Source organism: Dendrobates tinctorius, unplaced genomic scaffold (genome assembly GCF_039654945.1).
Source record: "Dendrobates tinctorius isolate UK_male_01 unplaced genomic scaffold, ASM3965494v1 ptg000091l, whole genome shotgun sequence".
In the NCBI taxonomy this organism is placed as follows: Eukaryota; Metazoa; Chordata; class Amphibia; order Anura; family Dendrobatidae; genus Dendrobates; species Dendrobates tinctorius.
The window spans coordinates 6415308-6559486 of NW_027361759.1; the positions used below are offsets into that span (position 1 = coordinate 6415308).

Here is a 144179-nt window from a genome sequence, read left to right on the forward strand (position 1 = left end):
GCAACTGAAAACCACCGCAGTGAAGGCCTGGCAGAGCATCAAAAAGGAGGAAACACAGCGTCTGGTGATGTCCATGAGTTCAAGACTTCAGGCAACCAAGTACTAGAAATGAACATTTTATTTACAATTATTTAATCTGTCCAATTACTTTTGGTCCCTTTAAAAACAGGGTGGCACGTGTTAAGGAGCTGAAACTCCTAAACCTTTCATCCAATTTTAATGTGGATACCCTCAAATGAAAGCTGAAAGTCTGAACTTCAACTGCATCTGAATTGCTTTGTTTAAAATTCATTGTGGTAATGTCTAGAACCAAAATTAGAAGGCTGAGTTCACACGTGGCGTTTTTTTCGCGTTTCCGCGGCGGTTTTAACTGCGCGATTTTGCAGAGAAAACGCGAAAAATAAGCATCCCATGCATTCCTATGGGATTCCGCAATGCTGTGCTAATGCTGCGGTTTTTACCGCGGCGGAATCGCTTCGCGGTAAAAACCGCAGCATGCTCATTAATTTGCGGAATCGCGGTGATCCCGCACCCATAGGAATGCATTGTTCCGCTTATTTCCCGCATGTGGCTGTGCACACCATGCGGAAAGTAAGCAGAACAATTGCGGATGGTACCCACGGTCCGGAGGAGAGGAGACTGTCCTCCGGGCTTTGGGTACCATATCCCTGTAAAAAATAGAATTTAAAATAAAAAATATTGTTATTCTCACCCTCCGACGTCCCGCGCAGCCTTCCCGCTTCTCTCCACGCATCCGTTCCCAGTAGTCCTTTGCGAAAATGCTCGCGATGACGTCCGTTCTCGCGGGATCGCGAAGTCTCGCGGTCATTCGCGCGACGTCATCGCGAATGACCGCGAGACGTCGCGATCCCGCGAGAACTGACGTCATCGCGGGCATTTTCGCAAAGGATTACTGGGAACGGATGCGCGGGACGTCGGAGGGTGAGAATAACACCGTTTTTTATTTTTTTTTACATTCTATATTTTACTACTGTTGCCGCATAGGCAGCCTCAGTAGTAAAAAGTTGGTCACACTCGTCAAACACTATGTTTGACGAGTGTGACCAACCTGTCAATCAGTTCTCCAAGCGATGCTACAGATCGCTTGGAAAACGCTAGCATTTTGCAAGCTAATTACGCTTGCAAAATGCTAGTTTTTCCACGGGAAAATCGCGGGAATTTAAAATGCGATTTTCCCGCGGACTGGAATTCCGGTACGTGTGCACTCAGCCGAAAAATGTCTCTGTCCAAATATATATGGACCTAACTGTATATACACACACGCCCATCTGGCTATTTGTCCATACAGCGACGTTTCAGTCCTGAAGAGTGTGGACCTTTCTTTCCGAGTTAGCACTTTAACTGGAGTCTCCCTGGTGTGCTGCTTTCATCTTTGAAGGACTGTTTGGTACATACCTGGAAAGCCTACACCCGCACTGTTGTCATTTTTGTGCTGCTTTTTTTCTTTATATATATATATATATATATAATTAGTATGTATGCATGTGTGTATATCACACAGCATCTTTCATTTCACTGGAGCTGTTTAAAAGAAGCTGTGATTGGTTGCTATGAGCAACAGTTTTCCCACTCCACGACAACACCTCAGCAGACACTGACCAAGTGGGAGGAATCTAGCATCCCCGGGAAAATAAGTTCCCAGCCGTTGTCTGCCCCCCAGAAAGAAGCAGAGATCACATGACAGAAATGAATCACCCCCTCCCGTGCCCATATCCCCATCACACATCCTCCATCCCATAGGTACATCTTCCCTCTTAAAGGAATTTCTGGTATGGAAGTTAGGGCAAATCCCTCAGCGCTCTGATTCTGATCCCAGGCTTCTATTAAAGGGATCATTGGTATGGAAGTTAGGACCGTTCCACTCGGCGCTGTGGTTCTGACCCCGGCCCCTCTTAAAGGGATCCCCGGCACGGAAGTGAGGGCAAATCCACTCTGCGCTTTGGTACTGACCCCAGGGCTCTCTTAAAGGGATTTCTGGTATGGAACTTAGGACAAATCCCTCAGCGCTCTGATTCTGACCCCAGGCTTCTATTAAAGGGATCATTGGTATGGAAGTGAGGGCAAATCCATCCAGCGCTTTGGTTTTGACCTCAGGCCTCTCTTAAAGGGATCCCCAGCATGGAAGTTAGGGCAATTCCACTCAGCATTCTGGTTCTGACCCCAGGCCTTTACTAAAGGAATCATTGGTATGGAAGTTAGGGCAAATCCCTCAGCGCTCTGGTTCTGACCTCGGGATTCTATTAAAGGGATCATTAGTATGCACGTCAGGGCAATTCCACTCATCGCTCTGGTTCTGAACCCCGTCTCTCTTAAAGGGATCATTGACAAGAAAGTTAAGGCAATTACACTCAGCGCTCTGGTTCAGACCCCAAGCCCCTCTTAAAGGGATTTCCTTGTATGAAAGTGAGGGCATATCCACTCTGCACTCTGATTCTGACCCCAGGCCCCTCTTAAAGGGATCCTCATTATGGAAATGAGGGCAAATCCACTCTGTGCTTTTGTGCTGACCCCAGGCTTCTACTAAAGGGATCCCCGGTATGGAAGTTAGGACCGTTCCACTCAGCGCTCTGGTTCTGACCCCAGGCTGACTGGATGATGTGGGATATTAGGGGGAGTAGTCCGGTGGCTCTGGCTGATGGGATGATGTGGGATATTAGGGGTAGTAGTCTGGTGGCTCTCGCTGACGGGATGATGTGGGATATTAAGGGTAGTAGTCTGGGGGCTCTGGCTGACGGGATGATGTGAGATATTAGCGGTAGTAGTCCGGTGGCTCTGATGGGATGATGTGGGATTTTAGTGGTAGTAGTCCGGCGGCTGTGACGGGATGATGTGGTATATTAGTGGTAGTTGTCTGGTAGCTCTGGTTGACGAGATGATGTTGGATATTAGGGGTAGTAGTCCGGTGGATTTGACGAGATGATGTGGGATATTAGTGGTAGTAGTCCGATGGCTCTGGTTGATGGGATGATGTGAGATATTATAGTGAATGTGGCTATGTGGAGTGGGCGGGGCTCTACACTCATATAATCATTATAATTTGTTATAACTAACCGTAGTTAGTTACTATGCCTGGGCAACGCCAGGCTCTTCAGCTAGTATATATATATATATATACAGTATATATCTATATATATATATATATATATATATACAGTATATATCTATATATATATATATATATATATATATATATAAATATGAGTGTGTATGTATGTGTGTATCAGCCACACCAACTCCACATAACCCCACCCAATCACTAAGCATCTTTCATTTCACCAGAGCTGTTTAAAAGAAGCTGAGCTGTGATTGGTTGCTGTGAGCAACAGTTTTCCCATTCCACAACACCTCAGCATACACTGACTGGGTGAGAGAAATCTAGCATCCCCGGGAACATAATCTCCCAGCCATTGTCTGCCCCCCCAGAAAGGAGCAGAGAGCACATGACATAAATGAATCACCCCCTCCCGTGCCCATATCCCCATCACACATCCTCCATCCCAATGTCCCATGGGCACATCTTCCCTATTAAAGGGATCTCTGGTATGGAAGTTAGGGCAACTCCCTCAGCGCTCTGATTCTGACCCCAGACTTCTATTAAAGGCATCATTGGTATGGAAGTCAGGGCAAATCTGGTTCTGATGCCAGGCCTCTCTTAAGGGATCCCCGGTATGGAAGAATGGACCGTTCCACTCAGCGCTCTGGTTCTCACCCCAGGCTGATGGGATGATGTAGGATATTAGGGGTAGTAGTCCGGTGGCTCTGGCTGACAGGATGATGTGGGATATTAGGGGTAGTAATCCAGAGGCTTTGGCTGATGGGATGATGTGGGATATTAGGGGTAGTAGTCCGGTGGCTCTGGCCGACGGGATGATGTGGGATATTGAGGGTAGTAGTCCGGTGGCTCTGGCTGATGGGATGATGTGGGATATTAGGAGTAGTAGTCTGGTGGCTCTGACGGAGTGATGTGGGATATTAAGGGTAGTAGTCCGGTGACTCTGATGGGATGATGTGGGATATTAGGGATAGTAGTACGGTGACTCTGACAGGATGATGTGGGATATTAGGGGTAGTAGTCCGGTGGCTCTGGCTGATGGGATGATGTGGGATATTAGGAGTAGTAGTCCGGTGGCTTTGATGGAATGTGGGATATTAGGGGTAGTAGTCCGGTGACTCTGATGGGATGATGTGGGATATTAGGGGTAGTAGTACGGTGGCTCTGACGGGATGATGTGGGATATTAGGGGTAGTAGTCTGGTGGCTCTGGCTGATGGGATGATGTGGGATATTAGGAGTAGTAGTCCGGTGGCTCTGACAGAATGATGTGGGATATTAGGGGTAGTAGTGCGGTGGCTATGACGGAATGATGTGGGATATTAGGGGTAGTAGTCCGATGACTTTGACGGGATGATGTGGGATATTAGGTATAGTAGTACGGTGACTCTGATGGGATGATGTGGGATATTAGGGGTAGTAGTCCGGTAGCTCTGGCTGATGGGATGATGTGGGATATTAGGGGTAGTAGTCTGGTGGCTCTGGCTGACAGGATGATGTGGGATATTATAGTGAATGTGGCTATGCGGAGTGGGCGGGGATATATATATTCATTATAATTTGCTATAAGTAACCGTAGTTAGTTTCTATGCCCGGGCAATGCCGGGCTGTTCAGCTAATATGTGTGTATACTGTATATTATATATATATATATATATATATATATATATATATATATATAATACATGCATACACACAGCTCTGGCAAAATTGAGACCACCACGTCAAAACCCTGTCGTGGGAAGCCCATTCTCCAGACCTGAAGCCCATTGAAAACCTCTGGAATGTAATCAAGAGGATGATGGATAGTCACAAGCCATCAAAGAAAGAACTGCTTAAATATTTGAGCCAGAAGCAGTGTAAAAGACTGGTGGCAAGCATGCCAAGACGCATGAACGCTGTGATTAAAAATCATGGTTATTCCACAAAATATTGATTTCTGAACTCTTCCTGAGTTAAAACATTAGTATTGTTGATTCTAAATGATTATGAAATTGTTTTCTTTGCATTATTTGAGGTCTGAAAACACTAGGTTTTTTAATTTTGACCATTTTTTTTGTCAGAAAAAAAATACAAAATGTATTGCTTGGACATTTGGAGACATGTCAGAAGTTTATAGACTAAAAGAACAATTTACATTTTACTCAAAAATTTACCTATAAAGAGAAAAATCAGACAAACTGAACATTTGAAAGTGGTCTGTTAATTTTTGCCAGAGCTGTTTGTGTGTGTATATATACACTCACTGGCCACTTTATTAGGTACACCTGTCCAACTGTGTGTTAAGACTTAATTTCTAATCAGCCAATCACATGGCGGCAACTCCGTGCATTTAGGCATGTAGACATGGTCAAGACAATCTCCTGCAGTTCAAACCGAGCATCAGTATGGGGAAGAAAGGTGATTTGAGTGCCTTTGAACGTGGCATGATTGTTGGTGCCAGAAGGACTGGTCTGAGTATTTCAGAAACTGCTGATCTACTGGGATTTTCACGCACAACCATCTCTAGGGTTTACAGAGAATGGTCCGAAAAAGAAAAAAAATCCAGTGAGCGGCAGTTCTGTGGCCGGAAATGCCTTGTTGATGCCAGAGGTCAGAGGAGAATGGGCAGACTGGTTCGAGCTGATAGAAAGGCAACAGTGACTCAAATTGCCACCCGTTACAACCAAGGTAGGCAGAAGAGCATCTCTGAACGCACAGTGCGTCGAACTTTGAGGCAGATGGGCTACAGCAGCAGAAGACCACACCGGGTACCACTCCTCTCAGCTAAGAACAGGAAACTGAGGCTACAATTTGCACAAGCTCATCGAAATTGGACAGTAGAAGATTGGAAAAACGTTGCCTGGTCTGATGAGTCTCGATTTCTGCTGCGACATTCGGATGGTAGGGTCAGAATTTGGCGTAAACAACATGAAAGCATGGATCCATCCTGCCTTGTATCAACGGTTCAGGCTGGTGGTGGTGGTGTCATGGTGTGGGGAATTTTTTCTTGGCACTCTTTGGGCCCCTTGGTACCAATTGAGCATCGTTGCAACGCCACAGCCTACCTGAGTATTGTTGCTGACCATGTCCATCCCTTTATGACCACAATGTACCCAACATCTGATGGCTACTTTCAGCAGGATAATGCGCCATGTCATAAAGCTCAAATCATCTCAGATTGGTTTCTTGAACATGACAATGAGTTCACTGTACTCAAATGGCCTCCTCAGTCACCAGATCTCAATCCAATAGAGCATCTTTGGGATGTGGTGGAACGGGAGATTCGCATCAGGGATGTGCAGCCGACAAATCTGCGCCAACTGTGTGATGCCATCATGTCAATATGGTCCAAAATCTCTGAGGAATGCTTCCAGCACCTTGTTGAATCTCTGCCACGAAGAATTGAGGCAGTTCTGAAGGCAAAAGGGGGTCCAACCCGTTACTAGCATGGTGTACCTAATAAAGTGGCCAGTGAGTGTGTATATATATATATATATATATTATGTGTGTGTATATAATATAATTTGGAGGAGCTGATTAGCTGCGTATACACACACTTGGGTATACATACGTTTATTTGAATGTGTATACAGTGTATAGACTTCTGTGTATTGTAGTTTTCTTTGGTGGAATTTTTATTTCCCATATAAAGCATCTATACCTTTGAAGTTTTTTTCCCAGACAAACTTCAAAATGGTTGTCCAACCTTATGATATTGATGACCTTTTGTTAGATGAGGGTTTGATATGAATGGAAGCTAACTAAGCTGCAGTGTATAAAAACGTCTGCTTTGTGGTGAACAGAGTTGTGATTTTCTGGCTCCATTCATTTTTTACATTTGCCCGTAGCTGAAAACAGTTGTTCAGTGGTGGTACCGGGTGTTGGACCTAGAGGTTTAGGGGTTTAGCTTGAGGGGAGGGATGAAACATCTAAATGGGCCCTGAACTGTTAACCCTGATTGCAGCTATGGTGTCACACCTTAATAGTAGGTATAGGGGAGCCTGAGCAGATGACCCCACTGTTACTGAAAATAAATATCTACATAAAGACTAACACAGATATTACCGCTGCTGCCGTATGTGTCTATATGTACTACATCTGCTGTGATACAAAAAACCTCCTTCTCTTACTGCCCCACATAATAATTCTCACCACTGTGCCCCTTATATAGTAAAATGCCTCCTTTGTGCCCACTAGATGGTAAAATTGCCCCCTAGAAAATATTAATGCCCTGTGCATGTACCCTAGAAAAGTGTCCACATTTTGCCCTTAGAAAGTAAAAATGCACCATGTGCACCTTTGACGGTTACAATCCTGTGTGCCCCTATAACAGTAATGCTTAATGCCCAATTAACATCTAATAATGTCGCCCTTAGTTCCTCCCATGTACAGCTCCCCTATACACAGTATGATACCCCTACACCTCCACTATACACAGTAAGATGGTCCCACAGCTCCTGTATATATAGAATGATGATCCCACAACTCCAGTACACACCATATAATGCCCCAACAGCTCCCCTATTTTAAGTATGATGGACCCACAGCTCCCCCAAAACAAAGCATAATGATCCTCAAACTGTATAGTAGCCTCCACACTGTAAAATTGTCTGGTTCCTGAAGTTTTGAAGCCTGTCTCTGTGCTCTTTGCGTATTGTAGGCGAGGTACTTTGTGGCATTTGCGCAGTAGTGGCTTTCTTCTGGCAACTCGACCATGCAGCCCAGTTTTCTTCAAGTGCTTCCTTATTGTGCATCTTGAAACAACCACACCGCTAGTTTTCAGAGAGTCCAGTATTTCAGCTGATGTTATTTGTGGGTTTTTATTTGCATCTCGAACAATTTTGGACAAAATTTTTGTTGGTCTACCTGAGCGTGGTTTTGTTTTTACAGAGCCCCTAATTTTCCATTTGTTAATCACAGTTTGAACGCTGCTGATTGGCATTTTCAATTCCTTGGATATCTTTTTGTATCCTGTTTTATACAGTTCAACTACCCTTTTCCCGTAGACCCGTTGACATTTCTTTTGCTTTCCCCATGACTCACAATCCAGAAATATCAGTGGTTGGATGAAAGATGCAAGAGTCTGTCTGGATCCCAGAAACTCACTCAGCTTTTATGGACACACTGATTACAAGCAAACAGGTGAGGATGTTATCTTTAGTAGCCAGTCAAACCCATTTGTGTCAACATCTGTGCATGTTATCAGGCCAAAATCACCAGGGTATATGAAATTTTGATCAGGGCCATTTGGATGTTTTGTCATTATGTTGTAAAAAGAGAAAACACAGTAGTTTGACAATAAATGGCTTCATCCAACCATTAATCATGAGTGGAGAAAAAGTGTTGGTGTTATCATTCATATTCTCTGAAAAAAGGCCAAGAAAGCAAAAATTCTGCCGGGATATGTAAACTTTTGAGCACAACTGTATGTTGCACAACCTGGAGAAAGGAACATTAAGATCTCTGGAGATGTTCTTGTAACCTTGAGATTTTTTATATTTTTCAACAATTTTGGTTTTCAAGTCCTTATACCGTTCTATTCGCTTTCTGATCACAATGCTCAGTGTAGCACACACAGGCACGCAATTCAAAGTCTGAGTCAACTTCTCCCCTTTTTATTTGGTTTCAGGTGTGATTTTCATATTGCCCACAGCTGTTACTTGCCACAGGTGATTTAAAACGAGCATGACATGCTTGAAACAAAGTTGTTTATCCACAATTTTGGAAAGATGTCAACGAATTTGTCTGGCACCTTTTGGGGTTTTGCGTGAAATTATATCACGTTTACCTTTTTTGTGTTGATCCAATACCACAGAAAGGAAATAAACGTATATAACAAAATATTTGAATATTTGTAATTACAATAATAATAATTTTATTTCTATAGCGCCAACATTTTCCGCAGCACTTTACATTATAGAGGGGACTTCTACAGGCAATAGACATTACAGCATAGCAATAAACACATAGATCAAAACATATACCAAGAGGAATGAGGGCCCTGCTCGCAAACTTACAATCTATAAGGAAAAAGGGGAGACAAGACAGGTGGATGGTAACAATTGCTTTTATTGTTTGGACCAGCCACAGTGTAAGAATCGGGTGTTCCTGTTGCTGCATGAACCAGTTAGCAGCCTAAATATGTAACAGTACAGACATAGAGGGCTAGTAAATGCATAAAGTATGTGAGAACATGATGCGAGGAACCTGGTTATGGTAAAAATTTTTGAATGAGCCACACAGGGATTTTTAGGTTAATGCGTTGAGGCGATAGACCAGTCTGAACAAATGCGTTTTTAGGGCACGCTTAAAACTGTGGGGATTGGGTATTAATTGTATTAACCTGGGTAGTGCATTGCAAAGAATTGGCGCAGCACGTGAAAAGTCTTGGAGATGGGAGTGGGAGGTTCTGATTAATAAGGATGCTAACCTCAGGTCCTTAGCAGAACGGAGGGCACAGGTAGGGTGGTAGGCTGAGATGAGGGAGGAGATGTAGGGATGTGCTGAGCCATGGAGTGCTTTGTGAGTGAGGGTAATAAGTTTATACTGAATTCTAGAGGCAATCGGTATAACGATTGGTGAGGAATGTGATCCAAGCTGCAGCATTCAGGACGGATTGGAGAGGGGAAAGTTTGGTAAGAGGGAGACCGATTAGTAGAGTTACAATAGTCCAGATGAGAATGAATAAGAGAAACAGTAAGAGTTTTTGCAGAGTTGAAAGTACGAAAGGGGGGTCGAATACTAGAAATGTTTTTGAGGTGCAGATAACAAGAGGGAGCCAGTGATCGGATGTGGGGGGGTGAATGAAAGCTCAGAATCAAGTATGACCCCAAGACAGCGGGCATGTTGCTGGGGAGTAATGGTGGAACCACACATGGAAATGGTCGAGGGATTTTTTTTAAGTAATGGCTGTATGATGGCATGCTTAAATGAGGAAGGAAAGCTATCGGAAGAGAGAGAGAGGTTAAATATTTTAGTTAGGTGAGTGGTGACAGCAGGGGAAAGTGACTGGAGGAAATGTGATGTATGGGGTCACTGGTGCAAGTGGTAGGGCGAGAAGATGCAAGGAGCCTGATTACTTCTGTTACTGGTTCAAAATCAGAGAGTGAGCTAGATGCAGTGGGGGAGAGAGGACAGTGCATGGTATGAGGTGATTGGGAGATAATTTCCTGTCGGATATGGTCAATTTTTTATTTGAAATAATTAGCCAGATCGTCAGCGTGGAGATCCGTGGTTGGGGCCTGTACTCTTGGGTTGAGTAGGGAATGAAAAGTGTCAGAGACGTTTCGGGTTATTGGATAGTGAGGTGGAGGGTGTTGAAATAGGTTTGTTTTGAGAGGTAAAGGGCAGTGTTGTATATTTTAAGCAAAAACTTATAATGGATAAAATCTTCGGGTAGATTGGATTTTCTCCACAGACGTTCAGCAGACCTGGAGCACCACTGTAGCATGTTTGCAGGGTGTGCCAGGGTTGTCGCCGTCTGTGCCTAGTTGTTCTATGTATACGAGATGCAGTTTCATCCAGGACACTTGGTGTTTCATTGTAATGCTTCAGTGCAGAATCAGGACATGAGAGGGAGGAGATAGGGGCCAATGATGACTGCAAGTTCTTCATAAGTTTCTGGGTGTTAATGGCCTGTATGTTTCTGAAAGTGTGGAAAGTGGGGGTGACCTGGGCGGGATGGCAGTTCTTGTTGGAGAATGATAGAAGGTTGTAGTCAGAGAGCGGGAGAGGGGAGTTTGTGAAATTATCCACTGAGCAAAGCCGGGAGAAGACCAAGTCGAAGGAGTTTCCATCTTCATGCAATAGTTGTCTCGGAGAAATACTTCATTTTCTGGAACAATTTAAAGGGTGCCAACACTTTTGGCCATTACTGTATAAGAACCCTAGCATTAGCTTCAATGTTGTATAAGGGCCCTGGCATTAGCTTACATGCTGTATATAAGGGTCCTCAGATAAGGGCCACTACAATTGGGTCCCACGCTGTATAAGGGCCCTGGAATTAGGTCCCACGCTGTGTAAGGACCCCTGGAATCGCTCCCATGCGCTGTATAAGGGCCCATTGATTAGCTCTCAAGCTGTTTAGGGGCCCCTATACTGTATGAAGCGCTTCCATACTTTATGATGCCCCCCAAACCCATCACATGTTTTAAATAAAATAGAAAGCACATAATCCAGGATCCTGATGAGTAATTCGGTTAAGGTGCAGTCATCGCACGAGACGGGACTCTTAAATCCGGTGCATGTATCAGCACATCACCTGCGGTCTACTAAACAGAGAGCAGTAGTGCAGAGAGATCATGCCTCCCTGCTCTTCCACAGAGATGAACTATTTCGGCACACTGCGTACGATGACATAGCTAACAGTAGCAGTAGCTTCGGGTGGGCCCCTCCAAGCACGGGGCTGGCCAAACTCTCTGCCCACCCCCAGGTAGCTATGCTACTGGTTGGACCTCTACCCATCAGACCATCCTACTAACAGATCATCTATAAGACCAACTTCAAATCAATAAATTGTCCCTCTTATGTTGTTCGAGAAAAAGGCTTCATGCTGTTTGTGTAGATGGAGAAAGCCATGATGTGTCTAATTTTCAGATGCCTTAGCAATCTGGTGAAGACCATAATGCAGGGTCTTGTGTAGGGCCTTATCTCTCTGTCATATGACAATTTTATCCAAATCAAGCAAGCAGAGGACTTTGATAGGAATTTTCCTCTCATATTCCAGATCAACACTTAAATAAAACCCCAAAATAGGATTTTTAATATAGAGTGCTCTATCTCTGCTCTGCAATAAAACTTTTAGTTCTCCTTTTGCCCGTCTCGGACGTGTGTTACGGTACTTCCCTTTTTTTTTTTATAAATCTAGACAATCATTTTACATATATCTCTGATGCTCACCACTGAATGTACATGTGGAGGTGTGGGTTGTATAGGACCTAAGTTTATTTGTAAATGTAAACTTATATATGAGCTTTCATTTTTTCCTCCCCTTCTTTAAAGGGAACCTGTCGCCATGAAAATACCATTGAATCTGCAGGCCCCATGCTATAGAGCAGGAGGAGCTGAGTAGATTGATTTGTAGTGTTGTGAGAAAAGATCCAGTATAACCAGTGTTTTAGCATTTAAACTTCTGCTCTTTCTGGGATTTTCAGTCCAGTGGGTGGTCCTATCAGTGACTGACAGCTACCTCAGTATGCACACTTGTGCAAAAAAAGCTGTCAGTCACTGATAGGACTGCCCACTGGACTGAAAATCCCAGAAAGAGCAGAGGATTACCTGATGACAACACCAGTTATACTGGATCTTTTCTAACAAAACTGTATATCGGTCTGCTCAGCTCCTCCTGCTCTATAACAATGTGCCTGAAGAATGGACTGCATTCTGATAGTGACAGGTTCCCTTTTATGAGAACTTTTTTGTGGGAAGAGTTGTGGTTTTGATTGGCACCATTCATTTTACTATAAAATGAACTGAAAAACAAGAACAAAAGTCAAATTGAGGTGAAATGGTAAAAAAATGCAATTCCACAATTGTTTTTTGGGGGTATTGTTTTTACAGTGTTCATTGTTCTGTAGAAATAACCTGACAACATGATTCTTCAAGTCAGCACACAACTACCATAATACCAAACATACATTTTTTTTTATAAATAATTCTTATCTATGTAAAAAGTGTCCCTATTATATGTGGCCAGTGACTTTTATTCTTCTATCAGTGGAGCTGAGTGCTTGTTTGTTTTGCCTGGCGAGTGGTAATTTTTTATTGTTACACTTTTGGGGTACTTACAATGTTTTGATCACGGTTTATTTGTTTTTCGGGGGGGGGGGCAGATACATGATGGTCAAAAAAGCCTTTTTCTATAGCATTATGTGCCGATACTTCAACCTGCTTAGCTATAGAGACTTCAAAATGGTTCATTTGTTTGCAATGTTAACTCCTATTTTTGTACTTTGTCCATTATTTAAACCAGTACTAAAACTAACAAAAGTACAATTTTATGAGATCCACCTATAATAAAGGGTATTTATCCAAGTACTGGAGTGCGACATCTTGTCTGACGTGTGCTGTACGTGATTAACAATTCGATTGGCTCATGTGTTACTCCTGACGGGATGTACATATGATTATATTGAAAACACACAACTTACATTTTAGGAGTGCGACATCTTGTCTGACGTGTGCTGTACGTGATTAACAATTCGATTGGCTCATGTGTTACTCCTGACGGGATGTACATACGATTATATTGAAAACACACAACTTACATTTTAGTTCATTAATGACCAAATATTATGTGTCTAAAATATGTTTACCTTGAATAGACAATCTATTGTATTTTAAGGCAAACGTTACCACACCCAACAGGAAGAATGTCAATCACCCTGGTGTTACAGCAGAACAGGAGTTCGGTGATTCATTTGTTTTCAACACACACTCAATGATCTGCACGTATGCAGGTTTTCACATTAACACTCTAGTTACAGTAAAAAAGTATTTCAGTCATGTATTTTAGTCAAAATGATTGCATAGGCTCCTAAATGTGCCTATCCAGTACTCAGGCAACCCCTTATTAAAGGGAATCTGTCAGAAGGTTTTTTTGCAATGTACTCTGAGAACAGCATGAGGAAAGGGTTAAAACACAGGGATAAGTCACTTATCAGGCTGTGTGCTGTTGTGGACTTACAGTGAAGGTTTTATCAGCAGGAGATTATCACTGCCTAGACTAGGTCACAGATGACTGTTAAGGTACTGTCACACTTAGCGATGTACCAGCGATCCCAACCAGTGATATGACGCGGTCAGGATCGCTGGTACATTGCTAAGTGGTCGCTAGTGAGCCGGCACACAGGCAGATCTCACCAGCGACATCGCTGGGGTCGGGGGTCGCTACTTACCTGTCACACTAGGTCCTCCCGCCTGCGTCCACGCTTGTCGCTCGTCTCTCCACAGGAAGCCCAGCAGGAAGCTGACGATGAGAAACAGTCCTGGACGTTCTCGCGCGATCAGCGATAACCAGCGGGGGAGCGGGTCGTAGGTAAGTATCAGACACAGTGATGTCGCTAGCGATATCGCTATAACGTCACAAGTTATAGCGATATTGCTAGCGATATCGCTTAGTGTGACAGTACCTTTAGACTGACCACACCCCCTCCTCTGATAAGCAGCTCACTGTCAATAGACAATGTACACAGAAAGCTGTGGTGTTGGGGGATTAGCTTTTGAGCTCTGCTACAGTGGCATGTAAAAGTTTGGGCACCCCTGGTCAAAGTTACTGTTATTGTGTACAGTTAAGTAAGTTAAAGATGAAATCATCTCTAAAAGACCTAAAGATAAAGACGATATATTTACTTTGTATTTCAGGCAAAAAAATAAATTTACGGTAAATATAGATAGAGAGTCATTGATAACATTTTAAAAATTACAAAAAGGAAAATGGGCCAATGCAAAAATTTGGCCAGCCTTGGAGATTTGTGTGCTCAGATAACTTTGACCAAGGTTTCAGACCATAATTAGCCTGTTAGAGTTATGGCTTGTTCACTATCATTGTTAGGAAAGGCCAGGTGATGCAAATTTCCCATTTTTATAAAAATCCAGCCTCCTCTAACCTTGTGCAAAATGCAGCAGCCATGGATTCTTCCAAGCAGCTGCCTGGCACTCTGAAAATGGTGGAGGCCCACACAGCAGGAGAAGGCCATAAGAAGACAGCAAAACAGTTTCAAGCTGCCATTTCCTCAGTTTGAAATGTAATTAAGAAATGGCGGCCAAGTCTCGTGTGACATTGTTTTACCACGTGAGCACTGCAGCCTGTCAGAGGTCGCTAAGGTCTAAGTACTGGACATACTGCTTTAAATAAGAATGTATGGTTATAATGATGATTCTTTAGCGTGCAGATTACGGTAAAACACACTTTAAAATTGTTTCCTTTATTTGAACAGATGTTTGTTTAGAGATAGATACTGATAATTTGAAAGCGTACCGTCACTCACTTAGGCAAGTTTATCGCCATGTTTTGTGCTCTTTTACTGACTCAGTCACTTGTTTTTGTCTGAAACTCAGAATTATGGGAACCAGATGATCCCCCAAGAGAATCGCTGAGTGTAATGAGCCAAGCAGGGTCCAATGTATGCACTTTTGATTTGCGTTCAACATTTTTTCTTAAGTGTTTGTCTTTTACAGTGGACAAAATAATGTAGTCTACTTGTGTCAGGCATAAAAGATGCAGGACATACTGTACACCGCTGGGAAAAGCGTGTCAAACGGAGTCCATTTGCCTCATTGTGACTCCTTCATGGGTCTGTCCGAATGCCGTTTTTCTGGGTTTCAGATGGAAATCCTTGATGGAGACGGTAAAGGCGTCTGAAACATAGTGTGGAACTAGCCTTATCTTAGCAGTAGGAGAGCTGCATTTTACTATCTTTTGATGCATTTCTGACATTTGTACATAAAGTTGCACATCTTTAGTCTCGTCCGTCAGGACATCCACCACCTATTACCCTTGTATGAGACATGGATGTCATTAGTGGGGGACTGTGACCTCTCTTCATTGACTTTGGATATTTAATAATATGCTAACAATTAAATGCAGGGGGACGCGTCGTAATTTTTTATATTTCTTATGTTTCTCTTTTCTGAATTATCAAATTATTATTATTATTTTTTTAATTAATCTACCACCAGGTTTTTGTGACCTAATCTGAGAGCCAGGGGCTTGCTGGCACTTTTCAGCCTAGGGGGCACTCACAAGGCAGTGGCCCTCGAATTGTTGTGGCCCACCTCTGCCCAACTTATCTCTGGCTGCTGCATTAAAAAGCAGCAGAGATGACAAGCTTTAAAGACAGGCTGGTACATAGATATGGGAACAGAACAAAGCTTGCTGCATAGATATGGGAGCAGCACCAAGCTTACTGTCTACATAGATACTGTAACAGAAGCACGCTAACTACATAGACACGAGAACGGAGCCAAGATTACTACGTAGATAAGGGAACTGAAACAAGCTTACTACAGAGATATGGGAGCAGAACCGAGCTTACTACAGAGATATGGGAGCAGAACCGAGCTTACTACAGTGATATTGGAACAGAACCGAGCTTACTACAGAGATAAGCGAGTAGAACTGAGCTTACTACAGAGATATGGGAGCAGAACCGAGCTTACTACAGAGATATGGGAGCAGAACCGAGCTTACTACAGTGATATGGGAACAGAACCGAGCTTACTACAGTGATATGAGAGCAGAACTAAGCTTACTACAGAGATATGGGAGCAGAACTGAGCTTACTATAGAGTTATGGGAGCAGAACTGAGCTTACTACAGAGATATGGGAGCAAAACAGAGCTTACTACAGTGATATGGGAGCAGAACAGAGCTTACTACAGAGATATGGGAGCAGAACTGAGCTTACTACAGAGATATGGGAGCAGAAATGAGCTTACTACAGAGATATGGGAGCAGAAATGAGCTTACTATAGAGCTATGGGAGCAGAACGGAGCTTACTACAGAGATATGGGAGCAAAACAGAGCTTACTACAGAGATATGGGAGCAGAACTGAGCTTACTACAGAGATATGGGAGCAGAAATGAGCTTACTACAGAGATATGGGAGCAGAAATGAGCTTACTATAGAGCTATGGGAGCAGAACGGAGCTTACTACAGAGATATGGGAGCAAAAATGAGCTTACTACAGAGATATGGGAGCAGAACCAAGCTTACTAGAGAGATATGGGAGCAAAAATGAGCTTACTAGACATATTGGAGCAGAACAGAGCTTACTACAGAGATATGGGAGAAGAACTGAGGTTTGTACAGAAATATAGGAACTGAAAGATCCTTACTACAGAGATATGAGGGCAGAACAGAGCCTACTACAGAGATAAGTGAGCTGAACCGAGCTTACAAGGTCTACATAATTACGGGAACAATATCAGGCTTATGGCATACATATGGTACCAGAATCTAGATTACTACATCGATACAGTACCAGAACCAAGCTTACTGCTTAGATATGGTACCATAACTGAGCTTACCTTCAAACATATATACAACCCAGAAACACGGACAAGTAAACACACAGTACGCAGGGGCGTTGCTAGGGTCCTAAAACATCAGGGGTCCAAGCCCCAAAGTGCATGTTTCCCCATATGACCCCCCTATAGCCATATAAAATAGCATCTGTACATATGTAATTACAGTATACCACTGATGCTAGCCAACAACACACAATGCAAAGACCAATATTATCAAAATGACTTCTATAAAAGACCAAAACAATACGGCTGCACAATGTCCACTACCATCACCACTATACAGAGAATACATAATAATATGACCATTACCTCTACATAATAAGACACTCTATACAAAGACCAATGACACCACCATACACCTTCTACTACATAATGACTGAAACACATTAAGCTGTTACTAAATAAAAAAAAATAAAAACTACTAAAAAGAGCAATATTCCCACCTCACACTAACCATATATTGGTAGATACCAGTCCCACAGAACATACACGTGATTACAGTACAGTTTAATTTACATATGTTTCGGGTCGTTCACTTCCAGTCTTTTCCATCCGGCCCAGACCTCCATTACCACTTCTCCAGCCACAGCTTGTCTGCACAACAAAAACACATTTTCAGCAACGTCGCCATCTATTTCCAACCTACAAAAACTCCCCACTCTGCGTGCATTTGCAGTGTGGAGCACTGACCCCAATATTTAAAAAAATTGTGCCATTATTAGGATTACTCCCTCCCCAAAAAATGAGTGTCCCATAGAAAGTATTAATGCTCTTACTGTGCAAAGGCCTGTATTCTATATAATATCCCAAGTGCCCCCTTCCAGCAACAAATACCCTTGAGTGTCCACTTAAAGTTAATAATGCCCCCCCAACAAAAATGAATAAATAATGGAACCTGACTGTCCCTATCAAAACTAATAATGTCCCCTTTTATAACAAATAATGTCATCTGAGTACCCACACAGCTCTGTATATACAGAATGATGGTCCTCAATAAACAATATGATGGTCCCCAAAGCACTTTATAATACATTGAGGACCCCAGAGCTCCCTATATATAGTAAAATGGCTACATAGCCCCTATATACAATATGATGTCCCCACTGCCCCCTATATATAGTATGAAGGTCCTCACTGTCCTATATGTATTATACAGTGGGGAAAAAAAATATTTAGTCAGCCACTAATTGTTCAAGTTCCACCACTTATAAAGATGAGAGAGGCCTGTAATTGACATCATAGGTAGACCACAACTATGAGAGCCAAAATGAGAAACAAATCCAGAAAATCACCTTGTCTGATTTGGCAACATTTATTTTGCAAATTATGGTGGAAAATAAGTATTTGGTCACCTAAAAACATGCAAGATTTCTGGCTCTCACAAACCTGTACCTTCTTCTTTAAGAGGCTCCTTTGTCCTCCACTCATTACCTTTAGTAATGGCACCTGTTTGACCTTGTTATCAGTATAAAATACACCTGTCCACAACCTCAAACAGTCACACTCCAAACTTCACTATGGTGAAGACCAAAGAGCTGTTGAAGGATACCAGAACCAAAATTGTAGTCCTGCACCAGGCTGGGAAGACTGAATCTGCAATAAGCAAGCAGCTTGGTGTGATGAAATCAACTGTGGGAGCAATAATAAGACTAGATGTGTATTTCCTGAAGGAAGTACAGATAGTGCTTTGAAATGGTGCCCGGGCTGCCCCTTTAAGAGAGACTTGCCTGCTGTCCCTGCAAGACTTTCAATTCAGGATCTGTTTTAACTGTGGGAGCCTCTCAGGGGCCACTTTGGCCTCAGGGTCTGATTTGGTGGGTGGGGCCCCTCAGGATCCGATTCAGTGGCCTGGGCTCCTCAGGGCTTGAATTGGTGGTCGGGATCCCTCAGGGTCTGATTTTGTGGGTGGGGCGCCTCAGGGTCTGATTTTGTGGGTGGGGCGCCTCAGGGTCCGATTTTGTGCGTGGGGCGCCTCAGGGTCCGATTTTGTGGGTGGGGCGCCTCAGGGTCCGATTTTGTGGGTGGGGCCCCTCAGGGTCCTATTTTGTGGGTGGGGCCCCTCAGGGTCCAATTTTGTGCGTGGGGCCCCTCAGGGTCCGATTTTGTGGCTGGGGCCCCTCAGGGACCGATTTTGTGGGTGGGGCCCCTCAGGGTCCGATTTTGTGGCTGGGGCCCCTCAGGGTCTGATTTTGTGAGTGGGGCACCTCAGGGTCTGATTTTGTGGGTGGGGAGCCTCAGGGTCCGATTTTGTGGGTGGGGCCCCTCAGGGTCCTATTTTGTGGGTGTGGCCCCTCAGGGTCCAATTTTGTGCGTGGGGCCCCTCAGGGTCCAATTTTGTGCGTGGGGCCCCTCAGGGTCCGATTTTGTGGCTGGGGCCCCTCAGGGACCGATTTTGTGGGTGGGGCCCCTCAGGGTCCGATTTTGTGGCCGGGGCCCCTCAGGGTCCGATTTTGTGGTTGGGGCCCCTCAGGGTCCGATTTTGTGGGTTGGGCCCTCAGGGTCCGATTTTGTGTGTGGGGCACCTCGGTCCGATTTTGTTGCCGGGGCCCCTCAGGGTCCGATTTTGTGGCCGCAGCCCCTCAGGGTGCGATTTTGTGGTTGGGGCCCCTCAGGGTCCGATTTTGTGGCCGGGGCCCCTCAGGGTCCGATTTTATGGGTGGGGCCCCTTAGGGTCTGATTTTGTGGGCAGAGCCCCTCTGGGTCCAATTTGGTGGGCGGGGCCACTCTTGGTCCAATTTGGTGGGTGGGGCCACTCTGGGGCTGATTTGGTGGGCGGGGCCCCTCAGGGTCCAATTTTGTGGCTGGGGTCCCTCAGGGTCCGATTTTGTGGTTGGGGCCCCTCAGGGTCCGATTTTGTGGGTGGGCCCCTCAGGGTCCGATTTTGTGGCCGGGCCCCTCAGGGTCCGATTTTATGGGTGTGGCCCCTCAGGGTCCGATTTTCTGGGTGGGGCCCCTCAGGGTCCAATTTTGTGGCCGGGGCCCCTCAGGGTCCGATTTTGTGGGTTGGGCCCGATTTTGTGAGTGGGACCCCTCAGGGTCTGATTTTGTGGCTGGGGCCCCTCAGGGACCGATTTTGTGGGTGGGGCCCCTCAGGGTCCGATTTTGTGGTTGGGGCCCCTCAGGGTCTGATTTTGGTGGTGGGGCCCTCAGGGTCCGATTTTGTGGGTGGGGCCCCTTGGTCCAATTTTGTTGCCGCAGCCCCTCAGGGTGCGATTTTGTGGTTGGGGCCACTCAGGGTCCGATTTTGTGGCCGGGGCCCCTCAGGGTCCGATTTTATGGGCGGGGCCACTCTGGGTCTGATTTTGTGGGCGGAGCCCCTCTGGGTCCAATTTGGTGGGCGGGGCCACTCTTGGTCCGATTTGGTGGGCGGGGCCACTCTGGGTCCGATTTTGTGGGCGGGGCCACTCTTCGTCAAATTTTGGTGGGCGGGGCCACTCTGGGTCTGATTTTGTGGGCGGAGCCCCTCTGGGTCCAATTTGGTGGGCGGGGCCACTCTTGGTCCAATTTGGTGGGCTGGGACACTCAGGGTCCGATTTTGTGGGCGGGGCCCTTCAGGGTCCGATTTTGTGGGCGGGGCCACTCAGGGTCCGATTTTGTGGGTGGGGCCCCTTAGGGTCCAATTTCGTGGGCGGGGCCACTCTGGGTCCGATTTGGTGGGCGGGGCCCCTCTGGGTCCGATTTGGAGGCCAGGGTGGCTCAGCCTCCGATTTGTAGGCCAGGGTCCATCAGCCTCCGATCTGGAGGCCGGGGTGGCTCAGCCTCCGATTTGGAGGCCGGGGTGGCTCAGCCTCCGATTTGGAGCCTGGGGTCACTCAGCTTTCGATTTGGCACGCCGGCCCTTTAAGACTCATTTCGGTGCGCCGGCCCTTTAAGAATCACTTTGGCGCGTCGGCCCTTTAAGAGCCAGTTTGGCTCACTGGGCTTCTAAATCCACTTTGGCGCACATTCTCTCTCAGGGGCTTGCGTCATTTGATGAAGCTAGATTTGCATTTGTGCTGTGGGTTTCGCTTTAAGAGCTGATATTATCTGCCAGAAACTCTGTCCTGAAGAGGCCATGTGAAGTTCGTAGGCGTTGGCATAGTAACTGGGTGTGCCTGCGCATATCAATGAGCTTAACTGCCATTTTAATTGCCTCAGGGCATGTTTTCTCTGTGGCAACATTTTCCCATTAAAATGTATTGAAGAAAGTGTTTTTTGAAACGCAAATTGCGCAAAAACTACAAATCCGATTGACACGAAAATTACTTTGCACACCACTCGTGGACGCTGGCTTCGAAATGACACCTCAACGGAGTCTGTGCGTGTAGCGGTTCGGGCCGCATTAATTGCGGAAAATCAACTGAATAATAAGAAGAAGCAGAAAAAGAAGAATAAGTTAGCAGCGTTCGGATTAAAAGATAATGTTTTTTTCAAACCACTATAATAAGTTAGCAGCGTTCGGATTACAAGATAGTGCTTTCTTCAAAGCACTATAATAAGTTAGCAGCGTTCGGATTACAAGATAGTGCTTTCTTCAAAGCACTATAATAAGTTAGCAGCGTTCGGATCACAAGATAGTGCTTTCTTCAAAGCCCTATAAAAATGGAAGACATACAAGACCACTGATAATCTCCCTCGATCTGGGGCTCCACGCAAGATCTCACCCCGAGGGGTCAAAATGATCACGGGAATGGTGAGCAAAAATCTCAGAACCAGACAGGGGACCTAGTGAATGACCTACATAGAGCTGGGACCACCGTAACAAAGGCTACTATCAGTAACACACTATGCCACCAGGGACTCAGATCCTGCAGTGCCAGACGTGTCCCTCTGCATAAGCCAGTACATGTCTGGTCCCATCTGAAGTTTGCTAGAGAGCATTTGGATTATCCAGAAGAGTATTGGGAGAATGTCATATGGTTTGATCAAACCAAAGTAGAATTGTTTGGTAGAAACAAAACTCGTGTTTGGAGGAGACAGATTGCTGAGTTGCATCCAAAGAACATCATACCTACTGTGAAGCATGGGGATGGCAACATCATGCTTTGGGGCTGTTTCTCTGCAAAGGGACCAGGACGACTGATCCGTGTACATGAAAGAATGAATGGGGCCATGTATTGTGAGATTTTGAGTGCAAACCTCATCCCACCAGCAAGGGCATTGAAGATGAAACGTGGATGGGTCTTTCAGCATGATAATCATCCCAAGCACACCGCCAGGGCAACGAAGGAGTGACTTTGTAAGAAGCATATGAAGGTCCTGGAGTGGCCTAGCCAGTCTCCAGATCTCAACCCCATAGAAAACCTTTGGAGGGATTTGAAAGTCCGTGTTGCCCAGTGACAGGCCCAAAACTTCACTGCTCTAGAGGAGATCTGCATGGAGGAATGCATAACACAACAGTGTGTGCCAACCTTGTGAAGACTTACAGAATTCGTTTGGCCTCTGTCATTGCCAACAAAGGATATAAAAAAATATTGAGATGAACTTTTGTTAATGACCAAATACTTATTTTCCACCATAATTTGCAAACTAAATCTTACCAAATCAGACAAGGTGATTTTCTGGATTTGTCTCCTCATTTTTACTCTCATACTTGTGGTCCACCTATGATGTCAATTACAGGCCTCTCATCTTTTTAAGTGGGAGAACTTGCACAATTGGTGGCTGACTAAATAGTTTTTCCCCCCACTGTGTCTATATATATATATATATATATATATATATATATATATATATATACAGTGGGGCAAAAAAGTATTTAGTCAGTCAGCAATAGTGCAAGTTCCACCACTTAAAAAGATGAGAGGCGTCTGTAATTTACATCATAGGTAGACCTCAACTATGGGAGACAAACTGAGAAAAAAAAATCCAGAAAATCACAATGTCTGTTTTTTTTCATTTTATTTGCATATTATGGTGGAAAATAAGTATTTGGTCAGAAACAAAATTTCATCTCAATACTTTGTGATATATCCTTTGTTGGCAATGACAGAAGTCAAACGTTTTCTGTAAGTCTTCACAAGGTTGCCACACACTGTTGTTGGTATGTTGGCCCATTCCTCCATGCAGATCTCCTCTAGAGCAGTGATGTTTTTGGCTTTTCGCTTGGCAACACGGACTTTCAACTCCCTCCAAAGGTTTTCTATAGGGTTGAGATCTGGAGACTGGCTAGGCCACTCCAGGACCTTGAAATGCTTCTTACGAAGCCACTCCTTCGTTGCCCTGGCGGTGTGCTTTGGATCATTGTCATGTTGAAAGACCCAGCCACGTTTCATCTTCAATGCCCTTGCTGATGGAAGGAGGTTTGCACTCAAAATCTCACGATACATGGCCCCATTCATTCTTTCATGTACCCGGATCAGTCGTCCTGGCCCCTTTGCAGAGAAACAGCCCCAAAGCATGATGTTTCCACCACCATGCTTTACAGTAGGTATGGTGTTTGATGGATGCAACTCAGTATTCTTTTTCCTCCAAACACGACAAGTTGTGTTTCTACCAAACAGTTCCAGTTTGGTTTCATCAGACCATAGGACATTCTCCCAAAACTCCTCTGGATCATCCAAATGCTCTCTAGCAAACTTCAGACGGGCCCGGACATGTACAGGCTTAAGCAGTGGGACACGTCTGGCACTGCAGGATCTGAGTCCATGGTGGCGTAGTGTGTTACTTATGGTAGGCCTTGTTACATTGGTCCCAGCTCTCTGCAGTTCATTCACTAGGTCCCCCCGCGTGGTTCTGGGATTTTTGCTCACCGTTCTTGTGATCATTCTGACCCCACGGGGTGGGATTTTGCGTGGAGCACCAGATCGAGGGAGATTATCAGTGGTCTTGTATGTCTTCCATTTTCTAATTATTGCTCCCACAGTTGTTTTCTTCACTCCAAGCTGGTTGGCTATTGCAGATTCAGTCTTCCCAGCCTGGTGCAGGGCTACAATTTTGTTTCTGGTGTCCTTTGACTGCTCTTTGGTCTTCACCATAGTGGAGTTTGGAGTCAGACTGTTTGAGGGTGTGCACAGGTGTCTTTTTATACTGATAACAAGTTTAAACAGGTGCCATTACTACAGGTAATGAGTGGAGGAAAGAGGAGACTCTTAAAGAAGAAGTTACAGGTCTGTGAGAGCCAGAAATCTTGATTGCTTGTTTCTGACCAAATACTTATTTTCCACCATAATATGCAAATAAAATGAAAAAAAAACAGACAATGTGATTTTCTGGATTTTTTTTTCTCAGTTTGTCTCCCATAGTTGAGGTCTACCTATGATGTAAATTACAGACGCCTCTCATCTTTTTAAGTGGTGGAACTTGCACTATTGCTGACTGACTAAATACTTTTTTGCCCCACTGTATGTATATATATATACAGTATATATATATATATATATATATACACACACATTATGAAGGACCTCACCCCCCACCATTCCTCACACAGCGCCTCATCATCCTCCCTTCTCCACACAAATTTCCCACACAGCCCCTCATCACCCCATTCCCCACACAGCCCCTCATCATCCCCCCCATCCCCCACACAGCCCATTATCCCTGCATTCCCCATACAGCACCTCATCATCCCCCTTCTCACCACACAGCCCCTGATCACCCCCCATTCCCCACACAGTCCCTCATCCCCAGATTCCCCACACAGCCCCTCTTCATCCCCCAATTCCTCACGTAGCCCCTCATCATTCCCCCATTCCGCAAACAGCCCCTCATCACCCACCATTCCCCACACAGCCCCTAATCATCCCTCCTCCACACACAGCCCCTCATCACCCACAATTCCCCTCACAGCCTCTCATCATCCCCAATTCCTCACACAGCCCCTCATAATTCACATCCCCCTTCTCCCCACAGCCCCTCATCCCCCTTCTCCCCACTGCCCCTAATCATCCCCCTTCTCCCCACAGCCCCTCATCATCCCTCCTCCCCACAGCCCCTCATCATCCCCCCTTCTCCCCACAGCCCCTTATCATCCCCCTTCTCCCCACAGCCCCTTATCTCACCACAGGCCCCCTTCTCCCCACAGCCCCTCATCATCCCCCCTTCTCCCCATAGCCCCTCATCATCCCCACTTCTCCCCACAGCCCCTCATCATCCCCCCTTCTCCCCACAGCCCCTCATCATCCCCCCTTCTCCCCACAGCCCCTTATATCCCCGCTTCTCCCCACAGCCTCTTATCTTTTCCCAACAGACCCTCATCATCCCCCCTTCTACCCACAGCCCCTTATCTTGCCACAGTCCCTCATCATCCCTTACCACCACAGCCCCTTATCATCCCGTCTCCCCACAGTCTCTTATCTCCCCACAGCCCCTCATCATCCCTTCTCCCCAGAGCCCCTCATCATCCCTTCTCCCCAGAGCCCCTCATCATCCCCCTTCTCCCCACAGCCCCTTATCATCCCCCCTTCTCACAGCCCCTTATCATCTTGCCACAGCCCCTCATCATCCCCCTTCTCCTCACAGCCCCTTATCATCTTGCCACAGCCCCTCATCTCCCCACAGCCCCTCATCATCCCTTCTCCCCACAGCCCCTCATCCCCCCCCATTCCCCACACAGCACCTCATCACAATCTTCCCTTTGCAGGACCACTCAAGTAGCATCAACCCCTTTCCAAAATACATCCTCAGGGTCCTCACACCAAGTTCTGCGTCCTCACTCCCATTTGCAGCCCCTCAGTCCTCTCCTCACAGGGCTCCATGCTGCAGCCCCTCAGCTTCCTTCTCCAGCAGCCTTGCCAAAACACAGCTTCACTTCCTGCTATTGGATCGTCACTGGACTGAAGGAGGCCCCACCCCTTCCAGTGACATCATTACCTCAAGAAATTAACTCCGGTCTAGACACACAAACCCTGCTGCCAACCGCATTACTCAGACAGTACTGTGCTGTACAGCAGAAACGGCCACACGCAGTTTGCTGTGTGCAGCCATCAGGCGGCTGGCCCTGCACAGCTGCTGGGTGAGTGACCCGGGGGGCATTTGCCTCCCTGCCACCCTGCCCAGCCCGCCACTGCTGAGAGCAGCATGATGTAGAGACAGAAACCCTGATTGCGGCGATGAGTCACTTACTGAGATGCTAAGGCCCCCGTCACACATAGCGACGCACCAGCGATCCCGACAACGATATGACCTTGTCAGGATCGTTGGTGTGTCGCTACATGATCACTGGTGAGCTGCCAAACAGGCAGATCTCACCAGCGATGAGGACCAGCGGCGAAGCGGGTAACAAGCGCGTGCCTCGCTTAGTTACCCGCTGTGTACCTTAGATACCAGCGTGCTGGTGCAGGGAGTTGGTATCCAAGGCCAGCTGGAGACCAATGATCAAAAAAATGTCCAGGGCTTTCGAGCACGATCAGCGATACCTGGCAGGGGGGCCGGTCGCTGATACATGTCACACACAGCGATATCGCTGTTGCGTCACAAAACTTGTGACTCAGCAGCGATCTCGCTGTGTGTGACGGGGGCTTGTGTAGTTTTGATAAAATCACTATTTTATCATCAGGAGATTACCACTAGAGGACTAGTAAACCTGCTGCCAGGTAGTCCTCCATATTCATGAGCTCTGTATAACCCCGCCCACACCACTGGCAGCTTTCAGTGGTTTGGGGCGGGGCTATACAGAGCTCAGCATTCAGAGAACTGCAATATCTGCAGCTGATAAAACAGGGATTTTACAAAAAAAAACAAAACTACAGCAAGCAACTTAGTAAGTGATGCAGCTGGAAGCAGAATCTCTGCCCCTTCATTATGCCCAGGGTAGCAAAAACCTGGTGACAGATTTACTTTAATAAACTAACAGTCTTTTCACATGAGTTTACAGTCATAACAGGTCTTTGTATCCAGGGTCATGTGCTGTTAAGTGATTAAATATTTACTCAAGCTTATCTGCGTCATTTCATGTTTTGCTGACAGAAGCTAACATCTTGACAACAGATGTAATTCCTCTTTCAAAAAGAATATAAGGTAAAGTGTAAAGGTCCCATTACATTTAGTGATGCACCAGCGATCCCGACTACGATACGACCCGGTCAGGATCGCTGGTGCATCGCTAAATGGTCGCTAGTGAGCTGCCAAACAGGCAGATCTCACTAGCGATGCAGCAGCAGTCGATACCTGTCAGACGCGGGGATGATGACCGTCTTCCGCCTGCGTCCATGGCTCGCTCGTCGGTGCCAGCAGGAAGCCGACGACGAGAAATCGACCAGGCCAATTTCGTGCGATCAGCGATATCCAGCGGGGGGGTGGGTCGGAGGTGTGTCACATGTAGCGATATCGCTATGTGTAAAGCCCCCTTTAGACAGATGACCAGACATGGTCCGTGGAGACCCCTGGCGAAAATGTGTAATGCATGGAATTTTTTGAAAAATCGAGAGAAATTTACATTTGTGTATGGAGGAAACCTGGACAAATTGCACTTCTTGCCCAAGCTGTAACCTTACCCAATAATGCAAAATTAACTGTTTTAGACCCTTTTGTGTTTTATGCATCTTTATGGCATTACAGTCTTATTGTAAAATAAATTTCAACAGGTTTTTACAGGCACAAAAAGTTGAGCTCCTTGTATCTACCACGTGATTAGCCTTGCATTGTCAAAGTTGACTATATATCAGAGCAAAAGCAATACCATAAAGGTGAGTTCAGACACAAATCTGGGAAAGGCACATGCTAGTCAGAAGAGTCGACTAACCCCTTAGATGCAACTGTCAAAAGCGTAAGTGGCATTTAGACGGTTAAAAGAGGGAGAGGGCTCTTTCTTTACTCCTTTCGGCTCCCTGCACACGCCATCGCAGGTGACGAGAATAGTTGCTATTGCAACCCGTGGTCTTGTAATGACCTTGGGGCACGGTGGCCTGTTAGACCCTACCTTCAGCCGAGTCTTCTAGTCTGTGTCAGTGAAAGACTGTCAGGTTTCATACACTGGAGTACTTTTGTACTGCAGTGCATGAGACCAGCGATCAAAAAGAAAACTGTTCAAGTCCCACAGTGAAAGTAGGTAAAATAAATAAAATTTAAAAAATCTAAGCAAAAAAAATTACAAATAGCTGTTACACCACTTAAAATGCAGCTTTTGTGTAAAAACAAAAGTAAGCAAAAAAAAACTTGCACATAATTGGTATCGCCGTGACTGTGATGACCTGGGTTATAAACCTGTCATGTTATTTATATATAGTAAAAAATATTGTAAAATATTGAAAAATATTGCAAATATTGTAAAATAAATAAATGAAAAGAACACGCCAAAACTGTAGATTTTTCATCATACTGACACAATAATGGACTAAAAAGCGATCAGAGTCATACAGTGGGGAAAATAAGTATTTCATACATGACCAATTTTGCAAGTTTTCCCACCTCCAAAGAATGGAGAGGTCTGTAATTTTTATTGTAGGTACACTTCAACTGTAAGGCCGGGGTTAGACTTGCGTGTTCAATGCAAGAAACTTGCATGAGTGTCTTGCATCAATACCCGGCACTGCCGCCGGCACTCGGGACCAGAGTGTGTGGCTGCATGTATTTCTATGCAGCCGCACACTTCGGTTCTGAGTGCCGGCGACAGTGCTATGTATTGATGTGTGTGACTCACACGAATTTCTCGCATCACACTCGCAAGTCTGAACCCGGCCTAAGAGACAGAATCGAAAAATAAAAATAAAAAAAACAAAATCACATTGTATGATTTTTACATAATTAATTTGCATTTTATTGCCTGAAATAAGTATATGATACAATAGAAAAATAGAACTTAACATTTGGCTGTCGCTAGACAACATTGAGTTTCGGCTCCGTCCAAAGATTTTCTATTGGGTTGAGGTCTGGAGACTGGCTAGGCCACTACATGACCTTGAAATACCCAGCCATGACCCATCTTCAATGCTCTTAATGAGGGAAGGAGGTTGTTGGCTAAAATTTTGCATCCCAAAGTGTGATGTTTCCCTCACCATGCTTCACAGTTGGGACCGTGTTCTTGGGGTTGTACTCATCCTTCTTTTTCATGCTAAGATGGTAAGTGGAGTTGATTAACAAAAAGTTCTATTTTGGTTTCATCTGACCACATGACTTTCTCCCATGACTCCTCTGGATCATCCAGATGGTCACTGGTGAACTTCCTGGACATGTACTGGCCCATGTGGACTATGCGTGCCATGCAGGATTTTAATACATGACGGTGTAGTGTGTTACTAACAGTAATGATTTAGACAGTGGTCCCAGCTGTCTTCAGGTCATTGACAAGGTCCTCCCGTGTAGTTCTAGGCTGATTCCTGACCTTTCTCAGAATCATTCTTACCCCATAAGGCAAGTTATTGCATGCAGCCCCAGACCAAAGAAGATTGACTCATCTTGTGTTTCTTTCATTTTCTAATAATTGTGCCAACAGTTGTTGCCTTCTCCCCAAGCTGCTTGCCTATTGTCCTGTAGACCAGCCCTGTCTTGTGCGGGTCTACAATTTTGTTCTCGATGTCCTTAGACAGCGCTTTGGTCTCGGCCTTGGTGGAGAGGTTGGAGTGTGATTAAGTGTGTGTACAGGTGTCTTTTATACAGGTAACAAGGTCTGTGAGAGCCAGAATTCTTGCTGGTTGGTAGGTGATTAAATACTTATTTCATGCAATAAAATGCAATTTAATTACTGTATGTAAAAATCATACAATGTGATTTTCTGGTTTTTTTTTTCTATTTTTAGATTCTGTCTCTCACAGTTGAAGTGTACCTATGATAAAAATTACAGCCCTCTCCATTCTTTGTAGGTGGGAAAACTTGCAAAATAGGCAGTATATCAAATACTTATTTTCCCCACTGTGTGTAAAAAAAAAACAACAAATGGTATCACTAAGAAGGTCAAATTTTCCTGCAAAAAACACAAGCTGTTATATGAATTGTTCAGCAAAAAAATAAGAAAAGTTATACATTTCAGAATGTGGTGATGGAAAAAAGGCATTTTCTGTGTGTAAAAATATCATTACATGTAGTCCGTGGGTTAGAAACTAGATACATTCTGTAACTTTGTTCATAACCTAGATATTTTTTTATTTTACTCAGTTATAAAGCAACATTAATTCCACAGCGCTTTACAGACATTATTGACACTGTCCCCACTGTGGCTCACCATCTAATTTCCCTATCAGTATGTCTTTGGAGTGTGGAAGGAAACCCACACAAACATGGGGAGAACATACAAACTCCTTGCTGATGAGATGTGTATGTAAGTTTTAACTGTGATGGGAAAAATACCTAAACTAGTATTAATGTTCACCTCACCACTTACCTCCCTGCTCGACATTCATTATCCACTTCTTTTTTTTCCCACTGTTGCACACCGCATCGCCAGCCTTTTCACTATATATAAGGACTTCTGACTACGTCCAGGCCTCGGAGGTTACATCAATGTTGCGACCTTATGACACACAGTGGCCTCCGAGGCCTGGATGTGGCTGGAAGTCTTGGAGATGCAGTGTGCTACAGTGCAAAGAAGAGGACCATGAGCAGCGGTGTGGCTGGAGAAGTCAGTATTATAATAATTTTTTTTAAACAATATTCACTTAACCATCTGGTTCTCTTCTTTCCTTCTCAGGCTATGTCCCCGAGGTCAGTTATTGGCAGCACTTTGGACGCAGATGTACGCAGCGTCCAACCTGCAGCGTTTACTGACTGTGGGAACATACCCTCAGTCTCTTCACTATAGACTCAGACTTCCAGGCGCATCTAGGCCGAAGGTTATTGCATGTCATAAGGTTGCAATGAGTGAGCTCCAGCTTAGATGTCACCAGGAGTCCTGTGCTATAGTATAAAGACTGAAGGTGCGGTACACAATGAGGGGAAGAAGAGGACTGATTGGTGCCCTGAGAGGTCAGCAGTGAGGTCAGAGTTAGTTTAGGGTTTCTTTGAACATCCAACGTTCGGAACTAGGGTCATATATAAGTTGAATGTTCATAAGTCTTGCTGTAGATAAAAAAGAAACATAGATAAATTCTGGCATCGTAATATTCACACTAACCCAAAGAATAAATTTGTTTAATCACTTATTTCGCACAGTGAAGAGCATAAAAATAAAAATAAAAATTCTTCAACTGCTGTTTATTTGTTCACTCTGCCTCTCAACAATTGCAATAAGGCTCAGTTGAAATCTATCCTGTGCTCTATACTGAACACTTATAGCAGGGTTTCCATGTAAATCCCCCCAAAATGTAATTCAGATGAAACCAGCGACTGATCCAATCACTATAATTGGGAAGATGCAGTTACATTGGACTCCAAATGGCCTTTTTTCCATCATTTTGAGTCATCTTTTTAGCTCACAAAAGTGTGGTTGACCACAGGTGTGTGCATGCCTAAAAAGACAGATACCACCAGAACAGTTGCCAAACGAATTCCAAAGTGATTATGCAGCCACATTATAGTGATACAGCAGTAATCCTTCATATAATGATCGGGTCCATTAGAACCACAGAACCAATAGGAAAAAGAACCCTCCAACAAGGTATATAATAATTATAGAATAACTTTATTAAACAAACATAACAAGAAAAAATTGGGAAATAGTCATGATATAAGGAAACAAGATAGTCTGACGAGTAGTCCTACCATATTAACATATTATGTAAGTCTTTGTAGAAAATGTAACCAAACCCTTATGACATAAATATAAGCACAACAATATTACACAAGAGGTTCCCTCCCTGTACCAGGTTGTATTGGATGGAACAGACAGTGTGAACTGGATATTTTGTGTTATAACTAGCCCAGAAAGAGGCAATGTATTCCAAGGTATACAACATATACTGTATGTGAAACGCAATCTAAGGGGCACTGTACATTTAGCTAATACCTTATATATGAACAAAGACCTCTAATAAGTCTACCACATGATTATGGAAAAGTCCTATAAAGAATATGTGTGCACCTCATATCTAACCAAAGACCTCTAACTGGTCTACCACATGGTAATGAACAAGTCCCTTATAGGTTATATATACACCTTATATCTAACCAAAGACCTCTACGTGGTTAATATGAAAAAGTCCCATACAGGTACTCTACAGCCTGGTGAATTACCATGACATTCAGAGGTTAAGTAATCCCTGCGTAATGCCATTAATATACATGAGTTATCAGTGCTGGTAAGAAAATAAAGTGGCAAGTGCATAGAAAAAATTATTTACCTACAAGGTAAAAAGTAATCCCAATGTACCTGCAAGCAGTGCAATAATTGGAAAATAACATGCAGAGATAAATCTTGGGAACAGATAAGGCTCAAAATATTGCGATGTTGCAGAGGTGAGTGCAGAGTTCAAATGAACATAATTGCAAAGTTCTATACTATATATTAAGTAAACTCAGCCCCAGCACATCAGAGTAAAGTCATGGATCACAAATGCATGTCTAGAGGAGTATGTTACCAAGTACTCACACTGCATAGAAGACCCCTTATAGAAGACACATTATAGTGAGTGGTTCCGTTGATGGCTCTATCTGAATCACATTTTTTGCGGTTTTAAATGGAAATGTAAGAATGTGATCCTAGTGTGACGCTAGTCACTTCTCACGGCCAAGACGTGAGTCAAAATAGTCAATGAGTCTAAGGTCAGAAGCCAGGAGAGTACGTCATAAACAGAAGGGATAGACAAAAGCGTAGTCAGGTAACGTTCCGAGGTCAGAATACCAGGAGGATAACAGATCAAAGCAGAAGGGGTTAAACATACGGATGGTCAGAATGAAGTCCAAGGTCAGGCAACAAAAGATCAAACATACACTAACTCAAGGCACAGGAAACACAAGTCTACTAGATGAATGAACATCTGTCAGAGCAGAGGTCTGGAAGAAACAGCTCAGTTAAGTAGCATGGCAATCACCTGGAATAATGAACACTTGGAGACAACCGACGCCTCCCAGTCTCAGATTGGATAGTCAAGCTGTCAGTCAACACACTGACAGCTCAGCATGCCCCTGTACCAGATAGGATGGTTGAGCTGTCAAAGTACAGACAGCTTCAGCGTGCCCCTTTACCAGATTGGACGACCGTGTTGTCAGTAACTGCATCCCAAACACACTGAGGGGTGGAACCATGACAGTACCCCCTCTTCAAGGGGGGTTCACCGGACCCCCAGGCTTCCCAGGAAATTTTAGATGGAAGGCTCTGACTAACCGATCGGCCTTCACATCACGAGCAGGGACCCAGGATCTCTACTCTCGTCCGGGTCCCCTCCCATGGATGAGATACTGGAGGGAATTATGGACCCTCCGAGAATCCACAATCCTCTGAACCTCATACTCCAGGCCACCGTCTACTGAAAACGGTGGAGAAGGGACAAACTCCTTTAATAGAGATTTATGGAACACAGTAGGGATGCAAAGGGATGATGGAAGCTTTTATCTAAAGGTACTGTCACACTTAGCGATGTACCAGCGATCCCGACCAGCGATATGACGCGGTCAGGATCGCTGGTGCATTGCTAAGTGGTCGCTAGTGAGCTGCCAAACAGGCAGATCTCACTAGCGACAACGCTGGGGACGCGGGTCATTACTTACCTGTCACACCAGGCGATCCTGCGTCCTCCCGCCCGGCTCCACGCGTCGCTCGTCGTCACAGCAGGAAGCGCCGCAGGAAGCTGACGACGAGAAACAGTCCAGCCTGTTCTCGCGCGATCAGCGATAACCAGCAGGGGAGCCGGTCGTAGGTAAGTATCAGACACAGCGATATCGCTAGCAATATCGCTATAACGTCACTAGTTATAGCGATATTGCTAGTGATATCTCTAAGTGTGACATGCCCTTAAATGACACAGGATTGACCACCTCTAAGATCTCATATGGACCAATAAACTTTGGACCCAATTTTGCCGATAGCACTTTAAGTTTATTGTTCCTAGATGACAACCAAACCTTATCCCCAATTTTAAAAACAGGACCCACCAAACATCTTCTATTAGTCTTTAGTTTTTGGCGAATCTGAGCAGTCCCAATATTTTTTTTGAACCTCTACATCAGAAATCCCCAAGTCTCAGTATGGCGACCTCCACCCCAGGACATTCAGAACCTATCCTAGAAAATTCAACAAAATGAGGATGAAAACCATAATTACGGAAGAACGATGACGTTCTGGTAGATTGATTTACTCTTCTGTTAAAAACAAACTCAGTGAGAGCTAAAAACGAAGACCAGTCCTGCTGAACTGCCACAAAACACCTTACAACATGTTCCAAAGATTGATTTGTCCTCTCACTCTGACCATTGGCTTCAGGGTGGTAAGCAGATGAGAATGACAAGTCGATCCCGGGTTTACTACAAAAAGCTCTCCAAAATTTAGAGACAAATTGTACTCCCCTATCAGACACAATGTTCAGAGGGATCCCATGTAACCTTACAATAAGAGAAATAAACAACTTGGAAAGTGTCTCTGCATTAGGTAATCCTGACAAAGAAACAAAATGAGCTTATTTGCTGAATCAATCTACTACCACCCAGATAGCGGTTTTCCCATCAGGCAGGGGCAAATCTGTAATGAAATCCATGGACAATGAGTCCATGGTTTTTCTGAAATTGGCAATGGAGCCAATTCCCCAGCCGACCGCCTATGACTGACTTTGGCGCGAGTGCAGACTTCACAAGCAGAAACAAAATCTTTAATATCAGTATGCATGGACGGCCACCAAAAAGTCTAGCAATGGCTCTCCGTGTAGAAATAACCCCAGGATGACCATTTAAGAGGGAAAAATGAAATTCCTGTAACATCCGAAATCTTAGGTACACAGGCACAAATAATTTGGACCATGGGGAAGTGAAGGAGCGAACAACTGGACTCCTCTTCCAATTCTGAGGTTACCAAAGAAACCACAATACCCTGAGGAATAATGGGGGATGGAGATTCTGGAGGAGAAATTGAAACTAGACTACGAGATAATGCATCAGCTTTCACATTATTATACCCTGGCCCGAATGTAATAGAGCAATTAAATCGAGAGAAAAACAAGGACCATCTGACCTGTCTAGGAGTTAACCTTTTAGCTGATTCAATGTAAGCTAAATTCTTGTGATCAGTGATCACTGTAACTGAATTAACTGCCCTCTACAAAAAATGCCTCCATTTCTCAAAGGCCAATTTGACAGCAAGTAACTCCCGATTCCCAACATCATAATTTTTCTCTGCCGGTGAACATTTTTTAGAAAAAAAGCACATGGATGCAGGTTAGTCAGAGTTTTGGGCCCCTGCGATAAAAGTGTCCCCACTCCGATAACCAAAGCATCCATCTCCACAATGAATGGTTCTTGGAGATCAGGTTGTATCAGAAAGGGTGCAGACATAAAGCACTCTTTTAATCTTTCAAAAGCTCTGATAGCACCAGGCGCCCAAACCTTGAGATTCGCCCCCTTACAAGTAAGGTGAGTAAGTGGTTTAGCAAACTGTGAAAAAAACCCTTGATAAATGTCCTATAATAGTTGTCAAATCCCAGAAAAAGCTTCAAAGCCTTAAGATCACGAGGTTGAGAACCAATCAATTATGGCCTGCACCTTCCCAGGGTCCAGCTTAAACCCTTATGCTGACATAGAAAAAACACAAAAATTGAGCTTGGTTTGAGATGCATGTGTATCATCTCAAACCAAGCTCAATTTTTGTGTTTTTTCTTTGTATTTTTTGCATTCTGTGCAAGCTGGGGTGTGGCCTCCCTCTCCTGAGCTGGAAATTGTATATAAGGCTTCCCCAGACTGGTGTCTACTGTTTGGGACCCAGTCCTTTTGTCTGCCCTTGTTCACACATTGAGGTCAACTTTGACACAAAGCAAGGTTTTTAATATTAGACAGTGTAGGACTATCCCGAACAGAGTTACCTTGTCGTGGTGGGATGGCTTTCATGCTACTTTTGATCAAAAACAGTATTACTAAAAACTCTGTATTATTTAGATGCACTTTTGCTTTTACTTATTTAGTTACAGCAGGGTTTTTGCTCACTTTGTCTTTTGCAGGTTTTATGTTTTATGGCCAATGTCAACATGCATTTATACGCTGCATGTGTATCATCTCAAACCAAGCTCAATTTTTGTGTTTTTTCTTTGTATTTTTTGCATTCTGTGCAAGCTGGGTTGTGGCCTCCCTCTCCTGAGCTGAAACCTTATGCTGACATGATAAACCCCAAGAAAGAGATTTCCTGAACAGAAAAAAAACACATTTTTCTAGTTTAGCAAACAAAGAGTTCTCCCACATCTCTGTAAGGGTACCGTTACACCTAGCGATGCACCAGCGATCCCGACCAGCGATATGACGCGGTCAGGATCGCTCGTGCATCGCTAGGTGGTCGCTAGTGAGCTGCCACCCAGACAGATCTCACCAGCGACATCGCAGGGGTCGGGGATCGCTACTTACCTGTCAGACGCGGCGATCCTGCGTCCTCCCGCTCGGCTCCATGCGTCGCTCGTCGGCGCCACAGGAAGCCCAGCAGGAAGCTGATGACGAGAAACAGTCCAGGAGCTTCTCGCGTGATCAGCGATAACCAGCGGGGGAGCCGGTCGGAGGTAAGTATCACATGCAGCGATATCGCTAGCAATATCGCTGCAACGTCACTAAATCGGTGACTTTACAGCGATATTGCTAGCGAAATCGCAGTGTGTAACGGGGGCTTAACACAACACAAACATGTTTCAGGTGAGTGTCCAAATCTGACGAGAAAATTAGAATGTCATCGAGGTAAATCACACCATATCTTCCAATACAACCAGAGAAAATATCATTCATAAAATTTTGAAACACAGCAGGTGCATTAGATAAGCGAAAGGAATGACAAGGTTTCAAAAAGACCCTCAGACGTTAAAAACGCCATTTTCCACTCATCACCCTTCCGGATGCAAATCAAATTGTAATCCCCTCTAAGATCAAGTTTAGAAAACACTCTGGCCCCCAATAAGTTGATTATATTGGTCAGGCATGAGTGGAAGTGGGTAAGTATTTTTAATCTTGATCTTGTTTAGTTCTCGGAAATCAAGGCAAGAATGGAGACCCCCATCTTTCTTTTTAACAAAGAAAAATCCAGCAGCAATAGGGGAGGAGGAAGGACGGATATGACGATTCCGTAAACTTTTGATAACATATTCTTTCATGGCGTTCCGTTCAGGCACGGAGAAATTTTAAAGGCGAGCTTTAGGCATTTTGGCACTAGGAATTAGATCAAAAGCACGCCTCTTTTTCCAAGAGCACATCTCCGAAGTACTTCAGGTGTCACCGGAAGACTCTTCAGACTAGAGGAGCATATTTGTATGTTTTTTAGACTTTTCTTATAAGAATTGGGTCACGTTTCACAATCTCCTTCTGACACCTATCAATAGCAGGATTATGAATCTACAACCATGGAAACCCCAGTACCAATCCAGCAGGTAATTTATACAACACAAAACAGGAGATGGATTAAGAGTGGGGTGCTCCCACTTGGAGAGTGAAATCCACCATTGCCCTCTTGACCAAATTGTGAGCTAACGGTGTCTTGTCAAGGGCGATGACTTGAATGAGTCTTTCTAAACTAACTGTCCCTAACCCTAACAGCAGAATCAGTCCTGAATCAATAAAGTTAGCAGCAGAACCAGAGTCAATAAACACCAATGTTGATAAAACCTGGTTCTTGAAGGATAACATCGTATTTATCAGTAGTTTATCAGAGGAAGAAAATAGTACCTGGGAGTCTGGGTGACCTCCTCAGCCGTCATCCAGACTCAGACATTCTCATGATGGTTTGATAGCTTGAGGACGAGTTGGGTAGTTCTTTGAAAATGTTCAGAGAGACCGCAGTATAGACAGAGTTCAAGATCTTGTCTCTGTCTTCTCTCTGCAACACGAAGACTGGCAACTCTAATCTCAGGTAAATGGACCTGCTCTGGGAAAGTATAATGATCAGTCTGCTGTTCACCATGTCTCTCATGGATTCTGCGGTCCATTCGTATGGCCTCCATCAGAGAACAAGGGGTATCATGAAGGACCAGAGCATCCTGGAGGATTTCGGAAAGGCCTTTTTGGAAGTGGCACTTGAGAGCAGCATCGTTCCACAGAACTTCGGTGAACCACTGCCGGAGCTCAGTACAGTAGTCCTCAGCTGTGTGACCCCCTTGTGCCAGGTTCATGGTCTTAGCCTTAGCGACCTGGATTCTGTCGGGTTCATCATATATCAGACCTAAGCTGTCAAAAAAGGCGTCAACAGAAAACCATTCTGGGACTTGTGGGGACAAAGAAAATGCTCAGGTCTGAGGACCCCCTCGCAGAAGGGACATAATTATTCCCACCCGCTGGATCTCCTCCCCTGACGACCGGTGGTGCAGGGTAAAAAATAATCTACAGCTCTCCCTAAATACCCTAAACAGGTCTTTCTCTTCTGAAAATTTATCAGGGAGGGATATCTCAGGTTCAGGAGAGAACAACTGTACATCAGTGGGTACTGACGTCACAGCCACTGCTGGCAGTGGGGGGCTATGGAGTTGTCTTCAACAATTTATTTATCTGACTCTGTATCTGATATTGCAATGATTTCAGACTCTGGCAATCCTTAGCCAGATCCTGAGTCATCTGCGTCAAATTTGTCACCTGGTCACAAAGTGTGTGAACAGGATCCATAATGGCAAAAAAAGAAAAATGTATTGGTCAGACATAACGTGACGCTAGTCACTTCTCACGGCCAAGCCGTGAGTCAGAATGGTCAATGAGTCCAAGGTCAGAAACCAGGAGAGTACGTCATAAACAGAAGGAAAAGACAAAGGGAGCACAAACCTACTAGATGAATGTACGTCTGGCAGAGGTCTGAAAGAAACAGCTCAGTTAAGTAGCATGGCAATCACCTGGAATAATGAACACTTGGAGACAGCCAATGCCTTCCAGTCTCAGACTGGATAGTTGAGCTGTAAATCAACACACTGATAGCTCAGCATGCCCCTGTACCAGATAGGATGGATGACCTATCAATCAAAGTACTGACAGCTTCAGCACACCCCTGTAAAAGATTGAATGGCTGCGCTGTCAGTAACTGCATCCCAGACACACTGAGGGGTGGAACTGTGACACCTAGCCTTATACTGGAAGCAGGCTTGGACTGGTCCACAGAAGAATAGGAGAATCCTCCGGTGGACCCCTGTCCAATAGTGGGCCTCTTATATGAGCAGTACTTGGCACAATATACTTGAATCACTGTTTACAGACACAGACTGCGTCTTATTCACTTAACAATCTAATCAGCTTGTTCTCATATAAATTTATGGATGAGAATAATGTCACATTTGCACGTAGTTGAAAAGTGGGGCCCTGGAGTTGGTTACTGCTAGCCCTCTGTACTCCAGTCCAATACTGACTGGAAGCAATAAAAAATCTTATGTACACCAAAATACTACAGTTAAAAACTTAACATCCTACAAAAAACAATCCTCCACTCATGACCATCATCGGCATTGAAAATATATGAGTTTCCATGGCTTATGAAAAGTGAAATGTCTGAGAAACAAGATTTTCTCATCTGATAAAACCAGGAATTGAGCCTTTCTGCTTTATTGCCAAGCATAAGGAAATCAGACACTGCTGGTACCTGACTAATACCGTTCTTATAGTAAAAACTTGGAGGCAGTATTCTGCTATTGGCAAGTTTTAAGAAGCAGAAACTAGGAGACTATTCAGAATAGAGGTAAAAAAGGATTTAGAAAATTCTTGATGAAAACCTACAGACTGTGGCAAAGATTCACCTACCAACAGTACAACCACCTTAAGCATGAAGCAAAAATAATGAAAGAATGATTTGAGAACATGTCTTGGAATGTTCTTAAAGGGCTGTTCACAAAAAAAGGCAAGTTATTCCCTATACATTGGATAGGGATAATTTGCTGTTTGCTGGAACATCCAGGGATCCGGAGATAGGGGCTCTGGAACCCAGAGAAAGAGGCTCTGCAGTCCTGTCCTGAATGGCACGTATGTGTGCATGTCAATGGGATTGCCAGAAAAAGCAGAGAACTGTACTCAACAGTCTCAGGTAATCAATGGAATTCCAGAGCTCGTATCTAGGGGTCGTAGCAGTTGGACCACCGATGATTAGTAAGTTATCCTCAATCCTATGAATACCTTGCTATTTTGGGACTAACCCTTTATGCATGGTAGAACTTTTTCTGGAGGAGTCTGGTAATAACTGTGCACTGAAGATCCCCAATAAACATAACAGAGTTTGAGAACAGACCCAAATGAAAGGAACTGGCATAAATTTCAACAAATCTGATGTAGGTATTTTGTGTATATTGATAAGAACATGTAATTAATATTAGCCATTTTAGAGTAAACACAGAATAAAATGTGAATAAATTAAGAGGTCTAAACACATTATTTGAATGTGCTCGGCTGGGCGTGAAAGTAAATTGAAAAATTAGTAATTATTAAAGGAGTGTAGAGTGTGTGTAGAGTTATAACCAAAATAATAGCAGTCTAACATCACTAATGTGTGTCATTACTGTTTCTCGAATTAAAGATCATACAACATGGGTAAAAAATCATGACAAGGTGTACGTGTGTAATGAACAACAAACAGAATCAACAGGCATGACATGCACACTGCTAATTGGATGTAATTGACTCATTAATGTAAGGAGAGTTTTCCAATTAAAGGGAACCTGTCACCTGGTTTGGCCGATACAAGTTACGGCCGCCGCCTTTCAGGGCTTATTTACAGCATTCTATAATCTTACCTGTAAGAGAAGAACTATAACTTTTCTTATATTCACCTGTGGGGTGGTCGAACCAAGAAGAACAACACCCCTCAGACCGGACCACCCCACAGGTGAGTAGAATAATAGTTATTTTTCTTCTCTTACAGGTCAGATGAAAAAAATTTCCAATGCTTTCAAATGGAAACAAAACCCAAAACATGTGATAGAAAAATAAATATTACCATCCACATAGATCACAGAATCACAAGAATGGCAAAGAATCATCGAAAGATCAGCTCTTATGAGATCAAAGAAGATCTTCGGTTACCTGTAAGTCCTGCAACCATCAGAAGATGCCATGAAGCAAAACGATTTGCATGAAACCCTCGTAAATTATCGTTACTGGAAAAAAAAGACGTGTTGAAAAGGTTACAGTTTGTCAAAGAACACATTGGCTGGCCTAAAGGAAAGTGGCGCAACATTTTATGGACAGATGAGAGCAAAATTGTTCTTATTGGGTCTAAAGGCCTCAGACAATTTGTAAAATGACCCATGAACACTGAATTCAAGCCACAGTACACCATGAAGATTGTGAAACATGTGGATGCAAGCATAATCGTTGTTTCTCATAGTATGGAGTAGGGCCCACTTATCGCATACCAGGCACTGTGGACCAGTTTGAATATATAAAAATACTAGAAGATGTCATGTTGCCTTATGCTGAAGAAGAAATGCCCTTAAATTTGTGTTTCAATAGGATAACAACCCCAAACACTCCAGCAAGCGGGCAACATCCACTTATTTACTCATTTTATATTCCATAGCACTTTACAGATATTGTTATTGCTGTCCCCATTGGGGATCACAATCCAGCTTGGTTCCAGACCATCAAGATTGAGGTTATGAAGTGGCCAGCCCAATCCCCAGACCTCAATCCGATTGAGAATTTGTGAAGTGACAAAAAAATGCTGTTTTTGATACAAAACCTAAGAATGCAAAAGGACTGTGGAATGTAGTCCGGTCCACTTGGGCTGAAATATCTGTTCTCAGGTGTCAGATGTTAGTTGACTCCATGCCATACAGATGTACTCGTAAAGCAGTTCTCAGAAATAAAAGTTATATAACTAAATATTAGTTCAGTGATTAACAGTAAGACCAGCATCATACTTAACGTATGAAAAATCGGTCCGAGTCTCCCTGCAAAGAGTGGCAGGAGTGTTCTCCGTATGGTCATCCGTGTGTAATCCGTTTGGAATGCGATGATGCGATTTCCTCGCATCTATGTATCTGTATGACATACGTATGGCATCCGCATGTCATGCATATGCCTTTACATTTCTCACTGACTGTCCACACTAAATAAAAAGCTCAATGGCCTGAGATGAATATAAACCTAATCAAGGAGCCTATTTATTGGCTCCACAACAAGTTCCCTCCTACAATCTTTGCATTAGAGTCTGTGCTGGTGTATTGATTTTGCTGCTTTGTTTCAAAAATGTGTGACAGACTAACCTTCAATACAACTGAGCGTGTTCTTTTACACTGGATTTTGTCCCAACGTTTTGGGGAGCCTTACCCAGTAAAACCGCTTTTGAGGCAACGGCTGACTAAAGGACGTTTCCACCGACTGTATGCTTTTCTACGGAGCCATCCTGACAAGTTCTACCAGTATTGCCGGATGAGCATGCCTACATTTGACCTTCTTCTGGAGGCTGTGTGCCAGGTATCACCTTCAAGGACACCTAGATGCTCAAATGTATATCAGCAGAGGAGCGCCTTTTACTTACATTACAGTTGGTATTCATCCTATATTTCACTGATATTAAGTGTCTTATGCTTTTTGAAATACACTCTTACCTTTCTTTTTGTATAACTAATTTCTTTTTCCCTGATTTTAACTTAAATTACTTTATCACATTTTGCCTCTTCCATTCCCTGCTGTTTGTTATTATGATCTGTTCCTTAGGCATTGAATAGTGTTGTCTCTTGTTTAGGCAGGGCTTAGTTTGCTACGTCGATTACTTTTATGATGGCCTACACTGTTAAGATGATGCGTGGATATGTCATTTGCTAATTTTTTTTTCTGATTATTTGTAGCTTCCTATCCACTGGTCTCTCCTATGCGGCACTTCATCTGGAGTTTTTCAGGCATTGTAAATACTACTTGTTCGGAAATATGGTCCCGCCTGCGTAATTCTGTAATGCCTGAGCCCAAAAAAGAAGACTGGCTGCAGATTGCCTGTAGCTATGAGGATAGGTGCCAGTTTTCCAACTGCATAGGATCCCTGGATGGGAAGCACATCCTTGTTTGTAAGCACTGTAGTGCTGTTGGGCCTGGTCGACAGTGCATACAGGTTTATAATTGTAGATATTGGGGCCTATGGAAGAACTGGAGTCTCCAGAGTCTTTAATTCTTCCATAATGGGTCATCGGCTGTGAACTAATGACTTGGACCTCCCACCGCCACGTCAGCTACAAGGGTCTACTATGGAAGCGGTGCCTTATGTCATGGTTGCTGATGTGGCCTTTCAATTGAACCGCAACGTCATGAGGCCATATCCACGGAGATCCCTGGACCACCTATGCACAATTATCGCCTATCCCACGCACGACGATTGGTGGAGTGTGCGTTTTGAATACTCTGTGCAAAATAGTGGGTCCTGATGTCAGCCATTCAACTTAGTGAAGGGAATGTGAATGAGGTTATTAAATCCTGTGTCATGCTTCACAACTTCACCAGAATTCATTACTGTCCATTAAATGATGGTGATGATGGTGTGGATGGAAATAATGGCATGGCTACAATACATGTACATCATCAATGTTGTCAGCCCTCTGGCCTTAAAGTGCGGGACATGTTTACTAATTATTCTGTATCACCAGAGGATATACTCCATGGCAAGACAATGCCGTGTCTATGCTATGATGCTGTTTTTTTTTTGGTTTTTTTTTTAATAAACTTATGTTATTGAATTAACTGTGTGATGTTTTTTCTTAATAATTTTAAAATGGAAACTGAAACACATCATCTATATATTGATCAAAACAGAAACCACCCATTGAATTAACATTTTTAATTCCTAACATGTTTTATTTTTTTAAACATATTCAAAACATATGGAAACTTAGGCTACTATTACAGGGCAACCCTCAACTTAAAACAAAACAGTTTAGTCATTAGGAGACTTTTTTTTACAAATTCATGTATGAAGTTGGAGGTGATGGCGGGAGGCAAGCATGAGTGGTTTGTGTATTTTGCATTCCTACCTGATTGTGAGCCTGAGAGTTGGATGAGGCTGGATTATGTACCAAGGAAGGGCCCTGTTGTGGAACATGGCACTGCCCACTTGGGTAAGTATTTACAAAAACATGTGGGTTGGCGTTTGCCATTTCTGTAAACCCCCCAGAATGGCCATGTCGAGAATACCATGTTGTGACCACTCTCCTACAGTGGGTATGTTCAAGTGGCCATATTGGGCAGGTGCAGCTGGAATTGTAAATTGCACATGTTGTGGACATTGTTGGTATGGGGCTTGATGTGGCTTTGTTGATGGGATACGTGGTGGAGGTGGTTCCATGAGTGCTATTGTCTGCACATCCTGGCTTCCAGGCATGTGTAGGTGGTTGTTGCTTGACATCTGCCATCTTTCTAGGCACAAGAACACCTGAGTAGGATTATTTGGTTCGGTGCATGAATAAATCAATATTTGTATGGCACCTCTGTCACACAGCCTCACCTCACGGGGAATTAGGCGGAGATACCGTGCAAGACTCCAACCATATGCCTCCACACCATTATCGTTAACATTGCGTGATAGATAGTCCAAAACACCAGTGTCTTCTTGGCGCCAGTTACCTGTTGTGGAAAGCTCCCTCCTGCGCAGGTCCCGGCGTGGGATGGCGGCAGCCTGGGGTGAGGTATCCAGGGGTAGTTTGGGACTACTACTATGTCCATGTTCATCTTCTTCTTGAATGGTCTCCTGTCCTTCAGAAGGTCGTGCTAGTGGTGGTGGTTGGTTTGTTGATGATGCTGCAGAAGAAGGTCCAGTCATATCTTCAACTTAAACAACAGGGCCCAAGTTGACCTCGGAGTCAGATGCTGTTTCTCGTTCAGGAAGGTTGGAGTCCGTTCTGTTTATTATCACAATGTTACAAAAAAAATCCTGTACCGTAAGGCCATGTCTAAAATGTGGGGTCATGCGTGCACTTACGAACGTAGATTCATAATGGGAACAAGGAAATTCAATCTCATAATAGATATATTAGCGCTTTTTATTGGCCGCTGCACCACTCCTGGTCCGCTGCTGTCGCTCACGGTGGTACTGATCACGGCAGCTGCGTCGTCTAGTGACATCACACACTGCAAAGTAACACAATAAATGTTTATAAATATGATCACCATGTTTGCATTTAGAAATATAGGTTAGAGCGGTGGTCCCCAACATCTTTTGCACCAGGGATGGGCTTCAAGCAAGACCATTCTTCCATGGCCCGGTAGGGCAGAGATGGAGGTGTGGCAGGGGCGGGGCTTTGGTCATAAGGGGCGGGGCTATGGACGGGGTTGTAGTTTAGTAGTGCATACTTATTTAATTATAACATTTATAATGTGAATGTGACTCAACTCACCATAGGTTTTGAATGAGTGGGAGCACGGGGCTTGTTTCCCTGTATCAGTGGGCTCCCCTGTCCCATCCTGTATACATGGCTCCGCTCCCACCCTTGTATGCATGGCTCTTCTCCCACCCTTGTATGCATAGCTCTTCTCCCACCCTTGTATGCATGGCTTGGCTCCCTCTTCCTCCCCCATCATACTTACCCTCACACCATCGCTGAACTTCCTTGCATCTCTATCCTGGCATGTCAGCTTCTTCCTGTGTGGAGTGGTCACATAGTACCGCTCATTAACGTCATGAATATGGACACCACGTCTATGGGAGTGGAGTCGGGTCCACATTCATGACCTTAATGAGCGGTATTACGTGACCGCTCAGCACTGGATGAAGCTGCCGCGCCCGACAGGGATGCAGGAACTGAGGATGAATATCGATGTCTTCTGGAAGACGGGGGTTGCAGCTGTCACTACAGTGCTACAGCTGCCGGCTCCCCTTGTGTCCAGCATTCTGAGCCGTGGCTCCACGGACCGGCAACAGAACTGCAACAGCCCGGTCCTGGGCCGCGGACCAGTGGTTGGGGACCCCTGGGTTAGAGTGTAAAATTGCATGCTATTTGCCCAATGTAAAGTGAGAAACAGGTAGGATATTACAAAAAACATCACATATGATGATGTTATGTTAATTTGTTGCTTCATTATTACTTAATTTTTTTTATTGTACTTATTAATTTCCTGCTGCAACTCACGTGGACTTTCCTCATAATTGGGGAACATCTGGCAGCATATGCGTCTCTAAGCTGCATCCTTTCGATGGCAGTCCACATAATGGGCATCACATTGGTCCCATATTTTTGGCCTCTCCTGCACCAGAACTATTAGAATTTCCACATTAATATGTCTGGCCATGTTGCTGGCATCCGTAGAGGCGTGTTCCGGACTTTTTTGAGAGGTTGCCAGGAAAATTTGCATGCTAAAGCTTCCTGATAATGGATGAGGCAATTTCTTGTCACCGGGAAAATTTTGTGTGTTTTTTGCAAGCTACACTGAAGGTCCGTGTGGTGTCAGACTTTTTTTTGCACCCATAGACTTGCATTGGCAAAACTTGGCCGATATAAGAGTAAAATCGCAGCATGCGATTGAGCTGCCCCATAGATTAACACTGGTCCAAATGCTATGCGATGTTTTCTCACATAGCACTCGTCCGTATTCTACACTAGTGTGACTCTGGCCTAAAGCTAAGTGTGTAAACAAATTGTGCTTTGTAAATGAATTACAAATATTTGAGTTGTAAATGAAAATGCAGACACTGCTATTATTTTGAGCAGCCTATTCCTTTTTATTCATTTTCAATATAAAAATTGATATTTTGTTCATGTTTTCATCTGGAATTGAATGTGCAGTGCTCCCAGTGCCCTTGTGTATATGGAAATAAATGCTATTATGAGGATTGAGCATTTCAATATATATATATATATATATATATATATACAGTGGGGAAAAAAAGTATTTAGTCAGTCAGCAATAGTGCAAGTTCCACCACTGTAATTTACATCATAGGTAGACCTCAACTATGGGAGACAAACTGAGAAAAAAAAATCCAGAAAATCACATTGTCTGTTTTTTTTTCATTTTATTTGCATATTATGGTGGAAAATAAGTATTTGGTCAGAAACAAGCAATCAAGATTTCTGGCTCTCACAGACCTGTAACTTCTTCTTTAAGAGTCTCCTCTTTCCTCCACTCATTACCTGTAGTAATGGCACCTGTTTAAACTTGTTATCAGTATAAAAAGACACCTGTGCACACCCTCAAACAGTCTGACTCCAAACTCCACTATGGTGAAGACCAAAGAGCTGTCAAAGGACACCAGAAACAAAATTGTAGCCCTGCACCAGGCTGGGAAGACTGAATCTGCAATAGCCAACCAGCTTGGAGTGAAGAAATCAACTGTGGGAGCAATAATTAGAAAATGGAAGACATACAAGACCACTGATAATCTCCCTCGATCTGGTGCTCCACGCAAAATCCCACCCCGTGGGGTCAGAATGATCACAAGAACGGTGAGCAACAATCCCAGAACCACGCGGGGGGACCTAGTGAATGAACTGCAGAGAGCTGGGACCAATGTAACAAGGCCTACCATAAGTAACACACTATGCCACCATGGACTCAGATCCTGCAGTGCCAGACGAGTCCCACTGCTTAAGCCTGTACATGTCCGGGCCCGTCTGAAGTTTGCTACAGAGCATTTGGATGATCCAGAGGAGTTTTGGGAGAATGTCCTATGGTCTGATGAAACCAAACTGAAACTGTTTGGTAGAAACACAACTTGTCGTGTTTGGAGGAAAAAGAATACTGAGTTGCATCCATCAAACACCATACCTACTGTAAAGCATGGTGGTGGAAACATCATGCTTTGGGGCTGTTTCTCTGCAAAGGGGCCAGGACGACTGATCCGGGTACATGAAAGAATGAATGGGGCCATGTATCGTGAGATTTTGAGTGCAAACCTCCTTCCATCAGCAAGGGCATTGAAGATGAAACATGGCTGGGTCTTTCAACATGACAATGATCCAAAGCACACCGCCAGGGCAACGAAGGAGTGGCTTCGTAAGAAGCATTTCAAGGTCCTGGAGTGGCCTAGCCAGTCTCCAGATCTCAACCCTATAGAAAGCCTTTGGAGGGAGTTGAAAGTCCGTGTTGCCAAGCGAAAAGCCAAAAACATCACTGCTCTAGAGGAGATCTGCATGGAGGAATGGGCCAACATACCAACAACAGTGTGTGGCAACCTTGTGAAGACTTACAGAAAACGTTTGACCTCTGTCATTGCCAACAAAGGATATATCACAAAGTATTGAGATGAAATTTTGTTTCTGACCAAATACTTATTTTCCACCATAATATGCAAATAAAATGAAAAAAAAACAGACAATGTGATTTTCTGGATTTTTTTTTCTCAGTTTGTCTCCCATAGTTGAGGTCTACCTATGATGTAAATTACAGACGCCTCATCTTTTTAAGTGGTGGAACTTGCACTATTGCTGACTGACTAAATACTTTTTTTCCCCACTGTATATGTATATATATATATATATATATATATATATATATATATATATATATATACACTCACTGGCCACTTTATTAGGTACACCATGCTAGTAACGGGTTGGACCCCCTTTTGCCTTCAGAACTGCCTCAATTCTTCGTGGCAGAGATTCAACAAGGTGCTGGAAGCATTCCTCAGAGATTTTGGACCATATTGACATGATGGCATCACACAGTTGGCGCAGATTTGTCGGCTGCACATCCCTGATGCGAATCTCCCGTTCCACCACATCCCAAAGATGCTCTATTGGATTGAGATCTGGTGACTGAGGAGGCCATTTGAGTACAGTGAACTCATTGTCATGTTCAAGAAACCAATCTGAGATGATTTGAGCTTTATGACATGGCGCATTATCCTGCTGAAAGTAGCCATCAGATGCCTGTTCTTAGCTGAGAGGAGTGGTACCCAGTGTGGTCTTCTGCTGCTGTAGCCCATCTGCCTCAAAGTTCGACGCACTGTGCGTTCAGAGATGCTCTTCTGCCTACCTTGGTTGTAACGGGTGGCAATTTGAGTCACTGTTGCCTTTCTATCAGCTCGAACCAGTATGCCCATTCTCCTCTGACCTCTGGCATCAACAAGGCATTTCCGGCCACAGAACTGCCGCTCACTGGATTTTTTTTCTTTTTCGGACCATTCTCTGTAAACCCTAGAGATGGTTGTGCGTGAAAACCCCAGTAGATCAGCAGTTTCTGAAATACTCAGACCAGCCCTTCTGGCACCAACAATCATGCCACGTTCAAAGGCACTCAAATCACCTTTCTTCCCAATACTGATGCTCGGTTTGAACTGCAGGAGATTGTCTTGACCATGTCTACATGCCTAAATGCACTGAGTTGCCGCCATGTGATTGGCTGATTAGAAATTAAGTCTTAACACACAGTTGGACAGGTGTACCTAATAAAGTGGCAAGTGAGTGTATATATATATATATATATATATATATATATATATTACACTTTCTATACACTTTCTTTCTTTACACTCTGGTGGTCTACCAGAGAATAGGACTCTCTGCCTTTCAAATCACGACATACTGAGTGTTGAAGTAGTACTATACACTACACAGCAAGTTGAGCAACTTTTTAAGATATTTCACTTGGTGACCCTGTATGGGCTAGAGCTAATGGGTGATAGGGCTGCCCTAAAAGTGGGGCCTCTACTGTACATCCACAAGACACCAAAATCTTATTAAGGCACACAGAGGTTTTTTGTGTCCTGAATATGTATAAATCGGGCATCAAAAAGTGTCATATTCCTCTGAACATTCTTAGGAAGATTATCTTCATACATATAGAGTCCAACAGAGCCTGTTCCGCGGTCCATGAAGGTTGAGGACTCCATGCCCCAGGCTCTGCTGTGTAGCAGAATGCTTTCTAAGATAGATATTCTGTGCTGGGTAAAAAGTGCTCTTTAAGGCTAATTTCACACTTGCTTTTTTTTGCAGCTCGTTTTTCCCGCAAAAAAACGCATTGAAAAAACGCATACAAACGCATACAAATGCTGCGTTTTTTTCAAGCATTTTTATGAGCATGCATGAAAAAAACGCAGCGTTTTTATGCGTTTGTATGCGTTTTTAGTGCGTTTTTACCGCATTTGCGTTTTTTTCCAACATTAGGTGGCCCCTCACACTAACCCAAACCATGACTTTACTAACCCTAACCCTAACCCTGACCCTAACCCTAACCCTGACCCTAACCCTAACCCTGACCCTAACCCTAACCCTGACCCTAACCCTAACCCTTAACCAAACCATACTAATCCTAACCCTAACCCTGACCCTAATCCTGACCCTAACCCTAACCCTTAACCAAACCATACTAACCCTAACCCTAACCCTAACCCTGACCCTAACCCTAACCCTTAACCAAACCATACTAACCCTAACCCTAACCCTAACCCTGACCCAAACCCTGACCCTAACCCTTAACCAAACCATACTAACCCTAACCCTAACCCTAACCCTGACCCTAACCCTAACCCTAAACCCACTTAACTGACCCTAACTCTAACCCAAACCCCTAAATTCCATTGTCAAACTAATGGTAAAAAAAAAACGCATGCGCAAAAAAACGCATACATAAGCATGCCAATGCGCACATATGCGCACCCATAGACTTATAATGGGTGTCCTGCTGTAAAAAAACGCATTGCGCGCGCATGCGTTTTTTTGAGGCAAGTCGGACGCCCAAAAAATGCAACAGGATGCATTTTGTGCGCCCGAGCGCATACCGCAAAAAAACGCATGCGCGGAAAAACGCATACAAACGCATGTGTATGCGCACATAAGCGCATCCCATGCAAAGTATAGGAAAAAAAAACGCATGTGTTTTTTAGCGCTAAAATCCCGCGAAAAAAACCGCAAGTGTGAAACCAGCCTAAGAGTGAATGAATACATGAGCTCAGCTCTCCTGTGCATTGCTCAGATCGCCAACTGTGTCATGTACCGTGGGTTTCTCCATGAAACGTAATGCTTGAACACAGTGATCTGTAAAAAAAAAAAGGGGAAACACAATCTGAGAACATGCTCACGTAACCACTGTTTACTATTCATGAATCAAATTTACAGTACTTCTGTGCACAGGATTCCCACTGACGTCTCTGATATGGAAAATCACACAAAAATACTGAATCGTGAAATACAGAATGTAAGAATATAAAAAATATAATACAATTAGATATTTTTAAAATTACTAGTATGTAGCATTATTTCAGGTTGGTTACTAACAAATATAGTTTTAGCTTTTGTTTATTTTTTTTTAGCAAAGTTTATTCAGACCAATAGTAGGGAGGGATAAGTGGTCCAGAAGTTGGGTATTTATATGTGGTTTTGTAGTTTCTTTCTTTATTGCATTGTAATGGCCTTATGTACAGTAACAATGTCTGATTGTAAAATGAATGTTGCCTAATTTAACTATGTAACTATATTTTGGGACATAAATTCTATATTAATAATACTCTCCAAATCAGTGTTCAAAAATTAGGAATATTATGAAACCTAAACAATTGTACATGCCCTTTAAACAGAATATGTCTGCTCATTCTCACCCCCCAAACTAATTACATGCATGTGTAGGTTATGAGAATGAAAGTGAATTCATAACTTCATTAAACAAAAATGATGTTCTGTAACAGAGTTATCCACTTTAGAAGTGATTTGAGGCTTGAAGTGCCCTTGTCGGGACAGAGCACTTCTACAGCCTCCATTCAGGCTAAGGGAAGAGTTAGATGGCAGTATAACTCAGATGAGGATCACAATGCAATGCTTGGACTGGCCATTGGCTCTTCTGACCGGAGTGTGACAGCTGCATAGAAATACATGGATTAGAAGAACTGGCGGCCTGCCTGAGAATTGAGTTGTGATCCTGATCACATAGACAGGGTGGCCAACAGTGTGAGCAGCCTCCTCTTACCTCAGCACTCTTAGTGCCTTCAGTATTAGATTATTATATTCATTGCAACCAAATATTCCTACACATGGGGGATGGAGAAGAGCTTCTTATTGCACATGCTCAAAGGCTCCTGTCCTTTTAATATTCTAGAACAGGTTGCTGTCAGTGTAACAAGGTGACGATTCAATAGTAATTACCTCCCTAGACAAAACAAGTGTAATTTACTAATTAAAAATTATTTAGAAATGCATTTATAATTACATTTTCTTTATTTTTTTGTACTCCCAGTGAACCCTTTAATTACCATAATTCTTGGATGAGGTGAAGTTTCTGTGTGGGATCAGGAGGGGTTTACAGAGTGGATGTAGCAGAGCTGTGTGTGTATCAGGTGTACAGAGCGGAGCTGTGTGTGTAGAAGGTGTACGGAGCCGAGATATGCATGTATGAGGTGTACGGAGGAGCGGAGCCGTGTGTGTATGGGGTGAGCGGAGCAGTTTGTGTACAACATGTAGGCAGCGGAGCCGTGTGTGTATGGGGTGTACGGAGCGGAGCCGTGTGTGTATGGGGTGTATGGAGCGGAGCCATGTGTGTACGGGGTGTACGGAGCAGAGTCGCGTGTGTACGGGGTGCACGGAGCAGAGCTGCATGTGTACAAGGTGTACGGAGAAGAGCAGCGTGTGTACAGCATGTACGGAACAGAGCATCGTGTGTACAAGGTGTACGGAGCAGAGTCGCGTGTGTACAAGGTGTACGGAGCAGAGCCGTGGGTGTATAGGGGGTGCGGAGCAGAGCCGTGGGTGTATAAGGGTTATCAGGTGCAGTAATAGGGACACAGGCGGCAGCAGCAGCTCAGCATTGGGGTATCAGGTGTAGTAATAGGGACACATACGGCAGCAATGGCTCAGCATTGGGGTATCAGGTGCAGTAATAGGGACACATACGGCAGCAGCGGCTCATCATTGGGGTATCAGGTGCAGTAATAGGGACACATGCGGCAGCAGCGGCTCAGCATTGGGGTATCAGGTGCAGTAATAGGGACACATGCGGCAGCAGCGGCTCAGCATTGGGGTATCAGGTGCAGTAATAGGGACACATATGGCAGCAGCGGCTCAGCTTTGGGGTATCAGGTGCAGTAATAGGGACACATGCGGCAGCAGCGGCTCATCATTGGGGTATCAGGTGCAGTAATAGGGACACATACGGCAGCAGTGGCTCAGCATTGAGGTATCAGGTGCAGTAATAGGGACACATACGGCAGCAGCGGCTCAGTATTGGGGTATCAGGTGAAGCAATAGGGACACATACGGCAGCAGCGGCTCAGTATTGGGGTATCAGGTGCAGTAATAAGGACACATACGGCAGCAGCAGCTCAGTATTGGAGTATCAGGTGAAGTAATAGGGACACATACGGAAGCAGCGGCTCAGTATTGGGGTATCAGGTGCAGCAATAGGGACACATATGGCAGCAGTGGCTCAGCATTGGGGTATCACGTGCAGTAATAGGGACATATATGGCAGCAGCGGCTCAGTATTGGGGTATCAGGTGCAGTAATAGGGACACATACGGTAGAGGCTCAGTATTGGGGTATCAGGTGCAGTAATTGGGACACATAAGGCAGCAGTGACTCAGTATTGGGGTATCAGGTGCAGTGATAGGGTCATATACGACAGCAGTGGCTCAGTATTGGGGTATTAGGTGCAGTAATAAGGACACATATGGCAGCAGTGGCTCAGTATTGGGGTATCAGGTGCAGTAATAGGGGCACATACGGCAGCAGCGACTCAGTATTGGGGTATCAGGTGCAGTAATAAGGACACATACGGCAGCAGCGGCTCAGTATTGGGGGCACAAACAGCAGCAGCGGCTCAGCATTGGGGTATCAGGTGTAGTAATAGGGACATATACAGCAGCAGCAGCTCAGCATTGGGGTATCAGGTGAAGTAATAGGGTCACATACGGCAGCAGAGGCTCAGCATTGGGGTATCAGGTGTAGTAATAGGGACACATACGGCAGCAGCGGCTCAGTATTGGGGTATCAGGTGCAGTAATAGGGACACATATGGCAGCAGCGGCTCAGTATTGGGGTATCAGGTGCAGTAATAGGGACACATACGGCAGCAGCGGCTCAGTATTGGGGTATCAGGTGTAGTAATAGGGACACATATGGCAGCAGAGGCTCAGCATTGGGGTATCAGGTGTAGTAATAGGGACACATACGGCAGCAACGGCTCAGCATTGGGGTATCAGGTGTAGTAATAGGGACACATACAGCAGCAGCAGCTTAGCATTGGGGTATCAGGTGAAGTAATAGGGTCACATACGGCAGCAGAGGCTCAGCATTGGGGAATCAGGTGTAGTAATAGGGACATATACAGCAGCAGCAGCTCAGCATTGGGGTATCAGGTGAAGTAATAGGGTCACATACGGCAGCAGAGGCTCAGCATTGGGGTATCAGGTGTAGTAATAGGGACACATACGGCAGCAGCGGCTCAGTATTGGGGTATCAGGTGCAGTAATAGGGACACATATGGCAGCAGCGGCTCAGTATTGGGGTATCAGGTGTAGTAATAGGGACACATATGGCAGCAGAGGCTCAGCATTGGGGTATCAGGTGTAGTAATAGGGACACATACGGCAGCAACGGCTCAGCATTGGGGTATCAGGTGTAGTAATAGGGACACATACGGCAGCAGCAGCTTAGCATTGGGGTATCAGGTGAAGTAATAGGGTCACATACGGCAGCAGAGGCTCAGCATTGGGGTATCAGGTGTAGTAATAGGGACACATACGGCAGGAGCGGCTCAGTATTGGGGTATCAGGTGCAGTAATAGGGACACATATGGCAGCAGCGGCTCAGTATTGGGGTATCAGGTGCAGTAATAGGGACACATACGGCAGCAGCGGCTCAGTATTGGGGTATCAGGTGTAGTAATAGGGACACATACGGCAGCAGAGGCTCAGCATTGGGGTATCAGGTGTAGTAATAGGGACACATACGGCGGTAGCGGCTCAGTATTGGGGTATCAGGTGTAGTAATAGGGACACATACAGCAGCAGCGGCTCAGCATTGGGGTATCAGGTGCAGTAATAGGGACACATATGGCAGCAGCGGCTCATCATTGGGGTATCAGCAGGATGAGGGGTTTGTGCAGGTTGGGGATAGATGGTGATGGGGCTGGAATATGAGAAGTGAAACATGTCGTTGTTGTATTCTCTGTAGCCGAGTCCTGGCTGGAGAAGTTGTCATGTCGGTCTGGGCCAGATGGAAAAGACGTGAAAAGTGAACGATTCCATCACAAAGATCGTCAGCAGTAAGTCACTAACTATAACTGTGCAGTAGTCACGTATGTTTTGTGGAACTGGTATTTACCACTGACCATATGGCGGTAATATCAATATTGGTCTTTATATAGGGATTATTTTCAGTACAGCGCAGTCATCTCCTACATCCACTATTAGGGGGCGTCACCGAGTTGTAATCAAAGTTAGGGGCCCACTCAGAAGTTTCGCCCCCCTGAACCGAAACCCTAGCTACGCCTCTGGTGCAAGATATTGTATGTTAGAGCGAGATGTTGCCTTTTGAACTAAATTAGTGCTGCCGAATCCTTTACTAAGTTGTTATCAATTAGTAACCACAATAATTATGTCACCAGTCAGTAATTGCTTAGTAAAAGATCTGGCATCGCTGATTTAGTTAAAAAAGCGTGTTCAAGAGATCTTTCACAGTGAGATGATCCTGCTCTACATGTTGGAATCCTAAAATCTGGATGTTCAAACCCAACATTTGCTATTAGTCACATAGTTTACCCTGTTATTAGGGACAATTTGCAACATATTTTATAAATGTTATTTAGTAAAATCGTAAGTCTTTGGGTGCCCACTGTTTTCTTAAATAAAAACGTCAACCACAGATTGGGTAAAGGAACTCTTTAAATCCTTGGATAAGAATTAGAAGAGTAGATGTATTAAAATAAACCTTTTAATATATAGAAAAAAATAGCCACAGGCTAATTAACAAATAATGCATACAACTTCCTGAAATAGATATCACCTAACCATATGGATTGATTTTTACAGAAATTATGTGCAGTAAGGTGCATATCTAGGCGATATAAATAAACTATAAACGGGAAAAGGAACAAGTCCTGGTGAGATTGTGATATAGCTACTGGGAGGTACTTAGTAAACAAGCAGAAGTTTCCTTTACAGCCATACGAACCTCTGGATTTCTGGTATCTATTCAAGATTGACATCCATAGTCAAATTACCAGATAGACTCTCTCTCATAGGCACAGCTTAGCGGCATCATAGACAACTAGCTGTATATTGTGTGCATGTTGGTTTATTGCTTCAGCTCTAGAGTAGGTGTATACAGGGACTTTAAGGGACTGCCGACGCTAAGGGGGGCTCCACATTGAATTTTAGGGTGCCAACCTCCGCTGCTAGGTAGGTTATCAGTTTAAAAGGGACCCATTAGGGCCAGTGTAGGATTGGTACACCACACTGTGCTTGACTCCCTGTCTCATAATATTTATACAATATTCCCCTATCTCAAGAGTCTGGGAGGTGCTACTTTATCTTTACCGTTTAAACAATATGTGAATTGATTATTCGTAATAATACTATTAATTGAAAGTGAAACTTTAAAGAGTTTTTGTTTCTTTTTGGTTTACTTACATTCTGGCAAAGACTGCCCACTCCTGAACTATTGGTTTTCCTGTCAATGGTGATAGCCACTTGTGGACTTTTGTGAGGCAATAGAAAGTTTCCACGACAGGGTGTAGAGGAAGCATAAAGTAAAATTTGTTTTTGTCACTATATCCCTTAGTGAGTCCTTCTACCAAAATCTTTTTGAGTTGATTAGTGAACAATGGCAAAGGGTTTGAAGTAAGTTAACCTAGTTGGATTGGTCATTAAGAGTAGTTAGACTATTTTGATATTGAGTAAAATCCATGACTACCACATTTCCGCATTTGCCTGAAGGTTTTATGACCAGATAACCGTCATTTTCAAGAGCCTCCATTCCTTTCCTTTTCAGATTGCATGTCCTATTGCTATTTTCATGACCTAATTCTTTTGGTGGGAATTTGATATGCCCTATTGTCCGTAAATTCTTGGAAGTCTCTTACAGGCTGTGTGCCCACGTAGCGATTTTTAAGCATTTTTGCCGCGATTTTCGGTGCGAAAACGTTTAAAAATCGTGTACAGAACGCCCCCCCATGCATTCCTATGGCATTCCGCACATGCTGTGCTAATGCTGCGCTTTTTTCCGCTGCGGAATCGCATCGCGGAAAAAATCGCAGCATGCTCATTCTTTTGTGCGGAATTGCAAAGAATTGCCGTGATTCCGCACCCATAGGAATGCATGAGAATCGCTTACTTCCCGCATGTAGCTATGCCCACCATGCGGGAAGTTAAGCGTCTCATGTGCGGTTGGTACCCACGGTGTGGAGGAGAGGAGACTGTCCTCCAGGCCCTGGGTACCATACCCCTGTAAAAAAAGAATAAAAAATAAAAAATCGGGGTATATTTACCTTCCGGCGTCACGCGCAGCATTCCCGGCCTCAGCGTTCCCAGTAATGCCTTGCGGCAAGGCCCTGTGATGACGTAGTCTCGCGTGACTCTAGCGATCTCGCGAGATCGCTATAGCAACTTGAGACTACGTCATCACAGGTCTCGCAAGGCATCGCTGGGAACGCTGAGGCTCGGGATGGCAGCGCGGGACGCCGGAAGGTAAATATACCCAGATTTTTTTATTTTTTTTAGCATTTTAACATTCTATCTTTTACTATTGATGCCGCATAGGCGGCCTCAATAGTAAAAACCTGGTCACACTTGTCAAACACTATGTTTGACGAGTGTGACCAACCTGTCAATCACTTTCCAAGCGATGCTTCAAATCGCTTGGAAAGTGCTTGAATATCGCACACGAAAATCGTGGCAAAATCGCGATCATAATCGCTGTGAAATCGCGCGGAAAAAAGCGCTCGATTTCTGGGAAGGAGTCCGGTTTTCTGTGTGCGTTTTAACACGCAACGTGAGCACATAGCCACAAAGTTTATATGTTTCCTCTCCTTTAGATGGAATTGCTCCAAGATGTTTGTTAGATGATATCTTTTCAGGAGCTTATTTGTATGTATTGTTTGTTAACTAACCTGTGGCTGTTTTATGCCTATATATTAAAAGTGATGTTTTTATATTTCTACTCTGCTAATCCTAATCCAAGTTTTTGTGGGTAGTATCTACAGTGAGGAAAACAAGTATTTGCTACACTGCCGATTATGCAAGTTTTCACACCTACAAAGAAAGGAGAGTTAAGGCCCAGTCACACACAGCAAGATCGCTGATATTATAACGCATCAACGATATCGCTGTGTGAGACATGCATCAGCGACTGCCCCCCCACCGGGTATCGCTGATCGTGCAGGAGTGTCCTGGGCCATTTTTTGATCGTTGGTCTCTCACTGGCCAGCGCGCATCGCTGCATGTGGCAGCGGGAGACCAACGATCAGCGAGCTTCCAGCGCTGTAAGCAGACGCTGGGAGCTGGTATCCAAGGTAAATATTGGGTAACTAAGCGCGCGTCGCTTAGTTACCTGCTGTGTACCTTGGATACCTGTGTTCTAAGGTACACAGCGGGTAACTAAGTGACGCGCGCGCTTAGTTACCCGATATTTACCTTGGATACCAGCGTCCTCGCTGGTCCTGATCGCTGGTGAGTCTGCCTGTTTGGCAGCTCACCAGCGATCATGTAACGAGGCACCAGCGATCCTGACAAGGTCGTATCGTTGTCGGGATTGCTGGTGCATCGTTTAGTGTGATGGGACCCTTACAGCCTATTTCATAGGCAAATTAATGTCCAGAAACCATAGTAGCATATTAAATCATTTAATCTATATTATAAAAGTATTAAAACAATATTAAATCAGAGTGCCTCTCAAAAATGCAGGGATATGCATGGCATACCAATACTATTCATAAATGTAATTGTTACATGCAGTATCACAAAAACATAGTGCATAATAGCATTACATATTATACATGACTTAGTCCCAGCATATATTCGATATAAATCACCTCCGGTGAACTATTAATAGACAAGTGCTATCATAAGAATTGTGGAGTTTTTCATTCATTTTAATATTCTGTCTCTCACTGTTGAAGTGTACCTATGATAAAAATTACAGACCTCTCCATTTTTTGTAGGTGGGAAACCTTGCAAAATTGGCAGTGTATCAAATACTTATTTTTTCACTGTATATCAATTTTTCAACTCTTTAATTTCTTCCCTCACTTTAATAACTCACAATGATTAGCACAAGAAATGTAGGTGAAATTAAAGATGAATAAATAACTCTGATGTCCGAGTAGGGAAATATCATTAGTACATTGCACTATGCAAATGATTTAGGGTTTTCCTCTAGTTGTTTTAACCACGGCGTAAATTCTGAAAATGAGTGATTTAAAACTAGAAAGCAGGAACTGAAAACACTTGAATTTTGTGTTAAAAATCGAAATATTCACCTGTTCAGCAGTTTTAGTCTTCAAACTCTTGAAAGTATATTAGAATAGCACACAGACTTAGGGATCATTCAGACGTCAGTTTTTGTCATACAGTGGGTATGGAAAGTATTCAGACCCCTTTAAATTTTTCACTCTTTGTTTTATTGCAGCCATTTGGTAAATTCAAAAAAGTTTTTTTTTCCTCATTAATGTACACTCTGCACCCCATCTGGACTGAAAAAAACAGAAATGTAGAAATTTTTGCAAATTTATTGAAAAAGAAAAACTGAAATATCACATGGTCATAAGTATTTAGACCCTTTGCTCAGTATTGAGTAGAAGCACCCTTTTGAGCTAGTACACCCATGAGTCTTCTTGGGAACGATGCAACAACTTTTTCACACCTGGATTTGGGGATCCTCTGCCATTCTTCCTTGCAAATCCTCTCCAGTTCCATCAGGTTGTATGGTGAACATTGGTGGACAGCCATTTTCAAGTCTCGCCAAAGATGCTCAACTTGGTTTAGGTCAGGGCTCTGGCTGGACCAGTCAAGAATGGTCACAGAGTTGTTCTGAAGCCACTCCTTTGTTATTTTAGCTGTGTGCTTATGTCTCTGTGTGCTCATTGTCTTCTTGGAAGGTGAACCTTCAGCCAAGTCTGAGGTTCAGAGCATCTGGAAGAGATTTTCATCCAGGATATCTCTGTACTTGGCCGCATTCATGTTTCCTTCAATTGCAACCAGTTGTCCTGTCCCTGCAGCTGAAAAACACCCCTATAGCATGATGCTGCGACCATCATGTTTCACTGTTGGGATTGTATTGGCAGGTGATGAGCAGTGCCTGGTTTTCTCCACACATACCACTTAGAATTATCACCAAAAAGTTCTATTTTCGTCTCATCAGACCAGAGAATCATATTTCTCATTGTTTGGGAGTCCTTAATGTGTTTTTTTTTATCAAACTCTATGCAGGCTTTCACATGTCTTGCACTGAGGAGAGAATTCCGTCGGGCCACTCTGCCATAAAGGCCCAACTGGTGGAGGGCTGCAGTGATAGTTGACTTTCTGGAACTTTCTCCCATCTCCCTACTGCATCTGTGGAGCTCAGTCATAGGGATCTTATGGTCCTTTTTTACCTCTCTCACCAAGGCTGTTCTCCCACGATTGCTCAGTTTGGCTGGACGGCCAGATCTAGGAACACTTCTGATGGTCCCAAACTTCTTCCATTTTATGATTATGAAGGCCACTGTGCTCTTAGGAACCTTGAGTACTGCAGAAACTCTTTTGCAATCTTGGCAGATCTGTGCCTTGCCACAATTCTGTCTCTGAGCTACTTGGCCAGTTCCTTTGACCTCATGATTCTGATTTGGTCTGACATGCACTGTGAGTTGTGAGGTCTTATATAGACAGGTGTGTGCCTTTACAAATCAAGTTCTATCAGCTTAATTAAACACAGCTGGACTCCAATGAAGGAGTTGAACCATCTCAAGGAGGATCACAAGGAAATGGACAGCATGTGACTTAAATATGAGTGTCTGATCAAAGGGTCTGAATACTTTTAATGATTAAAAAGAACTTTTTTGAATTTACCAAATGGCTGCAATGAAACAAAAAGTGACAAATTTAAAGGGGTCTGAATACTTTCTGTACCCACTGTACACAATGCTTCAGCAAACTGTGATTTGTGAATATATGCACTCCAATATCGCTAAGAATGTTAAAAATGGAATGTAATTATCGTTTTTTGATCAAAGACCGCAAAAGCCTTCCAACCAAATCAAGGTGTGTGAAAATATGGATGGTCCCTAAACACTAATGTCCCATCTCTTCATGTGCCAAACCAGACCTTGTCTGAATAGAGAAGTAAAAGAAAACCAGACGGAGCTCACAATTAAAACCTTGTCTGGGAAGGATGTGTAGATCAGGGTGCTGAACCCCAGTATACGACAGAAAATAGGGCTTGTGTTGTGAATTCGCATTCTGGCCTACCTCTGGTTACTAGTAAAGGTAGTGGAGCTGGTTATATTGACAGAGGGGTCGTGAGTTCTCTTTCCGGGCTCCCTCTGGTGGTTACTGGAGGTAATGGAGCTGATCTAATTAACAGAGGCCTGCCACCTGATAATGAGGCAGATGACTGGAGATCTGGAGTCTCTGACTGGATTTAAGAAAGCCGACTCCCTCTATCCCTGCTGGTGATTTCTTCCTGCCTCCTGAGGTCTTAGTTTCCAGCTCAGTCCCTGCATGCTCAGCTAAGTGTTCTTTAGCTATGGTTCACATTTGATCTAGTTTTGTCTATTTCAGTTTTGTGTGGTCAGCCTGCTCCGGCTGGGGCTGTGCTGAATTTCCATCCTTATGCTACTGCTTGTGCCAGTTTGTTTTTGTCCTTTATTAGATTGGCCTCTTTTTGCTCTGCTTTCAGAATATACCAGAGTGCTGATATAGTGGGTGAAGTCTAGTGACTTCAGTATTTTTCTATCAGACGTGTTGGGCATTTTTTGCAGGGTTTTTTGCGTGATTGCAGACAGAGTCTTTCCTTTCCTGTCCTGTCTAGTTAGTGTGGGCCCCATCATTTGCTCAGTCTATTTTCCTACCTGCGTTTGTGTTTTCATCTTGTCTCACCGACAATATATTCCTTTGGGGTCTGCTCTGGAGCAGTTTAGATTTCCCCTTTCTTGCTTTAGGCTTATTTAGTTCTCCGGCTGTGTCGACGCGTCTAGGATCATCGTAGGTATGCTCCACGGTTACTGCTAGTTGTGTGGATAGGATCAGGGGTCTGCAATCCGCTTAGTTACCAACCTCTCTGGTTTTCTGTGGCTTAGCTTGGTCTTGCTTTCCTCCTCGGTGACCCAATCATAACAGGCTTGCACATAAGGTACACTGGGACTTCTGTATACATTATATAGGATACACTCAGACTCTGCTCTATAAATAACATAGTATACACTGAGGCTCTGCTGTATGCATGACATATGATACCCACAGTGATGCTTGGATGAAGTAGCATTATACTTTGGAGCTGTTTTCTGGCAACTGGAACCGAGGCTTTAGTCAAGGTACAAGCAATTATGAACAGTTTTACAGATCAGGTATTTTGCCACAAAACATTTAGGCCTGTGCTAAAAAGCTGAAGAAGAAGAGGAATTGCACCTTTCAGCATGACAATGACCCTAAGCATACCTTCAAATCAACAAAAGAATGGCTTCAATAGAAGATAAAGGTTTGGACTAGCACATAGGATATACTGAGACTCCTGTATACATCACTTAAGGCACACTGAGACTGCTGTATATGTTAGCAGTAGAGTTGAGCGAAACAGGTCGGCCAGATTCATAAGTCACCGACTTATGGCAAAGTCGGGTTTCGCCGACCGAAACACGACCACAGCGTGAAGTCGGCCATGCGGTCGGCAAAACGAGCGCCAAAATCGGATTTCCCAGAATGCTTGCACGTGACTTTTTTCAGCCACTGAGCAAGGTCGTACACTGTGGGCAACAAGATGACATGTGCAGCGTCCGGGGAGAGAGAGAGATTTTGCGCACTTTAAAAAAAGCAGTCTGGCATGTAGGTGTGTTTACTGTCCTCCACTCCCTGCCGACTTTGCTTCCCCATTGACTTGCATTGGGTTTCGTGTTTCAGTCGGACCTCCGACTTTTCCCGATAGTCGGCCGATTTCATTCGACTCGACTTTTGAGAAAGTCGGGTTTCATTAAACCCAACTCGACCCTAAAAAAAGGCAAAGTCGCTCATCTCTAGTTAGCAGGTTGTTCGAATGCAACACGCAAACAATGACAAGGTGGAAGTGACCAACTAAACTATTTATTCTCTTAACACAGGAATGAAAGGGTTAATTTAGCAAGGAATGAACTATTAAAATACTGGTATTAAGTAATACAATATTAGCACAAATAGCAATAAACACACTTTCCCAATTGCAGTATGGATTCTCTATCCTATCCAATTATTTCCCAATAGGATTGACGCCCTAATGTCCCTTGTGTGATAGCTTCCAAGGGTGGTGCTCACAACTATAAGGCCACATGAGAATATCTCTTAAGCACATTTCCACTTATATTATAGGCGCTAAAGGGTGTCACTGGTATTTCCCGCTAGGCCGCAAATCCTCCTGACAAAGTCAAGTACTGCCCACTGGCCTTTCCTCACACTGGTCAGTCCCTGTACCATTTGCTGCACAGCCCCGGACCAAACTCTCTGCCGTACGCCAGCATTGGAAGTAATAGTGTCATGACACAGCTGTTGGGTGACCGGGTCCCTGTCCCTAACACTAGGGGGCGCCCTAGCACGCCCTACTCCCCAGGATACTTCAGAAGATACCGGGGGCTCCATCCTTGCCTTATCTCCTGCGTTAGCCCTCTGTCTGTGCTCTTCCCCCACCCAGGAAACAGGGGCGCTACTGTGCACTGTAGGACACCAACATAAAAAACAAGGCAACAAGGTTAACAGAAAATTCCAGGCATATAAAATATTCACTCACATATACAGAGGAATGCACCGGGATGTGAAGGTAGGGGAATAAACCAAAATAGAGAAGGATAAGGAATTACCATGCATACAAACCAAGAAACAGTCACTAATAACTCCCCCAACTCTCCTTCTCATAAGAACTCCTCTCCCTCCGTTAGCCATGCAGCAATAAAGCTAGCTCTGACAAGGATTAATAACAGTGCCCAGGTTATAAAGGGAGAAGGAGTGGCTAACCGAGCTCAGCTATGAGCACAGGGATTTCCAACATGGCCGATTAATCCCTGTTCTACCAGAAGGAATAAACACATTTAAAATTAATAAACCTACTAACAGGTGGCTTCAATTAATGGCACTTCCCAAATATTCAACAATCCAAAGAGAGCAAGGAAGCTTAGGCCAAATGAGTAAAATTAAATCATCTTTATTAACACAAATATCTAAAAAAATGGAAATACAAAAAGGTACTGCCTACCAAGGTAGTATACCAATGCCTAAATAGACTGAAGTCTTCAAACAGAGGGCTTAAATTCCACAGACTGTCAGGGGGGTAATCATAAATACATGGCCCTATGCAAAAGGTTCAAAAAACAGCCAGGAGGTAAGTTGTTTAAAGAAAATACTGTCACAAGTCAAGGTGGCTGACTATGTATACAAATGATGCATCAAGATTCCCAATCTACCTGACAGCATACAAAGAGTAACTATTCAACACATTTAGGTCTCAATTATGCTGTAGAAAGGAGCTGCATGACATGCAAATGCATATGTGCATCTCAATACATAGACTGCATAAGGTGCATAGTGCTGGGGAGTAGCGTGTCACCAAAGACTGCATTAATGTGATCAACTGCTATTACAGATTCAGTCTTCCCAACCTGGTGCAGGGCTACAATTTTGTTTCAGGTGTCCTTCGACAGCTCTTTGGTCTTTACCATAGTCGAGTTTGGAGTGTGACTGTTTGAGGTTGTGGACAGGTGTCTTTATACTGATAACAAGATCAAACAGCTGCCATTACTACACGTAATGAGTGGAGGACAGAGGAGCCTCTTAAAGAAGAAGTTACAGGTCTGTGATAGCCAGAAATCTTGCATATTTTTAGGTGTCCAAATACTTATTTTCCATCATAATTTGAAAAATTATGAAAAATAAATCTTGCCAAATCAGACAAGGTGATTTTCTGGGTTTGTGTTCTCATTTTGACTCTCATAGCTGTGGTCTACCTATGATGTCAATTACAGGCCTCTCATCTTTTTAAGTGAGAGAACTTGCACAAATGGAGGCTGACTAAATACTTTTCTTCCCCACTGTAGAGCAGCATCTAATAAGAAGCAAGTTAAAGCAGCACAGGAATAAATAAGTAACATGAGTGCAAAGGCATAGAAAAAGGTATACGACCTAGGAAGGCGGTATACGACCTAGCAAGGCGGTGCAGATCCCCGACACGTGTTTCTCGTATAGCTTCTTCCTGGGGGGTTCCTGTGTAGGTAGGTGTGTAGTTGATGCTTTTATAGTCTCATATAACAGTGGTGGCAGCGGTTCAAACTCAGCATAGTATTTATATCTCCATGTTTTATTGCTCTATTTTATATATATTGTGTTAATAAAGATAATTTAATTTTACTCCATTAGCCTATCCTTGTTTGCTCTGTTTGAAGCATTTAAAATGAAGGAGAAGTGCTTATTCTCAGCACCAGAGTAGCAGCAATCAGACGCTGTGGTCTTCTGGCTCCACACTGTCATGGTAACCCCGTGACAAATTGCCTGGTTCACTCGCACCTCTGGATCACCACAGCAGACATCCTCTTCTGGATGATGGCCCACACTCTGTCTTTGTTACTGGACTTGTGATGGTCAACTCTCGGGCTGTGAAGGATAAGGGCCGATCCTCCAGTCTTGTTTGGCGTAGTCTGGTAACTGCGCCACAGGTGTAAACTGACAAGGGGCTCTTTTTTGATCCATCCTTACTGAAAAACTTCTCCCATCATTCAGTCCCGCTGGGTTAAGTTTAGACAGTAGGTGGCAACCTACAGTCATGAATTCTGCACAACGCTGAGGAACCTCATTCTTCATGGCGCACCCCCTTACATACAGCTCTGGAAAAAATTAAGAGACCACCACATCAAAACCCTGTCATGGGCAGCCCATTCTCCAGACCTGAACACCATTGAAAACCTCTGGAATGTAATAAAGAGGATGCTGGATAGTCACAAGCCATCAAACAAAGAAAAACTGTTTAAATTTTTGCGCCAGAAGCAGTGTGAAAGACTGGTGGAAAGCATATCAAGACTCATGAAAGCTTTTTTTAAAAAAAATCATGGTTATTCCACAAAATATTGATTTCAGAACTCTTCCTGAGTTAAAACAACATTAGAATTGTTGTTTCTAAATTATTATGAACTTATTTTCTTTGCATTATTTGAGGTCTGAAAGCACTTTAAATTTTGACCATTTTTCTTTGTCAGAAAAAAAATACACAATTTATTGCTTGGAAATTCGGAGGCATGTTGTCAGATGTTTATAGACTAAAAGAACAATTTACATTTTACTCAAAAATATACCTATAAAGAGAACAATCAGACAAACTGAACATTTGAAAGTGGTCTCTTAATTTTTGCCAGAGCTGTATACTGTACATCACATTAGGCACACTGAGACTCTTCTGTGTACATTACTGGACAACCGTCCTTTGCCACTGATCTCTCACTGCTGCCATTAGATGGGGACAAGAGCATTTTTATGAAACTCTAGCATCATAAAAAATGTAGAGTGTATTAGGGGACCCATATTAGAAGGGAAGAATGAATCAAGATGATAGACAACCTGATAGTAGCACACGAACTAAAACTGATAGAAACCAGTCATACATAAGAGCTAATTAAGTATTCTATAATAGCCTATGCTGTATGATATTTGCAAACAAATTTGCTGGAGTGATGCTTTAACCACTATTTATGGTAAGAATTTAAACTTGATTCAAATTGCTTGTCAATAAGAGAGATCCACAATGGTACTGTCAGGATCCTCTCAGCGTCGGCAAGCTGCCACGGCTGAGCAGGGTGACTTACCCACACTACGGGAGGGCCCGGGGTCCGATACTGCAGGGAAAGTTCAGGCAGACAGGACCTGCGACACTGAAAGTAGTAAAGAATACAAGGACCTACGATCATGTGACTGCAGGGGGCAGGGCTTAGCATCCTACTGCTGCAGATGATGTAATATACTTACTACAGGGATACAGTAGTAAAGGAGAGGGAAACTCAGGTCAGACAAGCAGAGGTCATACACGGAGAGGGCGGCGCGGTACCAGAGGGACGAGCAGAGAGTAGTCAGGTCACAGGCAGAGAGTTATACACAGAGAGGGTAGCGCAGTACAAGAGGGACAGGCAGAATTCGTAACAGGGACGGAACCAGATCAAAACCAAACAAGCAACAAGTTATCAGGCACAAGGCACACGTACGCAAGGGGTCAACTAACTCAGCCGAGGGCAGGAGTATAACTGACACCGGACCTAGGTCGAGTGGCCACTAAATAGCCGCCCTCTGCCAGAGAGAAGCAGAAACAATTAACCCCTGTCTGACCAGGACGGGCCAAAGACAAAACTCCTTCCTGGATCATGACAGTACCCCCCTCTCAACGGGGGGCCACTGGACCCCCGGGTCTCTCAGGATACCTGGCATGAAAGGCCCAGACCAACCGATCCGCATGAACTGATCGGGCAGGAACCCATGACCGGTCCTCAGAACCGTAGCCTTTCCAATGCACAAGATATTGAAGAGCGTGACAGACCAACCTAGAGTCAACAATTCGTTCCACTTCGTACTCAGACTGCCCGTCTACCAAAACCAGTGGCGGGGAATACAATTATCCCTTCCCACAGGACCCCACAGGTTTCAAAAGGGCCCTATGGAAAACGTTGGGGATCCATAGAGACGACGGGAGATGCAATCGAAAAGCCACCGGGTTAACCGCTTGGGTAATTTCATAGGGACCAATAAATTTAGGTCCAAGCTTTGCAGAGGGGACCTTGAGCCTTATGTTCTTGGTAGACAACCATACCTTATCCCCAACCTGGAACACCGGCCCCACGGACCGTTTTTTGTCTGAAAAAAACTTATATTTAGTCTGAGCCTTCGTAATGTTACTTTGGACCTCCCGCCATACCTCCCCCAACCGCTGGATAGTCTCATACACCCCAGGACACCCAGAGTCCAAACGGGAGAACTCTCCAAAATGTGGATGAAACCCATAGTTGCAGAAAAAGGGGGATGCACCCGTAGACTGGTTAATGCGGTTGTTAAACGCAAACTCGGCCAAAGGTAACACAGTACACTAATCATCCTGTCGGGCTGAGGTCAGGCAACGCAGAATTTGCTCCAAAGACTGATTGGTCCGCTCAGTCTGCCCATTAGTCTCTGGATGATAAGCGGATGAAAAAGACAGACCAATACCCAACCTCTTGCAAAATGCCCTCCAAAATCTGGAAACAAATTGTACCACCCTATCAGACACCACATTCAAGGGTACCCCATGCAACCGCACCACATGCTCAACAAACAATCTGGACAATGTTTCCGCATTAGGTAAAGCTGCCAAGGATACAAAATGTGCCTGCTTACTAAACCTGTCCACCACTACCCAAATGACGGTATTACCCTTGGAAGAGGGAAGATTGGTGATGAAATCCATGGACAAATGGGTCCATGGTCTATCAGGAATTGGCAGTGGCACCAATTCCTCGGCCAGCCGGTTATGGGGGGTTTTCGCAAGGGTACATACACCACAAGCAGACACAAATTCCTCAACATCAGAGGCTAAAGAAGACCACCAGAATATCCTAGCGATGGCCTTTCGGGTAGCCGAGATCCCTGGATGTTCACCCAGAACTGAGTCGCGGAACTCCCGAAGGACCCTGAGACGAAATTGAACTGGTACAAAAAGTTTATCCACCGGCTTAGCCGGAGGGGCATGAGACTGAGCTTCCCGAATCTCCCGCTCCAACACATTAGAAATACCTGCCGCCACCACCCCAGGCTGAAGAATGGAGGATGGAGGTACGGGGGAAACACTGGATCCAGACTGCGTGACAAGGCATCAGCTCTGACATTTTTGAATCCTGGCTGAAAAGTGATACAGAACTGGAATCGGGGAAAAAAAGTGACCATCTAGCCTGTCTAGGAGTCAACCTTTTAGCTGACTCAATGTAAGCTAGGTCCTTGTGGTCCATAACCACGGTAATAGGATGGACAGCCCCCTCCAAAAAATGCCTCCATTCTTCAAAGGCCAACTTCACGGCCAGAAGTTCTCAATTCCCAACATCATAGTTTCTCTCCGCAGGGGAGAATTTCTTAGAGAAAAAAGCACAGGGTCTCAAATTAGTCAAAGTGGCGGGTCCTTGGGACAACACCGCCCCCACCCCCACCTCTGAGGCATCCACCTCAACAATAAATGGTTCTGACGGGTCCGGTTGAATAAGAACCGGAGCAGACATGAAACATTTTTTTAAAAAACTGAAACGCCGCCATTGCTGCGGCTGACCAATTCTTGATATCGGCCCCCTTTGGTGTCATATCTGTGAGAGGTTTAACTAGCTGTGAGAACCCCCTTATAAACTTGCAATAATAATTAGCGAATCCTATGAAATGCTGCAGAGCCTTCAAATCACAAGGCTGAACCGAATCGACAATGGCCTGCACCTTATTAAGATCCATGCGATACCCCTCAGCAGACACAATGAATCCCAGAAAAGACAGTTCCCGAACAAAAAATAAACATTTCTCAAGCTCAGCAAAGAGACAGTTCTCTCGGAGCCTTTGGAGAACTGCCCGAATATGACCAATGTGAGCCTGTTTATCAGATGAGTAGATAAGTATGTCATCCAAACACACAACCATAAAACGCCCAATAAAATCAGAGAACACATGATTGATGAAATTTTGGAAGACTGCTGGAGCATTGGTCAGACCGAAAGGCATGACCAAGTTCTCAAACAACCCTTCAGTAGTGAGAAAAGCAGTTTTCCACTCATCTCCATCCCAGACCCAGATAAGGTTATATGCTCTCCGTAGATCCAATTTCGAAAACCACTTAGCCCCAGACAACTGGTTGTACAAATCAGGAATAAGTGGGAGGGGGTAAGTATTTCTCACAGTTATCTTATTTAACTCTCGAAAATCGAGGCATGGGCGCAAACCACCATCTTTTTTCTTTCTGAAAAAGAACCCCGCCTCCACGGGAGAGAAAGAAGGACGAATGTGTCCTTTACGAAGACTCTTGGAAATGTATTCTTTCATAGCAGCCCGCTCGGGACCCGAGAGGTTATACAAGCGGGCCTTGGGCAATTTAGCACCTGGAACCAGGTCAATGGCACAATCAAATGGGCGGTGTTGTGGTAAAACTTCAGCCTCTTTTTCGGAGAAAACTTCTGTATAGTCCTTCAGGTACTCCGGAATACCTTCCAGACCAACGGACGACACAGACACAGTAGCAAGACATCTTTCAGAACAATTAGGTCCCCATTTAACAATATCCTGGGAACCCCAGTCAATAATCGGAATTATGCCGTTGCAACCAGGGAAACCCTAACACCAGGCCAGCAGAGAGGTTATCCAAACCAAAACATGACATATGCTCCTGGTGAAGGGCCCCCACCCTGAGGGTGAATTCTTCAGAAACAAAATGGAGACCGTTCTTGGTGAGAGGTGTAGAATCAATGGCCATTATTTTTATAGGAGTCACCAACCTAACTGTCCCTAATCTACAGCTGGCGACCAGCTTGGAGTCAATCAGGTTCAAGGATGACCCACAGTCCACAAAAGCCGAAGTAGGGAAAAAGCAGTACTTAACACCAAGTTCCACCTTTAACAGTATCTTAGAAAATGAAGAAAGGGGTACCTGAGAGTCTGAGTGACCTCCAAGATGATCTCACAGACTCAGCCGCTTGTTAGTCGGTGGGCAGGAGGGACAGTCCTTTTTCCAATGTCCAGAATCACCGTAGTAAAAACACAGTTTTCCTAAGAGCTGTCGTCTCCTTTCTTTCTCTTTGAGGTTGATGGTTCCCATCTCCATGGTCTCCAATGTAGGACTGGCTCCCCTTCCTCGGGAGAATAACGGGGTCTCAACCTGCATCACTCCTGTCGCCCGTAGCCTGCGATCCATTCAGATGGCCTGTATCATAGCATCCTCCAGAGAATCAGGCGGAGGGTGAAGTGCCAAGGCATCTTTCAGATGTTCAGACAGGCCTCTACGGAACAAGCCCCGGAGGGCGGCATCATCCCAAAAGACCTCAGCAGCCCAGCGTCTGAACTCTGAGCAAAACCACTCGGCTGAGTGCTTCCCCTGACATACACTCATCGCCATGTCCTCAGCCATACGCACCCGATCAGGCTCATCATAAATATGCCCCAGAGCCTCAAAAAATGCATCCACTGACATACGCTCAGGGGCAGTGGTAGGAAGGGAGAAAGCCCAGGCCTGGGGGGCTCCCCTTAACAGAGACATAATGACCCCCACTCTCTGACTTTCATCCCCAGAAGAGTGTGGTCTTAATGAGAAAAAAAGCTTACAGCCCTGCTTGAAAACTTTAAATTCCTTTTTATCTCCAGAAAAGGTATCCGGCAATTTAACCGGGGATGCAGGGGAAACTAGTGTAACATCCTGAGCCCCCGATGATAAAGCCCCGTGCACAGTGTCAGCGATCAGCTGCTGAGACTGAGCCAGGACTCGTTGTTCCCCAATGAGTTTCTGAGACATCTGAGTCAGGTGCTTTACCTGCTCAGAAAGAGCATGCATAGGATCCATCACACACACAGGAGAAAAAAAAAAAGAAAAGAAAAGGTAACGGTCAGTTTTAATGTCAGGATCCTGTCAGCGTCAGCAAGCTGCCACGGCTGAGCAGGGTAACTTACCCACACTACGGGAGGGCCCGGGGTCCGATACTGCAGGGAAAGTTCAGGCAGACAGGACCTGCGACACTGAAAGTAGTAAAGAGTACAAGGACCTACGATCATGTGACTGCAGGGGGCAGGGCTTAGCATCCTACTGCTGCAGATGATGTAATATACTTACTACAGGGATACTGTAATAAAAGAGAGGGAAACTCAGGTGTGACAAGCAGAGGTCATACACGGAGAGGGCGGCGCGGTACCAGAGGGACGAGCAGAGAGTAGTCAGGTCACAGGCAGAGAGTCATACACAGACAGGGTAGCGCAGTACAAGAGGGACAGGCAGATCTCATAACAGGGACGAACCGGATCAAAACCAAACAAGCAACAAGTTATCAGGCACAAGGCACACGTACGCAAGGGGTCAACTAACTCAGCCGAGGGCAGGAGTATAACTGACACCGGACCTAGGTCGAGTGGCCACTAAATAGCCGCCCTCTGCCAGAGAGAGGCAGAAACAATTAACCCCTGTCTGACCAGGACGGGCCAAAGACAAAACCCCTTCCTGGATCATGACAGGTACACACTTTGCCAAGATTTCATTCTTCAACATAGAAGTGCCTTGAGGCTTGGCTTGCATAAGTAAACTATATCACATTGTTACAGCCTTCCTTTCCTCTGTGGATTATAAGATTGTTGTTTCTGTTAGCAAACTCAGTATACCTGGTTGGTTAGAAGAAAACAATATGCACAATAATATGAGCATGTTACATGAAGGATGACATTTTGAGTAGAACTGGCCATCTGACAATTCTGGCAAATGTCAGATGGGCAGGTTCTGCAATGGTCTGCATATCCTATAACAAATTTAACAATGTCAGTGCCCTCAAGACACCAATACTTTTAACAACTGTAGTGGAGCAGACAAGAATTGGTTCTCTACCCACATATTTACTTCAGCAAACTGCAGTCGGCTTTCAGCTAGTAGCCTGCAAGGAAACGGTGCCATGTGGAGACCAACATACAGTACATGACATTACTGCATCATGCTGCCTGGGTTGGACCATTAAACAAGCTAGAAAAGTGACAAATGCTGCAGCTGGCGAGGAACCAGGATTAATTGAGTATATATGTTTTATTTTCTAACATTATGGGGCCCCAGAGTCAGGGTGGCTGTGGGTCATCATACTGTGTGTGAGGATGTGAGGGCTATCATACTCTGAAGGGGGTTTGTGGGAGACATCATACTGTGTTCTTGGGGGGCTGTGGGGCCATCATTCTATGTGGGATCATCATACTCTGTATGAGGGACTGCATGGTTCAACATAATGTGTTCGGGGGCTGTGTTGACTTATTGTGTGGGCTCTATTCCCCTCCCAGGGCCGCCTGTACACACAGTATAGCTTTTTTTTTTTTATCAAAGGCACAGATATACAGGCAAATAGTTGAAGATGTCTGGGTCATAAATATAGCAACACCTTTTTTTGCTTTACACGCCTTAATGATGCAAAGTTCACAGTCTTTAATCCCAATGATAACATTACCCACTTGTAATTCACTAATTCAGTAGTTAATTATTAACCTAGAACATTATCACATTCAGTTCTGAGGTTAATAACGGCAGATTTATGATGGTTGGGTTTCACACTTCCTTACCTTGGCCATGTGTCTGAGCACTGAACACCTTGTAGTCCTGGACACTCCAGGCAAGTTGCAGTTCTGGAATATGACACAAACACACATCACCTAATATCCTTCAAACCAATACAGCTCAGAGTTTGTAAATACGTATGCATAAAAATAATGGTATGGTCAAAGTACTCATTTGCCTAATAATTGTGCACACAGTGTATATTTGTATGTATTGTATGACTATTCTTATTATTGCAGAGTTAATTATGGACTGGAGTAGTGCGAGAGTGTTATTTGTGTGGACACACAGAAGGATATTGCAAACGTCGAGGTGGAAGATTTTGTCAGCGTGCACTAACATTTTACTTGATTTTAGATTGACAAAAGGATTGATCTTAGATTTTTTGTGTAAGAGGTGGCAGAAGTTGGTAAGGGCTTGGACACGTTGTTAAAAGGATAGAGGAGAGTTGAGCATTAGGCTGGGGTCACACTGCGTTATGGCTGTTCGTTAGACAGACTGCTTTACACCGTGGCATAATGCGATGAAACGCAGTCCGTTAACGCTGCCATTCCCTCCCATTATCGTACGCATCGCTAACGCATGCCATAATCGGCATGTGCTAGCAATGTGCCATCATTCTGTGACGTAGCCTCGGACGCGGGCTGCAGCGTCCGAGGCTCCGTCACCGGTACTGCACCTCCTCCTGAGGTGTGGTGCCCCACTATCCAGGTAAGGTGGAGACTCCTGACTACGCTCCAATACCTGCACCCCACACCACAAAGTAGTGTAGCAAAGCACCTTCGGCGGCTCCCTGCTTGGAGTATAGCAAAGCACCAATTGGTGGCTCCCTGCTTGGAACACGAAACTGTCACGGCACCGCCAGACTCAGGGCCTGCTGTCCCGGCCTCGGCCAGTAGGAGGCGCCGGACTATCACATCACCGTCAGACTCAGGGCCTGCTGTCCCAGCCTCGGCCAGTAGGAAGCGCCGGACTATCACATCACCGTCAGACTCAGGGCCTGTTGTCCCAGCCTCGACCACTAGGAGGCCCCGGACTGTCCTATCACCGTCTGACCCGTGGCCTGCAGTCTCGGCCTTGGTCTCTGGGAGGCGTTGTGCTTCAACCCCGAGTGATGGCGGCGATAGCCATGAGGCTCCTGCGCAAGCGTCCGCTGGACGCAGGCTTCGCTCCTCGGTCAGTCATGAAGGGGCTGGTGCATTACCATCCAGCATGGTCCTGGGGCGGTCCGGATGACATCATCAGGCCACGGGCCTGTAAGGGATGACCTGATCCCTCAAATACCTTGGGACTGCTCTTGCAGGCTGCCGGATATATTCTTGGTTCCCCTGCGTGTTACTGTGTGAATTGCTGTTTGACTGACTCTGACTTTTGCCTGGACTTCTGACTCTGCTTCTGCCTAACGACTTTGTACCTCTGCTGCCCTCCTGGTTTATGACTCTTACTTTGGCCTGGATTCTGACTCTGCTTCTGCCTAACGACTTTGTACCTCTGCTGCCCTCCTGGTTTATGACTCTTACTTTGGCCTGGATTCTGACTCTGCTTCTGCCTAACGACTTTGTACCTCTGCTGCCCTCCTGGTTTATGACTCTTGGCCTGGATTCTGACTCTGCTTTTGCCTAACGATTCTGTACCTCTGCTGCCCTCCTGGTTTATGACCCTGGCTTCGGCCTGGAATCTGACTCTGCTACTGTCTACTGTTTTTATACCATTTCTGCCTGACTGGTTTAGTCTCGGATATCATTGCCTCTGTGTCCTGTATTGGAACACCTTTCTGGCGACCGTCCTGCTCTGGTCATTGCTCCTATTCAGACAGTGCCTCCTGGGCTCTGCTATAGATCCAGATCCCTGTATAGGGGTAAAGGGTATCAGTGTTTCTCGGGGTGCTGTCTGGCTGCAGTCCAGACCGCAGGCAGACGCCACATTATATCCGGCCACAAAAATAAAACGGCTTTTTGTGTCTATACTTAACACATATAAAAGCAGTTTTTCCTCACTTTTTTTTTCCTTCCTCCTGACTGAGCTGATTCCTGGCCCAAACACCTGTTACATTGCACAGCCTGGAAGGTCGCTCTCAGGCTCAAGCATGCTGCAGCCTGGAAGCTTCAAGGAAAATGCTGGCTGTTGGAAATCCACATTCCTGGATCATCACCCCCTGGACAGCTCTGGGGGTCAGGTATTGCCCGCAAATGCGGCCAAACTGTTGTTACCAGTTTCCCTTTCTTTTTCTAAGAAACGTCTGTGTGTGAAGGCTTATGTGGATTGTGGTGCTGCCGGCAACCTTATGGATTTTTTATTTGCTAAGCGCCTTGGTGTACCCCTGTCAAGGCTTAAAGCGCCTATTCAGACTACTGCGATTAATGGTACTTCTATATTCCAAGGAGGCGTGGAATTCGTTACTGCCGGAATTTCTATGTCAGTGGGGACATTACATAACGAGCAAATGTCATTTTTTGTTATATACAATTTATCTGATCCAGTTGTGTTAGGCATGCCATGGTTGTACCAACATAATCCGGTTATTGACTGGCGCATAGGTGACGTTGTACGCTGGAGTCCACAGTGTCAGAGTAACTGTATGTCTTTTTCAGTAAACCAGATTAAAATTAAAACACCTTCTATTCCCTATGCGTTTAGGGATTATGAAGATGTTTTCTCTATAGTGGAGTCGGAGAAACTACCTCCTCACAGAGAATACGATTGTCCTATTGAATTGGTCCCTGGTGCCCGTCTCCTTAAGGGGAGAATATTCAACCTCTCTGGTCCTGAGCGTGTAGCCATGAAGGAATACATAGCAGATAGCCTTCGAAAAGGCTTCATTAGACCTTCCACCTCACCTGTAGGAGCTGGGTTTTTCTTTGTAGAGAAAAAAGATGGTGGACTTAGACCATGCATTGACTACCGTGAGCTGAACGCCATAACCGTAAAAAATCAATACCCGCTGCCACTCATTCCTGATCTGTTTAATCAGTTACTGGGAGCTCGCTGGTTTACTAAGCTCGACCTCCGGGGGGCATATAACCTGGTCCGCATAAGAGATGGGGACGAATGGAAAACGGCCTTTAATACACCCCTTGGCCATTTTGAGTACCTGGTAATGCCCTTCGGACTCAGTAACGCTCCTGCAGTATTTCAGCACTTCGTCAATGATATTTTCAGAGATATTTGTGGGGTGTATGTCGTCGTATATCTGGACGACATTTTGATTTATTCTGCTGACCCTGTGACAAATGCTCAACACGTCCGTTCAGTACTGCAGCGACTGCGCGAAAACTCTTTGTTCGCGAAATTTGAGAAATGTGTTTTTTTTGCCGAAGAGGTGCAGTTCTTAGGATACATGGTCTCAGGCAAGGGTTTCCGCATGGATCCCGCCAAGATTCAACCCATTAAGGATTGGGTACAACCCAAATCGCTGAAAGCACTACAGCGATTTTTGGGATTTGCGAATTATTATCGCAAGTTCATCAGGGGATTCTCAGAGATTGCCAAGCCACTCACGGACCTTACCCGGAAAGGGGCGGACGTGACTAATTGGAATCCTGAGGCAACCAGGGCTTTTTCCACACTAAAAGAGTGCTTCGTGGCCAACCCGGTGTTGATTCAACCTAACTTGGACCACCCGTTTATTGTGGAAGTAGATGCCTCCGAAGTCGGAGTGGGAGCAGTGCTCTCACAAGGCACTGCAGCCCTCACTTAGCTTCGCCCATGTGCCTTTTTCTCCCGCAAATTCTCTGCCACAGAGAGAAACTATGACATTGGCAACCGAGAATTATTGGCCATCAAGTGGGCCTTCGAGGAATGGCGCCACTTCCTCGAAGGCGCCAAACACAAAGTTACTGTTATTACCGATCACAAAAACCTAACCTACCTAGAGTCGGCTAAAAGACTAAACCCTAGGCAGGCCAGGTGGGCCTTGTTTTTCTCCAGATTCGATTTTTTTAATCACCTTTCGCCCCGGAACCAAAAATGTGAGGGCAGATGCCCTCTCCCGCAGCTTTTGTCACACACACACCGAGGACTATGAACCAGCCCCCATATTGGCTAATGGCATTGTCGTGTCGGCAGTATCTCTGGACCTTCTGGAGGAGATCCATAGGTCATCAGAACAAGCTCCTGACACTACGCCCCCCAAAAAATTATTCGTTCCAGCTACCTTTCGCTTACGAGTGTTAAAAGAATCTCACGACTCCGTCCTGGCAGGCCACCCTGGTCTCAATAATACCACTAGGCTGGTAACCAGGAACTTTTGGTGGCCAACGGTGGCCAAGGACTGTAAGGAGTACGTCTCAGCGTGTGAAGTCTGTGCCCGCGCCAAGTCCCCCCATAACCGTCCTGCCGGCTGGCTTCAGCCCTTGCCCACCCCTGAAAGTCCATGGACCCACATCTCCATGGACTTCATTACAGACCTGCCACCCTCTGAGGGGAAAACTTGTATTTGGGTGGTGGTGGACAGGTTCAGTAAACAGTCTCACTTTGTTCCCCTGTCCGGCTTACCCAACTCTGAAACCTTAAGTAAGTTGTTTGTTCTTCACGTTGTATGTTTGCACGGTGTTCCGGCAAATATCGTATCCGACAGGGGTACCCAGTTCGTCTCAAAGTTCTGGAGGGCGTTCTGTAGACGTATTGGTGTTGAGTTGTCCTTTTCCTCGGCATACCATCCCGAGACGAATGATCAAACTGAGCGTGCCAATCAAACGCTGGAGCAATACCTCCGCTGCTATGTCTCAGCACATCAGTCAGATTGGGTGGAACATTTGCCATTGGCAGAGTTCGCTCTCAATAATAGATACCAAGACTCCATCAAGACCACCCCCTTCTTCTGTAACCTTGGACTACATCCGCGCTTTTGATCATTTTCGGCCAAGATGTCGGAAATCCCAGGGGTTGAGCAAAATATACATCGTCTAAAGACTATTTGGTCCGAAGTAAACTCTAATTTAAAAGGGGCTCAGATTAGACAGACTTCGGCAGCTAATAGACGACGATCCCAGGGGCCGCACCTGGGAGTTGGTGACAAGGTTTGGCTCTCTACAAGAAACATCAAACTTAAGGTACCGTCGGCCAAACTGGGTCCCAGGTTCATCGGCCCATATGAAATATTAGAGGTAATTAACCCGGTAGCGTTTCGGTTAAAGCTCCCGCAGTCTTTTAAAATTCCTAACGTTTTTCATAAGTCCCTCCTCAAGGTATACCGCTCCCCAATTCGTCCCGTCCGGTCCCCTCCTCCTCCAGTTTTGGTCAAGGGCGCCTTGGAGTACGAGGTCCAGGGCATATTTGATTCCCGTCTAGTGAGAAACTCGGTACAATATTTGGTGCATTGGAAGGGCTACGGCCCAGAGGAGAGGTCCTGGGTCCCCGCTAGTGACATTCGTGCAAAGCGGTTGATTAGGAAGTTTCACCTCCTCCACCCTGACAAACCGGGTTTTGAGGGTCCGGAGGCCCCTCTTGGAGGGGGGGGTACTGTCACGGCACCGCCAGACTCAGGGCCTGCTGTCCCGGCCTCGGCCAGTAGGAGGCGCCGGACTATCACATCACCGTCAGACTCAGGGCCTGCTGTCCCAGCCTCGGCCAGTAGGAGGCGCCGGACTATCACATCACCGTCAGACTCAGGGCCTGCTGTCCCAGCCTCGACCACTAGGAGGCCCCGGACTGTCCTATCACCGTCTGACCCGTGGCCTGCAGTCTCGGCCTTGGTCTCTGGGAGGCGTTGTGCTTCAACCCCGAGTGATGGCGGCGATAGCCATGAGGCTCCTGCGCAGGCGTCCGCTGGACGCAGGCTTCGCTCCTCGGTCAGTCATGAAGGGGCTGGTGCATTACCATCCAGCATGGTCCTGGGGCGGTCCGGATGACATCATCAGGCCACGGGCCTGTAAGGGATGACCTGATCCCTCAAATACCTTGGGACTGCTCTTGCAGGCCGCCGGATATATTCTTGGTTCCCCTGCGTGTTACTGTGTGAATTGCTGTTTGACTGACTCTGACTTTTGCCTGGACTTCTGACTCTGCTTCTGCCTAACGACTTTGTACCTCTGCTGCCCTCCTGGTTTATGACTCTTACTTTGGCCTGGATTCTGACTCTGCTTCTGCCTAACGACTTTGTACCTCTGCTGCCCTCCTGGTTTATGACTCTTGGCCTGGATTCTGACTCTGCTTTTGCCTAACGATTCTGTACCTCTGCTGCCCTCCTGGTTTATGACCCTGGCTTCGGCCTGGAATCTGACTCTGCTACTGTCTACTGTTTTTATACCATTTCTGCCTGACTGGTTTAGTCTCGGATATCATTGCCTCTGTGTCCTGTATTGGAACACCTTTCTGGCGACCGTCCTGCTCTGGTCATTGCTCCTATTCAGACAGCGCCTCCTGGGCTCTGCTATAAATCCAGATCCCTGTATAGGGGTAAAGGGTATCAGTGTTTCTCGGGGTGCTGTCTGGCTGCAGTCCAGACCGCAGGCAGACGCCACAGAAACGTGCTGGGAGGCGGAAGAAGTTAGATTACATTTCAAGGAGCAGGAAGAGTTTAAGTAAGGGAGTCAGTAGTTGGTTAGAGAGAGAAGAAGATCCCTAGAGAGAGAAATAGATGGATGGAAGTGCTGCAGCAGATCCCAGTGATATGGGTCTGCTGGCATGGGAAAGAGAGAAAGAGAGAGCAACATAGACTGAAAGCTTGACTCTCCATAGAAAGAAAGGATTAGTACGGAACGTGAGGAGTAAAAGAGAACAGAGGACGTGGGTGAGAAGAGAATCCTTCCTAGAAGTTCTAAGCACAAGGCCGGGGCCCGGTCACCGAGGTTGTACGGATACTAATGGTCCTGCAGCAGACACCGGTGGAATAGAAGTAGTGACCACTTTTTTCCACACAAGACTTGGGGGCACAACAGCAACTGGATAGTGAGTCCCCGAAGCAGGCTACAGCTGTCTGCTGTACAAGTAGAGTTCATAGGAACATCAGACAGGAGGAACTCCAGTGTAACTAAGTACTAGGAGTACTTCATCTAAAGGCGCTATAAGAGGAGATGTTCAGAAAGGAACAAGTTGGCGGAGTGTTGGAAAGGAGTATTCCATCTGGCCTGGGGGTTGACTGAGTCCCAGACCCGGAGGACACGGCACAGAAGCAGGCACCTGTTTGTACGACAGACTGTGAGTAAAACTTTGGAACTACATACCCTGGTGTCCTCCACTTATTCCTGCGTCAACCTGCCCAGCACTGCTACCTCCCCTGCGCCTGACACTACACCATCTAAGTGTCACCGTATCTACTCTGCCCTGGGACTACAGCCCTGCCTGTGGAGGGCTATACCATCACGGCTGCACCACACCATCTGTCCCAGAGGATCTGTCTCCAGCGTCGGCCTAACATCTACATTGCCGAACACCACAGATGGCGTCACGACTTATTCATTCACACTGGAAATTTACAATGGGTGCCCAGGGCCACGGGCCGGGTCACAGCTACCGTGACAACTTCCATTGAGATCCACCGGGCCAGGTTCAGAGTACCCCACAGCCCTGGGTGTGAGGGCGTCCCACTAGCGCAGATGAAGCATCTGCGCTAGCGGTATAGCATAACACGATCACGTTATGCTATAGCGTTAACGCAGCCCATCAACTTTATGCGTTGAACGGACTGCTTTAACGCAGTGTGACCCTAGCCTTACACCCAGGCAGTGGACTTGTTATACAGGAGAAAGATTGTTGTGATAGATAAATCTGGTAGAGGGTTGTGTGAGATGGGGAATAGGGTGATAAGATAGATACTCTGGTATTCTGGACAGCAGAGAGGTGACACCTTTGCCAGAAAAAATAGTTTTGAGTGTCATCAGCATATAGGTGGCACTCAAAGACATTAGACTTGATGAGTTGTCCCAGGAAAATGGCATAGATGGGGAAAATTAGGGGTCCCAGGGCAGAGCCTTGAGCGACATCAACATATTGAAGGAGAGATGAGGAGTTTTAGTATGTGAAATGCCAAATCTGCAGTTAGTGAGGTATGAGGAGATTCAGGAAAAGGCAAGATCTTTGATGCCAAGGGTAGTGATGATCTGTAGTAAGAGGTAGTGGTCGACTGTGTCAAAGGCAAAGGACAGGTCTTGGAGGATAATTACAGATTATTGTCTGTTAGCTTTGGCAGTTAACAGATCTTTAGTAACTTTGGTTAGTGCAGTTTCAGTGGAGTGGTGAGAATGGAAAACAGATTGTAGGTTGTTGAAGAGTGTGCTAGGATGAGAGGTAGAAGGAAAGTTCAATGTGGTCAAGATGATTAATGAGTTTTTAGGCTAAAGGGATAGTGAAGTGATATGAGGTGATAGCTGGATGGGTCAAGGTTTGGCTTCTTCAGAATGGGCGTGATGGTTGCATTCTTGAAAAAGGAAAGGAAAACACAAAAGGTTAATGATAAGTTGAAGAGGTGCGTTAGGGATGAGATAACAAGGTGGTGAGGTTGGGGAGGAGGTGGAATGCGATAGAGTCAAGAAGAGTAGAAGTGGTGAAATGGGAATTGAAGAGTAAATTTGCAAGCTTTTTGTTAGTGTTGGTGGAAAAGAAGGTTATGGGGGAATATCATTGATCTTTTATATGGATTGGGGTGAATGTATATTCAAACTATTTCTGATGTGGATGATCGTGATATTGAAATGTGCGACAAGGTCTTCAGAAGCTAAGGACATGACAGGGGGCAATGGTGGACAGAGGAGGGACTTAAAAATGTTGAGTAATTGTTTGGGGTTGTGCGATAAATAAAATAATACAGTTGTGATGTATTGCTGTTTAGCAGAAGTGAGGACTATCTTGAATTTGAAGACTATTTGTTTGGATGTGATCCAGTGTTCCTGTGAATGCATTTTTTACAGCATTACTCTCAACGCTTGTTGCAGCTTATTGTGAGGTTGGTGTGCCAGGGTTGTGAATTGATTTGTCACTGTCTGATATGTATGAGTTATTCAATAGCTCATGCAAGTATGACAATGTTGAGAGCGGTGTCTGTAATAGAGTGAACATATGTTAGACAGCTGTAGAAGTGACAGCGTGTGTGAGTGTACAGGCTAGAGATGTTTCTGCAGGGGGTGCTAATTTCGGGACTGGGATGCAGTTGAAGTCAACAAGAATGCAAATGTAAGTAAATGGTAATCAGATTTTGGGAGATAATAGATAGGGAACAGAAGTGGGTGAAGATAAGATCTAGCCTATGGGCCCCGTCACATATAGTGACTCATCAGCGATCCCGACAGCGATATCAACGTGTCAGGATCGCTGGTGAGTCGCTACATGATCGCTGGTGAGCTGTCAAACAGACAGCTTCACCAGTGATCAGCACCAGCGACGCCGAGCGCGTGGCGTCGCTGTGTACTTTAGTTACCAGCGTGCTGATGCAGGGAGCTGGTAACTAAGGTACACATCGGGTTTCTAAGGGACGTGCGTCACTTAGAAACCCGATGTGTACCTTAAGACCCCGTCACACATAGCAATCTCGCTAGCGAGATCACTGCTGAGTCACAAGTTTTGTGACGTAACAGCGATCTCACCAGCGAGATCGCTGTGTGTGACAGCGATCAGCGACCGGCCCCCCTGCCGGTATCGCTGATCGCCGTAGGAAAGCCCTGGAAATTTTTTTGGTCGCTGGTCTCCCGCTGGCCAGCACGCATCGCTGCGTGTGACAGGCGGGAGACCAGCGATCAGCTGGCAACTAAGGTAAACGCAGGGTTTCTAAGCACTGTGCTGTGCTTAGAAACCCTCTGTGTACATTAGTTACCAGCGCGCTGATGCAGGGAGCTGGTAACTAAGGTACACATCAGGTTTCTAAGGGACGCACGTCCCTTAGAAACCCGATGTGTACCTTAGTTACCAGCTCCCTGCATCAGCGCGCTGGTAACTAATGTACACAGCGACGCCGCGCGCTCGGCGTCACTGGTCCTGATCTCTGGTGAAGCTATCTGTTTGACAGCTCACCAGCGATCATGTAGCGACTCACCAGCGATCCTGACATGTTGATATCGTTGTCGGGATCGCTGGTGAGTCGCTGTGTGTGACGGTACCTTTAGTCACCAGCTCCCTGCATCAGCGCGCTGGTAACTAAGGTACACATCGGGTTTCTAAGTGACGCATGTCCCTTAGATACCCGATGTGTACCTTAGCTACCAGCTGATCGCTGGTCTTCCGCCTGTCACACGCAACGATGTGTGCTGGCCAGCGGGAGACCAGCGATCAAAGAAATGTCCAGGGCTTTCCAAGAGCGATCAGCGATACCGGCAGGGGGGCCGGTCGCTGATCGCTGTCACACACAGCGATCTCGCTGGTCAGATCGCTGTTGTGTCACAAAACTTGTGACTCAGCAGCTAGCGAGATCGCTATGTGTGACGGGGCCCTATGTCTTTCTTTATAGATGGATGTGGAAAACCATTATGTGAGACCAAAGTATGAAGTGAGTGACAAGAGTTTGGAGGCTGCTGCCTGGCGCATGTCAATGGGAATATTGAAGTCACTTGTGATAATGTTTGCAGAGAGAAAGCATAGAGGCCAGATGTTGAAGTTGTTGATAAAGGTGGTGGATGGGTCCAGGGATCCCTATGTGGTGGTAATTTGGAGATTGGGAGTATAGTAGATTTGGACCAATTAAAGTAAAAAGAAAGTGTAACGCTGGTGTGTTTGTACCTTGTTTCTCTGGTGTTACTCTGCATGTCTCTGCATTAACCCTTTGCTCCTTTCCCCCTAATTAGCTGGGATACTGTTGTCTGTTACCTATATGGATGCTGCTCTGTTCCCTTTCGCTGCGTAGCCGTACATACGTGTGTGGTTCCGCTGCATGACCACCCGCTTGTGCGGTCCCTGGCTGCCGCTGTGGAAAGCTAGGTTTCTAGGTCCTCTGCACTGTGAATGACTTACCACATGTGTTCAGGCTTGCAGCTCCTGCCAGGTGTCCTTTGCAATGCTGATTTGTGTCTAGCTGTGCTTAGGGTGCTCACGGCCACACCTCCCCTGCTTTTATGAGGAATGGGTGTATGCTAGAATTGCTGCTCCAGCCTATCACTGTGAGGCAGCTCCTATATAAAGTTTCCCTGCTATGTGGGGCATTGCCAGAGCTTCGCATTGAGTTCCTGAACCTAAAAAAACAGACCTCAAAAAATATTTTGGATAGGATTATAAAGTCGATTGAAACACCAGAAGCAAAGCAAAAAAACCCCTAAAATATAGCTTTTAATTCAATCACTAAAAACATTAGTAGTAATGAATAAAAAGGGGAAGAATAAGGGACAAATTATGAAGGGTAGCAGAATTACTGTTTTAAATCTATTCAGTAATGAGAAAAATATGGGCCACAGGCTAAATCGCCCTAGTCCACCCTATTACAACCCTTCCTAGCTGCGGAGGTTGGCACCCTAGTTGTTGACGATATGGCGCCCCCGCTCAACGTCGGTATCCCTAAAAATCCCTAAACCTCCCTAAGTATACAAAAAAGGACACAAAAAGGTTATACACACACACACTTATAATGCCGAAAAATTGTTTTAAAGAGACATAAATAGTCTCATAGATAATACTAATGTGCTATGAACTTATCTCGTAGTAATTCTGATAGTATAGATACTCCACAATATACACTTATCTCGTAATAAAGAAAGAAAAAAGGGGAGTATCAAAAAATGCAGCTTTAGGTACAACTTATCTCGTAGTCACCAAAAATACTAATAAGCTGCAAAAAACAAACCCAGATATCAAATAACAAAGTCAGTAAAAAACGACTACAAGGGAATTCAATATATAGCACATATGGCAATCAAAAAAATTGCACATTAAAGGCAGAAAAATGAATTTTGTGTTGCACATGCAGCGACCATTATTTTAGAAGTAGGGGTAATTCATAACCCTATTTCACTAGGAGACACAATCCGGCTCAGATACAATATCTACTCATGAAAAAGAGATTGCATAATAATTGTGCTGTCTCATACAGGTCATAGATGAAAAGATGAGGCTATATTCCAATAGTAATGCATACAAAGTATAGACCAGCAGAGCATAATTGCTCAAGTGGGGTTAATCTCACTGCCACAAAAAGGATCTGCCAATATATCATGTGCAAAAAATATACTTATCAGCCAATTGATCCAGATGAAAGCCCGACGCGTTTCCCCCTCTTAGTCCTATGAGGGTTCATCAGGGGTCAGAAAGTGGGGTCTCATTACCCCTGGCCGCACATAGCATTTCTTTTTCGGCCAGGAGTAATGAGACCCCACTTTCTGACCCCTGATGAACCTGTCATGTCGGACGCTGTTCACACCACAGCGTCCGGCAGGCAGAGGTAGTTCCACCTCCAGCCACTATAGCCTCAGTGGCGCCGGCTTGATCTTCAGGCTCTCGGGGGTTAATCCTGCTGGAGACCAGGTTGGAAGGTTAGTCACGCCCACGGTCTTTAAATAGTCATACTGGCATATGGGCGTCGCCGATTATAGCTTGTGTTTCATACCAAGTGGTTCCGGTCTGGAGTGGAGGTGTTGCAGAGAGAGAGATTCGTATCTGGTGTCGTATGATCCGTCGTTATCCTTTCTCCTTCCCATATTTGTGTTTAGTTGTGCCCTGTTCACATTACTGTATATTCCTGTGTGTGTGCGGCGCAGTGCAGTTTAAGTTCTCCCTGTCTGTCTTATTTGTGTGGGAGCTTTGGTGGTGTGTCTCCTCACAGGGTGGAGGGTTAAGTGCAGGGCTGAGCAGGAGATAAGGAAAGGGTGGAGGCTCAGGCATTTGCACCTTCAGCAAAAACCCTGGGTTGAGGGTCAGACAGGGTTTCCCCTAGTGAAAGGGACACCACAGGGGCCCCGGGTATTTCTGCCTTAGTTGTCCTAAGCCCCGCGTGACATTATTATCGGCCCACATTTTTTCAGGAGTCCATGGATCCCATGGATTCCATAACCCGCCAGTTGGCGGTGCTGTCCTTACAGGTCTCCGAGTTGAAAGGGGCAGTTCAGCAGCAGGGCCTGGTAGTAGCAAAGGTGCAAACGGCATCTGCAGGTATCGGTGCAGAGCCGAAGTTTCCGCTGCCTGAACGATTTTCAGGCGATCGCAGCAAATTTGTCGTATTTCGGGAGGCCTGCAAATTATACTTCCGCATGCGGCCAATCTCCTCAGGTAATGAGGCCCAGCGAGTAGGGCTGGTGTTGTCATTACTGAGTGGTGACCCCCAAGCATGGGCATTTTCCTTACCAGCTGACTGTTACATTTCATTCGGTCGATAATGTTTTTTCTGCCCTCGGGCTCATTTACGATGACCCTGACCGACTGGCTCTAGCGGAATCTAAAATCCGCGCCCTCCGCCAGGGGGAGCGCTTGGCAGAGGACTATTGTTCGGAATTTCGCAGCTGGGCTGTAGACACACAGTGGAATGACCCAGCACTGCGGAGCCAGTTTATTCATGGGGTATCAGGGAGGGTGAAACAAGCCCTCCTGATGTATGAGACTCTGGCATCATTGGAGTCTGCCATGAGTTTGGTGATACGTATTGATCGCTGTTTTCGTCAGGGGGCACAGGAGACGCTACCTCTGGGGGAAAGCAGAGGTGCAGGTGTGGTTGAAGTAGATGAGTCCCCTGAACCTATGCAGATTGCTGGCGTGGCACAGGTTCAGCCTCGCGCTCCGGGATTCCGGAAGCCCGGAGCATGTTTCTACTGTGGTAAAAGAGGTCATTATAATAATAATAATAATAATAATAAATTTTATTTTTATAGCGCCGACATATTCCGCAGCACTTTACATTTCAGAGGGGATTTGTACAGACAATAGACATTACAGCATAACAATAATCACATACAGTAGATTATAACAAATACCAAGAGGAGTGAGGGCCCTGCTCGCAAGCTTACAGTCTATGAGGAAAGAGGTAGACACGAAAGGTGGGTGGTAACAGTTGCCCTGATTGTATGGACCAGCCATAATGTTAAGTGTGTAACAGTACAGACACAGAGGGCTAATGGATGCATAAAGCATGTGGGAACATGATGCTGGGAACCTGGTTATGGTAAAATTTTTGGCTCTGCCACACAGGGATAGGTTAGGTTAATGTGTTGAGGCGATAGGCCAGTCTGAATAAATGCGTTTTCAGGACACGCTTAAAATTGTGGGGACTGGGGACTAATCGTATTGACCTGGGAAGTGCATTCCAAAGAATTGGCGCGGCACGTGTAAAGTCTTGGAGACGGGAGTGGGAGGTTCTGACTATTGAGGATACTAACCTCAGGTCATCAGCAGAACGGAGGGCGCGGGTAGGGTGGTATACTGAAACAAGGGAGGAGATGTAGGGTGGTGCTGAGCCATGGAGGGCTTTGTGGGTGAGGGTAATAAGTTTATACTGAATTCTGGAGTGGATGGGTAGCCAGTGTAATGACTGGCACAAGGTAGAGGCATCGGTGTAACGATTGGTGAGGAATATGATCCTGGCTGCAGCATTCAAGACAGATTGGAGAGGGGAGAGTTTTGTAAGAGGGAGACCGATTAGAAGAGTTACAATAGTCGAGACGAGAATGAATAAGAGAAACAGTAAGAGTTTTTGCAGAGTCCAAAGTAAGAAAAGGTCGAATTCTAGAAATGTTTTTGAGGTGCAGATGACAAGAGCGAGCCAGTGATCGAATGTGGGGGGCAAAGGAAAGCTCGGAATCAAGTATGACCCCAAGACAGCGGGCATGTTGCTGGGGAGTAATAGTGGAACCACAGACGGAAATGGCAATGTCGGGTGTAGGTACATTAGTAGCGGGAGGAAACACAAGGAGTTCAGTCTTTGATAGGTTCAGTTTCAGATATAGTGAGGACATGATATTAGACACAGCGTTTAGACAATCGCCAGTGTTTTCTAGAAAGGCTGGCGTGATGTCAGGAGAAGAAGCGTATAATTGGGTGTCATCAGCATAGAGATGGTACTGGAAACCAAATCTACTGATTGTTTGACCAATAGGGGCAGTGTACAAGGAGAAGAGGAGGGGGCCTAGAACCGATCCTTGAGGAACCCCAACAGTAAGAGGAAGGTGAGAGGAGGAGGAACCGGCAAAAGAAACAGTAAAGGAGCGGTCGGAGAGATAGGAGGAGAACCAGGAGAGAACGGTGTCCTTGAGGCCAATGGAACGGAGCATAGTGAGGAGGAGCTGATGATCCACAGTGTCGAATGCTGCAGAGAGATCCAAGAGAATTAGCATGGAGTAATGACCATTTGATTTAGCTGTTAGCAGATCATTAGAGACTTTAGTGAGGGCAGTTTCAGTGGAGTGTAAAGAGCGGAAACCGGATTGGAGAGGGTCGAGAACAGAGTTTTCTGAGAGATAGCGGATAAGACGGGAGTGGACCAGGCGTTCCAGGAGTTTAGAGATGAAGGGAAGATTAGAGACAGGTCTATAGTTAGCGGCACAGTTTTGGTCGAGGGATGGTTTTTTAAGTCGTGGATGTATGATGGCATGCTTAAATGAGGAGGGAAAAATACCAGAAGAGAGAGAGAGGTTAAATATTTTAGTTAGGTGAGGGGTGACAGCAGGGGAAAGGGACTGGAGGAGATGTGACGGAAATGGGTCACTGGTGCAAGTAGTTGGGCGAGAAGATGCAAGGAGCCTGCTTACTTCTTCTGTGACTGGTTCAAATGTTATGTCATTATGTTAACGTTTGCCCGGTACTACCTAAGAGGGTCACATCGGCGGAAAACTGTTAAGCTCAGAGGGTATGGAGGAGACCCAACTGAGCGTATGCATATCCTCCATGATGGTATCTCAATGTATGCTCCCTGCCAAGGTTATTATCGCCGGCAGAGAGCTACCTATATCAGTGTTTGTGGATAGCGGTTCCGCTACCTATCTCATAGATGAGGAGTTTGCACACACTGCCGGGTTTAAGATCGAAAAACTTCCTCACCCCATACAGGTGGTGACCATTAATGCTGTTCCCCTCCCTCAAGGGGAGATTACTGAGTTTGTGGCAGAGGTGAAACTCCACATTGGGGTCCTACATTCTGAGTCGGTTACATGTAGGGTCCTCCGTAATCTCCCAGCTCAAATGGTCCTGGGTTTTCCATGGCTGTCCAGGCACAACCCGGTAATTGATTGGAAAACTCAGGACATAGTGCAATGGAGTGGTTTCTGCCAAGACAATTGCTTGGCCACATGTGTGTCCGCCGTGACGCCCAGCCTGCCGGAGGCTTTTCAGGATTTCGCGGATGTTTTCTCTGAGAAGGGTTGCTCAGAACTGCCTCCACATAGAGCCTATGACTGTGCGATTAGGTTAAAACCCGGGGCCAAATTACCTAAGGCCAGGATGTTTAATATTTCTGGTCCTGAGAGGCAAGCTCTGAAAGACTACATCGCGGAGAGTCTGAGCAAAGGACACATCCGGCCTTCATCCTCGCCTGTAGCCGCGGGGTTTTTCTTCATTAAGAAGAAAGATGGGGGGTTACGCCCGTGTCTGGATTTCCGAGAGTTAAACCAGATTACTATCCGTGATCCCTACCCAATGCCGTTGATCCCGGATTTGTTCAACCAGGTAGCGGGGGCGAAATGGTTTTCCAAGCTGGACCTCAGGGGGGCGTACAACCTCATAAGGGTCCGTCAGGGGGATGAGTGTAAGACGGCCTTTAACACTCCTGAGGGTCATTTTGAGAGTCTGGTTATGCCGTTTGGGTTGACCACCGCGCCTGCCGTTTTCCAACATTTTATTAATGATGTATTTGTTCATGTCCTGGGGAGATTTGTGATTGTATACCTGGATGATATCCTCATTTATTCTAGCGATCGGGACACTCATTTGGAGCATGTTAGGCAGGTGTTACAGTTGCTCCGGGAGAACCAGCTCTATGCTAAGCTGGAAAAATGTTTATTTTTTGTCCAGGAGTTGCCCTTTTTGGGATATATTGTGTCCGCAGCCGGTTTTAAAATGGACACCGCTAAGGTGCAAGCGGTGCTGCAATGGGAGAGGCCGGAGAGTCTGAAAGCACTCCAGCGGTTCCTTGGGTTTGCGAATTATTATAGGAAATTTATAAAACACTTTTCGACTGTCGCCAAACCGCTCACGGACATGACAAAAAAGGGTGCCGATCTGGCGAACTGGCCTGAGGTGGCTATACGTGCATTTGAGCGTCTGAAGAATAGTTTTGCTTCAGCCCCCATTCTGGTGCAACCAGACGTGTCTAAACCTTTTGTGGTAGAGGTTGATGCGTCGGAGGTGGGAGTGGGGGCAGTACTGTCTCAAGGCTCGTCCTTGAGCGAGATGCATCCATGCGCCTACTTCTCCAAGAAGCTGTCGCCGGCCGAACGGAATTATGATATCGGCAACAGGGAGTTGTTGGCCATCAAACTGGCTTTTGAGGAATGGCGACACTTCTTGGAGGGGGCGGCCCACCAGGTCACAGTTATCACCGACCATAAGAATCTGCTCTATCTGGAGTCGGCCAAGCGTCTGTCTCCTAGGCAGGCTCGCTGGGCATTGTTTTTTACTCGTTTCAATTTTCTTGTGACGTACCGTCCCGGGGCTAAAAACACCAAGGCGGATGCTTTGTCTAGGTGTTTTCCGGGGGGAGAACCTCGGGAAGAGCCGGTACCCATCCTCCAGAAAGGGGTAGTGGTCTCGGCTCTCACGACGGAGGTAGAGGCGGAGATTGCCGAGGCCCAAGAGGAGGTACCACCAGGACTTCCCGCCAACAAATCATTTGTACCCCTGCATCTTCGGCTTAAGGTGTTGAAGGAACACCACGATTCGGTACTGGCTGGTCATCCAGGGGTGAAGGGCACCTTAGAGCTGGTATCGCGTCGTTTCTGGTGGCCCAAAATCCGGCAGGACGTGGTCTCGTACGTGGCAGCTTGCATCACGTGCGCTAGGGCTAAGTCACCCCGAACCCGTCCTGCTGGCACGCTACAGCCTCTGGGGGTACCCAATAGGCCATGGACAGAAATCTCCATGGATTTTATCACTGACTTGCCAGCCTCGGCAGGGAACACGGTCATCCTGGTGGTGGTTGACAGTTTTTCAAAGATGGCGCATTTTGTGGCGTTGTCTTCTTTGCCCAATGCTAAGACGTTGGCTCAGGTATTTGTGAAGGAGGTGGTCAGACTCCACGGAGTACCATCTGACATAGTATCTGATAGGGGTACGCAATTTGTGGCGAGGTTTTGGAAAGCTTTTTGCTCAAGGTTGGGGATCAAGTTGTCACATTCATCGGCGTTTCATCCACAGTCTAATGGACAAACTGAGCGCATGAACCAAAATCTAGAACAGTATTTACGATGTTTTGTGTCCGACAACCAGGAGGAGTGGTCTACTTTCCTTCCTCTGGCCGAATTCGCGTTAAATAATCACCGCCAAGAGTCATCAGGAGAGTCTCCATTCTTTTGTGTGTACGGTCAACATCCTCAGTTTTGTACCTTACGTCAGGGTGACTCCGGGGGTGTCCCGGAGGAGGATCAGCTAGGAGCCCAATTGTCATCAGTCTGGAGGCAGGTGAAACAGCGTTTGTTGAGCATGAGTGCCAGGTAAAAACGGGTGGCTGACAGTAGACGCGTGCCAGGTCCGGACCTGTGTGTGGGTGAATGGGTGTGGTTAGCTACGAAGAACATAAAACTCAAAATTCCATCTTTAAAACTGGGTCCAAGGTTTATTGGGCCTTTTAGGATTTCTGCCATCATTAACCCAGTGGCTTATCGGTTGGAACTTCCTGCGGTGTACAAAATACATAACGTTTTTCACAGGGCTTTATTGAAAAAGGTGGTAGGCTTGGTGGACACGACGCCGATGCCACCTCCAGTCATGGTGGATGGCGATTTAGAGTTCGAGGTCGCCAAGGTAGTGGACTCTCGAGTAGTACGTCGTACTCTTCAGTATTTGGTGCACTGGCGGGGGTATGGTCCGGAGGAGAGGTCTTGGGTTCCAGCCTCAGACATACATGCGGATCGGCTGGTCAGTTCTTTTCACCGTCGTCATCCGGACAAGCCGGGTCCTATGAGTCTTCAGGGCCCTGGGGTCCCTCGTAAAAGACGGGGTACTGTCATGTCGGACGCTGTTCACACCACAGCGTCCGGCAGGCAGAGGTAGTTCCACCTCCAGCCACTATAGCCTCAGTGGCGCCGGCTTGATCTTCAGGCTCTCGGGGGTTAATCCTGCTGGAGACCAGGTTGGAAGGTTAGTCACGCCCACGGTCTTTAAATAGTCATACTGGCATATGGGCGTCGCCGATTATAGCTTGTGTTTCATACCAAGTGGTTCCGGTCTGGAGTGGAGGTGTTGCAGAGAGAGAGATTCGTATCTGGTGTCGTATGATCCGTCGTTATCCTTTCTCCTTCCCATATTTGTGTTTAGTTGTGCCCTGTTCACATTACTGTATATTCCTGTGTGTGTGCGGCGCAGTGCAGTTTAAGTTCTCCCTGTCTGTCTTATTTGTGTGGGAGCTTTAGTGGTGTGTCTCCTCACTGGGTGGAGGGTGGAGGGTTAAGTGCAGGGCTGAGCAGGAGATAAGGAAAGGGTGGAGGCTCAGGCATTTGCACCTTCAGCAAAAACCCTGGGTTGAGGGTCAGACAGGGTTTCCCCTAGTGAAAGGGACACCACAGGGGCCCCGGGTATTTCTGCCTTCGTTGTCCTAAGCCCCGCGTGACATTACCCTCATAGGACTAAGAGGGGGAAACGCGTCGGGCTTTCATCTGGATCAATTGGCTAAGTATATTTTTTGCACATGATATATTGGCAGATCCTTTTTGTGGCAGTGAGATTAAACCCCACTTGAGCAATTATGCTCTGCTGGTCTATACTTTGTATGCATTACTATTGGAATATAGCCTCATCTTTTCATCTATGACCTGTATGAGACAGCACAATTATTATGCAATCTCTTTTTTATGAGTAGATATTGTATCTGAGCCGGATTGTGTCTCCTAGTGAAATAGGGTTATGAATTACCCCTACTTCTAAAATAATGGTCGCTGCATGTGCAACACAAAATTCATTTTTCTGCCTTTAATGTGCAATTTTTTTGATTGCCATATGTGCTATATATTGAATTCCCTTGTAGTCATTTTTTACTGACTTTGTTATTTGATATCTGGGTTTGTTTTTTGCAGCTTATTAGTATTTTTGGTGACTACGAGATAAGTTGTACCTAAAGCTGCATTTTTTGATACTCCCCTTTTTTCTTTCTTTATTACGAGATAAGTGTATATTGTGGAGTATCTATACTATCAGAATTACTACGAGATAAGTTCATAGCACATTAGTATTATCTATGAGACTATTTATGTCTCTTTAAAACAATTTTTCGGTATTATAAGTGTGTGTGTGTGTGTGTGTGTGTATAACCTTTTTGTGTCCTTTTTTGTATACTTAGGGAGGTTTAGGGATTTTTAGGGATACCGACGTTGAGCGGGGGCGCCATATCGTCAACAACTAGGGTGCCAACCTCCGCAGCTAGGAAGGGTTGTAATAGGGTGGACTAGGGCGATTTAGCCTGTGGCCCATATTTTTGTCATTTCATTACTGAATAGATTTAAAACAGTAATTCTGCTACCCTTCATAATTTGTTCCTTATTCCTCCCCTTTTTAGTCATTACTACTAATGTTTTTAGTGATTGAATTAAAAGCTATATTTTAGGGTTTTTTTTGCTTTGCTTCTGGTGTTTCAGTTCCTGAACCTAGCCATGTGTGTTTGTGTGTTCAGCTCCTGCTCTGATTGTGATCAGTTCTGGGAGAGCTGATGCCCTTTGTCCTGTCTTGTTTTTCTGCCTGCTCTGGGGGCAGAATACCCAGATCGCCTTTCCTGGAGGCTGCCTATCCAGGCCCGTTCCTGCTGTGTCTTGTTTCCTGAATCCTTGATCCTGGATCTGTTCCTGTACCTGACCCTGTCTGAACTATGTACTCTGTGTTTTGTTCCTGAGGTCCTTCTGTGTCTTGAACCCTGTGACCAGTGACTGTAACTCTTTGCTAACTGACTTTCTGTGATTTAACCTGGGTTCATCTTGGAAATAAAAGTCCGGTGTGTCTGCTGACTTTCTGCTACTCTGTGCTCAGCTTGTTATTCAGTGCAATCCCTGGCCGGTTCCAGTCCAACCCGGCAGAGCTTGCTTAAGACCGCATGGGTTCCTTTTTAGGTTGCTGCCAGATATCCGGAGCCCAATGTCCGTGGCCTCTTGTCCAAAGCTGGTTGACCGTGGCCTGATGTCCGTTGTCTGACGACCACTTCCAGATGTCTGGATCCTATGATTCCCTGCCCGATGTCTGGAGCCTGCCAATCACTGCCAGATGTCCGGAGCCTGATGACTGCGGCCTCAAGTCTGGAGCCTGATGTCCACAGCATGTCGTTCATTGCCAGATGTCCGGAGTATGATGCCAGTGTTCTGATGTTTTATCTGAGATCCAAGTCCTGATGTCCTGCCTGAGACCTGATGTCCTGATGTCCGCATGGTGCCTTGATGTTCTGTGTCCGATGTCCTGATGTCACAAAGTCCTGCCTGTTTCCTGATGTCCATCTCGAGTTCAGATGTCCTGCCTGTGTCCTGATGTTCTGATGTCCAGCCTGTGTCCTGATGTCCAGCCTGAGTCCCGATGTCCTGCCTGTGTCCTGATATGTCTCAATGTCCGTTCTGTGGTCCTGGTTGTCCAGCCTGTGTCCAGATGTCTGGTCCATGGTCCTGGTGGTCCAGTCTGTGTTCCAGAGTTGGTCTCACCTGTGTTCCTGGGGAGTCTCCAGCCTTGTTTCTCGGTGACGGCTCTGCCTGGATCTAACCAGCCGATGACCTGTGTTGCCATGCCGGTGTTCCTGTTCCTGTCCTGCCTGTGTCCCGATGTTCTGCCAGTTCCCTGGGGTCCAACCCATGATGACGTCTGTGATGAATCAGTGTCTAATGTTCCCCTGCTGAGCCTGTGCTATGCCTGAGGCCTAAGAGAGAGGCCATCCTAGTATGCCTGTGCCAGATGACCCTGGACTGCATCAACCCATGATGACCCTTGCCATCATCTGACGTCAGCCTGAGGTCAGTGTCTGATGTTCTCCTGCTGAGCCTGTGCTACGCCTGAGGCCTGAGAGAGAGGCTGTCCTAGTATGCCCGTGCTAGATGACCCTGGATTGCATCAAGCCATGATGTCCTCATGCCTTCGTCTGTTATCCTGAGACGTGTACCTTTCCCTGATGTGCGGAATTGGGAGCCTGGCATCAGGGCCGCCATCAGGGCATGACAGCCCTTACTGCTGTATGGGGCCCCATGAACAGCAGTACAGAAGGGGGCCCCACAGATCAGGGGCCCCGCTCCTGTGCTTCCATTCATCGGACCCCAAGTGCTGCGTGTCATGGGGTGCCAGACGGGCCCCAAGTGAGCGCTACGGCCGGGCCTGCAGCGCGCACATCAGCAGTACCCACACAGCGGCCGACATCAGAGGTACAGAAGTGCTGAAGGACCTGTGGTGACGTCATCATTACCACAGGCCTTCACTATTGATCAGCCCGCCCCCTGATCGCATGATGATGATGTCACCACAGGTCCTTTCAGCTCAGACAGCTGCAGCTCTATCTTCAACACAGGAGCGAGGCCAGGTAAGAAAAAAGTTTTTATTTTATTTTATTATTGAAAGGGGCAATGTGTTTCCCTGGCGGAATGGAGACTCGGGGGCAGGATTGGAGACACACAGGGGCAAATATGGAGACATGGGGGCAGAATGCAGACATGATGGGGCAGAATGCAGATATGATGTGAGCAGAATGCAGAATGATGGGGCAGAATGCAAGACATGGGGGGCAGAATGCAGACATGATGGGGGCAGAATGCAGACATGATGGGGGCAGAATGCAAGACATGATGGGGGCAGAATGCAAGACATGATGGGGGCAGAATGCAGACATGATGGGGGCAGAATGCAAGTCATGATGGGGCAGAATGCAGATATGAGGGAGGCAGAATGCAAGTCATGATGGGGCAGAATGCAGATATGATGGGGGCACAATGCAAGACATGATGGGGGCAGAATGCAGACATGATGGGGGCAGAATGCAGACATGATGGGGGCAGAATGCAGACATGATGGGGGCAGAATGCAGACATGATGGGGGCAGAATGCAGACATGATGGGGCAGAATGCAAGACATGATGGGGCAGAATGCAGACATGATGGGGCAGAATGCAGACATGATGGGGGCAGAATGCAGACATGATGGGGGTGTGGCGCCCCTGAGGCTCAGTCGCCACAGAGGTACTGCACCTTCTCCTAAGGTGTGGTGCCCCACCATCCAGGCAAGTTGGAGGCTCCTGACCACGCTCCAACACTCGCACCCCACACAATAGAGTAGTTCAGCAAAACCACATTGCGGCTCCTTGCTTAGAGAGAAGCAGAGCACCTTTGGTGGTTCCCTGCTTGGAACACTGGACGTGCTGGGAGGTGGGTGGAGTTCAGAATATATATATATATAAGAGCGGGACAGTTCCAGGATTGAAGGCAGTCAGTCAGTGAGTGAGGCTGAGAGAGGAAGCCACTCGGAGAAGAGTGGGGATCCCTGGAAGAGAGATGGAGGAAGGAGTGCTGCAGCAGCCTCAGTGATCTGAGCCAGCTGGCACGGGAAAGGAAAGAAGGAGAAGGACATTGAACTGAAGCCTGAGCTTCCATAGAAGGGAAAAGACAAGTACGGAATATAGGAGTAAAAGGGAACACAGAGGACGTGGGTTAGAGGAAGAACCCTGCCTAGAAGTTCTAAGCGCAAGGCCGGGGCCCGGTCCCCGAAGTTGTATGGACACTAATGGTTCTGCAGCAGGCACCGGTGGAGTAGTGGGCTGTAAATGCACTACTCCCATCTAAGACTTTAGGGCACAACAGCAAATGGATAGAGAGCCGGGACTAGGAGTAGATGGTCCCCGAAGCAGGCTACAGCTGTCTGCCGTGCAAGTAGAGTTCTTGGGAACATCTGTCAGGAGGAACTCCAGTGTAACACACACAGTACTAGGAGATCTTCACACTTAAAGGCGCTATAGAGGAGACGTTCAGAAAAGGCACATAGGTTGGCGGAGTGTGGAAGGGAGCATTCCATTTTGCCTGGAGGTTGACTGAGACCCTGACCCGGAGGACATGGCGCAGAAGCGGGCACTACAGACTGTGAGTAAAGCTTTGGAACTACATGCCCTGGTGTCCTCCATTCCTTCCTGCGTCCGCCCGCCTGGCACTGCTACATCCCCTGCGCCAAACACTACAACATCTAAGTGTCTCCATATCTACACTGCCCTGGGACAACAGCCCTGCCTGTGGAGGGCTATAACATCATTGCTGCACCACACCACCTGTCCCAGAGGATCTGTCTGCAGCGTCAGCCTAACACCTCCCTTGCCGAACACCACAGGTGGCGTCACAAAGTATTCATTTAACGACATTCCACCATTCATCCTCCTATTACTTGGGCGCCCAGGGCCACGGTCCGGGTCACTGCCGCTGTGAGACATCAGACTGATACCGGCCCCGGTACCGAGTACCCCACAGCCCTGGGAGGGCGACCCAGGGGCAGAATGCAAGACATGGGGCAGAATGCAAGACATGATGGGGGCAGAATGCAGACATGGGGGCAGAATGTGCCAGTAAGACAGGATGGGGCAGAATGTAACAGTGAGACACAGGAGGGGGCAGAAAGTGAGACATGGGGGCAGAATGCAAGACATGGGGCAGAGTGTGACAGTAAGATACAGCAGGGGGCAGAATGTGACAGTGAGACACAGGAGGGGGCAGAAAGTGAGACATGGGGGCAGAATGCAAGACATGGGGCAGAGTGTGACAGTGAGACACAGGAGGGGGCAGAATGTGACAGTGAGACACAGGAGGGGGCAGAATATGACAGTGAGACACAGGAGGGGGCAGCATGCGACAGTGAGACACAGGAGGGGGCAGAATGTGACAGTAATGACACAGGAGGGGGCAGAATGTGAGACACGGGGGCAGAATGGACATGGGGCAGAATATCACAGTAAGACACAGGAGGGGGGCAGAATATGACAGTGAGACACAGGAGGGGGGCAGAATGTGACAGTAAGACACAGGAGGGGGCAGAATGTGACAGTGAGACACAGGAGGGGCAGAATGTGAGGCACGGGGGCAGAATGTGACAGTAAGCCACAGGAAGGGGCAGAATGTGAAAACAGGACAAAGGTGGGGGCAGAATGTGACAGTAAGACACAGGAGGGGGCAGAATGTGAAAGTGAGACACAGGACGGGGAAGAATGTGAGACACAGGGGGCAGGATGGGAGCCACATGGTGCAGCATCATGGGGCAGGATGGATATGATGTAGACGGGGCAGGATCGGGAGATCATATGGGGGCAGAATGGATACTCATGAGGGCAGGATGAGAGAAAATATGGCTGAAGCCAGGAATGAGACACACGGAGGCCAGGATGGGGGATATTATTACCATAGGGGCTAATTAAGGGATATTATTACTGCAGTGATGTATTTATTTTATTTTTATGAGGATACTGTTTTAAATGCAGAGCGACACTATGTCGCCTTTTTTTCTTCATCTGGTATAGTGTAGAAGTTGGGAAAAAAATAAGTAATGTATTCTGCAAGCGGAGCTCTAGATAAATCTGTAATTTCCTGCAGAGACGAGCCCTGGCTGGAAGACGTGATGGCGGTGTGTGCTGGATGAAAGATGAAAAACAAAGACGAAGGACTTCACCTAGAGACGTCAATGGTGAGTCAGTGTGTTACCTGTACACTGACACTATACACTATATACAGAGTGCCTTTGTACAATGTCATCAGTGATCACTGTGTTATCTGTACACTGACACTATATACAGAGCTCCTGTGTATAATGTCACCAGTGGTCACTGTATTACCTGTACACTATACACTATATACAATTGTGGCCAAAAGTATTGACACCGCTGCAATTCTGTCAGAAAATACTCAGTTTCTTCCTGAAAATGACTGCAAACACAAATTCTTTGGTATTATTATCTTCATTTAATTTGTCTTAAATGAAAAAAGACAAAAAGAATTGTCCTAAAGCCAAATTGGATATAATTCCACACCAAACATAAAAAAGAGGGTGGACAAAAGTATTGGCACTGTACGAAAAATCATGTGATGCTTCTCTAATTTGTGTAATTAACAGCACCTGTAACTTACCTGTGGCACCTAACAGGTGTTGGCAATAACTAAATCACACTTGCAGCCAGTTGACATGGATTAAAGTTAACTCAACCTCTGTCCTGTGTCCTTGTGTGTACCACATTGAGCATGGAGAAAAGAAAGAAGACCAAAGAACTGTCTGAGGACTAGAGAAACCAAATTGTGAGGAAGCATGAGCAATCTCAAGGTTACAAGTCCATCTCCAAAGACCTGAATGTTCCTGTGTCTACCGTGCGCAGTGTTCATCAAGACGTTTAAAGCCCATGGCACTGTGGCTAACCTCCCTAGATGTGGATGGAAAAGAAAAATTGACAAGAGATTTCAACGCAAGATTGTGCGGATGTTGGATAAAGAACCTCGACTAACATCCAAACAAGTTCAAGCTGCCCTGCAGTCCGAGTGTACAGCAGTGTCAACCCGTACTATCCGTCGGCGTCTGAATGAAAAGGGACTGTATGGTAGGAGACCCAGGAAGACCCCACTTCTTACCCTGAGACATAAAAAAGCCAGGCTGGAGTTTGCCAAAACTTACCTGAAAAAGCCAAAAACGTTTTGGAAGAATGTTCTCTGGTCAGATGAGACAAAAGTAGAGCTTTTTGGGCAAAGGCATCAACATAGAGCTTACAGGAGAAAAAAAGAGGCATTCAAAGAAAAGAACACAGTCCCTACAGTCAAACATGGCGGAGGTTCTCTGATGTTTTGGGGTTGCTTTGCTGCCTCTGGCACTGGACTGCTTGACCGTGTGCATGGCATTATGAAGTCTGAAGACTACCAACAAATTTTGCAGCATAATGTAGGGCCCAGTGTGAGAAAGCTGAGTCTCCCTCAGAGGTCATGGGTCTTCCAGCAGGAAATGACCCAAAACACACTACAAAAAGCACTAGAAAATGGTTTGAGAGAAAGCACTAGAGACTTCTAAGGTGGCCAGCAATGAGTCCAGACCTGAATCCCATAGAACACATGTGGAGAGATCTAAAAATGGCAGTTTGGAGAAGGCACCCTTCTAATATCAGGGACTTGGAGCAGTTTGCCAAAGAAGAATGGTATAAAATTCCAGCAGAGCATTGTAAGAAACTCATTGATGGTTACCGGAAGCGGTTGGTCGCAGTTATTTTGGCTAAAGGTTGTGCAACCAAGTATTAGGCTGAGGGTGCCAATACTTTTGTCTTGCCCATTTTTGGAGTTTTGTGTGAAATGATCAATGTTTTGCTTTTTGCTTCATTCTCTTTTGTGTTTTTTCATTTAAGACAAATTAAATGAAGATAATAATACCAAAGAATTTTTGTTTTCAATCATTTTCAGGAAGAAACTGAGTATTATCTGACAGAATTGCAGGGGTGTCAATACTTTTGGCCACAACTGTACATAGTGCCTTTGTACAATGTCAGTGTGGTCTGGTCATGGTGTGGCTGTATTTGCTCCATGTATGTGGTATTATAGGTCACTATGTGGTGGTAATATGTGGTCTGGTCATGGTGCAGTGGTATTTGTTCCTTGTGATATTGTTCGGTCACTATGGTAGTAATATGTGGTCTGGGCATGGTGTGGCTGTATTTGTTCCTTGTATGTGGTATTATAGCTCACTATGTCGTGGTAATATGTGGTCTGGACATGGTGCGGTGGTATTTGTCCCTTTGGATGTGATATTATTAGTCATTTTAAAAATTGAAAAATAGATAAAAAATATCCCTAAATTGTATTGGATATTTTAGCAAATGTTTAATAGGTTAGAGTAGCGTAGGGCCCGGCCAAAAGAGTCTACCTTGTCGTGGTGGCAGATTTAAAAAATCTTTTGGCCAAAACAAGAGCTGCTGGCTAGATGTGTGATCTGGTAATGGGAACTGTTAATGTGTGATTGATGAGAAGTGCAGTTTTTCCAAGAGAGAGGTGGGACTGTGGACAGTTTGAGGGGTGGAGGCGGGGTTGGGGTGGAGCCTGGGCGGAGTCTCAAGGGGGCCCCGAAAATTTTGCCAGTATGGGGCCCCGAAATTCCTAGTGGCATCCCTGCCTGGCATAATTATGTTTCGTTCATGTACTGTGTTTCTGTTTGAGTAAACTTTGTTTCTTCATAGCTGAAGTTGTGCAGTGTCTTGTAGTTCTGCACGTCGCCATCTCTTCCACATGCTCAGCTGCCACAGACCCTGCTCGCTACCCTTCCCTAGTCTGGGTAAGTCCAGGTTACCCTATGTGGTCTAGTGGGTCCACATTCCGTCCCCACCAGGGGCACTCTCCCCACATCATCGTGGTTGGGTGACGTATTCCGTCCCCACCAGGGACACTCGCCCCACATCGTCGTGGTTGGGTGACGTGAAGGTGTCAGCTGGGCCGCGCCCTCAGTCGCAGTCGTGACAGAAAGGAGGGTAAAGAAGGGTAGAGGTGGGAGTGGTTTGAAAATGCAGTTGTTAGACTGCTGAGGAGTGTGAGTGAAATAATGCCCACCATAACACAGCGCAAAAGATATCATCAGACATGTTTCTGTTTCGCTCAAAAAGCATAAATTGTAAAAAGTAAAGAAGTTGTGAATGACATGGAGTGTGAGGCAATGCATGTACTCTAGAGAGAATCATAGAATCGTAGAGTTGGAAGGGACCTCCTGGGCCATCTGGTCCAACCCCCTGCTCAAAGCAGGATTCGCTAAATCATCCCAGTCAGATGTCTGTCCAGCCTCTGTTTGAAGACTTCCATTGAAGGAGAACTCACCACTTCTCGTGGCAGCTTGTTCCACTCATTGATCACTCTAACTGTCAAAAAGTTTTTTCTAATATCTAATCTGTGTCTCCTCCCATTCAGTTTCATCCCATTGCTTCTAGTCTTTCCTTGTCCAAATGAGAATAAAGTTGATCCTTCTACAATGTGACAGCACTTTAGATATTTGTAGACAGCTATTAAGTCTCCTCTCAGTCTTCTCTTTTGCAAACTAAACAATCCCAAATCCTGCAACCTTTCCTCATAAGACAGGGTTTGCAGACCGGTCACCATTCTGGTTGCTTTTTTCTGAACTTGCTCCAGTTTGTTGATGTCTTTTTTAAAATGTGGCGCCCAAAACTGGACACAATATTCCAGATGAGGTCTGACCAAAGAGGAGTAGAGGGAAATAATGACTTCATGTGATCTAGACTGTATGCTTCTGTTAATACATCCTAGAAATGCATTTGCCTTTTTTGCTGCTGCATCACACTGTTGACTCATATTCAGTCTGTGATCTATTAGTATACCCAAGTCTTTTTCACATGTGCTGTTGCTTAGCCCTATTCCTCCCATTCTGTATATGCTTTTTTCATTTTTATTGCCCAGATGTAGTACTTTGCATTTTTCCCTGTTAAAAACCATTCTGTTAGTTGCTGCCCACTTCTCCAGTTTATTTATATCTTTTTGAATCCTCTCTCTCTCTTCTCTAGTATTAGCTATCCCTCCTAGCTTTGTATCATCAGCAAATTTAATCAGTTTACTCTCAATTCCTTCATCTAAATCGTTGATAAAGATGTTGAACAATACAACAATACAGGGCCCAGGACAGAGCCCTGTAGTACCCTACTTGAGACATTCTTCCAACTGAATGTGCAGCCATTTACGACCACTCTTTGGGTCCGATCACTAAGCCAGTTATGAATCCACCTAACAGTTGCCTTGTCCATTGCATACTTAGTCATTTTTTCAATAAGGATTGTATGAGATACTTTGACAAATGCTTTGCTGAAGTCAATATATACTATATCTACAGCATTTCCTTGATCCACCCAATCAGTGATTCAGTCATAGAAGGAAATTAAGTTAGTCTGACATGACTTATTAGTTACAAACCCATGCTGACTCTGTTTAATCACTTATCCAGGTACTGACATACATGTAGAGAGGGGGAAAGGTGGAGCGGGGTTCAAATGATTGCGTGTCTATACACATCTTCTGTATCTGTACGTGTCCTTTTTTGCATTTTTATGTTAATTTAGGAGTTCCTCAGAAATGTTAATTCAGCAATGAATAACACACATTTGTGGCAGGATGACCAATCTTCTTTAAGGCCCGGCAATTTTTTCTTTTTGCGCTTTGTTTTTTCCTCCTCTTCTTCCAAGAGCCATAACTTTTTATTTCTTTGTGGACTTATTAGGATTTGTTATCTGCAGGAAAAATTGTAGTTGGACACATTAATTATAAAATAAAACATACTGAAACCAGGTATAAAAAATTTCAAATAGTATGAAAAAAAAATTTCACTATTGTTTTTTGGATCTAGTTTTTACGGCATTCATTGTATGATAGAAATTACCTGTGAGCATGATTCATCAGGTCAGTATGCGACACCAAGATTTCATAGTTTTGTTTTTAAGTGGTGAGAAATAAAGTATAAAAAAGATTTGATTTTCTGAGACTCGTCCTGTTCTTATTTTTCTGTGTATGTAGCTGGCAGAGAGCTTGTTTGCTGCATGGGGGGGCTAACATTTTCAATACCATTTTGGGGTCCATATGATGTTTTGATCACTTTTAATTGTAATTTTTGTTCAGGGTTGTGTGGTCACTAAAATAATGCATTTCTGGTATTTTGAGTATTTTTTTTACACTTTATGACATTTACTGTATGGGTTAATTATCTTTATATTTTGGTGGACCAGTGTTGTGGTACCACAAATGTTTATTTTTTTTAATTTCTTTATTTTTAATGTGGGAAAACGGGGGGATTCAAATTTTTTTTTTGGTTTTCTTAGTCCCCTTAGGAGGCTTGAACTTGTGATCCCCAATTTCTTGTACTACATACTGCAACACCCCAGTATTGCATCATATAGTATAAGATGCAGTCTTCTTTGAAAGTTAGCCTATAGCTGAACTTCAGACTAGAACCAAAGTGGCACCTACTACAGTAACCCCTTGTTGCCTTGCAATCGAGTCACAGGGGCCGATTTCTAACCATTTGTGCAGACACATGCACATTTGTGGCCTGCTGGAGGTCATTTTGCAGTGCTCTGGCAGTGCTCCTCCTGTCCCTTTTGCACAAAGGCTGAGGTAGCGGTCCTGCTTCTGGGTTGTTGCCCTCCTACGGCCCCCTCCACATCTCCTGGTGTACTGGCCTGTCTCCTGGTAGCGCCTCCAGCCTCTGGACACTACACTGACAGACACAGCAAACCTTCTTGCCACAGCTCGCATTAATGTGCCATCTTGGATGAGCTGCACTACCTGAGCCACTTGTGTGGTTTGTAGAGTCCGTCTCATGCTACCATGAGTGTGAAAGCACAACCAACATTCAAAAGTGACCAAAACATCAGCCAGAAAGCATTGGTACTGAGGTGTGGTCCCCACCTGCAGAACCACTCCTTTCTTGAGGGTGTCTTGATAATTGCCAATAATTTCCATCTGTTGTCTATTCCATTTGCACAACAGCCTGTGAAATTGATTGTCAACCAGTGTTGGTTCCTAAGTGGACAGTTTGATTTCACAGAAGTTTTATTTACTTGGAGTTATAGTCTGTTTAAGTGTTCCCTTTATTTTTTTGAGCAGTGTATAACATATATCAATCTAACTGGGGCCAAAAGTCACCTGGTGAATGCGTGAGTGTGTGTTTAGGGTGTGTGGCTGGTGAAATTTGCCTTCTCTACTAATGGTGATAAAATAGCTTGTCCCATCTTTGCCCATCACCACAGCAAAGAGGCTGCATACTGGTGCTGTTAAAGGAAAACATGGTTGGGACCAGGAAGCATAAAGCCACCATAGACAAAATGGTGATTGAAAGGTTGGATGGACCCATGTAGAGTGGAGAAAGAGATTCAACAGCCGTGTCTACAAACCCGTGACTTCCTTCGCACATGTCGTAAGCATCTAACAGGTATTCCGTTCTGGAGATTTAGCACTTCCAAAGTCATAGTCCCAATTACATGTAAAGGGGCACAATGTTATGCCTCATTTCTCTTGCAGCATCCAATGCAGGAGAAATGTGTAGTCATCTGCAGCTTACCCAGGCTTTAGTAACTGATCACAGGGGATTTAGCTGCTGTGTTGTATGGAAAGTGATGAGCAAAGTATTTATTTTTTTTATTTCTTATTTTAGAAGTATTTAGGAAATTATGAATGAAAAAGAAGTTACAAGCAAATTCCTACTTTTTGTACCGTTAGGAGCCTTTGTCCAGTATGAGCAGCTCTACAGAGCACACAGATATAAATACAATTTGTAGCAAATACAAGATAACTTTTTTATGCATATTACTAAAGAAAAAAATTAATCTTCTAAAATGTATTTTTTCTCCAACTCATCAATCATTAAAAATAAACTGCAATCATCGAATTCCTTTAATGCCACCCTTACAAAACAGGTTTTGCCTATGAAGTATTATATCCAGCTGCTATTTTCTAAATAATCCATTCCTTAGTCAGACTGGGTTTGTTAGTCTTGTGCGTATCTGTCACCTTTTGGCGTAAAAGGAAATAATATAAGGGTGAGACTATGGCTAAAAATTGGTCACAATGACACAAGTGACACAATGCTTTTCTAATGCACACATAGAGGACACATACAGGAAAGAACTGTGATATCAGTTAGGGTAATGGTTAATTGGAGAAAAACACTTTGCAGCAATGTCATGGAGAAAGAAAGGACAGTACAAGAAAATTGGCATTAGTAGACTTTTATGAGAAATTGAGGTAATCTAAATTACAGTTCTATGGAAAACGTGTGAACTACGGTAAAAGAAGTACATTTTTAGACATATACGTAAATAAATATAAATATATTTATATTGTCTAAAGGCCCCGTTACACATAACGATGTTCCAGCAATCCCACCAACGATCCGACATGGATGGGATCGCTGGGACATCGTTAGGCTGATCGCTGGTGAGCTGTCACATAGACAGCCCCTCCAGTGATCAGGACCAGCGAGCATGCGAGCAGCGACGCTGGATGCTGGTTTCCAATGTAAACAGCGGGTATCTAAGAGCCGCCCGGCTCTTGGATACCGGCTGTTTACCCTGGAAACCAGCATGCACGCTGGTTTCCAAGGTAAACAGCGGGTAACTAAGAGCCGCGCGGCTCTTAGATACCCGCTGTTTACATTGGAAACCAGCGTCCAGCGTCGCTGATCGCTGGTCTCTCGCTGCCACACGCAGCGATACGCTCTGGCCAGCAGGAGACCAACGATCAGAAAACGGACTAGGACGATGGAGCGCAATCACCGATACCCGGCAGGGGGGTCGGTCGCTGAGCAATGTCACACACAGCGATCTCGCTGGTGAGATCGCTGTGGCGTCACAAAATCGGCGATCTCGCTGGCGATATCGCTGTGTGTGACGGGGCCTTTACACCTTCAGACATTACTGATATGTCCTGTGATAATGAAAACAATAACATGGTTTATGATAAAATTAAAGGGAACCTGTCACCAGAAAAAATGCTATTAACCTGCTGATATGGGGTTAATAGCATTATTAACCTGCCCTATGCCCACACTTAGCCGAATGCTGCCAGGAGAAAATTAACTTCATTTCCCCGACTCTGCGTGTAGGGGAAGGGGAACCATGCTGGGACACTGGCAATAGCATTACAGAATCAGCTGCAATCCTATTGTGTCCTGTCTGTGTACTATTTTGTGTCCTTATAGGTACCGTTACATTTAGCGATGCACCAGCGATCCCGACAACGATATGACTGGGTCAGGATCGCTGGTGCATCGCTAAATGGTCGCTAGTGAGCTGCCAAACAGGCAGATCTCACCAGCGATGCAGCAGCGGTCGGCGGTTGTTACTTACCGGTCACACGCAGCTCTGATGACGCCTTCTGCCCGCGTCTATGCGTTGCTTGTCGGCGCCAGCAGGAAGCCGACAATGAGAAATGAACCAGGACGATCTCGCGCAATCAGCTATATCCAGCGGGGGGCCGGGTCGCAGGTACGTGTCACATGTAGCGAGATCGCTAGCTATATCGCTGTTGCGTCACAAAATCGGTGACGCTTTAGCGAGATCGCTAGCGATCGCGCTATGTGTGAAGGGGGCTTATGTTCCCAGGAGCTGTGGTATGAGCAGACCATGTCCCTGTACAATCAGACACAGCCATTACACAGTACACAGCAAGGGCACATTTATAAGATTATCTAAAAAAGTTCCTGTTTTAACACATCAAATAGAGAAATTTATTTTTATTCTAAGATCTATTGATTAAAATGTATTTCGTTTGTGGGACTACTGTTTTAAGGAAATATATTTTAATTCCTCAGCAGTCTGAAAACATTTTTTTAAAAATGGCATTCCAGGAATCTGGAGTCATTTAATTGTCAAGCTGTGGAAAGGCCTATTTCAAAGGAAGTGATCTGCAGCACCGATTGTTTAAGAGGACTGCATGTCAACAAAGCTCTGGCCATTCACGGTTGCTAATAACTGAACGATTTCCAAAGAAAATCCTGTGGCCAATTGGGCAGAGTCTTGATAGAGTGCAGCCAGCTGCTGTCATGGTCTGCTGAGTTTCTGGGATTAGGTGGTTTTAGGGTTAAACTAGTCAACTTCTAGCACTTTCAACAGAGGTAAATAGAGCTAGCACTAAAGGGCCTGTCACACTAAGCGATATCGCTAGCAATATCGCTATAACGTCACTGTTTTTTGTGACGTTATAGCGATATTGCTAGCGATATCACTGTGTCTGATACTTACCTCCGACCGCTCCCCCGGTGGTTATCGCTGATCGCGCGAGAACGTCCTGGACCGTTTCTCGTCGTCAGCTTCCTGCTGGGCTTCCTGTGGCACCGACGAGCGACGCGTGGACGCGGGCGGAGGACGTCAGGATCGCCTCGTCTGACAGGTAAGTAGCGACCCCCGACCCCTGCGTTGTCGCTGGTGAGATCTGCCTGTGTGGCAGCTCACTAGCGACCACTTAGCGATGTACCAGTGATCCTGACCGCGTCATATCGTTGGTCGGGATCGCTGGTGCATCGCTAAGTGTGACAGTACCTTTAGCTGAAGGGAATCAGGGTATTTAAACATCCAGCAAGGGTGTGTCAATAAGCAGCAGAAGGTGGATGTCGCTGCTAGGTCCTTAAGGGAGAAAGATATCACTCCATACAGAGATGAAAATCAAGAAGGTGCTTGCAAAGCCAAGCGCAATGACCTTCTAAAGCCGGAACCAAAGTGACTGTCTGTCGCACTTGGCATACCCGTGACAGTATGAGGATGAGGGGGCCATGCATACAAGGATAGGGATGAAGAGGCCATGAATACCAGGTTGGGGATGCGGGTGCCATGCATACCAGGCTCATACTCAAGTCAATAAGTTTTCCCAGTTTTTTTGTGGTAAAATTAGGTGCCTCGGCTTATATTCAGGTCGGCTTATATTTGAGTAAATACAGTAATCATTTTATTATAATTAGTGATGACAGATAAGATCCCACCAGCAATTTAGGCTCATTGGCTATCTATTGTCCAATAGAATGATCCAAGAAACCTCTCTATAATTATGAGACCACATAGGGCAGCTGTCAGTAACACCCCACTGCACTTGCTCACTGAGCCAGTGCGCATGTCCTGAGTAAAACAAACTGTGCCCAAAGACACCTGTGGAGCGGGGCAGCAGCGGTGAAGATGCGTGCTTCAGACAAACAGGACCTGAAGCATGTGATTGCTGGGAGCGTGGCCTAAGCTCCAGAGAGCTAGGAGCTGAAGGAAAACTCCTAGAAGGGTAACTACAGGACAAAGTTACCAAGGGGCATAGACAGGGACATAAACCAGATCAGGCCGGGGTCAAAGCACGAGATAGCAAGACAGTACCAAAGGATTAGACAGAACGGATAGTCAGGAGGTAGCCAAGGGGTCATATACAGAGAGGGCAGCGCAGTACAAGAGAAGCAGGCAGAGGGTAGTCAGGACGTAGCCAAGGGGTCATATACAGAGAGGGCAGCACAGTACAAAAGGGGCAGGCAAAACTCGTAACAGGGACACAACCAAATCAGAACCAGACAGACGTAACGCAGCAAAGGCACAAAGCACTGGCATAAAGCACAACAGGGCCAAACACACTCGGCCAAGGGACAGAGTATAAGCAACAGGAAATGGCCCCACAATGAGGCTATAAGAAGCCTCCCAGAATCCCAGAGTGAGGCCACCTAGTTTCTTCTTGAAGCATGTTGGTGGATTGCTGCTGTGAGCTCTCTTTTGTCTTCTCATGGTAAATGTATTCCCTCTTTTGTTTTCCTGCTTTGTCTTTAGTGGTAGTGGGGCTGACTAGTGCTCACCCCGTCCCTCTATCCAGAGTCTATCACTAGGGGCAGTCAGGGATTAGGTTCCTGATCGGCGATAGGTGCCAACCTATTTAGGTACATGAGGTCAGACAGGGTGAGGGTGTTGTCAGATCTGAGATCAAGAGATCGCCTCTCCCCTCTTTCCCAGTGTTTGGGCTCCCCCTCCCTCTTCCCTATGTTGTGCACCTAGCTTCTCCCTCACCCAACCTGACACATACCCATCCTGGTATGCATGGACCCTCATCCACATCCTGGTATACATGGCCCCCCATCAGAAAAACATTAAAAAAGCATAAACCTTCCTACTTACCTTCCCTGCGGTCCCTCACAGCATCTTGTTCCAATACCAGTAGCTGATTTATGCTACGGAGGGTCTTATAGTTCGAAAAATACCGTAAGTGGGACCTTCACTTGAGTATAAGCCGAGGGGGCTTTTTCAGTATAAAAATTGTGCTAAAAAATATATACATGAATATATATGGTACTTTCTTTTGTGTAATTAAAAAAAAATTTCAATGTGTTTTTTATTAATTTGCATAAATCAATAGGCTAATTTAAACTTGATGCATTTAACTCAGTAGCCTTGATATAAATAATGACTGCATTGGTAGAAACACAGCAAATAATAAATAGATGTCATTTTTATTATACAGGTAACCCTCACTCTGCTGTCCCTTTTAACCATTTGCTTTATTCCTATCCTCCTATGTTCTCTTGCAATCCACTTTCACCGACCAATCCCCCCTCCATCACGACTCATATACATCAGCTCCTCTCTCTTTGCTTCTCCCATGTACAGCTCCCATGCACTTCTCACCTTCTTAAAAAGCCTCAGCCCATCTTGCCCAAACACACTGCACATAAAATCTTCATACAATTCCAAAAACTACTTGCTCTTTATCTTCCTGCTCCTACTGATTTCAGGGGACATCTCCCCCAACCCCGGTCCACCATCCCCCAACCTCAACCCCTACCCTACCTCACATCGAAACCTTAATAATCTTACTAATATCACTTGCACTCCTTCATCTCCTTCTTTCAATTGTGCCCTTTGGAATCCACGGTCTGTATGCAACAAGCTTCCTTTCCTACACAATTACTTTCTGAAAAACTCTCTGAATTTGTTGGCCCTCACGGAAACCTGGATTCAGGATTCTGACACTGTCTCTCCTGCTGCCATTTCCCATGGTGGCTTACAATTCTCCCATTCCCCGAGACCGACAAATAGACCTGGTGGTGGAGTCGGCATACTCCTGTCCCCACAATGCACTTTCCAGGTCATCCCCTCAGTTCCATCACTCTCATTCCCTTCTTTTGAAGTCCACACCATCAGGCTCTTTCGTCCCCTCTCCCTCAGAGTAGCGGTCATATACCGGCCCCCAGGCTCACCCACCCACTTCCTGGACCATTTCTCTGCCTGGCTGCCGCACTTCATGTCCTCAGAACTACCAACCCTTATCCTGGGAGACTTCAACATCCCCATTAACAGCCCCACTTCCACATCTGCATCCCAGCTTCTATCACTAACCACTTCTCTAGGCTTCTCTCAGCTCTCAACCTCTGAAACACACAAAGACGGTAACACCCTGGACCTGGTTTTCGCCCGGCTCTGCTCAATCTCCTACCTAGATAACTCACCGCTTCCCCTCTCTGACCACAACATTCTCTCCTTTACACTCACAAATCCTCGCTCACCCCAGCACCCTCCTACCTACCATTCAGTCAGAAATCTACAAGCCATTAACCCTCATACACTTTCAGACTCCCTACACTCATCATTGTCCCCAATCTCTTCTTTGTCCTGTCCTGATCTGGCTGTACATCACTTCAATGACACTCTTAGAAGCACCCTTGACCAAGTAGCTCCCCTCACCCTCAGAACCTCCAAACACAGAGTGAAACAGCCCTGGCTCACATCGCAAACCCGATTTCTCCAGCGATGCTCTAGGTGTGCTGAACGCTTATGGAGGAAAACACACACACCAGAAGACTTCATACACTTCAAATTTATGTTAAGGACATATAACTCTGCCCTTCACCTCGCCAAACAGACCTACTACACCACCCTGATCTCCTCACTATCCAACAACCCCAAGAAACTTTTTGACACCTTTCACTCCCTCCTCAGGCCAAAAGCACAAGCCCCTATCACAGACATTTGCGCTGATGACCTGGCCTCCCACTTTATAGAGAAAATAGACAATATCCGTCAGGAAATCCGCTCCCAATCACCAAGTTCAGTGACTCCCATCCCTCCCTGCATTTCCCCTGGCTCACTCTCCACATTTGCTCCCATCACAGAAGAAGAAGTCTCCAGGCTCCTCTCCTCTTCTCGTCCAACTACATGCACAACCGACCCCATTCCCTCACATCTCCTCCAGTCTCTCTCCCCAGTCGTCACAACTCACCTAACTACAATCTTTAATCTCTCCCTCTCCTCTGGCATTTTCCCCTCCTCCTTCAAACACTCTATCATTACTCCATTACTAAAGAAACCCACCCTTGACCCATCCTGCACAAACAACTACAGACCAGTCTCCAATCTCCCCTTCATCTCTAAACTCTTGGAGCGCCTGATATACTCACGCCTTACCCGTTACCTCTCCACTCACTCCCTCCTAGACCCTTCACAGTCCGGTTTCCGCCCCCTACATTCGACAGAAACTGCACTCATCAAAGTGACCAATGACCTTCTGACAGCAAAACGTAATGGTGACCATTCTCTGCTCATTCTTCTCGACCTTTCTGCAGCTTTCGACACTGTTGACCATCCTCTCCTACTCTCTAGGCTCCAGTCACTAGGCATTAAGGACACTGCTCTTTCCTGGTTCTCCTCCTATCTTTCCGACCGCTCCTTCAGTGTTCTGTTTTCTGGCTCCACTTCATCTCCTCTTCCTCTCACTGTTGGGGTACCTCAGGGCTCAGTCCTTGGCCCCCTTCTCTTCTCTCTCTATACAGCCCCAATTGGACAGACCATCAGCAGATTTGGCTTTCAGTACCATCTTTATGCTGATGACACACAACTGTACACATCATCCCCTGACCTTACCTCCGCTGTACTACAGAACGCCACTGACTGTCTGTCTGCAGTCTCCAACATCATGTCTGCTCTCTATCTGAAACTCAACCTCTCCAAAACTGAACTTCTTCTGCTCCCACCATCTACTAACCTCCCTAAATCTGACATTTCCCTCTCTGTGGGTGGCACCATAATAACACCCCGACAGCAGGTGCGCTGTCTGGGTGTTATGTTCGACTCCGATCTCTCCTTCACCTCCCATATACAATCTCTTGCCCGCTCATGCCGCTTACACCTAAAGAACATCTCTAGAATCCGCCCTTTTCTCACCATGGAAACAACAAAAACTCTCACTGTCGCCCTGATCCACTCCCGCCTAGACTACTGTAATGCTCTATTAATTGGCCTCCCTCTCACTCGACTCTCCCCTCTCCAGTCTATCCTTAATGCAGCAGCCAGGGTTGTCCATCTGGCTAATCGTTTCTCAGACGCGTCCGCTCTTCGCCAGTCGTTACACTGGCTGCCAATTCATTACAGGGTACAATTCAAAGTACTTGTTCTCACCCACAAAGCTCTCCACAGTGCGGCACCCCCTTACATCTCCTCCCTCATTTCTGTCTATCGGCCTAACCGACCGCTGCGCTCTGCAAATGACTTTCGACTAACCTCTGCCCTAATCCGTACCTCCCACTCCCGACTCCAAGACTTCTCCCGTGCTGCGCCAATCCTCTGGAATGCTCTACCCCAAAATATTAGGACCATCCACAATTTGCATAGTTTTAGGCGCTCGCTCAAAACACATTTGTTCAGAGCGGCCTATCACATTCAGTAATCAAAGTCATGTTTGTGTTTGTGTAGCCCATTCACCATCTCCATCTAACCCCCACCCCCTGAAGATGGCTGGACCGTCATTGTAAATACATCATTGTAAATACAAACCTGTGCTTTGTATCCCCCCCACCTCATTGTAGATTGTAAGCTCCACGAGCAGGGTCGTCTTATTTCGCTTTAATTATTGTATTGTTAACGTTGTTACTTATGACTGTTGTGTTTGAAACTGTTCAACTGTAAAGCGCTGCGGAATATGTTGGCGCTATATAAATAAAGATTATTATTATTATTATACAGGGTGGGCCATTTATATGGATACACCTGGGTGGGCCATGTATATGGATACACCTAAATAAAATGGGAATGGTTGGTGATATCAACTTCATGTTTGTGGCACATTAGTATATGGGAGGGGGAAAACTTTTCAAGATGGGTGGTGACCATGGCGGCCATTTTGAAGTCGGCCATTTTGGATGCAACTTTATAAATGGCCCACCCAGGTGTATCCATAAAATGGTCCACCCTGTCCTTTGTTTCAATTAAAAAGTGGAAAAAGGAACATAAAACAATGGATTACATGTACCAACACATTACAGAATGCATATTAACAAAGAATTTGAAGAATAATGTGCATTATTACAATAACCTAAACAGCATAAAAGAAGTATGCAGAACAGACATAACAGAGCAAACACTTAAAAATGAATGTACAAATGTGTACAAAACTTTAAAGGTTACACTCTCATGATGAGTTTTTGATGCTGCGTATCTTTGTTGAGAGAAAAACCCAGTGTCTTAGGCCGAATTCATATGTTGAGTATTTGGTCAGTATTTTACTTCAGTATTTTTTTTAAGCCAAAACCAGAAGTGGAAGAATCAGAGGAAATGTATAATAGAAACACATCACCACTTCTGTTTTTTTTCACCCAATCCTAGATTTGGCTTACAGACACTGATGTAAAATACTGACCAAATACTCAACGTGTGAACATGACCTTAAAGTTCCAGCAAAGTGAATGTGATTTATAGCAATCTCATGCCCACTGTGCTTTTTTTACGCCATGTAAACTGACCTGCATGAAATAGGCAACATATCAACATCTCTTGTGAGTATGATGAGTTTATGTACTGATTTTTTTTCTATAGAATTTTATTTAAAACAAGACATACCAAAAAGTGACAAAAACAGCAATGTTAAAAACACTCTAAAAATGCATGTAAAAAAAGCACTCAAAAAGTAATGAAAAACATGCAAGCAACTAAATTTAAAGGTAATCTGTCATCAGGTGTTTGCCATCTAATCTGAAAGTGGCATAATGTAGAGATAAAAACCCTGATTGCAGTGATGCATCACTTACTGGGCTCCTTGCTGTAGTTTTGATAAAGTCTTTGTTTTATCAACATGATATTATCACTAGAGGCCTAGTAGACATGCTGTAAGGTAGTCCTCCATATTTGTGATCTCTGTATAACCCCTCCCCAACACTGATTTGCAGCTTTCTGTGCACACTGTATATGGGCAGAAAGCTGCCAATCAGTATTGCGGGCGGGGTTATACAGAGCTCAGCATTCAGAGAACTGCTAGATCTGCAGCAGATAACACAGGAATTATATAAAAATGACAGCAAGCAGTTCTATGATGGTGGGATATGGTATATGGGTATAATTTTGTTTGTATTAATATTTCACTGATTTTCATGGTGTTCTCTTGTAGGATGAGTTTTTATTTGCTAATGGATGAACAGGTGTTGTTTCCATCTGATATCAGCCCCCACAGTACTGTATTGTTTGCAAATATGATAATGACATATTGACCTAGCTTGGTGAAACAATGAGCCCCTGCGACCTTCCTCCACTGATCTGTGAATGAGGAGGGGGACTTTTAAAATATCAGTGTGTCACAGCACTTCATAGAGAAAGAAGAGTATATGGACTATGTTATCCTCTGTCCTTTGGTGCATCTGGATTATGGTTTTGGAGAAAAACTGTGTTGGATTGGAGTTATGGGAGGACTTCCTGCAGATATCCTCCTTGGAAATGACATTGGGGAGTTACAGTGTCATTTTGTGGGAGCAGTCACTCGACTACAGGCCTATCAAGTACCACGACATCTGGACCTCACTGGGGAGCAATCTGTTTGGCCAGAAGGTCCGTGGGTCTCTCACTCTTCTGACAGAACAATTGGAGGGACATATCGCAGACATTGGAACGCCCATCATTTCCTATACTCTAGAGCTCAGAGACTGTCTCACTCAGCTAGCTACCTTGGCTAATGAACATCAGCGAATGGCCCAGTCCAGTCAAAAAACCTGGTATGACCATAACGCCAGAACCAAGGAATTTATGGAAGGACAACAAGTGCTCATAATTATTGCAACCACTGCCACTGTACAAGGAGCTATAAACAGTGGATCAAAGTGGACTAAAGAGAACAGGCCAGAAGTCTGTGTAGACCTCATGGCGTGCTCACTTATTAAGAGGGGGGAGAGGTTGTGATGGTGGGATATGGCATATGGGTATCATTTTGTTTGTATTAATATTTTACTGATTTTCATGGTGTTCTCTTGTGGGATGAGTTTTTATTTGCTAATGGATGAATGGCTGTTGTTGTCATCTGATATCAGCCCCCACAGTACTGTATTGTTTGCGCATATGCTAATGACATATTGACCTAGCTTGTTGAAACAATGAGCCCCTGTGACCTTCCCCCCAATCTGTGAATGAGGAGGGGGACTTTTAAAATATCAGTGTGGTGAGACACAATCTCAGATTGTGTGTGGAACTATAATGTGATTACAGCACTTCAGAGAGACAGAAGAGTATATGGACTATGCTATCCTTTGTCTGCTGGATTGTTGGACTCTCAATTCCAAGGATTTTTATCCTGTTACTGAGCTGCATTCGGCTTCTGGACTATCTTATCCTTGAAGTAGTGGATTGAATATGGACCTTTAATATTTTTGCCTAAATAAAGGTCTTGGAATTGTTCACTCTTCGCTTGCTCTGTTGATTGTGTGATACCGGAGAAGGACCCTGTGACAAGTTCCGAAAGTGATACATTGCTGGATTCAGGGTCTCTGTTTCTGAATTATGCTGCTTTCAGATGGGGTGGCAAAAACCTGCACAATTACACCTGCTTTGGATGTAAACTTGGGCCCCACTACCTCTTGGGCTCCTGTGGGCTGCACAGGTTGCACCAATAGTATGTCCGGCCCTGCTCATATCATATGCAGGATGATGGCTGAAGGGTAACTCCATTTAGGACACAAGACATCATGGGATCTCCCCACTTTGTGAAGCATTAAGGTATATGTTGATGTACTATACAATCAGCTTATTATTAATCCATTTCTTTATTTAACTGTAAAGCGCTGCGGAATATGTTAGCACTATATAAAAAAATAAAGAAGAAGAAGATTTATTTATAGCTGTGTTTCATTCGCGTGCTTATGTAAATTTTTCTAGCAGTGTTACTATGTTTTTGATAGCATCAGTGTTTGTGTAATGTTTAGGAGCGGAGAATGTTTGTACTTATTGCTGTGCTTTCAGGCAATATATCAAGGTCAGATTTTATGTGTCAATGTCAGGTTTAGCTTGCTCTTTCCAGTTGGAAACTAGTCAAACAAGTTTCGGTACACAATAATATCTATGTGACAGACAAGCACTTAATAACACAAAGGCTGAATTGTGGTTTAATTTAACAATACTAGAGGGTGGAGCAAGACATTGCAAAATTTCCGCAAATTAAACGTACTATGGTTTGGAGGGCTCAGGCATAGCAATGTCTGCTGGGAGGTGTTTTATGCCAGCATCCATAGCTGGTTTGTCTACACTATGCCTAATGGACCATACGATGAGTTAGGAACTTGGACATGCAACTCATGACATGAATGTTGGAACAGGGGTATCAATTTAGCATGAGTCATTCAGTGCATGCACCAGAATTCAGCTATAGGATTGTCACATATAGTTCAAATGATTCAGGAAATGGGCTATGACTAAGGTCACATTCACACGTTCAGTATTTGATCAGTATTTTACATCAGTGCTTGTAAGCCAAAACCAGAAGTATGTGAAAAATGCAGAGTTAGTGCACATCAGGGGCATAACTACCGTGGTCGCAGCGGTCACCGCTGCGATTGGCTACCACGTGGGGGGCCTGCCGACCCGCCAGCCAATACTTCAGCATAATGTGCTTCCTCGGAAGTGTATTGCAGCACACAGACCCAAATCCGTGTGCGGCAATACACGCTGCCGCTCAATCTGAGGCAAGCAGCAGATGTCAGCCTGCATGTGACCTGTGGCACACGCTGAAGTCAGCTGCAGGCTTCAGAAGAAAATGCCATACGGCGGGGGAGCGGAAGGAAGGTGAGTATTTATTTTTTTATTTTAAATCAGTTAGTACATGGTGGCCATACTACTTCATGGATGACTTTGGGCTGTGCCTTATACTACATGGATGATCATGGGCTGTGCATTATATTAAATGAATATATGAGCTGTGCATTATACTAATATGGAGGACTTTGGACTTTGCCTTATATATAGAGGTGCATTATACTATATGGAGGAATATGAGCTGTGCATTATATTATATAAAGGACTATGGGGGTGTATTAGATTATATGGAGGATTGTGTGGTGTATTATACTATATGAAGGACTATGGGCAGCATTATACTACAGGAAGGACTATGGAGAGTGCAGTATATTATATGGAGGACTATGCATTATATATGGATGACTATGGAGAGTGCATTATATTATATGGAGGACTATGGGATGCATTATAGTATATGAAGGACTATGGGGTGAATTATACTATATGGAGGACTATGGGGACTGCAGTATACTAAATGGAGGACTATGGGCTGTGCATTATGTTAGGGCTAGCGGAACGCACCAAATAATAGAGGTGGTAAAAGGGTGCGTTCGCAGCCCGGGGTCCACCATGCAGAGATGTAAACTGCTGCTCGGTAATGGTGGATGCTATATGGCGGTATAAGAGAAGAAAACATGCAGGTTAACGTCACCCGGTGTGTACAGAGGTGAACTCTGTTTCTTCACAGAACTGCACTACCACAGAACATAAATGCCGAAGCCTTTTAAAGCTCACAGAGCTCGGCAAAGTGAGCGCTTAGTATACGGTCACAGAACTCTGCCCCAAAGACACAGGGTTAGAGTCCCTCAAGACCCACTAAGCGTGTGGCGTCGCACCTGTGAACACCACTAATAGACGCTGGCTACCGTGGAGTGCAGACCAAGTGCACAATGGCGTACAGGCAAGCCACTACTTGGCGCTGATGCTAGTCCCGGACTCTGCCTCCTACCTGCACTTCAGTATAGGTACTAACTGGCCAGGCTGAACAACACATGCATACCAAGGGTAGGGGTTTCTTAATGAGTCATTCACCAAAGACATTCATACGTGCATACAATACACACGCCACATAGTCTATAGTTTTTAATATTAGAGCATGGCTGGGCGACCATGCAAACCTTTTATAGTTGCAGCCTTCCGGGACCTTCCCAGTGGTCCAACTGGAGCAGCAATAGGACCTGAGCATGTGACCTCCGACCTCCAATGAGAGGACATCCCACGGGCATGCTCAGTAGGCTGAAAGAAGGACTTAGTCCCAGGAGCTGCTTGCTGCTGGCTAGTGCGGGTTGCTACAGCTGCACCAGAGGTGGCAGCAGCAACCAAACTGACAGTACTAGCCTGAGCAAGACGCCGGGATCGATATCTCTGCTGAGCAGCCTCCTCTGCAGTCGAGACTGGATGAGAGACCGCAGAAGGCAAGGCTCAGGATTTCTCCTGTGCAGGGGAAGAAACCCGACTCCTAACCCATTATACTGTATATGTAGGATTATGCAAGGTGCATTATATTATAGGAGGACTATTAATTCGATTATATGGAAGATTATGGGGTTCATTATACTATATGGAGAATTTTGGGGTGAATTATATTACATGTAAGACTATAGTTTGCATTAGACTATATGGAGGACTATCAGGGTGCATTATACTATATGAAGGACTATGGGGGGTGCATTATACTTCTGCTATGGGGTCTCATGAATTCTATTTATGCCCCTGGTAAGTATAATGGTGTATGTTTTTGTAAATATTAAAGAACAGCAGCAGAATGGTGGACATATACAAGGATGGGGGATATACAGTTGAAACCAGAAGTTTACATACACTATGTAAAAAGACACATATGTATGTTTTTCTCAATATCTCACATGGAATCAGAATAAACCTTTCCCGTTTGAGCAGGGGGCAGACACTGACAGATTGGGGCTCCTGTGCAAGAAATGTGTCTGGGCAACCCTCCCTTTATATCGACAAAGCTATATATATATGTGTAAAAAATAGTAACAGCACAAAATACCTTAGAGCAGTGCACGCTTCTCCATACACCTTAATGTCCTTAGACAATAGAAAAAAAAAGCAGCGCCAAAATACTGTAGTAGTGGTGTGAACTGTTTAAGCCTAGTGGCGTGGCAACGTTTCAGATATGGCAATCCTTTCTCAAGCAATGAGTCTGTTACAAACACACAGTCTTATAGGGTGCACATACTATGAACATTAATCGATCAATTTCACATAAAATCATACATTATTCATATACATGATTCATGAATTCATAAAGTGCTAAGGGTGGTTTCACATTAGCGCTTTTTAAGCGCACGCACGGCCGGGGATAGCTCCACCCCCGAGCCGGCTCTCTGCCCGGCGTGCCCGCCCCTTGCTTGTAGCGCCGCCTCCTAGCGCACAGCGGCGCCTGCGATCGGCGCACTCTATCTTTAGCATAGGGTGCGCAGATCGTGCGCAGGCCGTGCGCTAGTTGCGCTTTGACCTGCGCTGCGCACTTTTGACGGTGCGCCGTGCGTGCCAAAATCCGAAGTTTGATTTTGGCGTGCACGGCGCACCGTCAAAAGTGCGCAGTGCAGGTCAAAGCGCAACTAGCGCACGGCCTGCGCACGATCTGCGCACCCTATGCTAAAGATAGGGTGCGCCGATCGCAGGCGCCGCTGTGCGCTAGGAGGCGGCGCTACAAGCAAGGGGCGGGCACGCCGGGCAGAGAGCCGGCTCGGGGGCGGAGCTACCCCCGGCCGTGCGTGCGCTTAAAAAGCGCTAATGTGAAACCACCCTTAGTGCTGCACCATGCATGAAACTTTCCATTTTCACTAATTGGTTTTCAAGTATCTATATAACAAGTATAAAGTGAAATACAGTGCCATAAAGTGCTAATTGCATTTTAAATTAAAAATTCTCACAGGTGTGTAATCTTTTTTCAGGAACATGTGCACTCACATTATAAAGCTCCTCCATGACCCGCCGCTACTTGTCAGCAGGCCCAATGCTTCACTGCACATGTCTGTGTCAAGAAAAGACTACATATCCCACAATCCTTTGCGTGCCCGCACATGTGCATTAGCACAATAAGGCTAGCGGTGCCATTTTACTCATGGTATATACAGGAAGTGGTCATATGATGCATTTCCGGGATATCCAGCGGTGGAAATGCTCAGCCCAATAATCCAAACCGCTTATCCCAATATCCATATTAACAAATATTATAATAAAAACCTTAGTAAACAAGATAATACTTTACTTAGTGGTGCCCTTAGTATATTTCTTTCTAAATTAAGATTATTGTATATTACCTTCATGGCACCAGGTTAATAGCCACTAAAATGCTTCTATAGAGGGGACTAAATCATAACAGCTAATCGTATGGAGGGAAAGGAACTACGTCCAATACGGTGACACTAAGAGGGCCGAACCCTGCTATATACAGCAAGATTCCCCCGCTGTACGTGCAAAAATGAGGCTACAAAGGGTATTAGCCCCCGAGCCCCATGCACACATGACACCCCTATACCACTCCACTTTCACTCTCCAATCACAGTATACCCCCAATCTGAGCATAACGGTCTAAAACCAACATGAAATTTATTATCCAAATAAGAATTGTATTATTTTTTGGGAATTTTTTTAGAAAACATTTTCTTCCAGATATAAATTCATACAACTATAAACACCAACTTGTGCAGTGAAAACTAGAGAACATTCTCCAGCACAATAACCAATGTGAATGCATCCCCTCCATAAGATCCAAATCTGTGAAAAAATAAAAATAAAAACATTATTAATAAAAATATAAACAGACATAAAATACGAAGAGAAAAACAAAAAAAGAAAAAAAACATCGAGTAGATCGCAGACTAAAATATAACTTTTAATCCATTAGGCTAAAACATGAATGGCACAGGATTGCTGGGCATGTAGAAAAACACTTCAGAAACAGATTTTTTCAAACGGAGACCTCTAGGAATCATTTCCTTGGATTCGTATGTCTTCAACGTAGTTAAATCCCACCACATGCGCAGCTCTCTGGCCATCTTATTCTCCAGTTCCGTCATGAGTTCTTTTAATTTGTCAGTCTTTTTACTACTAGTTGGAGATTCATGATTGAACACAGTGGCTGCTTTATTCAGTCATAATGTGTAATCAGGGGCGTAACTAGAACTGATTGGGCCCCATAGCAAACTTTTAAACGGGGCCCCTTTAAAGACACACCCCCTAAAAACCACACCCCCTTCAAGACACACCCCCTTACTGATAATGCATACTAGAGTCACATTAAGTAGCAGAATTAGAAATAATGTAACACAATTATTCCTAATCCTGTAACTCAGTCAATACAATCAAATTAGTTAAGCATTGATAATTTTAAATTTTAAGTTGCTGACCCAACACCACATGGTATACAGCACCCAGCGCCCAGCAAGACATGGTATATAGCGCCCAGCACCACCTGGTATATAGCACCCAGCACCACATGGTATATATATAGCGCCCAGCACCACATGGTATATAACACCCAGCACCACATGGTGTATATAGCGCCCAGCACCACATGTTATATAGCGCCCAGCACCACCTGGTATATAGCACCCAGCACCACATGGTATATAGCACCCAGCGCCACATGGTATATATATAGCGCCCAGCACCACATGGTATATATATATATAGCGCCCAGCACCACATGGTGTATATTGCGCCCAGCACCACATGGTATATAACACCCAGCACCACATGGTATATAGCACCCAGCACCACATGGTATATAGCACCCAGCACCACATGGTATATAACACCCAGCACCACATGGTATATAACACCCAGCACCACATGGTGTATAAAGCGCCCAGCACCACATGGCATATAACACCCAGCACCACCTGGTATATAGCACCCAGCACCACATGGTATATATATAGCACCCAGCACCACATGGTATATAACACCCAGCACCACATGGTGTATATAGCGCCCAGCACCACATGGCATATAGCGCCCAGCACCACCTGGTATATAGCACCCAGCACCACATGGTATATAGCACCCAGCACCACATGGTATATAACACCCAGCACCACATGGTGTATATAGCGCCCAGCACCACATGGTATATAGCACCCAGCACCACATGGTATATAGCACCCAGCACCACCTGGTATATATATGGCGCCCAGCACCACATGGTGTATATAGCGCCCAGCACCACATGGTATATAGCACCCAGCACCACATGGTATATAGCACCCAGCACCACATGGTATATTACACCCAGCACCACATGGTATATAGAACCCAGCACCACATGGTATATAACACCCAGCACCACATGGTGTATATAGCGCCCAGCACCACATGGTGTATATAGCGCCCAGCACCACATGGTATATAGCACCCAGCACCACCTGGTATATATATGGCGCCCAGCACCACATGGTGTATATAGCGCCCAGCACCACATGGTATATAGCACCCAGCACCACATGGTATATAGCACCCAGCACCACATGGTATATAGCACCCAGCACCACATGGTATATAGCACCCAGCACCACATGGTATATAGCACCCAGCACCACATGGTATATAGCACCCAGCACCACATGGTATATAGCACCCAGCACCACATGGTATATAACACCCAGCACCACATGGTATATAGCACCCAGCACCACATGGTATATAACACCCAGCACCACATGGTATATAGCACCCAGCACCACATGGTATATAGCGACCAGCACCACATGGTATATAGCGACCAGCACCACATGGTATATAGCGCCCAGCACCACATGGTATATAGCGCCCAGCACCACATGGTATATAGCGCCCAGCACCACATGGTATATAACACCCAGCACCACATGGTATATAACACCCAGCACCACATGGTATATAGCACCCAGCACCACATGGTATATAGCACCCAGCACCACATGGTATATAGCACCCAGCACGACATGGTATATAGCGCCCAGCACCACATGGTGTATAGCACCCAGCACCACATGGTGTATATTTACCCAGTAGCCCGCCTGGCCAGACAGAGCCTGCCCCTGAGCCTCCCTCCGTTATACTCAGTCACCTCTCTCTCTCTGTCTCTTGCAGCCCCCCGCCCGTGCTTGTTCCATCTTCTCATCTCAGCAGTGTTCTTCCTGCTTTCAGCATCTATGTGGTGCCGCTCATTACATATGCGCATATGTAATGAGCCGCTAATTACTTATGCGCATAGGTAATGAGCGGATGCTGAGAGCAGGAAGAACACCGGAGAACTGAAGATGGAATAAGCACCAGCCGGGGCTGCAAGTGCAAGAGACATGCATTGCTAGGGGAGGAGTTGTAGTTAATTGCACTACCCGGGTAGCGCCAATTGGAGCCGGGGCCCCGGGCCCCTATATGGGTCGGACCCGAAAGCAACCGCTTCGGCTGCTACCCCGGTAGTTACGCCACTGTGTGTAATCATCAATTTCACTGAAATTTTTAGTTGTAGTATCCATGAGGAAAGGTGACAGGAAAAAGCCACAGCAACCCAAATAAATGTGCCTTGTATATAATTAAGAAGTATCACAATAAAGGTGTACACGACTGAAACAGTTTGCAAAGTAAATTGAGAAAAAAAAAATCGAACTATAGTCAGCTCACCCTTCTGTGAAGTCTTCATTAAGCAGCTGGCACTCAGCAAGGTTCCATAGAGCAAACGTACTTGGGGAAGAGAAAAAAAAAAAGAAAAAAAACAGCGAGTAGATCGCAGACTAAAATTTAACTACGTTGAAGACATACAGTACCAATCCAAGGAAATGATTCCTAGAGGTCTCCGTTTGAAAAAATCTGTTTCTGAAGTGTTTTTCTACATGCCCGGCAATCCTGTGCCATTCATGTTTTAGCTTAATGGATTAAAGGTTATATTTTAGTCTGCGATCTACTCGCTGGTTTTTTCTTTTTTTTCTCTCCCAAAGTACCGTATATACTCGAGTATAAGCCGACCTGAGTATAAGCCGACCCCCTAATTTTGCCACAAAAAACTGGGAAAACTTATTGACTTGAGTATAAGCCTAGGGTGGGAAATGCTCCATAGATTATTCCCCCATATGGTGTCCCCAGAAGAAGCTCCATAGATTATTCCCCCATATGCTGCCCCCATAAGAAGCTCCATAGATTGTTGCCCCATATACTGCCCCCATAAGAAGTTCCATAGATTATTCCCCCATATGCTGCCCCCATAAGAAGCTCCATATTGTTCCCCCATATATGCCCCCATAAGAAGCTCCATAGATTATTCCCCCATATGCTGCCCCCATAAGAAGCTCCATATTGTTCCCCCATATGCTGCGCCCATAAGAAGCTCCATAGATTGTTCCCCCATATACTGCCCCCATAAGAAGCTCCTTAGATTATTCCCCCATGTGCTGCCGCTGCTGCTGCATGTAAAAATAAAAAAAATGACATACCTCACCGTCGCGGGGTGTCAGATACTCGCCTGTCCTGCGTCCATGGCTGCTCACCGCTATCTGCCACGTCATCGGTCAGTGACGTTCAGACTGCAGGGGGCGCGCACTAATCACGTCACCGCGCCCTCTGCTGTCTGAAGTCAATGACCGATGACAGACAGCAGCAAGCAGCCATGGACGCAGGACAGGTGAGTATCGCTATACTTACCCGTCCTGACGCTGTCGCTCGAGCCCCCAGCTTCTCCGCGCTCTCTCTTCCTGCGTTCAGCAGTCATGTGATACCGCTCATTAAAACTCATGAATATGCGCATATTCATGAGTTTTAATGAGCGGTACCACGTGACCGCTGAAGGCAGGAAGAGAGAGTGCGGAGAAGCTGGGGGCTCAAGAGACAGCGTCAGGACGGGTAAGTATGACCTGACACCCCCGCCCCCCCTCCCCCTCTGACCCCCCGGTGTATATGACTCGAATATAAGCCGAGAGGGGGACTTTCAGCCCAAAAAAAGGGCTGAAAATCTCGGCTTATATTCGAGTATATACGGTAAGTTTGCTCTATGGAACCGTGCTGAGTGCTAGCTGCTTAATGAAGACTTACTTCACAGAAGGGTGAGCTGACTATAGTTCGATTTTTTTTTTTTTTTCTCGAAGAGAAAAACAGGATTAGAAAGTCATAGTATGTCTCAACTTTACATTATCTTATTCATTTTAAAATCCACATTGAGACCATTTGGTCTCAATGTGTTCAACTTCATAATCCACTCAAGTTCCTTTATTTTGAGTAGATGCACCCGATCACCTCCTCTCATCATTGCTGGTACCGCATCAATTATGCGGAAGCGAAGTTGTTTTTCTGTATGTGATTTCTCTACCAAGTGTTTGGAAACTGGTAGATCCATACGTTTCTTCCTGATGGTACATCGGTGCAGATTTATTCTCGTTTTGAAATCACACGTTGTCTCACCGATGTACAACAGGCGACACGGACACTCTAGAAGGTAGATTACAAAGTCTGAATCACACGTCAAAAAATGTTTTATCTTAAATTTTTCATTAGCAAATGGATGTTGGAAATTAGACCCTTTTAACATAAGACAACAGTTCACACAGGACAGACAGGGAAAACATCCCTTTCTGTCACTTCCCGTCAATAACATTTGACTTGATTTTTCAAAAGGGCCTATATCAGCTTTGACCAAAGTGGATGCAATTGGCCTACTACGTTTATATGAAAATAACGGGGGATTCAAAAATTCTTTTACTTGAGATAGACATTTACCCAGCATGCCCCAATGTTTTTTGATCACAGACGCAATCTGGGTGCTTTCCTCACAAAACATAGTTACTAATGGGATACGATCAAGAGTTTTTTTCTCTTTTACCCCATGCAACATAACATCCCTGTCCATGTTATCAACCTTTTTTTCGGTTTATTTAAAAGGCTTTTAGGGTAACCCCTATCTGTAAATTTATTCAAGATTTTTTCCATAGACTTTTTTAGAGAGTCATCCTCACTTTCAATTCTCTTTACCCGCAACATCTGACGCAATGGGATACCCTCCAGCGTCTTTCTAGGGTGCTGACTATTATACAATAATAAATCATTTTTGTCAGTGGCTTTTGTAAACAGTCGTGTAGTCAACTTATCATTCTCAAGTTTAATATTAACATCCAAGAATTGAATCTCATTTGGTGAATATGCAAGCGTAAACTTTATGGTCTCATCAATTGTGTTTAGAAAAGAATGAAATTCATGCAGTGCTTCTTCAGTCCCAGTCCAAATGAGGAAGACATCATCTATGTATCTCCACCACGCAGCTACATAGCTGAAGTGGTGGGACACAGACGAAGTCCTCTTCAAGTACATACATCACAATATTTGCGGGCACCATATTGGCACCCATCGCGGTACTACGTAATTGCATAAAATAATCATCACCAAAAAGAAAATAATTTTTTGTTAGAACCAAATTCAGCAGCTGAATAAAAAAATCTCTTGTTTCTGTAGAATAATTTTCATTTAAAAGCTTTTTTTCTTATGGTTTCAGCCCGCTCTCATGTGAAATGGAGGTATATAATGAGACACCATCGAATGAGGCTAAAAAAACCTCGCCCGATATGCTCATCTCACCCACTTTTATAAAAAAATCTGTAGTGTCTTTTATGTATGACTCTGCACGCTTAGCTAAAGGATTTAAAATCCTGTCCAAATAAACACATACTGTATATTGGACAAGATTGAATCACAGCCTGAGACAATCGGTCGACCCTGTGGATCTATGAGAGACTTGTGCACTTTTGGTAGAATATATATGACCGGAGTGGTCGGATATTTTATAAATAAAAAGTCATAGAGATCCTGATCTTGCCTCTCCAGTGCATAATCCAATACTTGTTTAATTTCCTTTGCAATTTCAAATTTAGAATCACTATTTAGTTTCTCATAGACCTCTGGGTCCTCCAGCTGTCTCCTTATCTCTTTCACATATTTTTCTTCATCCATCAGGACAACCGTGCCGCCCTTATCGGTGCTCTTAATAATCACTGGTTCACCAGAAGCCAAGTTCTGCAGGGCTTTAATTTAATTTGTTGTCATATTGGGATGTCTAAAACCTTTATCAAAATTATTCCTCATTTTACCAATATCCTTATTCACCACTGAAATAAATGCTTCTATCACATGTGATATTACTCACTGGCACAAAATTTCTTTTTTTCCTCAAAGAAACCTGATTTAAACTTAATTCACTATTGTGTACAAGCCCAACCATAGGTTTATTACAAAAATGTTCTTTTAACCTGATCAATCTAAAAAAACTGCAAATCAAACATAAGTTGAAACCAGTTCACATGTGAACTCCGACCAAATGTTAACCCCTTATTCAATACAGATATATGATCCTTTGTAAGGACCTTACTTGAGATATTCACAATTAAACCTGTTCTTTGCTCCTCGTCACGATCTGTTTTTCTGCCACAGACTTGTTTTTCCCTTTTCTCTCTTTTTTATTGTCACCGGTGTTTCCTTCCTCCTCTTTTTTATCCGGATCTCAATTTTTCCTTTTATCCCTAAACGGAAAATGTCCTTTAGGCCAATAACCTTTCTTCTTCCAGTTTCCTGAATTGTCCCTCTGCCAATTGTAAATATTTCCATTTCTATAATCATCCATATCCCAATACCACTTTCGGCGCTTAACATCCTCCAACTCCAGACTCAATTTTGTCAATCTAGTGTCCACCAAATCCTTAAATGCAATCCACTCCTCCTCTTTAACCAAGGATTTAATGTCCAGCTCCAAAGTAGGTGCCTCCAGTCCCATTTTTTTTTTAGCTCTTTTTGTAAATATTCTATGTTGGGGAGCATCACATCCATGCTATATTTATTAGAAATCATTCCGAAACGTGTACAAAAAAATGTATAATTTGCCATGAGGTTGGGGCGAATGTTTGAATGCAATCCCCGGGGTATTTTTTTTACTTTATAATATTCACTTAAAGTTGCAAGATGTAATTGCAAAGTCAAAGATTTTTCTAAAAATGTTCTCATATTTCAATTTAAGATCATACAAGGATGGAGTACTCAAAAATGTTGCATCAATTTCCTCCACCTCTTTGAAGATCCTCTCTTCATCCGCATATGAAAAAATGCCAGGCTCAAAAGAAAAATTCTCCATAGTTCACACCACCAAAAAACAACAACAAAGAGGAAAAAAAAGTGCAAATTTTCTCAAGGAACGATATAGGTGTAAAAAATAGGAACAGCACAAAATACCTTAGAGCAGTGCACGCGTCTCCAGACACCTTAATGTCCTTAGATAATAGAAAAAAAAAGCAGCACCAAAATAGTAGTGGTGTGAGCTGTTTAATAGCCTAGTGACGTGGCAACGTTTCGGATATGGCAATCCTTTCTCAAGCAATGAGTCTGTTACAAACACACTGTCATGATTCAGGTTGGATCTGACAGATTAAATGCACAAAGTAACCGTTTTTTTCCTTTGGCTGTGAGCCAAGGTTTGGTTTTTGCCCCCGGTAGTCATTAGGATTATTGCACGGTGGTGTCTTTTGTTCTAAATTTGCCCCCCCGGTGGTGGTGAGCGTCATTGCACTTGGTTACTTTAGTTTGTGCACGTGATTATGTAACAGGTGTGAGTGCTCTATAAAAGAGTCTCAGGTGTGTCAATCAGTGTTGGTGATTAGTCCTCAGTTACATGCAAGCCTGGGTGAAGGATGGAGCTGAAAGAGAGTCCCGGGCCGCTCAGTGAGAGTCCTGGAGTGGCAGCTATGGTGTCAGCAAGGGGTTCTTGCATGGCTTGGTGGAGTGGCAGCTATGGTGTAGAGCTGCACTCATGATGCTGGATTCGGTTGCTGAAAAGCTGGACTCAAGATGCTGGACTATTTGGCGGAAAGCTGGACTCTTATGCTGGACTCTGTTTTCTGGACAGCTGCATACAGGTGTGGACTCTGTTTGTTCCAAGGATGCACTATGGTGTTGGACCCGGTCAGAGGAAAAGATGCACGCAGGTGGTGGGCTCTATTGCTGGGAGCGTAAGCAACAGAGCAAAGCTAAGTGGTGTTCCCCTGTTTTGTCTCTTTTCCTTATGTGTGTTTAGTGCAGTGGTGGGACTAGTTTCCGCACCGACCATTTCCCTAGTGAGGGTTTAGGTGGAGGGCGAGCTAGGGTTTAAAGGTATCCTGAGCGGTGCCTGGTGCGGAACCGGCCTAGGGAACGCTAGGAGTGTAGAGACACTGACTCAGGGGAGTGCAGGAGGTCTCCATGTCCCCATTCCCTATCACAGGGCCATCATTGTTATTGTTACCCAGGTTTTCCCTTATTGTTTAAATTCGCCTTACTGGAGGCGGGTTTTCCAGATTTACGTGTTACGTGTATTACCTAAATTCGCCTGTTGGAGGCGGCGTATCCAGCTGCACGTTCTATTATTTAAATTCGCCCCACTAGAGGCGCTGTATCCAGGGTCACGCGTGTCATCTAAATCCGCCCTGATGGAGGCGCTGTGTCCAGCCACGTGTGACCGTGACACACATAGTCTTATAGGGTGCACATGCTATGAACATTAATCAATCAATTTCATATACATGATTCATGGATTCATAAAGTGCTAAGTGCTGCACCATGCATGAACCTTTCCAAATACACATGGCTTTCAAGTATCTATATAACAAGTATATATATATATATATATATATATATATATATATACATACATATATAGCCACACACATACATGTGTATATATTACATAGTCTCCTTTGTTATGTATATTGCCGTCCCTTATACAGTGCCCTCTTGCTGTATACAGCACCATCCCTTACATATTTGATAATATAGAGCCCTGTTTTTATTACATACCATCTTGTCTTGTTAACTGTATAATGCAATGATGGCTGATAGAGCTTCTTTTCTAATGGAGGAGCTGATGGACTGGTCGTCTGGTCACTGGCTCCTCCATCAGCAATCATTTTATATCTAAAAAGAGAGGGGACTATGTAATAAAAGAGGGCGCTGTGAATAACAAAATTAACAAGAATACACTATGTAAGAGACAGTACTGTACATAACAGCTGAGGAAGCTATATAATAAGGGATGGCACTAGAGTTGAGCGAAACGGGTCAAAAAATTTAAAAGTCGCCGACTTTTGGCAAAGTCGGGTTTCATGAAACGAAACCCGAACCTAGGATGAGGTCGGCCACGAGGTCGGCGACTTACGCGCCAAAATCGCGTTTCAAAAGTTTGTTTTGCGCTCTTTTTCAGCCAATCAGGATCCACGGACACTGTGGGCAACGTGATGACATAGGCACGGGTCACCACCATCTTTCAGAAGGGCATGCAAGTGATTGGCTTGCTTTGGTGGGCGTCACAGGGGGTATAAAAGGGCGTGCACGCCGACCGCCATCTTACTTCTGCCGATCTTAGTATAGGGAGAGGTTGCTACTGATTCTGTAGGGAGAGCGTTAGGCAGGGAAGAAGACAAAAAAACTGCTTCTGCTGCTAGCGACTTGGCCTGCACAACACACCAGTCACTGTGTGTGCAGTGCAAGGGGAGGCTATATAGTGGTGTATCAGTGGTGTTGGTTGTTGGGCTGCCTTCTAAGGCTTCCTGACATTCCTTGCATTGCTGTTTACCCACTGCTCCGCAAACTGCTTTTTTAAAAGCAATCCCAATTTTTTTTTTTGTCCTGCTGAGAAGAAAAAAAAACTGCTTCTGCTGCTAGCAATTTGGCCTGCACAACACACCAGTCACTGTGTGTGCAGTGCAAGGGGAGGCTATATAGTGGTGTATCAGTGGTGTTGGTTGTTGGGCTGCCTTCTAAGGCTTCCTGACATTCCTGCATTGCTGTTTACCCACTGCTCCGCAAACTGCTTTTTTAAAAGCAATCCAATCTCCCTTATCCTCTAGTCACTTTTGTCACAGCTGTGCCATCGAGCCTGTCACATAGCGCTCAGATATTCATTGGGCCTCACACAATCCAAAAGTGTCCAGTGTCCAAAAGTGTGTGCAGAGATTCAAAATCTCCCTTATCCTCTAGTCACTTTGGTCACAGCTGTGCCATCGAGCCTGTCACATAGCGCTCAGATATCAGTGGGCCTCACACAATCCAAAAGTGTCCAGTGTCCAAAAGTGTGTGCAGAGATTCAAAATCTCCCTTATCCTCTAGTCACTTTGGTCACAGCTGTGCCATCGAGCCGGTCACATAGCGCTCAGATATCAGTGGGCCTCACACAATCCAAAAGTGTCCAGTGTCCAAAAGTGTGTGCAGAGATTCAAAATCTCCCTTATCCTCTAGTCACTTTTGTCACAGCTGTGCCATCGAGCCTGTCACATAGCGCTCAGATATTCATTGGGCCTCACACAATCCAAAAGTGTCCAGTGTCCAAAAGTGTGTGCAGAGATTCAAAATCTCCCTTATCCTCTAGTCACTTTGGTCACAGCTGTGCCATCGAGCCTGTCACATAGCGCTCAGATATCAGTGGGCCTCACACAATCCAAAAGTGTCCAGTGTCCAAAAGTGTGTGCAGAGATTCAAAATCTCCCTTATCCTCTAGTCACTTTGGTCACAGCTGTGCCATCGAGCCTGTCACATAGCGCTCAGATATCAGTGGGCCTCACACAATCCAAAAGTGTCCAGTGTCCAAAAGTGTGTGCAGAGATTCAAAATCTCCCTTATCCTCTAGTCACTTTTGTCACAGCTGTGCCATCGAGCCTGTCACATAGCGCTCAGATATTCATTGGGCCTCACACAATCCAAAAGTGTCCAGTGTCCAAAAGTGTGTGCAGAGATTTAAAATCTCCCTTATCCTCTAGTCACTTTGGTCACAGCTGTGCCATCGAGCCTGTCACATAGCGCTCAGATATCAGTGGGCCTCACACAATCCAAAAGTGTCCATCCAGTGTCCAAAAGTGTGTGCAGAGATTCAAAATCTCCCTTATCCTCTAGTCACTTTGGTCACAGCTGTGCCATCGAGCCTGTCACATAGCGCTCAGATATCAGTGGGCCTCACACAATCCAAAAGTGTCCATCCAGTGTCCAAAAGTGTGTGCAGAGATTCAAAATCTCCCTTATCCTCTAGTCACTTTGGTCACAGCTGTGCCATCGAGCCTGTCACATAGCGCTCAGATATCAGTGGGCCTCACACAATCCAAAAGTGTCCAGTGACCACAAGTGTCTGCAGAAATTCAAAATCTCCCCTGTCCTATAGACACCTTGTACCTTGTTTTACATTACTATATAGTTTGTTGGATTTTGTCTACATTTCTACCAAAAATGAGGAAGGCTGGTGGAAGAGGCCGTGGAATTGGGCGGGGGTTGGCAGCTGGTAATGATGGTGTTGGTGGTGGATCTGATGGTAGTGGCAAGAGCAAAATAGGACCGAATGCAGGAGGTGCTGACCCTGCGTCATCGTCTGGCTACATAAGGCCTCGAACGCTTAGTTTTCTAGGAGTTGGCAAACCGCTTTTAAAGCCAGAGCATCAGGAAAAAGTTTTGTCTTACATTGCTGACTCAGCCTCCAGCTCTATCGCCTCCTCTTCTTCAGTTGTAAAAAGTAAAAGCACTGAGTCGTCATTGGAGGCTCATGTTCATGAACCACACCTTTCCTTGTGTCCTTCACCCCAACCAAGATTGAAGGATGACGCAGGCCATACTACTGATTACTCCATGGAGCTGTTTTCACATACCATGCCTGGATTATCAAGTCAAATGGTGAATTACCCAGGCCAAGATGAATCTGACATGGAGTGCACTGATGCACAGCCGCTGATGGATGATTCTGCTGGTACATTCACTCAGAGCACTACATTGTCCTCGCAGTGTACAGAGCCAGATTCTGACCCTGATGAGACTCAGGTGCCCCTTCCCGCACACTATACCACCATACACGGTGACACAGAGGAAGGTGCACATGACATAGAAGAGGAGGTGATGGATGACCCAGTTGTTGACCCAGATTGGCATCCATTGGGGGAAGAGGGTGCTGCTTCCAATAGCTCAGATGAGGAGCATCCACAGCAGACATCGACATCGCAACAGCTGTTATCTGGCAGGCCCGGAGCACTCCAAAGACAGGTTCCAAACATCAAAAGAGTTGCTGGACAGCTTGTCCAGAGGGTCAAAAGATCACAGCGTGCTAGGCCGCAAAATGTCTGCCAAAGTAGGAAGAGTGCAGTGTGGCACTTTTTTGAACAAAATCCTCATGATCAGGCCAAGGTTATCTGTAAGAAGTGCGCAAAGACCTTTAGCCGAGGGAAAAATCTGAAAAATTTGAATACCAGTTGCATGCTTAGACATTTAACCAGCATGCACTTGCAAGCGTGGACACAACACCAAACCTCAAGTGCCACATGTGCAACTGATCACAACGAAGGTAGTCAGCAACGCTACATTGTTTCCCCCACTGTAAGCCCACCGGTTAGCACAGCAGCAAATGTTGAGGTGTCGTTGCAAGACCACAGCAGTCAGGGAATCCCACTGTTATATCAACGAAAGACTGATTCTAGGCCATCAGAAAGAACACCAACTCCATCACCATCATCAACCCTCTCTCAGTCCGCCCTGTCCACCGCTACTTCCACCATATGCAGCTCTCAAGTCCAGCTCACCCTCCCAGACACTATGAGTAGGTCAAGAAAGTACTCAGTCTCTCATCCGCGTACACTGGGTTTGAACGCCCACATTGCCAAACTAATCTCGTTTGAGATGATGCCCTTTCGGTTGGTGGAAAGCACAGCTTTCCGCGAACTCATGGCCTATGCAGTACCACGCTATGACCTACCCAGTCGCCACTTCTTCTCTCGCAAAGCCATCCCAGCCCTCCACCATCATGTGAAAGACCGCATTGTCCATGCACTCAAGCAGTCAGTGAGCGGAAAGGTGCACCTCACAACTGATGCATGGTCCAGTCGGCATGGCCAGGGCCGTTACGTGTCCATCACTGCGCACTGGGTTAATGTGGTGGATGCAGGGTCCACAGGGGACAGCGGTGGTGGGACAGTGCTGCCTAGCCCACGGTATAGGAAACAGTTGGCTGTAGGCGTTCGACCCTCCTCCTCCTCCTCCAGAAGCGAAAGCTCGTCCACAGAGCGCAGTCGTACGAGCACTCCATCTGCAGCTGCCACTGTTGCACACGAGGTGTCCCCCTATCGAGCAGCTAGTGGAAAGCGTCAGCAGGCTGTGTTGCAGATGATGTGTTTGGGCGACAGACACACCGCTGAGGTGCTGGCCGAGTACTTGAAGCGACAAACTGAGTCATGGCTGGGCAGTGTACATCTTGAGGCAGGCAAGGTAGTTAGTGATAACGGCCGTAATTTTGTGGCAGCCATAGCCCTTTCAAAACTCAGCCACATACCTTGCTTGGCTCACACCTTGAACCTGGTGGTGCAGTGCTTCCTCAAAAATTATCCGGAGTTAACAGCCCTGCTCCAGAAGGTGCGAAGACTGTGCGCGCACATCCGCCGGTCGCCTGTACACTCCGTTCGTATGCAGAAGCTGCAGCGATTGCTCCACCTTCCCAACCACCGCCTCATTATCGACATTGCAACAAGGTGGAACTCCACCCTGCACATGGTGGAGCGGCTGTGCGAGCAGAGGCAGGCCATAATGCATTTGTGGGAGGATACACGGCCAGGCACTTTGAGAGCAGACATGGAGTTGACAGGTGTGCAGTGGTCGAAGCTGAAAGACCTTTGTAAAGTCCTTCAGTGTTTTGAGGAATGCACACGGCTGGTAAGCGCAGACGACGCCATCCTAAGCATAAGCATCCCACTTATGCGTCTGCTCATGCAAACTTTGACGCACCTTAAGGAGCAGGCGTCTGCAGCCAATGTTGATGAGGAGGAAGAGGAGGAGGGAATCCTTGATGACATTCAGCCATTGTCTGCTCAGGGACCTCTCCTGGACGAGGTGGAGGAAGAAGAGAAGGAGGAGGATGATGATGGTAATGATTACTTAGGGGAGGAGGATGCATCTCGTGGGGCAAGTGAAAATGTTGGCGTGGCAAGGTCTGGTACAGGGTTTGTGCGTGACTGGAGGGATGTGGATTTGCCAGAAAGTGCTCCTCCACCCAGCACTCGCAGTGCATCATTGACACCGGGAACATTGGCCCACATGTCAGATTATGCCTTGCGGATCCTAAAAAGGGACCCCCGCATTGCCAAAATGATGAACGATGACGACTACTGGTTGGCCAGCATCCTGGATCCACGCTATAAAGGCAAATTACAAAACATCATGCCACAGGAGAACCTTGACCTAATATTGGCTAATAAACAAGCAACTCTGGTAAATCGGTTGCTTGAGGCATTCCCAGCACACAGCAGGGGTGATGGTTCTCACACGAGCCGTACGGGCCGGGGGCAGCTTGGCAGAGGTGTTCGTGGTGCACACAGCAGAAGTGGAGTTGGAGACAGGGATTTCATGACAATGTTGTGGACTGATTTTTCAAATACCGCTCACACAACTGGTAATACTGCATCGATGGAAGGTGACAGGAGACAGCAGTTGTCAACTATGGTTACAAACTACTTTTCCTCCCATATCGATATTCTCCCACACAGGTCATTCCCCTTTGACTATTGGGCCGCTAAACTGGACACCTGGCCTGAATTGGCCCAATATGCCTTACAGGAGCTCGCTTGCCCAGCTGCAAGTGTGCTATCGGAAAGAGTCTTCAGTGCAGCTGGATCAATCCTGACAGAAAAAAGGACCCGTCTGTCAACCCAAAATGTGGATGATCTAACCTTCATTAAAATGAACCACGCATGGGTTTCCAAGGATTTTGTCCCACCTTCCCCTGATGACACATAGGGTGACAGAAAAATGGCTTGCTTTGGTCCACCTCTTCCTGGTAATTCACCTATTTCACCTTTTGCATCAGCTGAATGTCCAACATCAACATATGCCACTTTCTAAAACTCCCTAACTGTGCTGCCTCCCCCCCCATGGCCGGGGTCACCACCTAGCGCACGACACCGTGCGAGTGCCGTTGCCCTGGACAGGTGGGTAGGCCGACTCTTGGGCACGGGCACTGGCACAGGGTCCCTCATAGTGCAATCAAGTGTCTCTGACGGTGGTGGTGCACACCCGCCGTCAGACACACCGCTGTACTATGAGGGGCCCAGTGCCAGTACCGACGCCCACGAGTGGGCCCCCCTTGCTTGGGCAGGGCCCCAGCATTTGCAATCTTTACCTCTCCCTGCTCCTCCGCTGTGTAATCTGGGCCGTCAAATCCATACTGTGCCTGACACCGTCTGAGCCTGCCTCCTGAGACATATATTTTGAATGTGTACGCTATCCATACATGTTATCCGGGGATACGGTACCCTTTCTAACCTTTGTGCAATCACGTGCAATCCATACTGGGCCTAACACCGTCTGAGCCTGCCTCCTGAGACATATATTTTGAATGTGTACGCTATCCATACATGTTATCTGGGGATACGGTACCCTTTCTAACCTTTGTGCAATCACGTGCAATCCATACTGGGCCTAACACCGTCTGAGCCTGCCTCCTGAGACATATATTTTGAATGTGTACGCTATCCATACATGTTATCTGGGGATACGGTACCCTTTCTAACCTTTGTGCAATCATGTGCAATCCATACTGGGCCTAACACCGTCTGAGCCTGCCTCCTGAGACATATATTTTGAATGTGTACGCTATCCATACATGTTATCCGGGGATACGGTACCCTTTCTAACCTTTGTGCAATCACGTGCAATCCATACTGGGCCTGACACCGTCTGAGCCTGCCTCCTGAGACATATATTTTGAATGTGTACGCTATCCATACATGTTATCTGGGGATACGGTACCCTTTCTAACCTTTGTGCAATCACGTGCAATCCATACTGGGCCTAACACGTCTGAGCCTGCCTCCTGAGACATATATTTTGAATGTGTACGCTATCCATACATGTTATCTGGGGATACGTTACCCTTTCTAACCTTTGTGCAATCACGTGCAATCCATACTGGGCCTAACACCGTCTGAGCCTGCCTCCTGAGACATATATTTTGAATGTGTACACTATCCATACATGTTATCTGGGGATACGGTACCCTTTCTAACCTTTGTGCAATCACGTGCAATCCATACTGGGCCTGACACCGTCTGAGCCTGCCTCCTGAGACATATATTTTGAATGTGTACGCTATCCATACATGTTATCTGGGGATACGGTACCCTTTCTAACCTTTGTGCAATCACGTGCAATCCATACTGGGCCTAACACCGTCTGAGCCTGCCTCCTGAGACATATATTTTGAATGTGTACGCTATCCATACATGTTATCTGGGGATACGGTACCCTTTCTAACCTTTGTGCAATCACGTGCAATCCATACTGGGCCTGACACCGTCTGAGCCTGCCTCCTGAGACATATATTTTAAATGTGTACGCTATCCATACATGTTATCCGGGGATACGGTACCCTTTCTAACCTTTGTGCAATCACGTGTAATCCATACTGGGCGTGAGAACGGCTGGCGAGCTGTTAAGCAAGCTACAGCACCTGTGGTTTGCACACGTAAGTTTTTCATTTTTTCAGGAATGACGGTTAGGCCTAATTCCGGAACTGCGGTTGACCTGCACTTACTGGGAAATCATTGTTCGCGGGTAATAATTGTAATCAGTGATCCCCCATCACTAACGTTGTTCAGCGGGTTATCTGCACCTGTAAGCGACAAACGCTGGCCTTTTCAGTGTAGCGGACATGCAGCCATGGACATGTAAGGGCATGACACACCAGTTATTGGCCAATCTCATGTGCCAGAGCCTCACGTGTCCCTCTAGTAAGCCGGACTCGGACCGCGGGGCATGACGGAGTCTCGTTCGTTAACGGAATTAAGCTTGCAATGTGTGCATCTGTTCTGTAGCTGGCATGGTTGAGGTTTCCCAGGTGGAGTCGAATTTAACCGTAGGCTCCACTCCTGGTGGTGCCCTTCTGGACATTCCTTTAAGGTTCAGCTTTGCAACCATACTGCCCACGTAAAACAAACACTTTGCCTTCAAGAACGCTGTTTGGAGGGTCATGACTCGTGGGAATAACGCCGCCCAATCAGTTAACCTGCTAGAGAGATCCTTTGTTGCTCCCAAGCATGACATCACACTCCCTAGGAAGAAGGTAATGCCACTGTGGCGACCGTACTCCTGGGGGCGACACAAGTGCACTGATGCCCAGCCACTGCTCGATGAATCTGCTGGTACATTGACCCAGACCACTACATTCCCCTCGCACGCTACACGACCTGAATCTGACCCTGATGAAACTCAGGTTACCCTTCCCATATACAGTTCCATCTTACACGGTGACAAAGAGGAAGCTGCAGGTGAAAGTGCAGGTTCGGCCCACCCGCCATCAGACACACCACCGTACTATCAGGGGCCCTGTGCCAGTGCCGTCGCTAACGAGTGGGCCCCCCCTGCTTGCCCAGGATCACAGCACTTGCAAAGTTGAAATACTGTGCAGTGAGATGGAAGATGGGGACGACGAGGAGTCCAGACAAGTACAGGGATTCCCTAGCGAGGAGACTTATTTGATTGTTTTCAATGTTGGGACAGCAATTTTTGGGGAGCACTATACTCTGGAGAATGATAGATGGGGCCCACCATACACTGGAACATTCCGAAGGTGGACATCAGACACTGGAGCAGCATTTACAGGGCCCATTATACACTAGAGCATTAGAAATGGGGCCTATTATGTTTGGAGCATTATTTGGGCCCATAAGACAGTGGAGCTTCATCCATGGGGACCAACATATACTGTAGCATTATGTGGAGCTCATCATATACTGTTTCAAACATTATATGGGACCAATGATTCTGTATGGAGAAATAGATGGGCCTCGTCATGAGATGTAAAAAGTGAGGTATTTTTCATTGTACTATACTGCTATTTCTCTGCCGTATCGGAGCATGATGAGTTGTGGTATGTGTTAAAGGGGCGCTCTTTCGCCCAGGGCACATGAAAACCTGGAGCCAGCCCTCCCCCCCCACAGTCTGTAGCCAAATAACCCCCATTTTTCAGTGCGTAACTTGTATTATGAAGTTAATTAAGGTTGACAAGCTTAAGTAAGAAGAATTGATGCTTTTGGCATTCAAATGGGCACTGTTGGTGTGTTTCCTGTCCTCCTCTCACTGCCGACTTTTATTCCCCATTGACTTACATTGGGTTTCGTGTTTCGGGACGACCCCGACTTTTCCCTATAATCGGACGATCTTGCTCGACCCGACTTTTGGAAAAGTCGGGTTTCACGAAACGAAACGCGACCCTAAAAAAACAAAAGTCGCTCAACTCTAGATGGCACCATATATAACTAGAGAGAATGGTCCGTAATAAAGGACAATGTTATCTCTATATATAAAAATCAATATGTGTGTGTGTGTATCACCAACCAATCACGAAGCATCTTTCATTTCACCAGAGCTGTTCAAAAGAAGCTAAGCTGTGATTGGTTGCTATGACCAACAGTTTTCCTTGCAACCAGTCACTAAGCATCTCTCATTTCACCAGAGCTGGTTAAAAGTAGCTAAGCTGTGATTGGTTGCTATGCGCAAGTTTTCCCACTTGACAACACCTCAGCAGACACTGACATGAAATCTAGCATCCCCAGGAACATAAGCTCCAGCCATCGTCTGTCCCCCCAGAAAAGAGCAGTGAGTACATGACAGAAATGAATCCTCCCCTCCCATGTGGTATCATTAAGTGACACACATGAATGTAGGAAAGTGCACATATTAAATGTCGTGTGGATTTAATATTTTCTCACAGACAATTTTATGCATTATTGATGTGTTACTGTGTTTTGATGTTGTGAGTTTTTTAAAGTGCTACTTTCCCCATAATTCACCTGAATATACCCATATAACTCATAATGCTTTTCCCATAACAACCCATTAAATATGATACTATACTGCATACAGATGCAGTACATCCATGAGCACCTCAGCCGGACAAATTACAAGTTGACCTGGGATCTTAGTGAACCATGTTTCTGTGCAATTTCACTATTCTACTTTTACTGGCTTTGATGGGATGATGTGGGATATTATGGGTAGTAGTCCGGTAGCTCTGGCTGACAGGATAATGTGGGATATTATAGTGAATGTGGCTATGCGGAGTGGGCTGGGCTCTACACTCAGCTTTATATATATATAACGATGTGGGATATTAGGGATAGTAGTCCGGTGGCTCTAGCTGATGGGATGATGTGGGATATTAGGGGTAGTAGTACGGTGACTCTGACGGGATGATGTGAGATATTAGGGGTAGTAGTCCGGTGGCTATGACTAATGGGATGATGTGGGATATTAGTAGTCCGGTAGCTCTAGCTGACGGGATGATGTGGGTTATAATAGTGAATGTGGCTATGCGGTGTGGGCGGGGCTATACACTGAGCTTTGCACACTAACTAACCATAACCGTAGTTAGTTACTATGTCCGGGCAGCAGCGGGCTCTTCAGCTAGTACATAATAAAAGAGGAAACTATGTAACTAAGGATGGTGTTATACAGAATTAGTGAGCACACTACACTAAGGGACTGTGTTATACATAATAAGTATGTACACTCTATACTAAGGGACTGTGTTAGACATAAGTGATAATAATGTCTTCCTCCACCTTCCCCTGCTCCTATGTCCATTATAAGTCCCCTTTCCTCCCATCTCAATCCGCCACACCCCTCATTGTCCTCCTCCCACATCCCATATTGTCCTTTCCCCACCTCATCATTGCCCTCTTCACCACTTCCATCATTGCCTTCTCCACCACCACTATCATTTCTTTCTCCCCCACCACCCCATATAATTAGCCATTCCACCACCTCCATAATTTCCTACTCCTCCACCACCCTCATCATTGTATTTTCCTCCAACACCTCCTTCATTTCCTCCTCCCCCACCACCCCATTATTGCCCATTCCACTACCACCCCCATTATTGCCCTTTCCACCACCACCACTGTCCTTTCCAGCAGCACTGCATCCTCCCCACCACCCCATCATTGGTCTTTCCACCACCTCCCTCACTGCTTTTTCTCCCACCACCCCATCGTTGCCCTTTTCACCACCTCCATTATTTCCTCCTCCCCAACCTCCCCCATTATTGCCCTTTCAACCACCACCATCATTGCATTTAACCCCCACCATCTCCATCATTGCCTCCTTCCTCACCACTCATCATTGTCTTTTCCACTACCACCATCATTTCCTTCTCCCCACCTCCATTGATACCTTCTCCCCCACCACCCCCATCATTGCCCTTTCCACCACCTCCATCATTTCCTCCTCCCCCACCATCCCAACATTGCCGTTTCGACCAATACGATCATGTCCTTTCCACCACCACCATTTCCTCCCCCCTCCACCACCATCATTGTCCTTTCCACTACCATCCTTGCCCATTCCATCACCTCCATAATTTCCTCCCCCTCCACCCCCATTATTTCCCTTCCCACCACCTCCATCATTGCATTCTCCCCACCACCCTCTTTGCCCATTCTACCACATCCATCATTTCCTCCTCCCCCACCACCCCCATAAATTACCATTCCACCACCTCCATCATTTCCTCCTCCCCCACCAACCCCATCATTGCCCTTGCCACCACATCCATCATTTCCTCCTCCCTCACCATCCCTATCCCTGCCCATTCTATCACTTCCATCATTTCCTCCTCCCCCACATACCCATCATTGCCCTCTCCATCACCCCATCATTGCCTTCTCCCCAACAGCCCCATCATTGCCCTCTCCTCCCCATACACAGACAGGCACAAACAGCGCCATTCACCTCTTTGCACATTCCCTTGCAGCGCTACACATGCATGCACACACACATACACACATTCACACACAGCACCTCTCACCTCTCTGCACGCTCTGCCACAGCATCACCGTCGCCTTCCTCTCTCTGGCACAGCCGGCCACTGAATGATGACGTCATCCAATGCGCTGCTGTCTGTGTGAGAGGAAGCGTGGGCAAGAAGCAGGGCAGATCGCTGCAGCTCCGCTTCGCTGCTATTTTCTTCTGTAGGCAGCGGAGCTGCAGGGATCGCTCCCTGCTTGCTGCACATGAGGGCAATCTGGCCAGGGGCCAGATTGCCCTCATTATTAGCCACCCTGCTGGGGCCCCCCTCCACCTCTGGTCCCCGGTGCAGCTGCACAGGTTGCGTGTGCTGTATGTCCGCCCATGCGATTGAGGTCAATTAGGAGTACCATAATTATTAATATTTGCCTAATGCCAGAATAATGAGAGATAGAGAATGTTTTAAGACATTTTTATTACTTACTGCAAAGTCAAAAGTTTACATACACTAAGAATACTTTGCCTTTAAGCAATGCTGGACTGTCTTTATAATGATGTCATGTGTTTGAGATCTGCTGATAGGTTGTTTGGCAACATCTGAGTTAATTAGAGACACATCTGTGGATGTATTTAATGCACACCTGAAACACACTGCTTCTTTGTGTAGCATCATGGGAAAATCTCAAGAAATCAACCAAGATATCAGGAATAGAATTGTGGACTTGCACAAGTCTGGCTCATCCTTGAGTACAATTTCAAGATATCTGAAGGTGCCTCTTTCATCTGTACAAACAATTATACGCAAGTACAAATAAGATGGGAATGTCCAGCCATCATATCACTTAGGAAGGAGACGTTTTCTGTGTCCCAGAAAGGAATGTGCTTTGGTCCGACATCTCATATCCACCCAAGAACAAAAGTAAAAGACCTTGTGAAGATGATGGCGGAAGCTGGTAAGATTGTGTCACTATCCACAGTGAAACGAGTACTGTATCAACATGGGCGGAAAGGCCAATCTGCCAGGAAGAACCCATTACTCCAAAAGAAACATAAAAAGCCAATTATTGTTTGCAAATGCACACACGAACAAAGACTTAAAGTCTTAAAACATTCTCTCATTATTCTAGCATTTGGCAAATATTAATAATTATGGTAATCCTAATTGACCTAAAACGGGAAAGGTTTATTATGATTTCATGTTAGATATTGAGAAAAACATACCTTGTAGATTGTGAGCCCTCACGGGCAGGGTCCTCTCTCCTCCTGTACCAGTCGTGACTTGTGTTGTTTAAGATTACTGTATTTGTATTCATTATGTTCATTATGTATACCCCTCCTCACATGTAAAGCGCCATGGAATAAATGGCGCTATAATAATAAATAATAATGCTTGTCTTTTTATCTTATTATATACTGTAGTGTATGTAAACGTCTGGTTTATACTGTATATACCAGTGATGGCGAACCTTTTAGAGACCGAGTGCCCAAACTGCTATCCAAAACCCACTTATTTATCGCAAAATGCCAACACGGCAACTTTACCTGACTTTACCTGAATACTGAGG

General features: G+C 45.4%; 1 long non-coding RNA gene across 1 annotated transcript; it reads right to left on the minus strand.

Annotated features, from left to right (window-relative positions):
- Nucleotides 1-43814: 43814 nt before the first annotated feature.
- Nucleotides 43815-120895, minus strand: LOC141098441 (uncharacterized). The gene is made up of 5 exons (XR_012234232.1): nt 120787-120895; nt 103403-103530; nt 73330-73392; nt 50865-50905; nt 43815-45059 (listed from the first exon to the last, which is right to left on the minus strand). It is a non-coding gene; the product is annotated as an uncharacterized lncRNA (long non-coding RNA).
- Nucleotides 120896-144179: the final 23284 nt, after the last annotated feature.